Raw genomic sequence first — 144,179 nt, 5'->3', positions numbered from 1 at the left:
TTTTAGATTCCTGCAGCAGCTGTGATAGGAATCCCCCGGGACTGGAAGACGTATGATGAGGATGGAGACTAGAGATGAGCGAATCGAAGTAGCCGAAGTGGAATTCGAGTCGAATATCGGAAAAATTTCGATTCGTGCCGAATCCGAAAAATAGCCTAATTCGGACGCGCGAATCGAAATTTTTCAGAAAATGGCGGCTGACATGTGCGGCGACGGAGCGGGGATGTCTGGGAAGGCGCGCAGACAAGGCGCGCTGACCCATAATGCATTCCTCAACGACATGTGATCGCATCAGCCAATCAGCAGCCAGCCAGCCAGCACTGTGTAATGGTCGAGCTATAAATAGCGGCCATTTTGGAATTCTTCATTTGCCTGCAGTTATTGAACAGAGGCAGACCGCTCTGTACTAGGGACAGGGACAGAGTTAGGGCCACAGAAACGATAATTGGGGACAGAGAAAAGTTACTTAGGGACAGAGAACCATTACTCAGGGACACAGACTTGTTAATGAGGGCCACAGAATCGTTACTTAGGGACAAAGAAACGCTAGTTAGGGCCACAGAATTCATAATCAGGGACAGACAGAATTGTTACTCAGTGCCAGAGAATTGTTACTTAGGGCCACAGAAACGTTATTAGGGCCACAGAATTTTTACTCAGGGACAGACAGAATTGTTACTGAGTGCCAGAGAATTGTTACTCAGGGACAGACAGAATTGTTACTGAGTGCCAGAGAATTGTTACTTAGGGCCCCAGAAACTTTACTTAGGGCCACAGAATTTTTACTCAGGGACAGACAGAATTGTTACTGAGTGCCAGAGAATTGTTACTCAGGGACAGACAGAATTGTTACTGAGTGCCAGAGAATTGTTACTTAGGGCCACAGAAACTTTACTTAGGGCCACAGAATTGTTACTCGCACAGACACAGAATTGTTACTCGCACAGACACAGAATTGTTACTGAAGGCCACAGAACTGTTACTTAGGGCCACAGAATTGTTACTCGCACAGACACAGAATTGTTACTCGCACAGACACAGAACTGTTACTGAGGGCCACAGAACTGTTACTTAGGGCCACAGAACTGTTACTTAGGGCCACAGAATTGTTACTCGCACAGACACAGAATTGTTACTCGCACAGACACAGAATTGTTACTCAGGGCCACAGAACTGTTACTTAGGGACAAAGAAACGCTAGTTAGGGCCACAGAATTCATACTCAGGGACAGACAGAATTGTTACGGAGTGCCAGAGAATTGTTACTCTGGGCCACAGAAACTTTACTTAGGGCCACAGAATTTTTACTCAGGGACAGACAGAATTGTTACTGAGTGCCAGAGAATTGTTACTCAGGGACAGACAGAATTGTTACGGAGTGCCAGAGAATTGTTACTCAGGGCCACAGAAACTTTACTTAGGGCCACAGAATTTTTACTCAGGGACAGACAGAATTGTTACTGAGTGCCAGAGAATTGTTACTCAGGGACAGACAGAATTGTTACTGAGTGCCAGAGAATTGTTACTTAGGGCCACAGAAACTTTAATTAGGGCCACAGAATTGTTACTCGCACAGACACAGAATTGTTACTCGCACAGACACAGAACTGTTACTGAGGGCCACAGAAACTTTACTTAGGGCCACAGAATTGTTACTCGCACAGACACAGAATTGTTACTCGCACAGACACAGAACTGTTACTGAGGGCCACAGAACTGTTACTTAGGGCCACAGAATTGTTACTCGCACAGACACAGAATTGTTACTCAGGGCCACAGAACTGTTACTTAGGGACAAAGAAACGCTAGTTAGGGCCACAGAATTCATACTCAGGGACAGACAGAATTGTTACTGAGTGCCAGAGAATTGTTACTTAGGGCCACAGAAACTTTAATTAGGGCCACAGAATTTTTACTCAGGGACAGACAGAATTGTTACTGAGTGCCAGAGAATTGTTACTCAGGGACAGACAGAATTGTTACTGAGTGCCAGAGAATTGTTACTCAGGGCCACAGAAACTTTACTTAGGGCCACAGAATTTTTAATCAGGGACAGACAGAATTGTTACGGAGTGCCAGAGAATTGTTACTCAGGGACAGACAGAATTGTTACTGAGTGCCAGATAATTGTTACTTAGGGCCACAGAAACGTTATTAGGGCCACAGAATTGTTACTCAGGGACAGACAGAATTGTTACTGAGTGCCAGAGAATTGTTACTTAGGGCCACAGAAACTTTAGTTAGGGCCACAGAATTGTTACTCAGGGACAGACACAGAATTGTTACTGAGGGCCACAGAACTGTTACTTAGGGCCACAGAATTGTTACTCGCACAGACACAGAATTGTTACTGAGGACCACAGAACTGTTACTTAGGGCCACAGAATTGTTACTCGCACAGACACAGAATTGTTACACAGGGACACAGAACTGTTACTGAGGGCCACAGAACCGTTACTTAGGGCCACAGAATTGTTACTCGCACAGACACAGAATTGTTACTCGCACAGACACAGAATTGTTACTGAGGGCCACAGAACTGTTACTTGGGGCCACAGAAACGTTAATCAGGGACACAGAATTGTTACTGAGGGCCACAGAACTGTTACTTAGGGCCACAGAATTGTTACTCGCACAGACACAGAATTGTTACTCGCAGACACAGAATTGTTACTCAGGGACACAGAACTGTTACTGAGGGCCACAGAACTGTTACTTAGGGCCACAGAATTGTTACTCGCACAGACACAGAATTCTTACTCGCACAGACACAGAATTGTTACTCAGGGAAACAGAACTGTTACTGAGGGCCACAGAACTGTTACTTAGGGCCACAGAATTGTTTCTCGCACAGACACAGAATTGTTACTCACACAGACACAGAATTGTTACTGAGGGCCACAGAACTGTTACTTGGGGCCACAGAAACGTTAATCAGGGACACAGAATTGTTACTGAGGGCCACAGAACTGTTACTTAGGGCCACAGAATTGTTACTCGCACAGACACAGAATTGTTACTCAGGGACACAGAATTGTTACTCAGGGACACATAATCGTTTAATTAAAGAGTATGTCAGACAACATGCAGAGGAGTGGCAGAGGAGGCAATGTTTTAGGAGCGAGCAGACGTGGCAGCAGAGGAAGGGGTCGAGGCAGCACTATTCGCAGCCAGAGGCCAGTGCTCCCGGTGTCATCCAGCGGTCGTGTCTCCACCGACAACCCTGCCGTCATCGATTGGTTGGCTCGGTCGTCTTCCTCTTCCCAGGTCACCTCTGACACCTACAGCCAACGGTCGGTGGGTACATCAGACACAACCGTTAGTTGGCATGGCCCGGGACCAAGCCCACTGAAATCACGTGTCCTCTACCTGCCCCTGTCCTTTGGTGTTCCCTCACCAAGCGAAGTATCGCATGCTGTGGGCTCAGCCCCACTGTACAGTGAGGAAGAGCTAACAGAGGGCGGTCAGGAACGGGGGGAGACATCCGCCTTTTCAGCAGCTAGGCGAAGAAGTAGTGGCGAGGAGAGTGGCCCGGTAGCCGGTCTAGAGACAGGTCTGTCTCCTGACCCAGACGCAGCCGAGGGGGCTAGTAGTGAGGCGGAGACCCTACTTGATGATGAGGAGGTTGATCGCACTTGGCAGCCTCGTCGTCATCAGGCAATTTCTTCCGCATCATCAGGAGAAGAGGGTGGCAGCTTGGCAGTGAGCGAAACAGTCGGTGGGTTGCCCAGGAGACAGCAGCAGGGTCGCAGCAGTGTCAGTGGAAGCAGTGTCAGTGGAGCCAAACGGCCACGGAGTAGAGCACCAGCTCCACTGCAGCCTACCACCACGGCCAGTAGTGGTGCCGGTGTGCACGGAGGAAGCAGCAGTCAGCCAGTGAGGAGTATCGGGGGCAAAGTTTCCTACTCGGCGGTGTGGCAATTTTTCGTCAAGCCGCCCGAGGAAGTAAACGTAGCCGTATGTCGACTATGTGGCCAGAAAGTCAAGCGTGGCCAGGGGGCCCATGTTGGGACTACAGCGTTGCGGCAGCATATGCAGCGTCGCCATTTGGTGGCCTGGGAAAACCGTGATAAAGATACGGCGGTTCTGCCCGCCCCAGCCCCCGCTCCATCACCCGCTCCGTTACTTGCTCCGTCACCCGACGTCAATCGCCCTCCATCAGCCAGTCAAGGCTCCAACACCTCTGCTGAGGGGAGTTGTCGCTCGTTGGCATCTTCCGCTCGTTCAGATGCTCCTTCTCCTGCTACTCCTCTTCACGGATTCCGTCAGCAGTCTTTCTTGGAATCCGTTTCCAAGAGACAACAGTTTGCGAGCACGCACCCGACGGTGCAAAAGCTGAACGTCCTCCTGTCCAAGTTGCTGGTGCTGCAGTCCCTCCCTTTCCAAGTGGTGGACTCAGCACCTTTCAGAGAAATGATGGCTTGTGCCGCGCCGCGGTGGAGAGTGCCAAGCCGTCATTTCTTCGCCAAAAAGGCAGTGCCAGCCCTGCATTCACATGTAGAAGACATGGTGGGCCAGTCTTTGAGCATGTCGGTCTCTGCCAAAGTGCACGGCAGCGCCGACGTGTGGAGCTGTAACTACGATCAGGGACAGTACATGTCATTTACGGCCCACTGGGTGAACGTGGTGCCGTCACAGCCGCACCAGCAACTTGGACAGGTCACGCCGCTTTTGCCTCCACGTTTGCACGTCCTTGGTCCGGCAAAGATGTCCGCCTCTACCACCTCTTCTTCCGCCGTGTCCTCAGCCGCCACCCCCGTGCCAAGTCCCATTACCCGACCGGCATATCACATGTGCAGGGCGCAACGGTGTCACGCTGTGCTGCACCTGGTATGCCTTGGCGAACGTAGTCACACAGGGGAGGAACTTCTGAGTGTAATGAACAGAGAAATCGACAGATGGCTGTCTCCGCGCAAACTGAAAATCGGAACCATGTTGACCGACAACGGAAAGAACATGGTGTCTGCTCTGCGTCAAGGAAGGTTGTGCCATGCGCCATGCATGGCTCACGTGTTCAATCTAGTTGTCAAGCGGTTCCTAAAATCCACCATCCCACTGCAAGACATCCTTAAAATGTCACGTAAACTTTGCATGCATTTCAGCCATTCCTACACCGCAAAGCACACCCTCCTTGAGCTGCAGCGGCAGAACGGAATTCCACAGCATCGCCTGATCTGCCACGTTGCAACAAGGTGGAATTCAACCCTACACATGTTAGACCGCCTTTACGAACAGCGAAAGGCCATCACCGATTTCCTGATGTTACAAGCGGATAAAGGTACTCCCCTGTGTAACTTCGATGTCAGCCATTGGCAGCTCATGCGTGACACCTGCCGCTTGCTCAGGCCCTTTGAGGAGGCCACGCTATTCGTGAGTCGGCAGGACTATGGGATGAACGACGTCATTCCTCTGTTGCACGTCCTTGAACAAATGCTGTTAACAATGGCTGGTCAGGGTGCGGTAGACGTGGCGCACAGATCTCAACGCCACATGACCCCTGTGGGGGCAGGACAGGAAGAAGAGGAGGAGGTAGAGGAGGACATTGGTGCTCAGGAATTATTGAGTGAAATGGGTGGTTTTTCCACTCAGCGGACAGGAGTGGAGGAGCAGGAGCATCTGGTAGAGGAGGAGGAGACAGAGGACCCAGACGCACCGTGGCAGTATGCTGTGGAGATGGAGGCAGGGAGTCCCTCGCATTCCTTGGCACAAATGGCCCATAGCATGCTCGGTTGCTTGCGTAGCGACAGCCGAATAATAACCATCAGACAGAGGGATGACTTTTGGCTGTCCACCTTGTTGGACCCTCGCTACCATTCCAAAATGGTGGCCTTTTTCACACCTGCTGAGAGGGAGGCCAAAATAACGTACTATAAAAACCACCTATGTAGTCAGCTGGTCTCTGCCTTTGTGCGCCAATGTCCATCCTCAGACACTGTGGGCCCTGTGCGCTCGCGTTCCGCTGCCATGGCAGCAGGGGAGGGGTGGGGTGGTAGGAGCAGTGGCAGCTCCACCAGCAGCGGCTGCCTCAGTCTGCAGTCGATGATGAGTAGCTTTCTTCACCAGCGCAGTGAGGAAACTACTAACCAGCCGCAGCAGCAGCAGCAGCAGCAGCATCAGGTGGACCTGGAGCAGGACCTCAAACAACAGGCTTGGGCCTACTTGGACAGCACCCTGCCAACCGAGGTAGACAATCCCCTTGACTACTGGTCAACGAAACTTGACCTTTGGCCCCAACTAGCTGAATTTGCCCTTGAAAGGCTGTCATGCCCGGCCAGTAGCGTGGCATCGGAGCGCGTGTTTAGTGCGGCAGGAGGTATTGTAACTCCGCGGAGGACACGACTGTCCACCCAAAGTGTGGAGAGACTCACGTTTGTGAAAATGAATCAGGCGTGGATTAGTCTGGATTTCAAACCACCAGTTCCTGACACAACTGACTAAATCCGCCATGAATCATGCCTCAAACATGTGCCACTTTGAGGTCTCCTCACACACTGCTGGTGTGTAGAATTTTTTGACATAGGGTGCTGGCAGATTACGAGCCTCCCATAGCTGCTGCCAGGCCCCTAATCTGCCATAGGCCCCTATATACCGCCTCCTCATGCTGCTGCCAGGTCCAGAGTCTCTCATGGGTCCCTGTACGGCCTCCCATTGCTGCTGTCTCCATCGCCACACTCTGCCATGTGCCACTTTCAGGTCTCCTCACACACTGCTGGTGTGTAGAATTTTTTGACATATGTGCTGGCAGATTACGGGCCTCCCATAGCTGCTGCCAGGCCCCTAATCTGCCATAGGCCCCTATATACCGCCTCCTCATGCTGCTGCCAGGTCCAGAGTCTGTCATGGGTCCCTGTACGGCCTCCCATTGCTGCTGTCTCCATCGCCACACTCTGCCATGTGCCACTTTCAGGTCTCCTCACACTGCTGGTGTGTAGAATTTTTTGACATAGGGTGCTGGCAGATTACGGGCCTCCTATAGCTGCTGCCAGGCCCCTAATCTGCCATAGGCCCCTATATACCGCCTCCTCATGCTGCTGCCAGGTCCAGAGTCTGTCATGGGTCCCTGTACGGCCTCCCATTGCTGCTCTCTCCATCGCCACACTCTGCCATGTGCCACTTTCAGGTCTCCTCACACTGCTGGTGTGTAGAATTTTTTGACATAGGGTGCTGGCAGATTACGGGCCTCCCATAGCTGCTGCCAGGCCCCTAATCTGCCATAGGCCCCTATATACCGCCTCCTCATGCTGCTGCCAGGTCCAGAGTCTGTCATGGGTCCCTGTACGGCCTCCCATTGCTGCTGTCTCCATCGCCACACTCTGCCATGTGCCACTTTCAGGTCTCCTCACACACTGCTGGTGTGTAGAATTTTTTGACATAGGGTGCTGGCAGATTACGGGCCTCCCATAGCTGCTGCCAGGCCCCTAATCTGCCATAGGCCCCTATATACCGCCTCCTCATGCTGCTGCCAGGTCCAGAGTCTCTCATGGGTCCCTGTACGGCCTCCCATTGCTGCTGTCTCCATCGCCACACTCTGCCATGTGCCACTTTCAGGTCTCCTCACACACTGCTGGTGTGTAGAATTTTTTGACATAGGGTGCTGGCAGATTACGGGCCTCCTATAGCTGCTGCCAGGCCCCTAATCTGCCATAGGCCCCTATATACCGCCTCCTCATGCTGCTGCCAGGTCCACAGTGTCTCATGCCATGTGCCACTTTCAGGTCTCCTCACACTGCTGGTGTGTTGAATTTTTTGACATAGGGTGCTGGCAGATTATGGGCCTCCTATAGCTGCTGCCAGGCCCCTAATCTGCCATAGGCCCCTATATACCGCCTCCTCATGCTGCTGCCAGGTCCAGAGTCTCTCATGGTTCCCTGTACGGCCTCCCATTGCTGCTGTCTCCATCGCCACACTCTGCCATGTGCCACTTTCAGGTCTCCTCACACACTGCTGGTGTGTAGAGTTTTTTGACATAGGGTACTGGCAGATTACGGGCCTCCCATAGCTGCTGCCAGGCCCCTAATCTGCCATAGGCCCCTATATACCGCCTCCTCATGCTGCTGCCAGGTCCAGAGTCTCTCATGGGTCCCTGTACGGCCTCCCATTGCTGCTGTCTCCATCGCCACACTCTGCCATGTGCCACTTTCAGGTCTCCTCACACACTGCTGGTGTGTTGAATTTTTTGACATAGGGTGCTGGCAGATTACGGGCCTCCCATAGCTGCTGCCAGGCCCCTAATCTGCCATGGGCCCCTATATACCGCCTCCTCATGCTGCTGCCAGGTCCACAGTGTCTCATGCCATGTGCCACTTTCAGGTCTCCTCACACTGCTGGTGTGTTGAATTTTTTGACATAGGGTGCTGGCAGATTACGGGCCTCCTATAGCTGCTGCCAGGCCCCTAATCTGCCATAGGCCCCTATATACCGCCTCCTCATGCTGCTGCCAGGTCCAGAGTCTCTCATGGGTCCCTGTACGGCCTCCCATTGCTGCTGTCTCCATCGCCACACTCTGCCATGTGCCACTTTCAGGTCTCCTCACACTGCTGGTGTGTAGAATTTTTTGACATAGGGTGCTGGCAGATTACGGGCCTCCCATAGCTGCTGCCAGGCCCCTAATCTGCCATAGGCCCCTATATACCGCCTCCTCATGCTGCTGCCAGGTCCAGAGTCTGTCATGGGTCCCTGTACGGCCTCCCATTGCTGCTGTCTCCATCGCCACACTCTGCCATGTGCCACTTTCAGGTCTCCTCACACTGCTGGTGTGTAGAATTTTTTGACATAGGGTGCTGGCAGATTACGGGCCTCCCATAGCTGCTGCCAGGCCCCTAATCTGCCATAGGCCCCTATATACCGCCTCCTCATGCTGCTGCCAGGTCCAGAGTCTGTCATGGGTCCCTGTACGGCCTCCCATTGCTGCTGTCTCCATCGCCACACTCTGCCATGTGCCACTTTCAGGTCTCCTCACACTGCTGGTGTGTAGAATTTTTTGACATAGGGTGCTGGCAGATTACGGGCCTCCCATAGCTGCTGCCAGGCCCCTAATCTGCCATAGGCCCCTATATACCGCCTCCTCATGCTGCTGCCAGGTCCAGAGTCTCTCATGGGTCCCTGTACGGCCTCCCATTGCTGCTGTCTCCATCGCCACACTCTGCCATGTGCCACTTTCAGGTCTCCTCACACTGCTGGTGTGTAGAATTTTTTGACATAGGGTGCTGGCAGATTACGGGCCTCCTATAGCTGCTGCCAGGCCCCTAATCTGCCATAGGCCCCTATATACCGCCTCCTCATGCTGCTGCCAGGTCCAGAGTCTCTCATGGGTCCCTGTACGGCCTCCCATTGCTGCTGTCTCCATCGCCACACTCTGCCATGTGCCACTTTCAGGTCTCCTCACACTGCTGGTGTGTAGAATTTTTTGACATAGGGTGCTGGCAGATTACGGGCCTCCTATAGCTGCTGCCAGGCCCCTAATCTGCCATAGGCCCCTATATACCGCCTCCTCATGCTGCTGCCAGGTCCAGAGTCTGTCATGGGTCCCTGTACGGCCTCCCATTGCTGCTGTCTCCATCGCCACACTCTGCCATGTGCCACTTTCAGGTCTCCTCACACTGCTGGTGTGTAGAATTTTTTGACATAGGGTGCTGGCAGATTACGGGCCTCCCATAGCTGCTGCCAGGCCCCTAATCTGCCATAGGCCCCTATATACCGCCTCCTCATGCTGCTGCCAGGTCCAGAGTCTGTCATGGGTCCCTGTACGGCCTCCCATTGCTGCTGTCTCCATCGCCACACTCTGCCATGTGCCACTTTCAGGTCTCCTCACACTGCTGGTGTGTAGAATTTTTTGACATAGGGTGCTGGCAGATTACGGGCCTCCTATAGCTGCTGCCAGGCCCCTAATCTGCCATAGGCCCCTATATACCGCCTCCTCATGCTGCTGCCAGGTCCAGAGTCTCTCATGGGTCCCTGTACGGCCTCCCATTGCTGCTGTCTCCATCGCCACACTCTGCCATGTGCCACTTTCAGGTCTCCTCACACTGCTGGTGTGTAGAATTTTTTGACATAGGGTGCTGGCAGATTACGGGCCTCCTATAGCTGCTGCCAGGCCCCTAATCTGCCATAGGCCCCTATATACCGCCTCCTCATGCTGCTGCCAGGTCCAGAGTCTCTCATGGGTCCCTGTACGGCCTCCCATTGCTGCTGTCTCCATCGCCACACTCTGCCATGTGCCACTTTCAGGTCTCCTCACACTGCTGGTGTGTAGAATTTTTTGACATAGGGTGCTGGCAGATTACGGGCCTCCTATAGCTGCTGCCAGGCCCCTAATCTGCCATAGGCCCCTATATACCGCCTCCTCATGCTGCTGCCAGGTCCAGAGTCTGTCATGGGTCCCTGTACGGCCTCCCATTGCTGCTGTCTCCATCGCCACACTCTGCCATGTGCCACTTTCAGGTCTCCTCACACTGCTGGTGTGTAGAATTTTTTGACATAGGGTGCTGGCAGATTACGGGCCTCCCATAGCTGCTGCCAGGCCCCTAATCTGCCATAGGCCCCTATATACCGCCTCCTCATGCTGCTGCCAGGTCCAGAGTCTCTCATGGGTCCCTGTACGGCCTCCCATTGCTGCTGTCTCCATCGCCACACTCTGCCATGTGCCACTTTCAGGTCTCCTCACACTGCTGGTGTGTAGAATTTTTTGACATAGGGTGCTGGCAGATTACGGGCCTCCTATAGCTGCTGCCAGGCCCCTAATCTGCCATAGGCCCCTATATACCGCCTCCTCATGCTGCTGCCAGGTCCAGAGTCTGTCATGGGTCCCTGTACGGCCTCCCATTGCTGCTGTCTCCATCGCCACACTCTGCCATGTGCCACTTTCAGGTCTCCTCACACTGCTGGTGTGTAGAATTTTTTGACATAGGGTGCTGGCAGATTACGGGCCTCCCATAGCTGCTGCCAGGCCCCTAATCTGCCATAGGCCCCTATATACCGCCTCCTCATGCTGCTGCCAGGTCCAGAGTCTGTCATGGGTCCCTGTACGGCCTCCCATTGCTGCTGTCTCCATCGCCACACTCTGCCATGTGCCACTTTCAGGTCTCCTCACACTGCTGGTGTGTAGAATTTTTTGACATAGGGTGCTGGCAGATTACGGGCCTCCTATAGCTGCTGCCAGGCCCTTAATCTGCCATAGGCCCCTATATACCGCCTCCTCATGCTGCTGCCAGGTCCAGAGTCTCTCATGGGTCCCTGTACGGCCTCCCATTGCTGCTGTCTCCATCGCCACACTCTGCCATGTGCCACTTTCAGGTCTCCTCACACTGCTGGTGTGTAGAATTTTTTGACATAGGGTGCTGGCAGATTACGGGCCTCCTATAGCTGCTGCCAGGCCCCTAATCTGCCATGGGCCCCTATATACCGCCTCCTCATGCTGCTGCCAGGTCCAGAGTCTCTCATGGGTCCCTGTACGGCCTCCCATTGCTGCTGTCTCCATCGCCACACTCTGCCATGTGCCACTTTCAGGTCTCCTCACACTGCTGGTGTGTAGAATTTTTTGACATAGGGTGCTGGCAGATTACGGGCCTCCTATAGCTGCTGCCAGGCCCCTAATCTGCCATAGGCCCCTATATACCGCCTCCTCATGCTGCTGCCAGGTCCAGAGTCTGTCATGGGTCCCTGTACGGCCTCCCATTGCTGCTGTCTCCATCGCCACACTCTGCCATGTGCCACTTTCAGGTCTCCTCACACTGCTGGTGTGTAGAATTTTTTGACATAGGGTGCTGGCAGATTACGGGCCTCCCATAGCTGCTGCCAGGCCCCTAATCTGCCATAGGCCCCTATATACCGCCTCCTCATGCTGCTGCCAGGTCCAGAGTCTGTCATGGGTCCCTGTACGGCCTCCCATTGCTGCTGTCTCCATCGCCACACTCTGCCATGTGCCACTTTCAGGTCTCCTCACACTGCTGGTGTGTAGAATTTTTTGACATAGGGTGCTGGCAGATTACGGGCCTCCTATAGCTGCTGCCAGGCCCCTAATCTGCCATAGGCCCCTATATACCGCCTCCTCATGCTGCTGCCAGGTCCAGAGTCTCTCATGGGTCCCTGTACGGCCTCCCATTGCTGCTGTCTCCATCGCCACACTCTGCCATGTGCCACTTTCAGGTCTCCTCACACACTGCTGGTGTGTAGAATTTTTTGACATAGGGTGCTGGCAGATTACAGGCCTCCTATAGCTGCTGCCAGGCCCCTAATCTGCCATAGGCCCCTATATACCGCCTCCTCATGCTGCTGCCAGGTCCAGAGTCTCTCATGGGTCCCTGTACGGCCTCCCATTGCTGCTGTCTCCATCGCCACACTCTGCCATGTGCCACTTTCAGGTCTCCTCACACTGCTGGTGTGTAGAATTTTTTGACATAGGGTGCTGGCAGATTACGGGCCTCCCATTGCTGCTGCCAGGCCCCTAATCTGCCATGGGCCCCTATACCGCCTCCTCATGCTGCTGCCAAGTCCAGAGTGTGTCATGGGTCCCTGTACGGCCTCCCATTGCTGCTGTCTCTATAGCCACACTCTGCCATGTGCCACTTTCAGGTCTCCTCACACTGCTGGTGTGTTGAATTTTTTGACATAGGGTGCTGGCAGATTACGGGCCTCCCATTGCTGCTGCCAGGCACGTAATCTGCCATGGGCCCCCGTACCGACTCCTCATGCTGTGACGTTGCAACAAGGTGGAATTCAACCCTACATATGTTAGACCGCCTTTACGAACAGCGAAAGGCCATCACCGATTTCCTGATGTTAAAAGCGGATAAAGGTACTCCCTGTGTAACTTCGATGTCAGCCATTGGCAGCTCATGCGTGACACCTGCGCTTGCTCAGGCCCTTTGAGGAGGCCACGCTATTCGTGAGTCGCCAGGACTATGGGATGAAGGACGTCATTCCTCTGTTGCACGTCCTGGAACAAATGCTGTTAACAATGGCTGGTCAGGGTGCGGTAGACGTGGCGCACAGATCTCAACGCCACATGACCCCTGTGGGGGCAGGACAGGAAGAAGAGGAGGAGGTAGAGGAGGACATTGGTGCTCAGGAATTATTGAGTGAAATGGGTGGTTTTTCCACTCAGCGGACAGGAGTGGAGGAGCAGGAGCATCTGGTAGAGGAGGAGGAGGAGGAGACAGAGGACCCAGACGCACCGTGGCAGTATGCTGTGGAGATGGAGGCAGGGAGTCCCTCGCATTCCTTGGCACAAATGGCCCATAGCATGCTCGGTTGCTTGCGTAGCGACAGCCGAATAATAACCATCAGACAGAGGGATGACTTTTGGCTGTCCACCTTGTTGGACCCTCGCTACCGTTCCAAAATGGTGGCCTTTTTCACACCTGCTGAGAGGGAGGCCAAAATAACGTACTATAAAAACCACCTATGTAGTCAGCTGGTCTCTGCCTGTCTGCGCCAACGTCCATCCTCAGACACTGTGGGCCCTGTGCGCTCGCGTTCCGCTGCCATGGCAGCAGGGGAGGGGTGGGGTGGTAGGAGCAGTGGCAGCTCCACCAGCAGCGGCTGCCTCAGTCTGCAGTCGATGATGAGTAGCTTTCTTCACCAGCGCAGTGAGGAAACTACTAACCAGCCGCAGCAGCAGCAGCAGCAGCAGCATCAGGTGGACCTGGAGCAGGACCTCAAACAACAGGCTTAGGCCTACTTGGACAGCACCCTGCCAACCGAGGTAGACAATCCCCTTGACTACTGGGCAACGAAACTTGACCTTTGGCCCCAACTAGCTGAATTTGCCCTTGAAAGGCTGTCATGCCCGGCCAGTAGCGTGGCATCGGAGCGCGTGTTTAGTGCGGCAGGAGGTATTGCAACTCCGCGGAGGACACGACTGTCCACCCAAAGTGTGGAGAGACTGACGTTTGTGAAAATGAATCAGGCGTGGATTAGTCTGGATTTCAAACCACCAGTTCCTGACACAACTGACTAAATCCGCCATGAATCATGCCCCAAACATGTGCCACTTTCAGGTCTCCTCACACTGCTGGTGTGTTCCATTTTTTGTCATAGGGTGCTGGCAGATTACGGGCCTCCCATAGCTGCTGCCAGGCCCCTAATCTGCCATGGGCCCCTATACCGCCTCCTCATGCTGCTGCCAAGTCCAGAGTCTCTCATGGGTCCCTGTACGGCCTCCCATTGCTGCTGTCTCCATCGCCACACTCTGCCATGTGCCACTTTCAGGTCTCCTCACACTGCTGGTGTATTCCATTTTTTGTCATAGGGTGCTGGCAGATTACGGGCCTCCCATAGCTGCTGCCAGGCCCCTAATCTGCCATGGGCCCCTATACCGCCTCCTCATGCTGCTGCCAGGTCCAGAGTCTGTCATGGGTCCCTGTACGGCCTCCCATTGCTGCTGTCTCCATCGCCACACTCTGCCATGTGCCACTTTCAGGTCTCCTCACACTGCTGGTGGGTTCCATTTTTTGTCATAGGGTGCTGGCAGATTACGGGCCTCCCATAGCTGCTGCCAGGCCCCTAATCTGCCATGGGCCCCCGTACCGACTCCTCATGCTGCTGCCAGGCCCGTAATCTGTCATGGGCCCCTGTTGTCGCTTGTTGGCATATTCCGCTCGTTGAGATGCTCCTTCTCCTGCTACTCCTCTTCACGGATTCCGTCAGCAGTCTTTCTTGGAATCCGTTTCCAAGAGACAACAGTTTGCGAGCACGCACCAGACGGTGCAGAAACTGAACGTCCTCCTGTCCAAGTTGCTGCTGCCAGGCTCGTAATCTGTCATGCGCCCCTGTACCGCCTCCTCATGCTGCTGCCAGGTCCAGAGTGTGTCATGGGCCCCCGTACCGACTCCAAATGCTGCTGCCAGGCCCGTAATCTGTCATGGGCCCCTGTACCGCCTCCCCATGCTGCTGCCAGGTCCAGATTGTGTCATGGGTCCCTGTACGGCCTCCCATTGCTGCTGCCAGGCCTGTAATCTGCCATGGGCCCCCGTACCGACTCCTCATGCTGCTGCCAGGCCCGTAATCTGCCATGGGCCCCTGTACCGCCTCCTCATGCTGCTGCCAGGTCCAGAGTGTGTCATGGGTCCCTGTACGGCCTCCCATTGCTGCTGTCTCTATCGCCACACTCTGCCATGTGCCACTTTCAGGTCTCCTCACACTGCTGGTGGTTTCCATTTTTGTCATAGGGTGCTGTATGGCCTCCCATTGCTGCTGCCTCCACCGCCACACTGTGGCTCCACACTCTGGTTTTGGCCCCGTGACTGGCCAAATGAGTGAAGTGTGCGGTGATTCTAAGATCGACGGCACTCATCTGCATGTCATACTGCCTGACAGTATTATTTCTCTTCCCCAGCAGACTCCAAGGGCATTTAAATTAAAGGTACAGTGTTCAGCACTAATATTAAGTCTCTCTGAAGTCTAGAAACACCCTTTTTTAAGTTAAATTCACAGCGAATATATTCGACTCGAATCGAAATTTTTCCACGAATTCGCCGAATCAGTCGAATCGAATTTTTGAATACTTCGCTCATCTCTAATGGAGACCTCCGGGAAGCTCATGTTCATCTATAGAATGTTTTGTGTATTTGTTTATCTACATGGTTGAGGCTCCATTCACATCTGTGTGCCCTGCGAAAGCGCAAATAGTGGCACTTCAAATGCAGCCTGCAGATGCGCGATGAAAAATGCATAAAGGTCCATCAGGTTTCAAAATGATGAATGTCTCCATCAGGTTTTAATATTTTGAGGGTCACCTCAGATTCCAGTATTTATGTGGATCCCTGTCACATTGTGTTACTATGAAGGTCTCCATCAAGTTCTAATATTTGGAGGGTCTCCCTCATGTTCTATTATTATTCGGATCTTTATCAGGGTAAAATATTAGGATCTCCATCAGGGTCCAATATTATGAGAGTTTCCATTAGGTTCCAATAGTATGAGGGTCTTCATCAGGCTTTATTATTTTGAGGGTCTCCATCAGGTTCTAGTATTTATGTGGATCTCCGTCACATTGTGTTAATATGAAGGTCTCCATCAAGTTCTAATATTTGGAAGGCCTTCCTCATGTTCTATTATTATGTGGATCTCTATCAGGGTAAAATATTATGAGGATCTCCGTCAGGGTCCAATATTATGAGGGCCTCCATTAGGTTCCAATAGTATGAGGGTCTCCATCAGATTTTAATATTTTGAGGGTCTCCCTCAGGTTCTAGTATTTATGTGGATCTCCACCACACTGTGTAATATATGAAGGTCTCCATCAAGTTCTAATATTTGGAGGGTCTCCCTCAGGTTCTATTATGTGGATCTCAATCAAGTTGTGTTATTATGAGGGTCTCCGTCCGGTTCCAATATTATGTGGTTCTCCATCGGGGTCCAATATATGGAGGGTTTCCCTCAGGTTCTATTATTATGTGTATCTCCATCAGGTCTTGTTATTATGAGGGTCTCCATCAATTCTGAGCCTGATTGGGTGGAGCCATCATGTGTTGTTCTACAGAATTATTCCCATGGTGCCCCTTCTATCGGAGTGGCTCACACATCGCAGTAACACATCATCCATCGTCTTAGTGTGAGTGCTGTCTCAGTCACGTTCTGTGATAACCAGGATAAACGAGGCACCAGATGCCACCTATCAGTAGTTGATGATTCATCCGGGACACCATGGCTCTGGTGAGGACCCAGAGTGTAAGACCCAAGTGAAAAAAGTCTAATGCAGTGGTCCTCAAACTGCGGCCCTTTGCATGCCTTTATCTGTCCCTTGGGGCACTATTCTTCCCACAGATACGAAACACTATTCTTCCAACTGACATAAAAAATGGGGCACCATTTCTCCAAGTGACGCCAAATATGGAGCACGATTTCTCCAACTGACGCCAAATATGGGGCACCATTTCTCCAACTGACGCCAACAATGGGGCACCATTTCCCCAACTGATGCCAAATTTGGGCCACCATTTCTCCAACTGACGCCAAATATGGGGTACCATTTCTCCAACTGATGCCAACAATGGGGCACCATTTCTCCAACTGATGCCAACAATGGGGCACCATTTCCCCAACTGACGCCAAATTTGGGGCACCATTTCTCCAACTGACGCCAAATATGGGGCACCATTTCTCCAACTGACGCCAAATATGGGGCACCATTTCTCCAACTGATGCCAACAATGGGGCACCATTTCTCCAACTGACGCCAAATATGGGGCACCATTTCTCCAACTAATGCCAACAATGGGGTACCATTTCCCCAACTGACGCCAACAATGGGGCACCATTTACCCAACTGATGCCAAATATGGGGCACCATTTCTCCAACTGACGCCAACGGGCACCATTTCTCTGACGCCAACAATGAGGCACCATTTCTCCAAGTGATGCCAAATATGGGGCACCATTTCTTCAACTGATGCCAAATATGGGGCACCATTTCTCCAACTGATGCCAACAATGGGGCACTATTACTCCCAATAATACCATGTGGTGCCTATGTGGCAATGCTTATTGATGCCAGGAAAATTTCCATTCCCGCTGGCCACAGTCCGGCCCTCTTAAAGTCTGAAGGACAATAAACTGGCCCTGTGTTTAGACAGTTTGGAGACCCCTTGTCTAATTGGAGCGCCAGACCGAGAGTCCCAAATCTTTTCACATTATTATTTGCCCGTAACAAGACAACACGGAACAGGCCATGCCTTTCAGGGGATAAAAGTTCTCCTTCAGGGCTCAGATCTTATACATAGTTTTGAGGACTTATAAATGGGTGACCAGTAGGTGGATGTGGCTGGTCAGTCAAAGGAATGAGGTCTGGACTTACCTTGGTGGTCCATAGAGGAAGAATGCCTCCTTAGATATGTGGTCAGTTGGAAGAAGAATGCCCCTTTACATAGGTGGTCAGTAGGAGAAAAGCTAACTTATGTTGCTGGTCAGTAGACGTAGTTTGGAGGACTGATAAATGGGTGACCAGTAGGTAGATGTGGGTGGTCAGTCAAAGGAATGAGGTTCCCTTCTGTTGGTGGTCAGTTGAAGGGATGCAGTCAGTACGAAATGTTCCTTTATGGGGGAGGTAAATGGAAGGAAGAGTATCCCCTTACGTGAGTTGGTCATTAAATGGAAGAATGCCCCTTTACACTGGTGACTTACCTTGGTGGTCCATAGAGGAAGAATGGCTCCTTAGATATGTGGTCAGTTGGAAGAAGAATGCCTCTTTACATTGGTGGTCAGTAGGAGGAAGAATGGTGACTTACCTTGGTGGTCCATAGAAGAAAGAATGCCTCCTTAGATATGTAGTCAGTTGGAAGAAGAATGCCTGTTTACATTGGTGGTCAGTAGGAGAAAAGCTAACTTATGTTGCTGGTCAGTAGAAGGAAGAATGGTGACACCTTGATTATCCATGGAAGAAAGAATGCCTCCTTAGATATGTGGTCAGTTGGAAGAAGAATGCCTGTTTACATTGGTGGTCAGTAGGAGAAAGGCTAACTTATGTTGCTGGTCAGTAAAAGGAAGAATGGTGACTTACCTTGGTGGTTCATAGAAGAAAGAATGCCTCCTTAGATATGTGGTCAGTTGGAAGAAGAATGCCCCTTTACATTGGTGGTCAGTAGGAGAAAGGCTAACTTATGTTGCTGGTCAGTAAAAGGAAGAATGGTGACTTACCTTGGTGGTTCATAGAAGAAAGAATGCCTCCTTAGATATGTGGTCAGTTGGAAGAATGCCCCTTTACATTGATGGTCAGTAGGAGGAAGAATGATGACTTACCTTGGTGGTCCATAGAAGAAATAATGCCTCCTTAGATATGTGGTCAGTTGGAAGAAGAATGCCCCTTTACATTGGTGGTCAGTAGGTTAAAATCTTACTTATGTTGCTGATCAGTAGAAGGAAGAATGGTGACTTACCTTGGTGGTTCATAGAAGAAAGAATGTCTCCTTAGATATGTGGTAAGTTGGAAGAAGAATGCCTCTTTACATTGGTGGTAAGTAGGAGGAAGAATGGTGACTTACCTTGGTGGTCCATAGAAGAAAGAATGCCTCCTTAGATATGTGGTCAGATGTAATAAGAATGGCTCTTTACATTGGTGGTCAGTAGGAGAAAAGCTAACTTATGTTGGTGGTCAGTAGGAGGAAGAATGGTGACTTACCTTGGTGGTCCATAGAAGAAACAATGCCTCCTGAGATATGTGGTCAGTTGGAAGAAGAATGCCCCTTTACATTGGTGGTCAGTAGGAGAAAAGCTAACTTATGTTGGTGGTCAGTAGGAGGAAGAATGGTGACTTACCTTGGTGATCCATAGAAGAAAGAATGCCTCCTTAGATATGTGGTCAGTTGGCAGAAGAATGTCCCTTTACATGTATGATCATTAGAAGGAAGAATGCCCTTGCACGTCGGTGGTCAGTAGGAGGAGGTAGAATGGCAGGGCAAATCAGCAGCAGAGTGAATGCTGACCTGGGCCCTGTCTGGTAGAATTAGCAACACGCCCCCGAGTAGCGGAAGTGCAAAATCACATACAGTGCTCAACATAAATGAGCCCACCCCAACAGATCTGTCAGAAAACCTTTCCTTCCAGAATCCACATTTTCTATTGGACACTATACTACAAAATCCTCCCATAAATGCCGGCCATTGATTGCACACAAGATTTGGTCATTTGCGCACACAAAATTCCTAACAAATTCATCCCAGACCATGTTGCTAAAACGAACACACCCCAATTAAGGTCTTAGGAGCAAAGCTACATTTTAGACAACAAATCTCTAATGAACAAGAATTCAGCTCCAGGTGAGTCTAATTATTCAATAAACAGGGGTCCAGCAGAGAGGTGATTATAAAAGGGCGTTACTTAACAAAGAAAACCCCGCCCATTTCATGCTGTCAGCAATGGCACCACATGGAAGAGAAATGTCACGAGGCCTGAGAAAGAAAATAATTTCATTACACAAGAAAGGTGAAGGCTACAAAAAGATCAGCAAAGCTTTACTCCAGAATGCTGGAGTAAAAGTGATACAAAAATGTAACAAAGATGGAACTGCAACCATCTCACAGAGACATCCAGGCCATCCACGGAAGTGAACACCTTGACAGGAGCATCTTCTGATGAGAAGGGTTGAAGAAAATCGCCATGCAAGTTCACTGCAGTTAGTTAAAGAAGTAGAAAGCCAAATGGGAGTGATTGTTTCCTGTGACACAATACGGTGCACACTGCAGAGGAGTGGCATGCATTGGTGTTGTCCATGAAGGAAGCCTCTCCTAAAGCCCACGCACAGAAAAGCCAGCCTAGAATTTGCCGGGGCCCATGCTGGAAAAGAAGAAGACTACTGGGACTCTGTACTCTGGAGTGATGAGACCAAGATAAATGTTTTTGGAACTGATGGCTTCAAAACTGTATGGCGTCGCAAAGGTGAGGAGTACAAAGATAAATGCATGGTGCCTACTGTGAAACATGGTGGTGGCAGTGTATTTCTGTGGGGCCGCATGAGTGCTGCTGGTGTCATGGAGCTGCATTTTATGGATGGTGTCGTGAATTTACAGATGTACTGCTCTGTATTGAAGAGAAGATGCTCCCATCACTGAGCTGGACAGTCTGAGGTGCAACCTGGCGGGGTCAGATGGACCGAAACATGACATCCCTGAGGGGTTCTATTGGATTTAGGTCAGGGGAGCGTGGGGGCCATTCAATGGTATCAATTCTTTCATCCTCCAGGAACTGCCTGCATACTCTCACCACATGAGGCCGGGCATTGTCGTGCACCAGGAGGAACCCAGGACCCACTGCACCAGGAGGAACCCAGGACCCACTGCACCAGGAGGAACCCAGGACCCACTGCACCAGGGGGAAACCAGGACCCACTGCACCAGCATAAGATCTGACAATGGGTCCAAGGATTTCATCCCCATACCTAATGGCAGTCAGGGTACCATTGTCTAGCCTGTAGAGGTCTGTGTGTCCCTCCATGGATATGCCTCCCCAGACCATCACTGACCCACCACCAGAACGGTCATGCTGAACCATGTTACAGGCAGCAGAACGTTCTCCACGGCATCTCCAGACCCTTTCACGTCTGTCACATGTGCTCAGGGGGAACCTGCTCTCATCTGTGAAAAGCACAGGGCGCCAGTGGTGGACCTGCCAATTCTGGGGTTCAATGGCAAATGCCAATCCAGCTCTATGGAGCCTGGCAGTGAGCACAGGGCCCACTAGAGGACATCGGGCCCTCAGGCCACCCTCATGAAGCCTGTTTCTGATTGTTTGGTCAGAGACATTTCCACCAGTGGCCTGCTGAAGGTCATTTTGTAGGGCTCTGGCAGGGCTCATCCTGTTCCTCCTTGCACAAAGGAGCAGATACCGGTCCTGCTGATGGGTTAAGGACCTTCTATGGCCCTGTCCAGCCCTCCTAGAGGAACTGCCTGTCTCCTGGAATCTCCTCCATGCTCTCGTCTCCTGGAATCTCCTCCATGCTCTTGTCTCCTGGAATCTCCTCCATGCTCTTGTCTCCTGGAATCTCCTCCATGCTCTTGTCTCCTGGAACTCCTCCATGCTCTTGAGACTGTGCTGGGAGACACAGCAAACCTTCTGGCAATGGCAGTATTGATGTGCCATCCTGGAGGAGTTGGACTGCCTGTGCAACCTCTGTAGGGTCCAGGTATGGCCTCATGCTACCAGTAGTGACACCGACCCGAACCAAATGCAAAACTAGTGAAAAACAGTCAGAAAAGATGAAGAGGGAACAAATGTCAGTGTCCTCTGTCACGGATCCACGGTCGCCGCCACCAACATGCGACAATCGCACGACCGCGACTAACAGTAATACGTCCCACCCGCGGCGTCAGACCCCAGACCTTCTCACCAAACTCGTGACTGAAGGACCGACCGATCTAAAACCGCGGTGTGACGCACGTAACAAGGCCCCACCCAGCTGCACCCTGCACAGCGATTGTCCAGCTAATGGGCTACAATCGGTGCCTGCAGCCTGAATGCGCTTGTTACTGAGTCGGGTTAATTACGCAACTAACCCTTCTCCTGCCACCACCGTCTTGAAATGTACAGAGAAGACGGACTCTGTCAGAAATACACTATATTAATTGAAAAGTCACCTGTCCAATATGGTCAATTGGGCAGGGAATAAACAAACACAATAGCGTCTCTTCAAAAGGCAGGAATTCGTGAATTGCAGGTAAGCGCTTAAAAACAGTTTAACACTTTCAGAAAGAAAGATTTATTACAAAAAGAGTCAAACAGGTGCAATAAAATATTTACAAAGAGATGTCACAAAAATATATATACGTATATGTATATAAAGATACAGCAGAGATAATAGGGAGGAAATTAAAGAGTTAAGTTACTTGCCCATATGCCTGGGTTTGCAGATCCAAGTTGCGGAGCAACATGATTGTTTATCTCCTCCTTGATGTTAGCTGGGAGATCTCTATCAAAACTCTAACTTGTCTCTTCTTAAAAGTCCCTCTCAAAGGAGAGGGGGTGCTCTGACTACACGTTTTGGGAGTGGTCAGTGGGAAACTCAGTTAACAGCTCATAATCCATGACATGAAACACACAGTTGACCTGAGGAATGTTCAATTCTCTTTTAAGTCCGGGAGAGAAGCTATTATCTGTTTTATGATGTGGGGGCTTACACAGTTTTGGGGTCAGTGCTTCCCAATTCTCTGAGAAATGCTGCCTTATCAGACGTAGGTGAGAAAGGTTACATGTTTCCCCCAGACAACTGGCACCAAACCTGGTTGACCCACACCATCTGTCAGAAGATAACGTTTGCCTCTCAGGACTGCGGGGGGGGGGGGGGGGTAGGAAATGAGGCTGAGGAATGGGAAATATCTCGAATAAAAAGAGAAAAAATGGGAAAGGAGAACTCCTCTCCCACTCTGATGAGCTAGTTTGCTACATCCTCCACCTGTAAAACCATTCCTGTTTTGGGGGTCGTCTCATTGTTACCCATCTAGTGCACTTGTTGGTAATTTCATGACCACCAAAGCAGCTGAAACTGATGAACAACCCCCTCTGCGACTTACCTGACCAGATCCACATCCCAGGAGTTTCATTGACTCAATGCGACTCGGATTACAAAGTCCTCCTTTAATTTTTTTGAGTCGTGTATATATATATATATATATTGGGGGACATATATACAGTTGCAAGAAAAAGTATGTGAACCCCTTGGGATTACGTGGAGTTTTGCATGAATTGGGCATAAAATTTGATCTGAACGTCATCTAAGTCACAACAATAGAAGAACACAGTCTGCTGAACATAATACTACACAAACATTAGATGTTGCCATGGTTTAATTGCACATAACATGTAAACATTCACAGTGCAGGGAGGAAAAAGTATGTGAGGCCCTAGCTTAATGACTTCTCCCAGAGCTAATTGGAGCCAGGAGTGAGCCAACCTTGACTCCAATCAGTGTGATGATATTGGATGTGTTGCTGACAGCTGTCCTGCCCTTAAAAAACACACACCTGTTTTGGGTTTACTGGTTTCAAGAAGCACTGTCTGATGTGAACCATGCCTCGCAGAAAAGAGCTCTCAGAAGACCTACGATCAAGAATTGTTGACTTGCATGAAGCTGGAAAGAGTTACAAAAGTATCCCCAAAAGCCTTGATGTTCCTGTGTCCACGGTAAGACAGACTGTCTACAAATGGAGAAAGTTTAGCACTGTTGCTACTCTCCCTAGGCATGGTCGTCCTGTAAAAATGACTGCAAGAGCACAGCGCAGAATGCTGCATGAGGTAAAGAAGAATCCCAGAGTGTCAGCTAAAGACCTACAGAAATCTCTGGCACATGCTAACATTTTTGTTGACACATCTACAATACGGAAAACATTAAACAAGAATGGAGTACATGGGAGGACACCACGGAGGAAGCCATTGCTGTCCAAAAAAAATATTGCAGCACGTTTGAAGTTTGCAAAAGAGCACCTGGATGTTCCACAGCACTACTGGCAGAATATACTGTGGACAGATGAAACCAAGATTGAGTTGTTTGGGAAGAACACACAACACTATGTGTGGAGAAAAAAAGGCACAGCACACCAACATCAAAACCTCATCCCCACTGTAAAACATGGCGGAGGGAGCATCATGGTTTGGGGCTGCTTTGCTGCCTCAGGGCCTGGATGAATTGTTGTCATTGATGGGAAAATGAATTCCAGAGTTTATCAAGACATTTTGCAGGAAAACGTACGACCATCTGTCCTCCAACTGAAGCTCCGCAGAGGATGGGTGATGCAACAGGACAATGACCCAAAGCATACAAGTCATTCAACAAAACAATGGCTGCAACAGCACAGAATACGCCTTCTGGAGTGGCCCAGTCAGAGTCCTGACCTCAACCCGATTGAAATGCTGTGGTATGACCTTAAGAGAGCGATTCACACCAGACATCCCAAGAATATTGCTACACTGAAACAGTTTTGTGAAGAGGAGTGGTCCAAAATGACTCCAGATCGTTGTGCAGGTCTGATCTGCAACTACAGGAAACGTTTGGTTGAGGTTATTGCTGCCAAAGGAGGGTCAACCAGTTATTAAGTCCAAAGGTTCACAGACTTTTTCCTCCCTGCACTGTGAATGTTTACATGTTATGTGCAATGAAACCATGGCAACATCTAATGTTTGTGTAGTATTATGTTCAGCAGACTGTGTTCTTCTATTGTTGTGACTTAGATGACGTTCAGAGCACATTTTATGCCCAATTCATGCAAAACTCCATGTAATCCCAAGGGGTTCACATACTTTTTCTTGCAACTGTACATTGTATACAGTGAGAATGTTACAGCTGATCGGTGTATATCTTCAAGTGCCCTCTTACCCCATAATGGTGACATGTATAGTGCATACATTCCTGAGCTATACCCCGAATCCTTATAACTCTGGATACAGTTTTAGGTGGAGCATGTGAGTTTATTGGTCGGGGGCGGAGACTCACAATTTATTAGATCGGGAAGCTCTATGATCTGTTTTTGCTTATTTCTCAGCATATCCTGGAATGGAGGAGAATTGATCTGGAGGGTCGGAGGATGTCGGGGTCAGGGCTGAACTACAAAAAGACTCCGCCCAGAGTGGTATTCAGTCCAATATGGAAGGTGAGAGCGCACTGGATCTCTATGGGGACTGCGGCTTTTCAACAGTGTGGACGGGCGTGTGCACAGCCAACTGCAGGCCGAGAACTTTTTTTTAACCACTAGGCAACAGGGCACTTCTACCCCCTTCCTGCCTACCGGGCACTTCTACCCCCTTCCTGCCTACCGGACACTTCTACCCCCTTCCTGCCTACCGGGCACTTCTACCCCCTTCCTGTCTACAGGGCACTTCTACCCCCTTCCTGCCCCTCGGGCACTTCTACCCCCTTCCTGCCTACCGGGCACTTCTACCCCCTTCCTGCCTACAGGGCACTTCTACCCCCTTCTACAGGGCACTTCTACCCCCTTCCTGCCTACAGGGCACTTCTACCCCCTTCCTGCCTACCGGGCACTTCTACCCCCTTCCTGCCTACCGGACACTTCTACCCCCTTCCTGCCTACAGGGCACTTCTACCCCCTTCCTGCCTACCGGGCACTTCTACCCCCTTCCTGCCTACAGGACACTTCTACCCCCTTCCTGCCTACCGGGCACTTATACCCCCTTCCTGCCTACAGGACACTTCTACCCCCTTCCTGCCCACCAGGCAGTTCTACCCCGTCCTGCCTACAGGACACTTCTACCCCCTTCCTGCCTACAGGACACTTCTACCCCCTTCCTGCCTACAGGACACTTTTACTCCCTTCCTGCCCACCAGGCAGTTCTACCCCCTCCTGCCTACAGGACACTTCTACCCCCTTCCTGCCCACCGGACACTTCTACCCCCTTCCTGCCCACCAGGCAGTTCTACCCCCTCCTGCCTACAGGACACTTCTACCCCCTTCCTGCCTGCCTACAGGACACTTCTACCCCCTTCCTGCCTACAGGGCACTTCTACCCCCTTCCTGCCTACCAGACACTTCTACCCCCTTCCTGCCTACAGGGCACTTCTACCCCCTTCCTGCCTACAGGGCACTTCTACCCCCTTCCAGCCTACAGGGCACTTCTACCCCCTTCCTGCCTACAGGACACTTCTACCCCCTTCCTGCCTACAGGGCACTTCTACCCCCTTCCTGCCTATCAAACACTTCTACCCCCTTCCTGCCTACAGGGCACTTCTACCCCCTTCCTGTCTACCGGGCACTTCTACCCCCTTCCTGCCTACCGGGCACTTCTATCCCCTTCCTGCCTACCGGGCACTTCTATCCCCTTCCTGCCTACCAGGCACTTCTACCCCCTTCCTGCCTACCGGGCACTTCTACCCCCTTCCTGCCTACAGGGCACTTCTACCCCCTTCCTGCCTACCGGACACTTCTACCCCCTTCCTGCCTACAGGGCACTTCTACCCCCTTCCAGCCTACAGGGCACTTCTACCCCCTTCCTGCCTACAGGGCACTTCTACCCCCTTCCTGCCTACCAGACACTTCTACCCCCTTCCTGCCCACCAGGCAGTTCTACCCCATCCTGCCTACAGGACACTTCTACCCCCTTCCTGCCTACAAGACACTTCTACCCCCTTCCTGCCTACAGGACACTTTTACTCCCTTCCTGCCCACCAGGCAGTTCTACCCCCTCCTGCCTACAGGACACTTCTACACCCTTCCTGCCCACCGGACACTTCTACCCCCTTCCTGCCCACCAGGCAGTTCTACCCCCTCCTGCCTACAGGACACTTCTACCCCCTTCCTGCCTACAGGGCACTTCTACCCCCTTCCTGCCTACAGGGCACTTCTACCCCCTTCCTGCCTACCAGACACTTCTACCCCCTTCCTGCCTACAGGGCACTTCTACCCCCTTCCTGCCTACAGGGCACTTCTACCCCCTTCCTGCCTACAGGGCACTTCTACCCCCTTCCTGCCTACCAAACACTTCTACCCCCTTCCTGCCTACAGGGCACTTCTGCCCCCTTCCTGCCTACAGGGCACTTCTACCCCCTTCCTGCCTACAGGGCACTTCTACCCCCTTCCAGCCTACAGGGCACTTCTACCCCCTTCCTGCCTACAGGGCACTTCTACCCCCTTCCTGCCTACCGGACACTTCTACCCCCTTCCTGCCTACCGGACACTTCTACCCCCTTCCTGCCCACCAGGCAGTTCTACCCCCTCCTGCCTACAGGACACTTCTACCCCCTTCCTGCCCACCGGACACTTCTACCCCCTTCCTGCCTACAGGACACTTCTACCCCCTTCCTGCCCACCAGGGAGTTCTACCCCCTCCTGCCTACAGGACACTTCTACCCCCTTCCTGCCTACAGGGCACTTCTACCCCCTTCCTGCCCACCGGACACTTCTACCCACTTCCTGCCTACAGGACACTTCTACCCCCTTCCTGCCTACAGGACACTTCTACCCCCTTCCTGCCTACAGGGCACTTCTACCCCCTTCCTGCCTACAGGACACTTCTACCCCCTTCCTGCCCACCGGACACTTCTACCCCCTTCCTGCCTACAGGACACTTCTACCCCCTTCCTGCCTACAGGACACTTCTACCCCCTTCCTGCCCACCGGACACTTCTACCCCCTTCCTGCCTACAGGACACTTCTACCCCCTTCCTGCCTACAGGACACTTCTACCCCCTTCCTGCCTACAGGACACTTCTACCCCCTTCCTACCTACCGGGCACTTCTACCCCCTCCCTGCCTACAGGGCACTTCTACCCCCTTCCTGCCTACCGGACACTTCTACCCCCTTCCTGCCCAGGCCAATTTCCAGCTTTCAGTTCTGTCACACTTTGAATGACAATTGCACGGTCATGCAACACTGCACCCATATGAAATTTTTATCATTTTTTTAAAACAGATAGAGCTTTCTTTTGGTGGTATTTAATCACCTTGGGGATTTTTATTTTTTCTTAAACAAACCAAAAACCACTAAAAATTTTGAAAAAAAAAGTTTTTTCTTAGTTTTTGTTATACAATTTTGTAAATAAGTGATTTTTCTCCTTCACTGATGTGCGCTAATGAGGCTGCAGTGATGGGCACTGATAGGCTGCACTGATGGACACTGATAGGTGGCACTGGTAGATTGCACTGATGGGCATTGACAGACATCACTGATGGGCACTGAAAGGCAGCACTGATACATGACACTGATAGGCGGCACTGACTGGCACTGTTAGGCAGCACTGACTGGCACTGTTAGGCGGCACTGACTGGCACTGATAGGCACTGATGCGCACTGATGGGCAACACTGACTGGCACTGGTAGGTGGAACTGATTGGCAGCACTGATAGGTGGTACTGATTGGCACTGATGGGTGACATTGAAAGGCAGCTCAGATGGGCACTGATATGTGGCATTGATGTGCATTGGTAGGCACTGATATGTGGCACTGATGGACACTGACAGGTGGCACTTCTGGGGCCACACTGATCATCAGGGCACACTGTACATGTCCCCTCCATGGAATGCCGATTACCGGCTCTCCTCTCCTCTGTCAGCGTGACAGCTCGAGAGGAGAGAAATACTGATAACCGGCATTTCCGTGTTTACATGTGATCAGCTGTGATTGGACACAGCTGATCACATGACGGAGCCGACATCTTCGGCTCTTTCCGTGATCCGCTGTGTCCGAGGGACACAGCGCACCGGCGATCGCCGCGCTGCGCGCTCCCTGAGCCGCGCATGCGCAGTGAGAATGGTAAGATGTCATATGACGTCCTATCAGAACGAGAGAACCACCTTGCGCCCGTCATTGTACTATAGGGCAGGTGGGAGGCGGTTAAAGAGAACTTTTAATCAGTAAGATGACAATAATATGATTCTTCGCACTGAGAAGGTTGGGGGGTGGATTTACCTCGAAGGATTTCAGTGATTCATTTTCAGTTTTTGGTGGAGTTTGTATTGTTATACTGTGGAGTGCACACAAGACGTGGATGGGGGGATTATGGATCACACTTATTGTGCAAATAATTGCAGGACAAAAAAAAAATGAATGAGTCCCCCTTACATCAGAGTCCCTAACAGAGCCCCCCTTTACATGAAACCCATAGGAACCCCCTTTACATCAGGGGCCGCATCAGAGCCCCCCTTTTACATCAGGGTCCCCATCAGATCCCCCATTTACATAAGGAGCTCCATAAGAACCCCATTTACATCAGGGGCCCCATCAGAGCCCCCCTTTTGCATCAGGGTCCCCATCAGATCCCCCATTTAGATAAGAAGCTCCAAAAGAACCCCCCTTTACATCAGGTTCCCCATCATAGCCCCCCTTTTACATCAGGGTCCCCATCAGATGTCCCCATCAGATCCCCCTTTATGTAAGTGGCCCCATCAGAGCCCTCCTTTTACATCAGGGTCCTTATCATTACATAAGGGCCCCATAAGAACCCTCCCTTTACCTCATGGGCCCCATCACAGACCCCCTTTTACATCAGGGTCCCCATCACAGCCCTCCTTTTACATCAGGGTCTCCATCAGATCCCATCATTACATAAGGGGCCCCATAAAAACCCACCTTTACCTCATGGGCCCCATCACAGACCCCCTTTTACATCAGGGTCCCCATCAGATTCTCCTTTACATAAGGGGCCCCATAAGAACCCCCCTTTACATCAGGGACCCCATCACAGCCTCCCTTTTATATCACGGTCCCCATCAGATTCTCCTTTACATAAGGGGCCTTATCAGTGCCCTCCTTTTACATCAGGGTCCCCATCAGATCCCCTTTTTACTTAAGATGCCCCATAAGAGCCCCCTAACCCAACCACTAACTCTAACCCTAATGGTGACCCTACTGCTAACACTGACCTTAATGGTGACCCTACTTCTAACATCCACCCTAATGGTGACCCTACTTCTAACATCCACCCTAATGGTGACCCTACTTCTAACACTGACCCTAATGGTGACCCTACTGCTAACACTGACCTTAATGGTGACCCTACTTCTAACACTGACCCTAATGGTGACCCTACTGCTAACATCCACCCTAATGGTGACCCTACTTCTAACACTGACCCTAATGGTGACTCTACTGCTAACACTGACCCTAATGATAATTGTACCCTGAGTGTGAGCCCACATCCGTAATGGTGGCCCTGTTCCTAGGACTAATGCCAATCCTCATGGTGACCCTACTTCTAACATCCACCCAAATGGTCACCCTACTTCTAACATCCACCCTAATGGTGACCCTACTTCTAACATCCACCCAAATGGTCACCCTACTTCTAACATCCACCCTAATGGTGACCCTACTTCTAACACTGACCCTAATGGTGACCCTACTGCTAACACTGACCTTAATGGTGACCCTACTTCTAACATCCACCCTAATGGTGACCCTACTTCTAACACTGACCCTAATGGTGACCCTACTGCTAACACTGACCTTAATGGTGACCCTACTTCTAACACTGACCCTAATGGTGACCCTACTGCTAACATCCACCCTAATGGTGACCCTACTTCTAACACTGACCCTAATGGTGATCGTACTTCTAACATCCACCCAAATGGTCACCCTACTTCTAACATCCACCCAAATGGTGACCCTACTTTTAACATCCACCCAAATGGTGACCCTACTGCTAACAATGACCGTAATGGTGACCCTACTGCTAACACTGACCCTAATGGTGACCCTACTGCTAACATCAAGGCAAATGGTGACCCTACTGCTAACATCCACCCAAATGGTGACCCTACTGCAAACACTGACCTTAATGGTGACCCTACTTCTAACATCCACCCAAATGGTAACCCTACTTTTAACATCCACCCAAATGGTGACCCTACTGCAAACACTGACCTTAATGGTGACCCTACTTCTAACATCCACCCAAATGGTAACCCTACTTTTAACATCCACCCAAATGGTGACCCTACTGCTAACACTGACCCTAATGGTGACCCTACTGATAACATCAACGCAAATGGTGACCCTACTGCTAACATCCACCCAAATGGTGACCCTACTGCTAACACTGACCCTAATGGTGACCCTACTGCTAACATCAATGCAAATGGTGACCCTACTGCTAACACTGACCCTAATGGTGACCCTACTGATAACATCAACGCAAATGGTGACCCTACTGCTAACATCCACCCAAATGGTGACCCTACTGCTAACACTGACCCTAATGGTGACCCTACTGCTAACACTAACCCTAATGGTGACCCTACTGCTAACACTGACCCTAATGGTGACCCTACTGCTAACACTAACCCTAATGGTGACCCTACTGCTAACACTGACCCTAATGGTGACCCTACTGCTAACACTAACCCTAATGGTGACCCTACTGCTAACACTGACCCTACTGGTGACCCTACTGCTAACACTGACCCTAATGGTGACCCTACTGCTAACACTGACCCTAATGGTGACCCTACTGCTAACACTGACCCTAATGGTGACCCTACTGCTAACACTAACCCTAATGGTGACCCTACTGCTAACACTGACCCTAATGGTGACCCTACTGCTAACACTAACCCTAATGGTGACCCTAATGCTAACACTGACCCTAATGGTGACCCTACTGCTAACACTGACCCTAATGGTGACCCTACTGCTAACACTGACCCTAATGGTGACCCTACTGCTAACATTGACCGTAATGGTGACCCTACTGCTAACACTGACCCTAATGGTGACCCTACTGCTAACAATGACCCTAATGCTGACCCTTCTGCTAACACTGACCCTAATGGTGACCCTACTGCTAACAATGACCCTAATGCTGATCCTAGTGCTAACACTGACCCTAATGGTGACCCTACTGCTAACAATGACCCTAATGCTGATCCTACTGCTAACACTGACCCTAATGCTGACCCTACTTCTAACACTGACCCTAATGCTGACCCTACTTCTAACACTGACCCTAATGCTGACCCTACTTCTAACACTGACCCTAATGCTGACCCTACTTCTAACACTGACCCTAATGGTGACCCTACTGCTAACACTGACCCTAATGGTGACCCTACTGCTAACACTGACCCTAATGGTGACCCTACTGCTTACACTGACCCTAATGGTGACCCTACTGCTTACACTGACCCTAATGGTGACCCTACTGCTAACAATGACCCTAATGCTGATCCTACTGCTAACACTGACCCTAATGCTGATCCTACTGCTTACACTGACCCTAATGGTGACCCTACTGCTAACAATGACCCTAATGGTGACCCTACTGCTTACACTGACCCTAATGGTGACCCTACTGCTAACAATGACCCTATGTTTATAAACAAAGCCATGTGATCGACCTATCAGTACTGTAGATGAACGTTCTGATCCCTGAATGGAATATCCGAGGATGGAACTGACAACACAGAATCCTGGACCCTCTGTGATTTCTAATATTTATATTTCCAGGGATTGGACGGTAGTGGAATTTTCCATCGGGAGGCGGAATGTCAGGAAGGCTTTTTGTGTTTTTAGCAGCCGCCTGTAATTCTTCATCTCAATTCCCCGAACAACGAGACGAGTCTCCAGTGTGGGGTCTGCAGATCACACTGTCTGTGCAGCGATCTGTGACGGGCGGAGAGGATGAAGATCGTTCTGAACATCGTCTGCGTCTTCCTCTTCTCCCTCCTCATCTCCTCGTCCGTAATGGGGGTGACCCTTCCTCAGGGGACGGGCACAGACCCGGCACAGAAGGACCCCGGCGTCCTCCAGGACAATGCTACCTCCAGGCTGAGGATCATCTCTATGGACTACGGACACGTCAAAATCCCCCTGGAGATCACCCTGTGGATTATGTTGGCATCGATCGCTAAAATAGGTGAGAACCAGAACGAACAAAAACAACCCAAACTTTTATTTTTCATGTTCAAATTATTTATTGAGGAGTTGCAGTCTACTTAACCCCTCCCCCTCCAGAGGATTTACCCCCCCTCGCCCTCCAGAGGATTTACCCCCCCTCGCCCTCCAGAGGATTTACCCACCTTCGCCCTCCAGAGGATTTACCCACCTTCGCCCTCCAGAGGATTTACCCCCCCTCGCCCTCCAGATGATTTACCTTCCCCCTCGCCCTCCAGAGGATTTACCCCCCCCCTCACCCTCCAGAGGATTTACCCCCCCTCGCCCTCCAGAGGATTTACCCACCTTCACCCTCCAGAGGATTTACCCTCGCCCTTCAGAGGATTTACCCTCCCCCCCTTGCCCTCCAGAGGATTTACTCCCCACCCCTCGCCCCTCCAGAGGATTTACCCCCCCCCACCCTCCAGAGGATTTACTCCCCACCCCTCGCCCCTCCAGAGGATTTACCCCATTTCCTGACCAGGCCATTTTTTGCGATACCGCAAGGGGTGTATTTACCACAAGGCAAACAAGGCACTTGCCTAGGGCGGCATTTTTCAGGGGGGCAGCACCTCCCCTCAGAAGAATGGATGGAAGAAGGGACATGCACGCCATGGGAACCAGGTGGGATCCAAGAGAGGCTGCGGGCTGCTTGATGGTGTATGTAGAGCCCGATTCTCGTTCCCGGGGATGTCCGGAGCTGTGAAGATGAGTGTCTCTCTATCCCTGGGGAAGGGGGGGGGGTAGTGGAAGGCTCTCCCGACAAGTGTGGGGCAGGGTTGTTGTTGGTCAATGTCAGGCTCTCTCCATCGGAGGGGGAAGGGGGGGGTTGTGTTGGTTGGTGTCCATGGGGGCAGACGATTTTTTTGTTGCCTAGGGCAGCACAAAACCTAAATACACCACTGGATATGGCGCTGCGTTACTTTAACTGACAATTGCGCTGTCATGCGACGCTGCACCCAAATGAAATTTACGTCCTTTTTTTCCCACAAATTGAGATTTTTTTCGGTGGTATTTGATCGGCTCTGCATGTTTTATTTTTTGCGCTGTGAACAAAAAAAGACCGACAATTTTGAAAAAAAAAATATATTTTTAACTTTTTGCTAAAAAACCTATACAGTAAAAAATTTTTAAAAATCAAATTCAATCATAGATTTGGGCCAAAACGTATTCTGCTTTATTTCTTTGCTAATAAAAAATATCAATACGTGTAAATTAATTGGTTTACGTGAAAGTTATAACGTCTACAAATGGCGGTATATACCCATATGGAAGAAACATATATGTGAAATGCTACAATTTTGGCCATATTCAATATATTTCCAAATATATTTCAATATATATAAAAATATAAAAAAAAAAAAAAAAAAAAAAATATATATATATATATATATATATATATATATAAAAATATATATATATATATATATATATATATATATAAATATATATATATAAATATAAATATATAAATATATATATATATAAATATATATATATAAATATATAAATATAAATATATATATATATATATATATATATATATATATATAAATATATAAATATATATATATATAAATATATATATATATATATATATATATATATATATAAAATATATATATATATATATAAATATATATACATATATATATAATATATATATATATATAAATATATATACACTGCATGTTGAAATGCGTTTTTATTGCAAAATATATGAAAAATATTTTTTAAAAACATTTCAAATATACTGTGTCTTTAAAAGTACAAAGCTACATTTTTAGAATGCATTTACAAATATATGTTAAAATTACTTTTTTATATTTAAAAAAGAAATCTGAAGAATATTTAAAAAAAATATATATTTTTAAAAATATATTCTTCAGATTTTTTTAACATATAACCATGGTGACACTGTGGGGGGTGATGAAGATTTTTTTTTTTTTACACTGATTGCTTTTACACCCTGTGACAGTATGAAGGGCAAAGTGATGGATGGACGATATGTGTCACCTCGCATGAGGTCATACTGTGAGGTGTAAGGTGGAGTCCACTCCGGGTTTTCGGGGCCACAATGGCAGAGGTGGTTCCGGACCAGAGTTTGGGCTCCACTAATGACCACCAACAGGTGATACAAAAAGGACAGGGCTGGAGCAAGGAGTGGCTCGTGGCCTGGGACTCAGAGAGGTGTTCTGAGAGAGCTGTGTGTGTACTATACCTACAAGAAAAGGTTTGCATGTTTTATTTTTTGCGCTGTGAACAAAAAAAAGACCGACAATTTTGAAAAAAAATATATATTTTTAACTTTTTGCTAAAAAACCTATACAGTAAAAAATTTTTAAAAATCAAATTCAATCATAGATTTGGGCCAAAACGTATTCTGCTTTATTTCTTTGCTAATAAAAAATATCAATACATGTAAATTAATTGGTTTACGTGAAAGTTATAACGTCTACAAATGGCGGTATATACCCATATGGAAGAAACATATATGTGAAATGCTACAATTTTGGCCATATTCAATATATTTCCAAATATATTTCAATATATATAAAAATATAAAAATATATATATATATATATATATATATATATATATAAATATATATATATTAAAAAAAATAAAAATAAAAAAAAATATATATATATATACACTGCATGTTGAAATGCGTTTTTATTGCAAAATATATGAAAAATATTTTTTAAAAACATTTCAAATATACTGTGTCTTTAAAAGTACAAAGCTACATTTTTAGAATGCATTTACAAATATATGTTAAAATTACTTTTTTATATTTAAAAAAGAAATCTGAAGAATATTTTAAAAAAATATATATTTTTAAAAATATATTCTTCAGATTTTTTTAACATATAACCATGGTGACACTGTGGGGGGTGATGAAGATTTTTTTTTTTTTACACTGATTGCTTTTACACCCTGTGACAGTATGAAGGGCAAAGTGATGGATGGACGATATGTGTCACCTCGCATGAGGTCATACTGTGAGGTGTAAGGTGGAGTCCACTCCGGGTTTTCGGGGCCACAATGGCAGAGGTGGTTCCGGACCAGAGTTTGGGCTCCACTAATGACCACCAACAGGTGATACAAAAAGGGCAGGGCTGGAGCAAGGAGTGGCTCGTGGCCTGGGACTCAGAGAGGTGTTCTGAGAGAGCTGTGTGTGTACCATACCTACAAGAAAAGGTTTGCGTTTGTTTTGTTTTTGGGTGGCAGGGAGAAGCCCTTCACCTCTGAGAGAGGAAAGTTTGGTGTTTAGTTAGTGCCTGGATGGCGAGGGTTTATTTTACTGTTTTGTTTGTTTTGACCTTTGTGCAAACCTGTAAATAAAGCTGACAACCAGTCAGATTTTAAGAAAGCCTGCTGTGCGGTCTACCCTTTTTCCCAGGGAAGGTGATCCCCCACCTGAGCTAACCCCACAACCCATAAAGGCTGTAAAAGCAATCAGTTTATCCTCTCTGGCTGCATTCCTGCAGCCATTTGAGAAATACTGTGAGAGCTGTGATCGGTCGCAGCTTGTCACATGGTACAAGGCTGTTGTGAATGGCCCTGTACCATGTGATCTCTGTGATCAAGTGGTTAAATCCGTGACCTTGACACGTCTTCCAGCGCTGCGATACAAAATAATAACCGCGCAGTTCACCAATCATAAAAAAATGTTCTACACCTTGACCGGTTGTGCCCTCGCCTGGTGGATATGACCAGACCGTTGGGCGAGGTCATAAAAGGCTTGTGTCCCTTTTAATAGGGCTAAGTGGTGAATGGATGGGACGGTCCCTCTTTCCCTGGGATGGATGGATGGACGGAGTGTTTCCTCTTTCCAGCAGGGGTTCTCCTCGCTTCCTTATTGATTTTCCTGGAGCCGGGTAGATGGACGGGAATATCGCTCTTCCCACTAGAGGGGGGGTCTCCTTGCTTCCTTAGGGATTTTTCTCAATCATGGCCATGGAATGTAATAACAAATATAGTGCCTTATCCTTTTTAAAACATAATGTATTAAATATAGCAGTTCACTCACATGTATTACAAGGTAAAACCGCATTAAAATGTTGAGATTTGAATCCACAATAAAGTTTTCCAATTTTGTTAAATACTTGCTGTATGTTGCTTTAAGCGTGGTGACGTCAGAGCCCCTCCCCTACGCGTTACGCCACCGGGTCACGTGGCTTCATCAGGGAGAATTGGCCAAAATTTATTCAGTTATCTTTTAAAAAAAAATAACCCAAATTAGTTTATAACCAAAATATATAATTTTTCAAAACATTTTTTTTACATTTTTATTTTTTATATTTATGTTTTTTTTTTTTTTTTTTTTTTACATACTGTCACCCTAGCAGTGCAGTCACCATAGTGACACTGTACTACTTGCTGGGGGTGATGAAGATTTTTTTTTTTTTTTTTACACTGATTGCTTTTACACCCTTAAAGGCTGTAAAAGCAATACTTTCTCCTTCTCTCTGGCTGCATTCCTGCAGCCATTGAGAAATACTGTGAGAGCTGTGATTGGTCACAGCTTGTTACATAGTACAAGGCTGTTGTGAATAGCCCTGTACCATGTGATCTCTGTGATCATTCACAGATTTCACTAGTAGTAAGCAATGATGTCAGGAAGTGAGATCTTGCTTACTACTATTCATGTGATCACTGATTGCCCAATCAGTGATCACATGATTGGGACCTCGCACAGAGGTCCCGTCCGACGATCGGTGTTCCCAGGGAGCGCGCACATGCAGGGAAGCGGGGAGGACGTTTATAAATGGCCACCCGCTCCTGCACTGCTGCCTTCCAGCCGTTTATGTACATGGGCCGGACGGGAAGTGGTTAAAGTGTAATAACCTCCATTAACCCCTTAAAGGCACCTCCAGACAGCCCTTTAAGTGGGCACTGTCATCATCCCCATTGTTGGTTGGTAGGACCACTGGCATCCTAGCAACCATTGATGTACTCAACCCAACACCTTCCTGCTACAGCCTCACTGTAAGTCTTGCAGTGGTAAGGGGACTGTTATGGGGACACTGACGTAAGGAGGGACCCTGATTTAAGGGGGGCTCTGATGTATGGGGTTACTGATAGGGACCCTGATGTAAGGGTGGGGGGGGTTCTGATGGAGACCCTGTTTTAATGGGGACTCTAATGTGAGGGAGACTCTGATTTTAGGGCAACAGTGATGTAAGAGGGGACTGTGATGGGGACTCTGACATAATGGAGACTCCAATAGGGATCCTGATGTAAGGGGGCCCCTGTGAATGCTTGTGTAAGTGGACTCTTATGGGGAACACTGATATAAGGTGGGGATTCCAATGGAGACTTTGGCATAAGGGGGAACTTTGATGGGGACACCGATATAAGGGGGTCTCTGATAGAGACAACGATGGAATGGGAATATTGGTGTAAGAGGGACTCTTATGTGGGCACTGATGGAAGGAGACCCTGATGTGAGGGAGACCCTGATTTAGGAATGACTTTGATGTATGGGGGAACTCTGTTAGGGACAGTGACATAAGGGAGATTAGGATGGGGATCCTGATGTAAGGGGGGGATTCTAATGGGGACCTTGACATAAGGGGGAACTTTGATGGAGACACCAATGGAATGGGGATATTGGTGTAGGAGGGACTCTTATGTGGACACTGATGGAAGGCGACTCTGAAGGAGACCCTGATGTAAGGAGACCCTGATGTGAGGGAGACCCTGATTTAGGAGTGATGCTGATGTATGGGGGAACTCTGTTAGGGACCGTGACATAAGGGAGATTTGGATGGGGATCCTGATGTAAGGGGGGCCCTGTGAATGCTTGTGTAAGTGGACTCTTATCGGGAACACTGACGTAAGGTGGGGATTCTAATGAGGACTTTGACATAAAGGGGGAATTTTGACCCTAATGTAAGGAGACCTTGATGTGAGGAAGACCCTGATTTAGGAGTGATGCTGATGTATGGGGGGACTGTGACATAAGGGATATTTGGACAGGGATCCTGATGTAAGGGGGGGGATTCAAATGGGGACTTTGACATAAGGGGGAACTTTGATGGAGACACCGATGGAATGGGGATATTGGTGTAAGAGGGACTCTTATGTGGATGCTGAAGGAGACCCTGATTTAGGAGTGACACTGATGTATGGGGGAACTCAGATAAGGACCGTGACATAAGTGAGATTTGGATGGGGATCCTGATGTAAGGGGGGCCCTGTGAATGCTTCTGTAAGTGGACTCTTACGTGGACACTGATGGAAGGAGACTCTGAAGGAGACCCTGATGTAAGGAGACCCTGATGTGAGGGAGACCCTGATTTAGGAGTGACGCTGATGTATGGGGGAACTCTGTTAGGGACCGTGACATAAGGGAGATTTGGATGGGGATCCTGATGTAAGGGGGTCTCTGATGGAGACACCGATGGAATGGGAATATTGGTGTAAGAGGGACTCTTATGTGGATGCTGATGTAAGGAGACCCTGATGTGAAGGAGACCCTCATTTAGGAGTGATGCTGATGTATGGGGGAACTCTGATAGGGACCGTGACATAAGGGAGATTTGGATTGGGATCCTGATGTAAGGGGGGCCCTGTGAATGCTTGTGTAAGTGGACTCTTATGGGGAACACTGACGTAAGGTGGGGATTCTAATGAGGACTTTGACTTAAGGGGGAAACTTTGATGGGGACACCAAAATAAGGGGGTCTCTGATGAAGATACTGATAGAATGGGGATATTGGTGTAAGAGGGACTCTTATGTGGGCGCTGATGGAAGGAGACTCAGAAGGGGATCCTGATGTAAGGAGACCCTGATGTGAGGGAGACCCTGATTTAGGAGTGGTGCTGATGTATGGGGGAACTCTGATAGGGACTGTGACGTAGGGGAGATTTGGATGGGGATCCTGATGTAAGGGGGACCTTTGATGGGGACACCGATATAAGGGGGTCTCTGATGAAGATACTGATAGAATGGGGATATTGGTGTAAGAGGGATTCTTCTGTGGGCGCTGATGGAAGGAGACTCTGAAGGAGACCCTGATGTGAAGGAAACCCTAATTTAGGAGTGATGCTGATATATGGGGGAACTCTGTAAGGGAAATTAGGATGGGGATCCTGATATAAGGGGGGCCCTGCGAATGTTCGTGAAATAATGATGTGGCCCTCTTACTGAAAAGTTTGGGGACTCTGATCTAAAGTACCCTAAATACACCCAAAACCCCACCAAACAAGGAAATAAATGATCTTTTTTTGGAGATAATTTTTATTAGAAGCTCAGAATGTCGACTTTCCTCTGTAGTTTTGCAGTGAAATCCATTTTGGGTGAAATCACTCGGTTCATCCCTCCTTGTAATCAGAGGAAAGCAGTCAGCTGACAGTAAATTATAAAAATGTTTTTTTGTTCTACCATATATTAAGTAAAAGCGGAGTTCCCCTTTAAATCCCATTGTGGAGGATAACTGGCAGCACACAGTGGGGAGCGTCCTGGGGACACGCGCAGCACTGACAGGTCACCCCAGAAGAGGGGCGGGACCATTCCTTTGTTACCTGAACAGATATTTATTTATTTCCGGTACTTATATAGCGCCGTCAGTTTACGCAGCACTTTACATATATATTGTACATTCACATCAGTCCCCGCCCCCGAGGAGCATACAATCTAAGGTCCCTAACTCACAGTCATACATACACATACTAGGGACAATTTAGACAGGAGCCTATTCACCTACCAGCATGTCTTTGGAGTGTGGGAGGAAACTGGAGTACCCGGAGGAAACCCACGCAGGCACAGGGAAAACATGCAAACTCCAGGTAGGTAGTGCTGTAGTTGGGATTTGAACCGACAACCCCAGTGCTGCCAGGGGGAAGTGCTAACCACTTAGCCGCTGTGCTGTCCCATGAGATCCAACTAATTTGTTTATTTCAAGTCGAAATATTATAAACCGGGCGCCGCGTCAGCCTTCTAATGGCCAATTCCGGAAAGCGCTGGAAAACGGCTTTTTAATCCATTACAGAGCGTGGTCGGGGGAGAGCGCTAATAGATCTGATTTATAATTCATGGCGGCCCCCCGAGAGGTCAGAGACAGCAAACCGGAATGGTTCCGGAATCCGACACGTTGTAACAACTTCCAGAGATGTATCCAATGTTATCTGTCAGATATACAAACCGTAATAACGTCTTTGTCACGAAAACATTTTTTTTTTTTCAACAATTCTTTCATCCTCTCCTTTAGTCCCGGTGGCCATCGTTATGCGTACTGAAAATGAGAAATTCTCCATTTTGAGTGGTCACCAGAAAAGGAATGGAGGAGGAATCTTATAACGGGGACACCTGCTGTGGTGACAACTGTAGGAGGGGAAATCTCTCACTAAGTAATCTCTTCTCTTCCTGTTGTGTCACCGGGGCAGGAAGTGAACCGCATGGAAGAAAAATATATTTTAAAAATATTCTTCCCAAATATATTGATATCTATTTGAAATACTACAATTTTGGCCGCATTCAATATATTTCAATAAATATATATATTGTATGTTAAAATGCATGTTTATTGCAAAACATATGTAAAAATATAAACAAATATATGTATTAATGGCACTGGGCAGGAAGGGGTTAACATGAGGGGCGATCAAAGGGTACCTGTGTGCTGGGAGTCTTGTACTAGGGAGACATGCTGCTGTGCAGAGAGATACAAAGAAGCATGTCCTTGCTGACAGGGGAGAGATTTGTGTTGTTTACATACAGAAAGGGGCAGACTGACAACTCATGGGGCCCCTGGGCAATAGGGGATCATGGGGCCCCTGTATCCTTGCCCAAACTCAAAAAAAGCCTATGAAAAAGGTACCAGGGGCATCTCATGGGGCCCCCTACTGACCCTGTGCCCTCGGGCAGTGCCCGAGTTTCCAAATGGTCAGTCCGCCCTTGCATACAGACCTCTCCCCTGTCAACTTTACCCCGGCCGGCCGGGACCTGGTGATTGACATCTCTAGCCGCCAATAGCAGTGCAGGTAGGGCGGCAGGCGCTACCTGGAAATCCAAAATCACACACACAGACATATATATATATATATATATATATATATATATACACAGTGGGGCAAAAAAGTATTTAGTCCCCACCAATGGTACAAGTTCTCCCACTTACAGAGATGAGAGAGGCCTGTAATTGGCATCATAGGGAGACCTCAACTATGAGAGACAAAATGAGAAAACAAATCCAGACAATCTCATTGGCTGATCTGGAAAGAATTTATTTGCAAATTATGGTGGAAAATAAGTATTTGGTGAATATGAAAAGTTCATGTCAATACTTTGTTATATATCCTTTGTTGGCAATGACAGAGGTCAGACGTTTCCTGGAAGTCTTCACAAGGTTGGCACACACTGTTGCTGGTATGTTGGCCCATCCTCCATGCAGATCTCCTCCTCCATGCAGATCTCCTCTAGAGCAGTGATGTTTTGGGGCTGTCGCTGGGCAACACGGACTTTCAACTCCCTCCAAAGGTTTTCTATGGGGTTGAGATCTGGAGACTGGCTAGGCCACTCCAGGACCCTGAAATGCTTCTTACGAAGCCACTCCTTCGTTGCCCGGGCGGTATGTTTGGGATCATTGTCATGTTGGAAGACCCAGCCACGTTTCATCTTCAATGCCCTTGCTGATGGAAGGAGGTTTTCACTCAAAATCTCACGATACATGGCCCCATTCATTCTGTCCTGTACATGGATCAGTCGTCCTGGTCCCTTTGCGGAGAAACAGCCCCAAAGCATGATGTTGCCACCCCCATGCTTCACAGTAGGTATGGTGTTCTTTGGTTGCAACTCAGCATTCTCTCTCCTCCAAACACGACGAGTTGTGTTTCTACCAAACAGTTCTATTTTGGTTTCATCTGACCATATGACATTCTCCCAATCCTCTTCTGGATCATCCAAATGTTCTCTAGCAAACTTCAGACGGGCCCCGGACATGTACTGGCCTAAGCAGGGGGACACGTCTGGCACTGCAGGATCTGAGTCCCTGGCGGCGTAGTGTGTTACTGATGGTAGTCTTTGTTACGTTGGTCCCAGCTCTCTGCAGGTCATTCACTAGGTCCCCCCGTGTGGTCCTGGGATTTTTGCTCACCGTTCTTGTGATTATTTTGACCCCACGGGGTGAGATCTTGCGTGGAGCCCCAGATGGAGGGAGATTATCAGTGGTCTTGTATGTCTTCCATTTTCTAATTATTGCTCCCACAGTTGATTTGTTCACACCAAGCTGCTTGCCTATTGCAGATTCAGTCTTCCCAGCCTGGTGCAGGTCTACAATGTTGTTTCTGGTGTCCTTCGACAGCTCTTTGGTCTTCACCATAGTGGAGTTTGGAGTGTGACTGTTTGAGGTTGTGGACAGGTGTCTTTTATACTGATAACAAGTTCAAACCGGTGCCATTGATACAGGTAATGAGTGCAGGACAGAGGAGCCTCTTAAAGAAGAAGGTCCAGGTCTGTGAGAGCCAGAAATCTTGCTTGTTTGTAGGTGACCAAATACTTATTTTCCACCATAATTTGCAAATAAATTCTTTCCAGATCAGCCAATGGGATTGTCTGGATTTGTTTTCTCATTTTGTCTCTCATAGTTGAGGTCTCCCTATGATGCCAATTACAGGCCTCTCTCATCTCTGTAAGTGGGAGAACTTGTACCATTGGTGGGGACTAAATACTTTTTTGCCCCACTGTATATATATGTGTGTGTGATTGACATCTCTAGCCGCCAATAGCAGCTGCGATAAATAATAAAGAAGTAAATATATATATATATATATATATATATATATATATATATATATATATATATATATATATATACAGTCATGGCCGAAATTGTTGGCACCCTTGATATTTTTCCTGAAAATCAAGTATTTCACACAAAAAAGGTATTGCATTAACACATGTTTTGCTATACACATGTTTATTCCCTTTGTATGTATTGGAACAAATATAAAACAGAGGCAGAAAAGCAAATATGACATAATGTCACACAAAACCCCAAAAATGGGCTGGACAAAAGTATTGGCACCCTTAACTTAATATTTGGTTGCACACCCTTTGGAAAACATAACTGAAATCAGTCGCTTCCTATAACCATCAATAAGCTTCTGACACCTCTCACCCGGAATTTTGGACCACTCTTCCTTTGCAAACAGCTCCAGGTCTCTCTTATTGGAAGGACACCTTTTCCCAACAGCAATTTTAAGATCTCTCCACAGGTGTTCAATGGGATTTAGATCTGGGCTCATTGCTGGCCACTTCAGAACTCTCCAGCGCTTCTTTGCCATCCATTTCTGAGTGCTTTTTGACGTATGTTTGGGGTCATTGTCCTGCTGGAAGACCCAGGATCTTGGACGCAAACCCAGCTTTCTGACACTGGGCCCTACAGTGCGACCCAAAATCCTTTGGTAATCCTCAGATTTCATGATGCCTTGCACACAGTCAAGGCACCCAGTGCCAGAGGCAGCAAAACAACCCCAAAACATCATTGAACCTCCACCATATTTTACCGTAGGTACTGTGTTTTGTTCTTTGTAGGCCTCATTCCGTTTTCGGTAAACAGTAGAATGATGTGCTTTACCGAAAAGCTCTATCTTGGTCTCATCTGTCCACAAGACGTTTTCCCAGAAGGCTTTTGGCTTACTCAAGTACATTTTGGCAAACTGTAGTCTTGCTTTTTTATGTCTCTGTGTCAGCAGTGGGGTCCTCCTGGGTCTCCTGCCATAGCGTTTCATTTCATTTAAATGTCGACGGATAGTTCGCGCTGACACTGATGCTCCCTGAGCCTGCAGGACAGCTTGAATGTCTTTGGAACATGTTTGGGGCTGCTTATCCACCATCCGGACTATTCTGCGTTGCAATCTTTCATCAATTTTCCTCATCCGTCCACGACCAGGGAGATTAGCTACAGTGCCATGGGTTGCAAACTTCTTGATAATGTTGCGCACTGTGGACAAAGGCAAATCTAGTTCTCTGGAGATGGACTTGTAACCTTGAGATTGTTGATATTTTGCCACAATTTTGGTTCTCAGGTCCTCAGACAGTTCTCGTCTCCTCTTTCTGTTGTCCATGCTTAGTGTGGCACAGACAGACACACAATGCAAAGGTTAAGTGAACGTCTCTCCTTTTTATCTGCTTTCAGGTGTGATTTCTATATTGCCCACACCTGTTACTTGCCCCAGGTGAGTTTACAGGAGCATCACATGCTTGTAACATTCTTATTTATCCGCAGTTGTGAAAGGGTGCCAATACTTTTGTCCAGCCCATTTTTGGAGGTTTGTGTGACATTATGTCGAATTTGCTTTCTTTCCTCCCTTTTTTTGTTTTGTCCCAATACACACAAAGGGAATAAACATGTGTATAGCAAAACATGTGTTAATGCAATACGTTTCGTGAGAAATACATGATTTCCTGGAGAAATATCAAGGGTGCCAACAATTTCGGCCATGACTGTATATATATACTTGATTTTGCACAGCCCTGCCACCGTGCAGCAGTACTTCTGCTATGGGGCAGAGGGCAAGTGGTTATACAGCAGAGCTCAGAATGGAAGATGGAGAAGCAGCACATGTACTGCAGTGGTAGGAGCGTGCTGACAGGAGGAGAGAGCAGAGTGATGGAGAGAGAAGCTTGTCAGTCTTCTGCTTCTCCTTTCAGTGTCTGCTGGCTGGGACCTGTACGTGTGACAGGAGCAGGAGAAACTCAAGTCCCCTCCCTGGCCAAACAGGGCTATGCTGTGTGACAGAGCTGAGTAAATATCATGACTGGATGGACACATACAAATCCTTTGTCAGGTCAGCAGCTCTGCAATGTGTGCGTTTAGCTGTTTGCCTGGAGTTCAGCTGTAAAGACTGTGAAATGTGGGGAAGAACGACTAGGTGGTGGGGAACGTGGCAAACTTCCATCCTCAGAAAGTCGATGCTTTAGCGATGTGTTCTTTTTTCTGGCAGGCTTTCATTTGTCACGCCGGGTGACCACGGTGGTGCCGGAGAGCTGTGTCCTGGTCATCGTGGGCCTGGTTATGGGCGGGATCATCATTGCGGTGGACAAGCAGGCTCCAGTCATGAACAGCGATGTCTTCTTCCTCTACCTGCTGCCTCCCATTGTCCTGGATGCCGGATATTTCCTGCCCATCCGGCCCTTCTTTGAGAACATGGGCCCCATCATGTGTTATGCGGTGCTGGGGACCCTCTGGAACGTGGGTGGTATCGGCTTCTCTCTGTACGGCGTGGGCCAGGTGGAGGCTCTGGGTCTGCAGAACATCTCCCTGCTCCATCATCTCTGGTTCGGGAGCCTCATCTCCGCCGTCGACCCCGTGGCCGTCCTGTCCGTGTTTGAGGAGATTCACGTGAATGAGAAGCTCTACATCCTGGTGTTCGGGGAATCTCTGCTGAATGACGCCGTGACTGTGGTGAGCCTCTGAGATATCTGCAAAAATTCCCCCCAAATTCCGGGGAGTTTGGGGGTGAACCTGAGATATCTGCCAGTATACCCCCCGATAGCAGGGAGTCCGGAGGTGAACCTGAGATATCTGCCAGTATACCCCCCAGATACCGGGGAGTCCGGGGGTGAACCTGAGATATCTGCCAGTATACCCCCCAGATACCGGGGAGTCCGGGGGTGAACCTGAGATATCTGCCAGTATACCCCCCAGATACCGGGGAGTCCGGGGGTGAACCTGAGATATCTGCCAGTATACCCCCCAGATACCGGGGAGTCCGGGGGTGAACCTGAGATATCTGCCAGTATACCCCCCGATAGCAGGGAGTCCGGGGGTGAGCCTGAGTTATCTGCCAGTATACCCCCCAGATAGCAGGGAGTCCGGGGGTGAACCTCAGATATCTGCTATTATACCCCCCAGATAGCGGGGAGTCCGGGGGTGAACCTGAGATATCTGCCAGTATACCCCCCAGGTACGGGGGAGTCTGGGGGTGAACCTGAGATATCTGCCAGTATACCCCCCAGGTACGGGGGAGTCTGGGGGTGAACCTGAGATATCTGCCAGTATACCCCCCAGATACCAGGGAGTCTGGGGGAGAACCTGAGTTATCTGCCAGTATACCCCCAGATAGCGGGGAGTCTGGGGGTGAACCTGAGTTATCTGCCAGTGTACCCCCCAGATAGCGGGGAGTCTGGGGGTGAACCTGAATTATCTGCCAGTATACCCCCCAGATAGCGGGGAGTCAGGGGGTGAACCTGAGTTATCTGCCAGTATACCCCCCAGATACCAGGGAGTCCGGGGGTGAACCTGAGTTATCTGCCAGTATACCCCCCAGATACCAGGGAGTCCGGGGGTGAACCTGAGTTATCTGCCAGTATACCCCCCAGATACTGGGGAGTTCGGGGGTGAATCTGAGATATCTGCCAGTATACTCTTCAGATACTGTGGAGTCCTGGAGGTGAACCTAAGATATCTGCCAGTATACCCCTCAGATACCAGGGAGTCTGGGGGTGAACCTGAGCTATCTGCCAGTATACCCCCCAGATACCGGGGAGTCCGGGGGTGAACTTGAGATATCTGCCAGTATACCCCCCAGATACAGGGGAGTCCGGGGATGAACCTGAGCTATCTGCCAGTATACCCCCAGATACCGGGGAGTCTGGGGGAGAACCTGAGATATCTGCTAATATACCCCCCCAGATACCAGGGGGTTCAGGAGTGGCCCTAAGATATCTGCCAGTATACCCTCCAGATACCAGGGAGTCCGGGGAGGGCCATGCTGTTCCTGGTACATACCAGCCTATCTCAACCAATGTTCCTTCAATGATTACTAGATGTTCCTCCTGTAGTGTCAGATTGATCTCTCACACGATAGTACCTGCTTACCATAGTTCCAAGGATGGGGTCACTTGTCAGAGCCAACAACATGGAGCCAATGGGGACTCTCAGCTGTAAACTCAACTGTTGATTTTTTTAAGCTTTGATCCCACTGATCCCCAATGTAAGAAGCATTCTCATTGACCACCACAGATAAATGGGAATATACTTGAAGGGGAGTTTGTCTGGGGTGAACCTGAGATATCTGCCAGTATACCCCCCAGATAGTGGGGAGTCCGGGGTGAACCTGAGTTATCCGCCAGTATACCCCCCAGATAGCAGGGAGTCCGGGGGTGAACCTGAGATATCTGCCAGTATACCCCCCAGATAGTGGGGAGTCCGGGGGAGAACCTGAGATATCTGCCAGTATACCCCCCAGATAGTGGGGAGTCCGGGGGAGAACCTGAGATATCTGCCAGTATACCCCCCAGATACCAGGGAGTCCGGGGGTGAACCTGAGATCTGCCAGTATACCCCCCAGATAGCGGGGAGTCCGGGGGTGAACCTGAGACTTTCCAGTATACCCCCAGACAGCGGGGAGTCCGGGGGTGAACCTGAGATATCTGCCATTATACCCCCCAGATACCAGGGAGTCGGGGGTGATCCTGCGATATCTGCCAGTATACCCCCCACATACCAGGGAGTCTGGGGGTGAACTTGAGATATCTGCCAGTATACCCCCCAGATACCAGGGAGTCTGGGGGTGAACTTGAGATATCTGCCAGTATACCCCTCAGATAGCGGGGAGTCCGGGGGTGAACCTGAGACTTTCCAGTATACCCCCAGACAGCGTGGAGTCTGGGGGTGAACCTGAGATATCTGCCAGTATACCCCTCAGATAGCGGGGAGTCCGGGGGTGAACCTGAGACTTTCCAGTATACCCCCAGACAGCGTGGAGTCTGGGGGTGAACCTGAGATATCTGCCAGTATACCCCCCAGATACCGGGGAGTCTGGGGGAGAACCTGAGTTATCTGCACAGTATACCCCCAGATAGCGGGGAGTCCGGGGGTGAACCTGAGATATCTGCCAGTATACCCCCAGATAGCGGGGAGTCTGGGGGTGAACCTGAGTTATCTGCCAGTATACCCCCAGATACCGGGGAGTCTGGGGGAGAACCTGAGTTATCTGCACAGTATACCCCCAGATAGCGGGGAGTCCGGGGGTGAACCTGAGATATCTGCCAGTATACCCCCAGATAGCGGGGAGTCTGGGGGTGAACCTGAGTTATCTGCCAGTATACCCCCCAGATACCAGGGAGTCCGGGGGTGAACCTGAGTTATCTGCCAGTATACCCCCCAGATACCAGGGAGTCCAGGGGTGAACCTGAGTTATCTGCCAGTATACCCCCCAGATACTGGGGAGTTCGGGGGTGAATCTGAGATATCTGCCAGTATACCCCCCAGATACCAGGGAGTCCGGGGATGAACTTGAGATATCTGCCAGTATACTCTTCAGATACCGTGGAGTCCTGGAGGTGAACCTGAGATATCTGCCAGTATACCAGTATAAACTCAACTCAACTCTTGATTTTAATCTTGATTTTTAAGCTTTGATCCCACTGATCCCCAATGTAAGAAGCATTCTCCTCACTGACCACCACCACAGATAAATGGGAAATATACTTGAAGGGGAGTTCTTCTTTTCAATCAGTCATTCAACGAAAATATCAATAGATGCTGTAGTGTAGTGTGGAAAAAGTAAGTAGAAGCTGATATTGCTCCCCCATGTAGGCACTTTGTATAATTGTCCAGCAGCCCCTGACATTGACTCAGTGAAGTGTTAGACCGCTGCTTTCAGCTGAAGATTATTTTGGTTTTCCTTCCATGAGCTGCCCATTTCAACCAACCTTCCCCCCCAACAATATGTCGATGGGAATCAAATCAGAGTTTGACTAGAACGGGTGTCAGCAACCCGCGGCTCCGGAGCCGCATGCGGCTCTTTTTCACCTTTCCTGCGGCTCCGGAGCACACTGCCCACCAGGTGACAGGCAATAGGGTCGGCAAGCCGCGGCTCTTTTAATGCAGATCTTCTGTGTGCCGGGCGCCCGCTGGCAAACATTGGCTGTCAGGATGTAGGCGGGGCAGCCCGGATGTAGGCGGGGCAGCGTGACGAACTCTTCTCCTCTCACAGTCCGCCCTGAAGACCAGAACGGCGCAGGAACCCAGCGAGAGGAACGCGCGGAGCAAAGGTAAGTGAATTGACACAATATGGGGGATGAATTACTATAGGGGGGATGAATTACTATAGGGGGGATGAATTACTATATGGGGGATGAATTACTATATGGGGGATGAATTACTATATGGGGGATGAATTACTATAGGGGGGATGAATTACTATAGGGGGGATGAATTACTATATGGGGGATGAATTACTATATGGGGGATGGATTACTATATGGGGGATGGATTACTATATGGGGGGATGAATTACTATATGGGGGATAATTTACTATATGGGGGATGAATTACTATATGGGGGATGAATTACTATATGGGGGATGTATTTTCAGTTTTAAAAATGTTTCTCTCAAAATAAATTTCAATCGTGGTTTTGGCGAGATTTGGCTCAGTCGAAAAAAAAGGTTGCCCACCACTGACCTAAGGCTATGATTGTGATTATGACGATACACTGTGGCCCTGATTAACCCTTTGCTTACTGGGCCCTTAAACCCCCTTCATGACCAGAGCGTTTTTTGCAATATATGCAGTGTCGGATTTGTTTTAAATGTTGCAATGGTTTTGCGGCTCCCAGTCTTTTTTTCCCTCTCGGAAATGGGTCCAAGTGGCTCTTTATGTCTTAAAGGTTGCAGACCCCTGGGCTAGAACAATCCATCACCCTCCATTTCTTGCTGTTGAGTCATTCCTTGGTGGGTTTGCTAGTGTGAAAAAACAACTAGGTAAAGCTCCCCCATTTGTAGACTTAAACAGAAGTTTTATCAGAACTCACAAATGGCCACTCACCTGGTAGGAGAGAACAGAAGGCTCATCATAATAAATCCGGGACTTGATCGCTCCTCTCTAGGGAGAGAACTGCCACACAGCTGACCGGGAAACCATCCATCATCCAAAGAGAAGGCAGGACACACCTGGACCGTCGCGCTGGTCTAATGGCGTCACCGGAGGACACAACGTGTTTCCAAGCATGCTTCTCAAGCTTCCTCCCTTCTTACAACTGGATAGATGGACCACTTGTGGCATTTCTCTTCCTAGAGGCAAGCAACCAAGTCCCGGATTTACTATGAAGAGCCTTCAATTCTCTCCTACCATGTGACTGGCCATTGGCGAGGTTTAATAAAACTTCTGTTTAAGTCTACACTTAGAGGCGCTCTCCCTTATCTTTTTTTTTTCCCTGTTAGAGCCTGCTTCTTGCTCCAGGGATGAGCCTGCCCAAGTTGATGGACTTATAGGACTTTCCATATCTTTTAATAGCTCCTTACTGGACTTATTGGATTTGGCTTTGGTATTACCATTATTTATGGCTTCCATCAGTATCTACTCCAAGTGTGCTGTTTCCATCGCTCCCAACTCCTTGGGTTTGCTAGTGTGTTGACTCATTTCTGGTTTCACCTCAACCTTTGGTCAGATGGCCTCACATTCTCATCAAGCACGTGGATATGATGCAGAATGTATCGCTGACTCAATGACTATGAGCTCTCCAGGCCCTGAAGCAGCATAGCAGCTCCAAACCATAACATTTCCACCACCATGCTTCACATTTAGTATGAGGTTCTTCTCCTGAAATACTGTTCACTGTTTACGACAAACATGTCTACTGCGACCAAACTCCTCTATCATTTTTGGATTAGTCTTCAGCACATTGTTCCAGAAGGTTTGGTCCAGGGGCGGACTGACAACTCATGGGGCCCCCGGGAAATAGGGTATCATGGGGCCCCTGTGTCCTTGCCCACACCCAAAAAAGCCTATGAAAAATCCAATGAAAGGTACCAGGGGCATCTCATGGGGCCCCCTAGTGACCCAGGGCCCTCGGGCGGTGCTCGAATGGTCAGTCCGCCCCTGGTTTGGTCTTCATCTGTATCTCCAATGGCAATCTATAATCTTCCTCTAGTGTTCTTTTTTGGACCTCAGAGTTACTGGAACATCCTGAATTGGAATTTTGGGGCTATTTGAGATGTCTTTTAACATCAGATGGTCAGGCTCTTGGGTTAAATTTGCTGGGCCAACCAGTCCTGGGGAAATTGGTGGTAGTTTGAAGTTTTGAAGTCTATGTCGCTGGAGGATTATGTTCCTTACCTGGAATGATTGATTTAAAAAAAATGTTGGTAAGAAGTCCCTTACCCTCGGCCTCATGGGCATCTGAAACTTTCTTTTTGAGGGCCATGGAGAGCTCCAGTGATCTTGGCATGATGACACCACACATGTCAATAGCAAAGAGGACGCCCGACCCCAGATATGTCTAAGATATAAATAGGACTACCTGTATAAGGGGGTACCACCAGTCCTCCTGTACGGGGCTCAGGCCAGCAGGGGGGCCCAGGCAGCTCGGTAAATATGATGTGGGCAGGGAGGGTGATCGGTATGACGGGGAAAATTACTGGAACCGACCCCTTGTTTCGCTCTTTCTGTAGCAGCTGAAAGCTGGCTTGCTCTCCCTTCCGTGCCGCTGGCTTTTAGCTGCTGCAGAGAGAGCCCTACAGGGGATCGGTTCCAGTAATTTACCCCCCCCCCCTACTGCACACATCACCCTACCTGTGCACCATATGTTTCCTACCAGGCCACCCTGTGTGCCCCCACCCCCCGCAGTGCTGCAGGCTTCCCTCCTCTCCTTCCTACCAGCAACTGCAAGCACACAGTAGGATCCTTCAGGATGGAGAGTGGGGGAGGGTCCAGTAAATACTTCACATTGACCACCCACTTCCTTTCCTGAATGGACACAATGAGTGATCAATACCAATCACTCACTTGGTCATTCATAACTGAAGCATAGTAAACAGTTTTGGTTTTTTTTGGGGGGGGAGGGGGCCCTGTCAGATTGGCTGCATGGGGCCCCGTGGATTCTAACAGCAGCCTTGACCTTCATACTAGTATATCTGAGGAGGTTCTACCATCGACACTTAATCTGAAATCCCAGATTCTAAATGTTGGGGGTGTACTTACTTTTTCCATTTGATAATTTTTTTTTTTTGTTCGTTTACAATATGAGAATGAATACATTGTGTACGTTTTATGTTTTATTCGTCCAAATATATCACCTCTAACTGTCGGCACTATATCAAGGAAGATCTGATTCTTTTGCCATTCAAATATGATGAAAAAGTCCACAGTTTCCATGGGGGGGGGGGGGGGGGGTACTTACTTTTTCACATGACTTTTAAGTGCTCGGGGCCATTTCTCTGCTCAGTACAATACAACCCCACGTGGAAGAAAAACATATTTTATATATATTTTAAAAATACATTCTTAATATATTCTTCTCAAATATATTGACATCTATTTCAAATACTACAATTTTGGGCGTATTCAATATATTTAAAAAATATATTTGTGAACATATTTGGGAAATATTTTTCAAAGTGTATTTTGGAATGCATTTATGAATATATGTAAAAATATATGTTGAAATTACTTTTTTATCTGTTAATAAAATCTGAAGAATATTTTTAAAAAATATATTTTCATAATATATGTCTTTGGAAAATACATTTAAATGACTTTTTTGGAATGCGTTTTACAAGTATATTTAAAAATATATGTTTAAATGCATTTTTTTTAGATGTTCAAAAATATCTGGAAAATGTATTTAAAAAAAAAATATTTTTAAATATATACCCTTGGAAAATAAATTTTAATTTACATTTTTGGAATACATGTTAAAATATATTCGCATAGGCCGATTATATTTTTAATGCTTAAATGCATTTTTTTTTGGTGTTCAAAAATATCTGGAAAATATATTTAAAAAAATATATTTTTAAATATATACCTTTGGAAAATAAATTTTAATTTACATTTTTGGAATACATGTTAAAATATATTGGCGTAGGCCAATATATTTTAAATATATGTCGCATGTATAATTTTTTTTTCTTAATACATTGGAAATATATTTCTCTTCCATATAGGACATAATAAAATGTGATATATAACGTAATGTAATATAATGTATGATAAATATAACGACAATACATCTTCCCTGCAGGTTCTATATAAGCTGTGTGAAGCCTTCAGTAAAATGTCGGATATTCGGCCATCGGACGTCATCGCCGGCGTTGGGGCGATCTTTCTAGTGGGTGTTGGAGGAGTTCTGATTGGACTCGTATTTGGCTTCTTGGCGGCGCTGACAACAAAATTCACAGAGCACATCCGTGTCATCGAGCCGCTTTTTGTCTTCCTGTACAGTTACCTGGCGTACCTGACCGCCGAGATTTTCCACCTTTCCGGCATCATGGCGTAAGCGAGATCCCCATTATATCTCTGCACTACCCACATGGAAGAAAAATATATTTAAAAATATTCTTCCCAAATATATTGCCGTATATTTGAAATACTACAATTTTGGCCGTATTCAATATATTTCAATATATATATACACAGTTGCAAGAAAAAGTATGTGAACCCCTTGGGATTACGTGGAGTTTTGCATGAATTGGGCATAAAATGTGCTCTGAACGTCATCTAAGTCACAACAATAGAAGAACACAGTCTGCTGAACATAATACTACACAAACATTAGATGTTGCCATGGTTTAATTGCACATAACATGTAAACATTCACAGTGCAGGGAGGAAAATGTATGTGAGGCCCTAGCTTAATGACTTCTCCCAGAGCTAATTGGAGCCAGGAGTGAGCCAACCTTGACTCCAATCAGTGTGATGGTATTGGATGCGTTGCTGACAGCTGTCCTGCCCTTAAAAAACACACACCTGTTTTGGGTTTACTGGTTTCAAGAAGCACTGTCTGATGTGAACCATGCCTCGCAGAAAAGAGCTATCAGAAGACCTACGATCAATAATTGTTGACTTGCATGAAGCTGGAAAGGGTTACAAAAGTATCTCCAAAGCCTTGATGTTCATGTGTCCACGGTAAGACAGACTGTCTACAAATGGAGAAAGTTTAGCACTGTTGCTACTCTCCCTAGGCGTGGTTGTCCTGTAAAAATGACTGCAAGAGCACAGCGCAGAATGCTGCATGAGGTAAAGAAGAATCCCAGAGTGTCAGCTAAAGACCTACAGAAATCTCTGGCACATGCTAACATTTTTGTTGACACATCTACAATAAGGAAAACATGAAACAAGAATGGAGTACATGGGAGGACACCACGGAGGAAGCCATTGCTGTCCAAAAAGAAGATTGCAGCACGTTTGAAGTTTGCAAAAGAGCACCTGGATATTCCACAGCACTACTGGCAAAATATACTGTGGACAGATGAAACCAAGATTGAGTTGTTTGGGAAGAACACACAACACTATGTGTGGAGAAAAAAAAGGCCCAGCACACCAACATCAAAACCTCATCCCCACTGTGAAACATGGCGGAGGGAGCATCATGGTTTGGGGCTGCTTTGCTGCCTCAGGGCTGGACGGATTGTTGTCATTGATGGGAAAATGAATTCCAGAGTTTATCAAGACATTTTTCAGGAAAACGTACGACCATCTGTCCGCCAACTGAAGCTCGGCAGAGGATGGGTGATGCAACAGGACAATGACCCAAAGCATACAAGTAATTCAACAAAACAATGGCTGCAACAGCACAGAATACGCCTTCTGGAGTGGCCCAGTCAGAGTCCTGACCTCAACCCCATTGAAATGCTGTGGCATGACCTTAAGAGAGCGATTCACACCAGACATCCCAAGAATATTGCTACACTGAAACAGTTTTGTGAAGAGGAGTGGTCCAAAATGACTCCAGATCATTGTGCAGGTCTGATCTGCAACTACAGGAAACGTTTGGTTGAGGTTATTGCTGCCGAAGGAGGGTCAACCAGTTATTAAGTCCAAAGGTTCACATACTTTTTCCTCCCTGCACTGTGAATGTTTACATGTTATGTGCAATTAAACCATGGCAACATCTAATGTTTGTGTAGTATTATGTTCAGCAGACTGTGTTCTTCTATTGTTGTGACTTTGATGACGTTCAGAGCACATTTTATGCCCAATTCATGCAAAACTCCACGTAATCCCAAGGGGTTCACATACTTTTTCTTGCAACTGTATATATACACACACTGCATGTTGAAATGTGTTTTTATTACAAAATATATGAAAAATATTTTTAAAAATACATTTCAAATACTGTATGTCTTTAATAATAAAAATCTTCATTTTTGGAATGCGTTTACAAATATATGTAAAAAATATGTTAAAATGACTTTTTTATATGTTAAAAAAAATCTGAAGAATGTATTTAAAACAAATATATTTTTAAAAACATGTATTTTTTTAAAATTTATTCTTCAGATTTCTTTTAACATATAAAAAAGTCATTTTAACATTTTTTACATATATTTATAAATGCATTCCAAAAATGTAGATTTGTATTTGTGCCTGCGTGGGTTTCCTCTGGGTACTCTGGTGTCCTCCCACACTCCAAAGACATGCTGGTAGGTGAATTGGCTCCTGTCTAAATTGGCTCTAGTATGTGTATGGATGTGAGTTAGGGACCTTAGATTGTATGCTCCTCGGGGGCGGGGGCTGATGTGAATGTACAATATATATGTAAAGTGCTGCGTATATTGATGGCGCTATATAAGTACCTGAAATAAATAAAATAAACAATTAAAATCTGCGGACAGATTATTCAGAGACCTCACCTGGATACTATATGATAAAACCTATTACTGTTAGAAAACTTATTGTGCAAAAACTTTAAATCCGCCCGATGGCCTCCCCTTCTGTCTTGAACAGTGTAGCGACTCCTCCCCTTCAGTCTTGCACAGGTGTACCGGCTCCTCCCTTTCAGTCTTGCACAGGTGTACCGGCTCCTCCCCTCCAGTCTTGTACAGGTGTACCTGCTCCTCCCCTTCAGTATTGCACAGGTGTCCCAGCTCCTCCCCTTCAGTCTTGCACAGGTGTAGCGACTCCTCCCCTTCAGTCCTGCACAGGTGTACCGGCTCCTCCCCTTCAGTCTTGCACAGATGTACCGGCTCCTCCCCTTCAGTCTTGCACAGATGTACCGGCTCCTCCCCTTCAGTCTTGCACAGGTGTACCTGCTCCTCCTCTTCAGTCTTGCGCAGGTGTACTGGCTCCTCCCCTCCAGCCTTTGCACAGGTGTACTGGCTCCTCCCCTCCAGCCTTTGCACAGGTGTACTGGCTCCTCCCCTCCAGCCTTTGCACAGGTGTACTGGCTCCTCCCCTCCAGCCTTTGCACAGGTGTACTGGCTCCTCCCCTCCAGCCTTTGCACAGGTGTACTGGCTCCTCCCCTCCAGCCTTTGCACAGGTGTACTGGCTCCTCCCCTCCAGCCTTTGCACAGGTGTACCGGCTCCTCCCCTCCAGTCTTGCACAGGTGTATCGGCTCCTCTCCTCCAATCTTGCACAGTTGTACCAACTCCTCCCCTTCAGTCTTGCACAGGTGTACCGGCTCCTCCCCCTCAGTCTTGCACAGGTGTACTGGCTCCTCCCCCTCAGTCTTGCACAGGTGTACCGGCCCCTCCCCTTCAGTCTTGCACAGGTGTACTGGCTCCTCCCCCTCAGTCTTGCACAGGTGTACCGGCTCCTCTGCTGGCCTGTAATGGCTTCCTCTAATGTCACTGCACACTGGGAGCTTCTCACAATGTGCATTAGAAGCTGCAGCAAGTCAGATAGAGCTCCACCTCCTTTCCTGGATGGAGGACATCCAGCATCATCTAGCTTTTTCTCTCTCTCTGGGGGGGGGGGGGTTTGGAGTTGGGGGGAAAGGGCTAGATGATGTCAGCAGATATTTAGAGCCCATTGCACCCTTACAAACCACCTTAAAGTGCATGTACACCTTCAAGGTGAAATTCTACGTGTGCATTTCTCTTTCTCTACAACCTCTGGTAAAAGTTCCTTTTATTCATGAAATTGCAATAATCGGCAAATACCTGGAGATCCTGCTGGGTGTCTTCCTGTAGCAATCTGACTAGTCTAAGCACCAAAACAGATGCGTGCTAGCGGGGTCAGTTTGCACCTGTCTGCATTTAGTCCCATGATCTGATTTTCTGTGCTTTTCTTCACATGCACTTCAATGTCTCCTTCCCTATTGACACATTTCACCAATTTGGCCATATTTCTGCAAAAGGTCATGAAATTGTCCAAAATGTTTTTTGAATAAAAATCTCCACATTTGGCTCCTCTGTACTCAGGAAGTCTCCTCTGATAGTTTTCTGTTGATTGTTTCAGAATTGTTACCTGTTCCATGAGTATGAAGCGCTACGTGGAGGCCAATATATCCCAGAAGTCGTACACGACGGTGAAATACTTCATGAAGATGTGGAGCAGTGTCAGCGAGACCCTCATCTTCTTCTTCCTCGGCCTCTACACGGTGGGGAACAACCATGATTGGAACTGGACCTTCATCACTCTAACCCTCTTCTTCTGCCTCTTCTGGAGGATCTTAGGTACACTGACCACATCCAGCCTATCCAGGGCTAACTTCAATTTACTGACATTTCAGATGGTGCCCACCACTCCCACCACTGGGCCATATCCACCCTCATCACCCAGAACAAACATAGACCACACACGACCAGGGCAACTCAGATGGAACCCACCACTTCCACCACTAAGCCATATCCACCCTCATCACCCAGAACAAACATAGAACACACAATACAGACCATACATGGCCAGGACATTTCAGATGGAGCCCACCACTACCACCACTGGGCCATATCCACCATCATCTCCCAGAACAAACATAGACCACACAATATAGATCACACATGACATAGGCAACTCAAATGGAACCCACCACTAGGCCACATCCACCCTCATCACCCAGAACAAACATACCTCACACAATATAGATCACACATGACCAGGGCAACTCAGATGGAGCCCAACACTACCACCACTGGGCCATATCCACCGTCATCACCCAGAACAAACATACATCACACAATATAGATCACACATGACCAGGACAGCTCAGATGGAGCCCATTACTGGGCTCCACACATAGGCCACACAATATAGACCACATGTGACCAGGGTATTTCAGATGGAGCCAACACTACCACGACTGGGCCACATCCACCCTTGTCACCCAGAACAAGCATAGACCACACAATACAGGCCACACATAACCAGGGCAACTCAGATGGAACCCACCACTTCCACCACTAAGCAATATCCACCCTCATCACCCAGAACAAACATAGACCACACATGACCAGGGCATTTCAGATGGAGCCCAACACTACCACAACTGGGCCATATCCACCCTTATCACCCAGAACAAACATAGACCACACAATACAGACCACACATGACCAGGGCAACTCAGATGATGCCCACCACTTCCACCACTGGGCCATATCCACCCTCATCACCCAGAACAAGCATAGACCACACAATATAGGTCACACATGACCAGGACAACTCAGATGGAGCCCACCACTGGGCCACATCCACCCTCATCACTCAGAACAAACATAGACAACACAAAATAGACCACACATGACCAGGGCATTTCAGTAGGAGCCCCACCACCACTGGGCCATATTCACCCTCATCACCCAGAACAAACATAGACCACACATGACCAGGGCAACTCAGATGGAACCCACCACTTCCACCACTGGGCCTCATCCACCCTCATCATCCAGAACAAACATAGACCACACAAATGGCCATAGTAGACCTTTATTACAAAATCCAGTCCAATTTATCACAGAAATAACAGGTTGACAGTCCTTGAAGGCACCAGAAAGGAACATCCAGGAGCATTGTATCTGCATCCTAACATTCTGTTACTTAGTCAGCCCCCAGCCACACTACACCAATTCTGGAACAATTATGGTGTCAGGGCTCCGGGTATGACCAGAGGTATGTGAACTGACGCAGGGAAACGCAGGCTTCAGATATGTTATAAACAATATAATTTATTAATACTAACAATACATTAACGCAGTGCAATACTAAAACATAACACAGTGCAAACGAACCAAACCAAACCACCCACAGATAACAATACATACAATGCAAGCGTAGTCAGGCAGGCCGGGTCAATAACAGGGCCGGGCAGGTAGGAACAGGAGGAGCAGGCAGAGAGTAGTCAGGTCACGAGCCGGGTACAGCAACTAACGGGCAGGTAGGTACAGGGGGTCAGGCAGAGAATGGTCGGGGTCACAAGCCAGGGATCAAACAGGAGAAGTCAGCAGAGGTCAGGATCAGGCAGGGTCGGCAACAAGTCAGTCAGGCAGGAACAGGAACGCAGGTAACAAGATACAGGGGCCCATGGAAAAACACACACCAAGGCCCAGACTGTAGGTCTGGCCATCCCTTAAATACACCTCCGTAATCAGCTTCAGGTGTTTGGCTGACTGCAGGGTTGAGTCTCTGATTGCTGAGAGCACCCGCTGGCCAGCCCTGGTACTGCAGCCCACAAGGCAGGTGAGTCCCACCATTATTGACAAGAACATTCCTGACATATGGAATCCTACCACAGAACACACATCTGTACATTGATCCCAAGTCCCAAAATCTGGACCACACTGTAGCGGGACACCATACTATAGATGGGTTCTCACCTAGTTGTACACAAATTAAATGCCTTCAAAGACCCTCAGACCATAAACTAGCCTGCATGACTGTCTAAACATGTAGAATAAATAGCAAAGAGAAACGGAACAAGAATGAGAGAGAGGGGGTGAGCTCTTTGGTCACTCTGAGAATGGCACTGCCCTCCTCCTCCCAGTTTCAAAGACTCCTCCTCCCTGCGACCTCATTAACCAATCAGATAAGAGGGCGTTCTCCTATTTTCTATTCTTCAACCCTGTCAGGTGGCCCCTACATCCATATCCTTTACCTTATTTGCCCCGGGACAGTCTATATCACCACTTTGTGGGAACCAGTGACACTAATACCATGATACCCTCATCTTCTACTTCTTTGACCTCTACAAGGTGGGGAACAACCATGACAGGAACTGGACCTTCATCACTCTAACCCTCTTCTTCTGCCTCTTCTGGAAGACCTTAGGTACACTGACCACATCCAGCCTATCCAGGGCTAACTTCAATTTACTGACATTTCAGATGATGCCCACCACTCCCACCACTGGGCCATATCCACCCTCATCACCCAGAACAAGCATACATCACACAATATAGACCACACATGACCAGGACAGCTCAGATGGAGCCCACAACTGGGCCATATCCACCCTCATCACCCAGAACAAACATAGGCCACACAATATAGACCACAGATGACCAGGGCATTTCAGATGGAGCCCAACACTACCACCACTGGGCCACATCCACCCTCATCAACAAGAACAAACACAGACCACACAATACAGATCACACATGACCAGGGCAACTCAGATGGAGCCCAACACTTTCACCACTGGGCCATATCCACCCTCATCACCCAGAACAAACATAGACCACACATGACCAGGGCAACTCAGATGGAGCCCACCATTTCCACCACTGGGCCATATCCACCTTCATCACCCAGAACAAACATAGATCACACAATATAGCCCACATATGACCAGGGCAACTCAGATAGAGCCCAATACTACCACTACTGGGCCATATCCACCCTCATCACCCAGAACAAACATTCATCACACCTAGCCCCGGGACATTCTATATCACTACTTTGTGGGAACCAGTGACACTAATACAGTGATCAGTGCTAAAAATATACACTGTCACTGCAATAATGACACTGGCTGGGAAGGGGTTTAACAGCTAGAGCGATCGAAGGGTTAACTGTGTGCCTAACCAATGTTTTTGTGTACATTTAGGGGTTTTTACTAGGCATTGTGTTGGACACTTTCCCCCCTTCCAGTCCGGACGCTTTCCCCCCCTTCCAGTCCGGACGCTTTCCCCCCCCTTCCAGTCCGGACGCTTTCCCCCCCTTCCAGTCCGGACGCTTTCCCCCCCCTTCCAGTCCGGACGCTTTCCCCCCCCTTCCAGTCCGGACGCTTTCCCCCCCCTTCCAGTCCGGACGCTTTCCCCCCCCTTCCAGTCCGGACGCTTTCCCCCCCCTTCCAGTCCGGACGCTTTCCCCCCCCTTCCAGTCCGGACGCTTTCCCCCCCCTTCCAGTCCGGACGCTTTCCCCCCCCTTCCAGTCCGGGGCAATTTTCAGCTTTCAGTGCTATCACACTTTTAATGACAATTGCGCGGTCATGCAACACTGTAGCCATATGAGTTTTTTTGCATTTTTTTTGAGACAGATAAAACTTTATTTTGGTGGTATTTATTTACCGCTGGGATTTTAATTTTTTTTGCTATATAGATGAAAAGGTGGAAAGTGTCCGGACTGGAAGGGGGGGAAAGTGTCCGGACTGGAAGGGGGGGAAAGTGTCCGGACTGGAAGGGGGTGAAAGTGTCCGGACTGGAAGGGGGGGGGGAAAGTGTCCGGACTGGAAGGGGGGGGGGAAAGTGTCCGGACTGGAAGGGGGGGGGGAAAGTGTCCGGACTGGAAGGGGGGGGGGAAAGTGTCCGGACTGGAAGGGGGGGGGAAAGTGTCCGGACTGGAAGGGGGGGGGGAAAGTGTCCGGACTGGAAGGGGGGGGGGAAGCGTCCGGACTGGAAGGGGGGGTGAAAGCGTCCGGACTGGAAGGGGGGGTGAAAGCGTCCGGACTGGAAGGGGGGGAAAGTGTCCGGACTGGAAGTGGTTAAATGTATTTTCCACAGATATATATTTGAAAATATATATTTTTTAAATATATTCTTCAGATTTCTTTAACAGTTTAAAAAAAAGTATTTTCGATGTATATGTTGACATATATTTGTAAATGCATTCCAAAATACACTCTGTAAAATATATTTCCCAAATCTATTGAAATATATTTTTGAAATATATTGAATACGCCCGAAATTGTAGTATCTGTCAATATATTTGGGAAGAATATATTAAGAACATATTATTTAAAAATATTTAGAATATATTTTTCTTCCACGTGGGTCATCCCTAACCCACGCATGACATTGACATTGCGGAACTGATCCGAGACAGCGGCAGAGTTTTTGGAGAAGTTTTAGTTGGCGACAAAGTTGCCACCGAATTCCCCTCCACACCCCCCCCCCCCCCCCCGTAAACATTTCAACAACTTCTTAGCCTCTTCTAAATCTCCATTTCAATCAGTCTCCAGCAGCGAGCGCTTATGCTGTGTTTTTCCAATACGCCTCTTTTTAAAAAAAAGATGCGCCTGACGGGGAGCATGGCGAGAAACGGGCGAGCTGATGAATAAATTGTCACCGAACAAGACAATGCGGATTAAATCACATCGAACGCAATATTTAATAGTTTGATTTGTCTTCATAAAATTAGTGTGATTGCATAGAGCACCCCCACCCTCGCCCCCGGGGGGGCCGGAGTTACCGCCAAGTATCGTGTTTTATGAATAAATTACCCCGCGAAGCATCGTTTACAATTTATAAACGTGGCAGTAATGAGGCGACACAAAATTAAGGGGCCTAATAATATGTTTTTGAAAGATGCATCGATGCCAAAGATCTCTCCAGTCTCCAATTTAGAACCGAGACGTCTCAGCGTCACGCTCTGCCCTGGAAAATACCGCCCACCTCCCGAAAAGGACGCTAGGTAGCAGAGGGTGGGCGAGCGGGCGACAGTACTCAGTGGCAGCAAAGTTATGGGGCTCATAAATATTTAAAAAAAAAATTGAGATTTGCATTCGGTGATAAATACGCAGCAACGGGGTGGGAGACGAATCACCAGAATAATGAAATAACAACTAGAATACTTTCTTAGACGATCGTTGTTCCAAAAGTTATACCGTCCTGACCTCTCCCACTGGACAGCCATCGTCAGCTGACCTCCCCTGGTTCTCCAGATGTCAGGTGACCTCCCCTGGTTCTCCGAATGTCAGCTGACCTCCCCTGGTTCTCCAGATGTTAGATGACCTCCCCTGGTTCTCCAGATGTTAGATGACCTCCCCTGGTTCTCCAGATGTGTTAGATGACCTCCCCTGGTTCCCTAGATGTGTCAGATTACCTCCCCTGGTTCTCCAGATGTCAGGTGACCTCCCCTGGTTCTCCAGATGTCAGGTGACCTCCCCTGGTTCTCCAGATGTCAGGTGACCTCCCCTGGTTCTCCAGATGTCAGGTGACCTCCCCTGGTTCTCCAGATGTCAGGTGACCTCCCCTGGTTCTCCAGATGTCAGGTGACCTCCCCTGGTTCTCCAGATGTCAGGTGACCTCCCCTGGTTCTCCAGATGTCAGGTGACCTCCTCTGGTTCTCCAGATGTCAGATGATCTCCTCTGGTTCTCCAGATGTCAGATGATCTCCTCTGGTTCTCCAGATGTCAGATGTCTTTAACCACTAGCCTACAGGGCACTTCTACCCCCTTCCTGCCTACAGGACACTTCTACCCCCTTCCTGCCTACCGGGCACTTCTACCCCCTTCCTGCCCAGGCCAATTTCCAGCTTTCAGTGCTGTCACACTTTGAAGGACAATTGCGCGGTCATGCAACACTGTACCCATATGAAATTTTTATAATTTTTTTGTGACAGATAGAGCTTTATTTTAGTAGTATTTAATCACCTTAGGGTTTTTAATTTTTTCTTAAACCAAAAACCAGTGAAAATTTTGAAAAAAAAAGTTTTTTCTTAGTTTTTGTTATAAAATTTTGTAAATAAGTGATTTTTCTCCTTCACTGATGTGCGCTAATGAGGCTGCAGTGATGGGCACTGATAGGTGGCACTGATGAAGAGTCACTGGTAGGTGGCACTGATGGACATTGACAGGCATCACTGATGGGCATTGAAGGCAGCACTCATATATGGCACTGATAGGCGGCACTGATGCACACTGATAGGCGGCACTGATAGGCGACACTGACTGGCACTGATAGGTGGCACTGACTGGCATTGATAGGTGGTACTGATTGGCAGCAATGATAGGTGGCACTGACTGGCATTGATAGGTGGCACTGACTGGCACTGATAGGTGACACTCAAAGGCAGCTCAGATGGGCACTGATATGTGGCATTGATGTGTGCTGGTAGGCACTGAAATATGTCACTGATGGGCACTGGCAGGTGGCACTGATGGACACTGACAGGTGGCACTGCTGGGGCTACACAAATCATCAGGGCACACTGATCATCAGTGCCCTGATGATCAGTGTACATGTCCCCTCCGAGGAATGCCGATCACCGGCTCTCCTCTCCTCCGTCAGTGTGACAGCTCGTGAGAAGAGAAATGCCGATAACCGGCATTTCCCTGTTTACATGTGATCACCTGTGATTGGACACGGCTGATCACATGACTGAGCCGACATCTTTGGCTCTTTCCATTGATCGGTGATCCGCTGTGTCCGAGGGACACAGCGCACCGCCGATCGCCGCGCGCTCCCGGAGCTGCGCATGCGCGGTGAGAATGGAAGGATGTCATATGACGTCCTCCCAGAACGAGAGAGCCACCTTGCACCCGTCATTGGACTATATGGCAGGCGGGCGGGAGGCGGTTAAACAGGTTTTTATCTTCTGATGTGACCTACTAGATGTCATCAACACGTTCAATTTCCATAAACAAGTTTTTATCTTGCTCTCAGCAGAATATCTTGTGACTCTGTTCCTTTGGCCTAGAGAAATGACACATCAGTCACCTCTCACGCCCCTGGCATTTGGGCAGCAATGCTTTATTGTAAAAAAAATTACCCAAGAAACAAAGGGTCCAAGGCCAACACATTTCATAGGCATTACACCCGGTTTTAGTAATTAACCCCCTGTGTTGTCTTCATACACAGGCCTGGTGATAATTGTAGCCGTAATGGTGTATTATGTATGTTTTAGGTGTTGTGGTGCTGACCAGCATTTTGAATAAGATCTCCCTGACCTCCATCACAGTGAAGGATCAGTTCATCATATCCTACGGTGGTCTCCGTGGCGCCATCTGCTTCTCGTTGGTCTTCCTTCTTCCCGACTTCCAGCAGAAAAGGCTTTTTATTGCTGCCACCACAGTGGTCATCCTCTTCACCGTCTTTGTCCAGGTATAGTCAGTATGATTACATTCGGGATTTGTTTGTAGGTCCCTTGCCTGTTGTTGTTATCACGTACCTGGTGATGGAGGCCAATGGAGAGAGGGCTTCCCTTACGGCTAAGTTCCGGACTCCCCTGAGAGTTCGACAGCGGGTGTCAGGCCCAAAGTTGCACAGGTCGCCTGTAGGAGTGCTAGTTGGTGGTCCACTCAGAAGCACAGCTGGTGCACAGAGATAGGTCTATAGACAGGAGGCGCCTGTGCGTGGATTTAGATGTTTACTGGGTAGTCGGTTCAAGCCAAGGTCAGGTACCAGGTGGGAATCAGAGCAGACGTAGTCAGATGGGTTAGCCGAGGTCATACACGGAGGAGCAAGAGAGAGAGTGTATCCGTAAGCCAGGCCGAGGTCAGATCAGGGGTAAGGCAGAGTAGACAGGTCCAGGAGCAAGCCGAGTTGGTAACAGGAAATCACGGGTCAAAGTCACAGGAAACAGGAACAGAGCACGGGGAGCTAGAGATCATCCAGCAACTTGAAGAAGTATTGAGCCTCCTTAAAAAGGCCGTCTGGCACCAAACTGAGGTTGATGTGTCCTTCTGCGGCCATGCAGAGTACTGGCAGAAATGCAAGATCTTCCAGAACTTCTGCCGTGGGCAGGACCCTGACGATTGTTCTTGTTTGCTATGGAGCTTCTGTATGGAAGGAAAGAGAAAGCCACCTATGGCCTGCAAAGATCCTTCATCTAGCTTGGTGGACTCAGAGACAGAGCTAATGATGTCACAGGTGCTGATTTGACGGCCTTGTCCTCCTTAGCTCAATCCAACAAGCTAGGCATTCAGTCCTAGTATCCTAGAAGTGTAATAGGAACGTCAAGAGGAAAATGACAGCACAAAACTAAAAATGAACGGGTCAGTCCACCTGGATATTATATTTCAGTTAAGATGGAGTTGGGTGGGTGAGGCGCCCAATAGCTTTGTAGACTCCAGCTGAAAGTTCTCCCAGCCAGTTCCTGGCTTTGTTTGCATCCTGAATATATGGCCTGTTACATTGTTCATAATATATAGCAAAAGAAAAATTCAACAAGGAAAGGAGGCAGAAGCCTCCCATAATGACCACAATAGGTGACCTAGGAACCCACCACCACAGATATTGGGGGTTCAGAGGAACCGTTAGATCTTTTAAACTCTTCAGTGTGACCAGTAAATGGTCTTACAATTATTCCCTTGACCAAAATATCTACACGGGAATACGACAGATGTTGCTGTTCTCTTTATCCCGTCTTCCATCACAGGGCTTAAATTCATCTGGAACTTGATGGAACTCACTTTGGCCAGCTCCAGCTCAGGCCTTCTGCTCCCGGCTTACCACCTTGGCTTCAGTGTTTGCAAGTGACAGCTTGTCTCCCAGTGGCTCCCACAAATTTGATCTCCTGAGTGGCTCCCACTGACAGCAGGACGGATCCAAGTGAAATGCAGATTCCCGGGGTGCAGTGCAGTCATGGATGGTAAGGGGGCATGGTAGGCTGCACCCGCTGTGATCTCCATTTTTTAACCTGGTGCCTGGATGCCGATGTACCCCCGCTGGATGATCTCCCTACAAGTGAGAGATGTGAAGCCACCTACAGTGTTTGGGGAGGTTCTAGAGCTGGCTGGGTGCTTCAGCTTCATACAGCAACAAAAGTGAGACACATGGAAGATGGTGGAGCTTTTAAGGAAGGGGAGAAGATGAGGGCGGTAGAGGGGTGTGGTGTGCAGAGGTCAGAGCTGAGGAGGGATGAAAGTGAAATGTGGATGGGAGGTTCAGAGGTTAGTGGCTGTGGAAGAGAGCTGAAATCTGCATTCTGTGTTTAACGCACTCCTGAACTCTGCACTCTGTGTGTATTACACCATTGAACTCTATACTCTGTGTGTAGCGCACCTATGGACTCTGTACGTAGCAAACCCCTGAACTCGGCACTCTATGTATAACACACCCCTGAACTCTGCACTCTGCGTATGACACACCCCTGAACTCTGCAATCGACGTATAACACACCCCTGAACTCTGCACTCTACGTATAACACACCCCTGAACTCTGCACTCTACGTATAATACACCCCTGAACTCTGCACTCTACGTATAACGCACCCCTGAACTCGGCACTCTATGTATAACACACCCCTGAACTCTGCACTCTGCGTATGACACACCCCTGAACTCTGCAATCGACGTATAACACACCCCTGAACTCTGCACTCTACGTATAACACACCCCTGAACTCTGCAATCGACGTATAACGCACCCCTGAACTCTGCACTCTACGTATAACGCACCCCTGAACTCTGCACTCTACGTATAACGCACCCCTGAACTCTGCACTCTACGTATAACGCACCCCTGAACTCTGCACTCTACGTATAACGCACCCCTGAACTCTGCACTCTACGTATAACGCACCCCTGAACTCTGCACTCTACGTATAACGCACCCCTGCACTCTGCACTCTACGTATAACGCACCCCTGCACTCTGCACTCTACGTATAACGCACCCCTGCACTCTGCACTCTACGTATAACGCACCCCTGAACTCTGCACTCTACGTATAACGCACCCCTGAACTCTGCACTCTACGTATAACGCACCCCTGAACTCTGCACTCTACGTGTATCGCACCCCTGAACTCTGCACTCTACGTATAACGCACCCCTGAACTCTGCACTCTACGTGTATCGCACCATAGACAGTAGATATGATGATGTAAAGGCATAAGATTCTCTTTTCAAGATGTCTGACCAGTGGGTAACTGGGGTGACTGTGGTAAGTGGGGTGTCTTTTTTGTTGCTTGGACATCTATCCAAGGTGATGGTTGGGGCAGGACACTCATGGGACATTGGCCTGTGGGTTCTGGTAGTAGACAAGTGCCTGGACGTGATATGAGGTCATGGGCTGCCATGTTGGGCAAGGGGCTTCATGACTGCCAGCACCTGACAGGGTGTACAGCCCAAGATGACACATTAGGGCTCGTGAAAGCACCCCTTATTCCTGGAGGTTTAGGTGAGACTTCTTGAGACAAATGGTGTGTCATAGGGTCCTCTGGAGGTTCACCTGAAAGGCAAAGAGTCTGATTAACTGAATCTGTTAGGATCGCAGATGGTAGGACATTTGTGAACTGTGAAGTAAGGGCAAGCTGTCCAAGGAAAGTTCTTTTTGCAGCCTCTTGGCTGGAGCTGGCTAGAGAGGGACCAGGGTGTGGACACCCTTCAGACTGCCAAGCCTAGTGCTGTCCTTGAGTTGGGGATGAACCTGAAGTGGACCGTACGTAAGGTAGAATACACAGAACCAGTTTGGGGAAGTACCTTCTAGATGGAAACGGGGATTCGATCAAAGTATGACTTCAGCGATTTCCTGTGATTACCCGGTGAACTTGTGGTAGACCAGGGTCTCAGGGCCAACAAAACTACTTACTGCTACTTACTGTACCTACCTGGCTTTCTTGGAGCTGTCCGTGTTATACAAGTTTAGTGAAGCTGGACTGAGCATGTTGTATATATGGTTTGTGAGTCCTACACACCCAATGACTACTTCTATACCAGGAGTAGGGAACCCAGAGAGGCGCAGAGTTACCTAAACAACATGGAAGAGATCAAAGGTCACCACAGCGCAAGGCCTAATTAACATGTAAGGAAGGCGTGAAGAGTCAGGAGTATGTAATGCAGAGTGAAGGGGTCCGGAGTATGTAACACAAACTTCAAGGGACAGGAGTACGTAATGCAGAGTGAAGGGGTTAATAGTATGTAACAGAGTTCAGGGGTCAGGAGTAAGTAATGAAGAGTGAAGAGGTTAGTAGTATGTATCACAGAGTTCAGGGGTCAGGAGTAAGTAATGAAGAGTGAAGGGGTTAGTAGTATGTATCACAGAGTTCAGGAGTCAGGAGTAAGTAATGAAGAGTGAAGGGGTTAGTAGTATGTAACACAGAGTTCAGGGGTCAGGAGTAAGTAATGAAGAGTGAAGGGGTTAGTAGTATGTAACACAGAGTTCAGGGGTCAGGAGTAAGTAATGCAGAGTGAAGGGGTTAGTAGTATGTAACACAGAGTTCAGGGTTCAGGAGTAAGTAATGAAGAGTGAAGGGGTTAGTAGTATGTAACACAGAGTTCAGGGGTCAGGAGTAAGTAATGAAGAGTGAAGGGGTTAGTAGTATGTAAGAGAGAGTTCAGGGGTCAGGAGTAAGTAATGAAGAGTGAAGGGGTTAGTAGTATGTAAGAGAGAGTTCAGGGGTCAGGAGTAAGTAATGAATAGTGAAGGGGTTAGTAGTATGTAACACAGAGTTCAGAGAGCAGGAGTAAGTAATGCACAGTGAAGGGGTTAATAGAATGTAACCCAGAGTTCAGGGGTCAGGAGTAAGTAATGCAGAGTGAGGGGGTTAGTAGTATGTAACACAGAGTTCAGAGGTCAGGAGTAAGTAATACACAGTGAGGGGGTTAGTAGAATGTAACAGTTCAAGGATCCGTAGTAAGTAATGAAGAGTAACCTCACACTCTCCCCCACAAGCAAAAATAATTCCCTTAAAGGACATGCACCCCCCCAAGCAAAAGTCATTAATAGTACAAATTCCCACCATCTCCCTGTAAAATTCACCCACAAATCTCAGATGCAGCAGAGCCTGACAGAGTGACAGAAGTCCTCCCAGGCCTCCCCTTGCCACATCAAAGCTGAGGAGCGGCTTGGGACTTCTCTGGGCTCGGCATATACATTGGGGAAAACAATTATTTGATCTCCTGCAGAAGTTACAAAGAAATGAAGGGTCTATAAATGTTATCATAGGTGTATTTAAAATGATAGAGACAGGATATAAACCAAAAATCCAGAAAAAACACGATACAAATGTTATAAACTGAGTTGCAGTTCAGTGAATGAAATACAGTCAGGTCCATAAATATTGGGACATGGACACAATTCTAACATTTTTGGCTCTATACACCACCACAGTGGATTTGAAATGAAACAAACAAGATGTGCTTTAACTGCAGACTGTCAGCTTTAATTTGAGGGTATTTACATCCAAATCAGGTGAACGGTGTAGGAAATACAACAGTTTGCATATGTGCCTCCCACTTGTTAAGGGACCAAAAGTAATGGGACAATTGGCTTCTCAGCTTTTCCATGGCCAGGTGTGTGTTATTCCCTCATTATCCCAATTACAATGAGCAGATAAAAGGTCCAGAGTTCATTCCAAGTGTGCTATTTGCATTTGGAATCTGTTGCTGTCAACTCTCAAGATGAGATCCAAAGAGCTGTCACTATCAGTGAAGCCATCATTAGGCTGAAAAAACAAAACAAACCCATCAGAGAGATAGCAAAAACATTAGGCGTGGCCAAAACAACTGTTTGGAACATTCTTAAGAAGAAGGAACGCACCGGTGAGCTCAGCAACACCAAAAGACCCGGAAGACCACGGAATACAACTGTGGTGGATGAGCGAAGAATTATTTCCCTGGTGAAGATAACACCTTTCACAACAGTTGGCCAGATCAAGAACACTCTCCAGGAGGTAGGTGTATGTGTGTCAAAGTCACCAATCAAGAGAAGACTTCACCAGAGTGAATACAGAGGGTTCACCACAAGATGGAAACCATTGGTGAGCCTCAAAAACAGGAAGGCCAGATTAGAGTTTGCCAAACGACATGTAAAAAAGCCTTCACAGTTCTGGAACAACATCCTATGGACAGATGAGACCGACATCAACTTGTACCAGAGTGATGGGAAGAGAAGAGTATGGAGAAGGAACTGCTCATGATCCTAAGCAGACCACCTCATCAGTGATCATGGTGGTGGTAGTGTCATGGCGTGGGCATGTATGGCTGCCAATGGAACTGGTTCTCTTGTATTTATTGATGATGTGACTGCTGACAGAAGCAGCCGGATGAATTGTGAAGTGTTTCGGGAACATTATCTGCTCATATTCAGCCAAATGCTTCACAACTCATTGGACGCTTCACAGTGCAGATGGACAATGACCCAAAGCAGACTGCAAAAGCAACCAAAGAGTTTTTTAAGGGAAAGAAGTGGTATATTATGCAATGGCCAAGTCAATCACCTGACCTGAATCCGATTGAGCATTTCACTTGCTGAAGACAAAACTGAAGGGAAAATGCCCCAAGAACAAGCAGGAACTGAAGACCGTTGCAGTAGAGGCCTGGCAGAGCATCACCAGGGATGAAACCCAGTGTCTGGTGATGTCTATGCGTTCCAGACTTCAGGCTGTAATTGACTGCAAAGGATTTGCAACCAAGTATTAAAAAGTGAAAGTTTGATTTATGATTATTATTCTGTCCCATTACTTTTGGTCCCTTAACAAGTGGGAGGCACATATGCAAACTGTTGTAATTCCTACACCGTTCACCTGATGTGGATGTAAATACCCTCAAATTAAAGCTGACAGTCTGCAGTTAAAGCACATCTTGTTCGTTTCATTTCAAATCCATTGTGGTGGTGTATAGAGCCAAAAATGTTAGAATTGTGTCCATATCCCAATATTTATGGACCTGACTGTAAGTATTTGATCCCCAAGCAAAACACGACTTAGCATTTGGTAGAGAAACCCTTATTGGCGAGCACAGAGGTAAGACGTTTCTTGTAGTTGGAGGAGGAACCCTTATTGGCGAGCACAGAGGTAAGACGTTTCTTGTAGTTGGTGGAGGAACCCTTGTTGGCGAGCACAGAGGTGAGACGTTTCTTGTAGTCGGTTCCCAGGTTTGCACACATCTCAGGAGGCATTTTGTTCCACTCTTCTTTACAGATCTTCTCTAAATCCTTCAGGTTTCTTGGCTGTCGCTTGGCAACTCGAAGTTTCAGCTCCCTCTATAAATTTTTTATAGGATTAAAGTCTGGAGACTGGCTAGGCCAATCCATGACCTTGATGTGCTTCTTCTTGAGTCTTTGTGACCTTGGTGGTATGTTTTGGGTCATTGTCATGCAGGAAGACCCATCTTCAGTGTTCGTGAGAAAAAAAGGCTCTCATCCAAGATTTTACAATACATGACCCAGTCCATTTGCCCCTCATTGCAGAAAAATAGGCCTGTACCTTTTAGCAGAGAAACAGCCCTAAAGCATAATGTTTCCACCTCCGTGCTTGACTGCAGTGATGGTGTTCTTAGGGTTATAGTCAGCATTTTTCTTCCTCCAAACACTGAAAGTCGAGTTAATGCCAAAGAACTCAATTTTGGTTTCATCTGAACACAGCACTTTCTCCCAATCCTTCTCTGAATCATTAAATGTTCATTGGCAAACTTCAGGCAGGCCTGTACATGTGCCTTCTTGAGGAGGGGGACCTTGCAGGTGTTGCAGGATTTCAATCCATGGCGGCGTATTGTGTTGCCAATGGTTTGTTTGGTGACTGTGGTCCCAACTGCCTTGAGATCATTCACAAGCTCCTCACGTGTAGTTCTGGGCTGATCCCTCACTTTTCTCATGGTCACCCTTACCCCATGAGGTGAAATCTTGCATGGAGCTCCAGACTGAGGGCAATTGATGATTACTTTGTATTCCTTGCATTTGTGAATAATCGCTCCAACAGTTGTCTCCTTCTCACCAAGCTTCTCGCTGATGGTCTTGTGGCCCATTCCATCCTTGTGCAGGTCTACAGTCTTGTCCTTGATGTCCTTTGACAGCTCTTTGGTCTTGTCCATGGTGGTGAGGTTTGAATGGAAGAAAGAGATTCTGTGGACAGGTGTCTTTTATACACACAACGAGTTGTCGTTAGAAGGACCTTCTTACATGGACAGGACTGATCTGTGTACCACATGAGCACATAGCCAGTCTGTGGGAGCCAGAATCATTGCTGGTTGGTAGGGGATCAAATATTTATTTTACTCACTGAACTGCAACTCCATTTATAACATTTGTATCACGTGTTTTTTCTGTATTTTTGTATTTCAATGGTTTTTATTAACTTTTATAAACAGTTTAGCAAGAAGGATTAGAGCAAAAGACACGCCCACGTAGGGGCCATCAATAGCACATAAAATACAGAAACAGCGATATAACACCAACATAAATTTCCAGCCACAGGCAAATATCTATCGCCTCATGTAATCAAACAAAAAAGAAAAAGGAAAAAAGAGTAAAGAAGGAAGAAGAAAACAAGACCAGAAGCAGGGATCCAGGAACGCATTTACCATACAGCGTCATAAACCCAGACTAGCCGGGAGGAGCGTGGGAAAAGCACTTGTCAACCACGGCTCCCATATTTTCAAACATTTTCGTTGGGAGTCATTATGGATACTTGACATTTGTTCATCAGAGTGTTCATATGGTCCTGCACCCCCTGAAGAGGGACAGACGGGCTCTTCCATGCCTGGGCAATTGTTCTAGTGGCCGACAGAAACAGATAGGAAGCCAACTTCTGCTGATGAGCCAACAGGCCCGGTATGGGACAATGAAGCAAATCGTACGGAGCCTCTCGGCGTATGGAGAGATGGAACAAAGTGTAAAGAAGGCCAAAGACACGAGACCAAAAACGAATCAGTCTCTGACATGACCACCATATATGCAACACATCTCCATGATGGCCGCAACCCTGAAAGCAACAATCACTATAGGCAGGGTTCGCCTGTGCTATTTTGCTGGATTTTTGGTTGATATCCTGTCAATGGACGGGGTCATGTATTGTAAAATCTTGGAAGAGAACCTTCTTCCCTCAGCCAGAACACTGAAGATGGGTTTTGGATAAGTCTTCCAGCACAGGGGCGGAATGACCATTTGGGAACTCGGGCACTGCCCGAGGGCCCGGGGTCAGTAGGGGGCCCCATGAGATGCCCCTGGTACCTTTTAATAGGCTTTTTTGGGTGTGGTATGAGTGTGGGCAAGGACATAGGGGCCCCATGATCCTCTATTGCCCGGGGGCACCATGAGTTGTCAGTCCACCCCTGTTACAGCATGACAATGACCCAAAACATACCACCGAGACAACAAAGGAGTGGCTCAAGAAGAAGCACATTAAGGTCCTGCAGTGGCCTAGCCAGTCTCCAGACCTTAATCCTATAGAAAACTTATGGAGGGATCTGAAACTTCGAGTTGTCAAGCGACAGCCAAGAAACCTTAAGGATTTAGAGAAGATCTGTAAAGAAAAGTGGACCAAAATGCCTCCTGAGATGTGTGCAAACCTGGGAACCAACTACAAGATATGAGTCACCTCATACCTCAGTGCTCGCCAACAAGGCTTTCTCCACCAAGTACTAAGTCATGTTTTGCTTGAGGATCAAATGCTTATTTTACTCACTGACCTGCAACTCAATTTATAACATTTTGTTTCGAGTTTTTTCAGGATTTTAGGTTTATATTATGTCTCTGTCAGTTAAAATACACCAATAATAAAAAATAAAAGACTCTTCATTTCATTGTAAGTGGGCAAACGTACAAAATCTGCAGGGGATCAAATAAATATTTTCCCCACTGTACTTTGCCACTCTGAGGCCTGAGAGCAGTCGCGGCGGGGCCAGGGGCTGGAGGTATGGCAGAGTTGGTCACGCACCACCCATCACATACCGGAATGATGGGTAGATTGGGATTGATGGTTTGGCAAACCCCCCCCATCTTTGCTCTATTGTAGTCCGACTACGAAAGCATTAAGACTGCACTTGTTTGAACATTGTGTTTCCTCCACACACAGATAGTTCTTCGACAGGTTGGAATTGTCCAGGTCAAACATCCTTCATACCATTGTCTGGGCACTTGGAAACTTGATTATCTGCACACTTGGTGCCTCAAGGAGCATAGAGTTTTACATCAACAGGCTCCTTTACTGCTCCATATTATAACATTCAGGGTTCCGTATCTTCAGTGTGGACCAGCCACCTGTAAATGTTGATGGTCAAAAGATCACCCTGGGCACAATCGCTCCAATTATATAGGAGGCCTAGCATTTAAAGCCGAACTCCAGGCTGACATAAAAGATACAGATGAATTCATCTCTATATATTTTTATTAACCACTTCCAGTCCGGACACTTTCCCCCCCCTTCCAGTCCAGACACTTTCACCCCCTTCCAGTCCAGACACTTTCCCCCCCTTCCAGTCCAGACGCTTTCACCCCCTTCCAGTCTGGACGCTTTCCCCCCCTTCCAGTCCGGACGCTTTCCCCCCCTTCCAGTCCGGACGCTTTCGCCCCCTTCCAGTCCGGACGCTTTCGCCCCCTTCCAGTCCGGACGCTTTCGCCCCCTTCCAGTCCGGACGCTTTCGCCCCCTTCCAGTCCGGACGCTTTCGCCCCCTTCCAGTCCGGACGCTTTCCCCCCCTTCCAGTCCGGACGCTTTTGCCCCCTTCCAGTCCGGACGCTTTCGCCCCCTTCCAGTCCGGACGCTTTCGCCCCCTTCCAGTCCGGACGCTTTCGCCCCCTTCCAGTCTGGACGCTTTCGCCCCCTTCCAGTCTGGACGCTTTCGCCCCCTTCCAGTCTGGACGCTTTCGCCCCCTTCCAGTCCGGACGCTTTCGCCCCCTTCCAGTCCGGACGCTTTCGCCCCCTTCCAGTCCGGACGCTTTCGCCCCCTTCCAGTCCGGACGCTTTCGCCCCCTTCCAGTCCGGACGCTTCCCCCCCCTTCCAGTCCGGACGCTTCCCCCCCCTTCCAGTCCGGACGCTTCCCCCCCCTTCCAGTCCGGACGCTTCCCCCCCCTTCCAGTCTGGACGCTTTCCCCCCTTCCAGTCCGGACACTCCCCCCCCCACAGGCCCATTTTCAGCTTTTAGTGCTGTTGCACTTTGAATGACAATTATTGCGCGGTCATGCAACACTGTACCCATATGAATGTTTTAGCATTTTTTTGAGACAGATAAAGCTTTATATTGGTGGTATTTATTCACCGCTGGGATTTTTATTTTATTTTTTTGCTATATAAATGAAAAAGTCCAAAAATTTTGAAAAAAAGTGTTTTTCTTATAAAATTTTGTAAATAGATAATCTTTCTTCATAAATCTTGGCCAAAATGTATTCAGTTATATTTTTAGTAAAAAAAAAATATCCCAAATTAGTTTATAACCAAAAATTATAATTTTTCAAAAATGTATTTTTACATTTTTTTTTATATTATTTATGTTTTTTTTTTTAACATACTGTCACCCTAGCAGTACAGTGTTGCCATGGTGACACTGTACTACTTGTGGGGGGTGATGAAGATTTTTTTTCTTTTTGTACACTGATTGCTTTTACACCCATAAAGACTGTAAAAGCAATAATTTCTCCTTCTCTCTGGTTGCATTCTTGCAGCCATTGAGAACTACTGTGTGAGCTGTGATTGGTCACAGATTGTCATATGGTACAAGGCTGTTGTGAATAGCCCTGTACCATGTGACCTCTGTGATCATTCACAGATTTCACACGTAGTAAGCAATGATATCAGAAGTGACATCTTGCTTACTACTGTTCATGTGATCACTAATTGGCCAGTCAGTGATCACATGATCGGGACCTCAGACAGAGGTCCCATACAGTGATCAGATCGCGATGCCGTACGCTCTGTGGGAGCACGCAGAATCCAAAATTGCGGGCGCCATTTATGAACAGCAACCCAGCCCTGCACTGCCACCGTCCGGCCGTTTATATACATGGGCCGGACGGCAAGTGGTTAAAGGAATATTAAAGGCTCAGTTTTTATTTTTTTTTAAAATAACAAGCATGTCATACTTATCTGTTCTGTAATGGTTGTGCACAGGACAGCCCCGATCCTCCTCTTCTCAGGTCCCCCGCCGGCACTCCTGGCCTCTCCCTCCTGCTGAGTGCCCCTAGAGCAGGGGTGTCACACTGGTGGCTCTTATGCCTCTGCCTTTGGGAGTCACGCTTGTAACTGCCAATCTTGCAATGCCTCATGGGACTTGTAGTTTGGCAACAGCTGGAGGGCCGCCAGTTTGACACCTGTGCCTTACAGCAAGCTCATGCGTGCTTGCTCCAGAGCAGGGGCAGACTAACAACTCATGGGGCCCCCGGGCAATAGGGGATCATGGGGCCCCTGTATCCTCATCCACACTCAAACCACATCCAAAAAAGCCTATTAATGGTACCAGGGGCATCTCATGGGGCCCCCTAATGGCAGTGCCTGAGTTCCTGAATGGTCAGTCTGCCCCTGCTCCAGAGCCCCGCTCTACGTGTCCATTGACGCACAGAGTGGGTCTCAGCCCCTGCCCCCACCCCTTCCTCCTCACTGCCATTGGTTCCCGCTGCTGTCTGAGCCAATGAGGAGGGAGACAGCTGGGAGAACCGCTGCTCCGATGCACATCACTGGAAGGAGGCTGGGCTCAGGTAAGTGTTAGGGGGGCTGGGGGGTAGCAGCATGTGGTGTAAGTAAAGTGTCTGCATTTAAACATGGTACAACAGAGCTCAGACTGGGAACGGGAGAGGTGGCAAAGGAAGCAAGTCAGCTGTGCTGCAGTACCTGCGTCCTGAAGAACACGCCGATAGAAGGAGAGAGCAGAGTGACAGATGAGCTCATCAGTCTGGTGCTTCTATTTCATTGTCCAACAATAGGCTGGGGGGGGGGAGGGACAAGTGCTGTAGGTGTTGCTTAACTGCAACAGAGAATAATCCGTTCTCCTGCTACTGTCTGACTGTCTGTGTAATTCTCAGAACTGGATGGATACAAATATAAATACTTTGGCAGGTAAAATAATTCCTGTATATGTAGCTGAACTCCGGTCTAAAAAATGTTTTCACCGTGCGGGGGGGGGGGGGGGGGGCTGCTTGTTTTCTCTGGGGCTGAGCACAAAGCTGACCCACCGATCCTGTGGTCTGGAGGTGGACTGTTCCTGTCTATGGAGCGTGCCGACGTTAAGAACAGTCCATTTATAGGACCGCAGGGGAGCAGGAGCCGAAGGGACCGATCTTGTGCAGGAAGGATCAGCAGGTCAGGTGATTATATATCTTCGCTGTCCTCACCCCGAGAACAAAACCCATGCAGTGCGGGTACAGCCCCCCTGCTCGAGCAAAGAAAAGCCAAACTTTTTAGGTCTGTTCTGATTGTGTCCATGATAGTTCTTCTCTCAGCAGATCAATAGGTAGTGCAGGACAATAGGCACTGCTCAAAAAAATGAAAGGAACACTTTGTAATCCCAGTTGCATGAAGTCAATGAACCTCCTGGGATATGGATCTGGTCAGGTAAGTCGCAGAGGGGGTCGTTCATCAGTTTCAGCTGCTTTGGTGCTCATGAAATGAACAACAGGTGCACTAGATGGGCAACAATGAGATGACCCCCAAAACAGGAATGGTTTTACAGGTGGAGGCCACTGACATTTTTTCCCTACTCATCTTTTCTGACTGTTTTTCACTCGTTTTGCATTTGGCTTGGGTCAGTGTCACTACTGGTAGCATGAGGTCATACCTGGACCCTACAGAGGCTGCACAGGCAGTCCAACTCCTCCAGGATGACACATTAATACGTGCCATTGCCAGAAGGTTTGCTGTGTCTCCAACACAGTCTCAAGAGCATGGAGGAGATTCCAGGAGACAAGAGCATGGAGGAGATTCCAGGAGACAGGCAGTTCCTCTAGGAGAGCTGGACAGGGCCGTAGAAGGTCCTTAACCCATCAGCAGGACCGGTATCTGCTCCTTTGTGCAAGGAGGAACAGGATGAGCCCTGCCAGAGCCCTACAAAATGACCTCCAGCAGGCCACTGGTGGGAATGTCTCTGACCAAACAATCAGAAATAGGCTTCATGAGGGTGGCCTGAGGGCCCGACGTCCTCTAGTGGGCCCTGTGCTCACTGCCCGGCACTATAGAGCTGGATTGGCATTTGCCATTGAACCCCAGAATTGGCAGGTCCACCACTGGCCCCCTGTGCTTTTCACAGATGAGAGCAGGTTCCCCCTGAGCACATGTGACAGACAGGAAAGGGTCTGGAGAAGACATGGAGAACGTTCTGCTGCCTGTAACATGGTTCAGCATGACCATTTTGGTGGTGGGTCAGTGATGGTCTGGGAAGGGAATATCCATGGAGGGACACACAGACCTCTACAGGCTAGACAATGGCCCCCTGACTGCCATTAGGTATGGGGATGAAATCCTTGGACCCATTGTCAGATCCTACGCTGGTACAGTGGGTCCTGGGCTCCTTCTGGTGCGGTGGGTCCTGGGTTCCTACTGGTGCAGTGGGTCCTGGGTTCCTCCTGGTGTAGTGGGTCCTGGGTTCCTCCTGGTGTAGTGGGTCCTGGGTTCCTCCTGGTGTAGTGGGTCATGGGCTCCTCCTGGTGCAGTGGATCCTGGGTTCCTCCTGATGCACAACAATGCCCGGCATCATGTGGCCAGAGTATGCAGGCAGTTCCTGGAGGATGAAGAAATTGATACCATTGAATGGCTCCCACGCTTGCCTGACCTAAACCCAATAGAACCCCTCTGGGATGTCATGTTTCCGTCCATCTGATGCCGCCAGGTTGCACCTCAGACTGTCCAGGAGCTCAGTGATGCCCTGGTCCAGATCTGGGAGGAAATCCCCCAGGACACCATCCGTGGTCTCATTAGGACCCTCCCCCGACGTTGTCAGGCATGCATACAAGCACGTGGGGGCCATACAAACTACTGAGGACCATTCTTAATTGCTACAATAACATTTCACCAATATTATTATTATTATTATTATTATTATTATACAGTATTTATAAAGCGCCGATAGTTCGCTCAGCGCTGTACATTACAAAGGGGGACAGAACATGTGACAGAACAATACCAATACAATGCAAAACATGAGGGGATTGGGGGTCCTGCTCTTTGGAGCTTACAATCTAGGAGGGAGGGGATGGTGGTACAGGAGGAGATAGCTGTGGGGGATGGAGTGGTAGGAAGAGTGGAGGAGGTCGGCAAGTTAGCAGGGGGTGAGGTAGGCTTCCCTGAAGAGATGGGTTTTCAGGGTGCGCCTAAAGGAGAGGAGAGTAGGTGATAGCCTGATGGGTTGGGGCAGGGAGTTCCAGAGGATGGGTGACACCCTGGAGAAGTCCTGGAGGCGGGCATGGGATGAGGAGATCAGGGAACCAGAGAGAAGGAGGTCTTGTGAGGAGCGGAGTGTGCGTGCTGGGCGGTACTTGGATATTAGGTCAGTGATGTAGTTCGGGGCAGTATGGTGGACAGCTTTGTACGTCAGTGTTAGGATTTTGAATTTGATCCGTTGTGCAATCGGAAGCCAGTGGAGGGATTGGCAGAGGGGGGTGGCGGAAACGGAGCGGTTGGAAAGGTGAATGAGTCTGGCAGCCGTATTCAGGATGGACTGAAGCGGGGATAGCCAGTGGCGAGGCAGGCCAGTGAGGAGGGAGTTGCAGTAGTCGAGTCGTGATATGATGAGGGAATATGGAATCGCCATCTGCATAATTTCTTCACTTTGAATTCAGTCCTCTGTAGGTCGATCATTTTCATTTCCATCCAACGATGGGGCGTCCTTACATTCCTAACACATCACCCCGTCCATGTCAGTATAGAGATCCAGCAGGAGATTCCTCCCCATTGAGATCTGATGGGTTTTCAAAGACTTCCTTTCATTTTTTCGAGCAGTGAATTTTCTTACCATTTGGAAAACCTCAGTTGAAAATGTTTCAAAGTGCAAATAGGAATCAGTCATTAAAAGAGACGGTGAGAGCAGCAGGTACAGTTGTTCCACGTCAAGGCGAATGTGGCAAAGGATTCTGAGAAGGAAGGCCGCCCACTCTGCCCTCTCCTTAAAGGAACATTCCCTGATGGTGTCATGGCTCTTTGTGCTGCGGTGCAGATTGCCACCGATGTCACTTCTGAGCTCACCTTAGATCCATGCTATCTTTTCCCCCCCAGCTGTCACACTCAAACACAACACGTTTCTATTGTACAGAAGAACCTGCGTGGCTGGGAATTGTGAAATTAAGTCTGTGAATTTAGTAAGTAATTTAGTATTCCGGCCTGCGGGGAGCTCTTGTTTTCTGCTCAGAGATCACAGGGAGGAGATTACACAGAGAATTTTTCAGAAGTGTGAGTATGTTTTACTGGTCCCCAGCTACATCGCACATTTTAAATGACTTTTTACTGGAAAAAAAAAATTAATCAAAGAGCCTCTCTAGGAAGTAAGTAAAAACAATCACTGAATATTGCTCTCCAGAAAGAATTGCTGAAACGCTAAAGTAAAAAAGCCCACTTATTATCTTTAATTGAAGAAGAGCATTCACCCAGTCAGTGACACAATCTAATCCACTCAGCCGGCAGTAATTAATAAAGATGGGCTTTTTATATACTGTGTATAATGTGCATGTTAACATTATATGACCAGAAGTATGTGAATACTCCTCCAGATGATGGAGTTCAAGTGTCTGTTGTGTAGACAATTGTGATCTTTCAAACTTGTGGTAACAGTGTGGTGAAGACCCTTTTCTCTTCAACCATGACTGTGCCCTGTGTACAAAGTCAGCTCCATAAAGACATAGGTTGACCAGTTTGGACCAGTTCCATAAAGACATGGGTTGACCAGTTTGGGCCAGCTTCATGTAGACATGGGTTGACCAGTTTGGATCAGGTCCATAAAGACAGGTTGACCAGTTTGGCCCAGCTCCATAAAGACAGGTTGACAAGTTTGGCCCAGCTCCATAAAGACAGGTTGACAAGTTTGGGCCAACTCCATATAGACGTGGGTTGACCAGTTTGGGCCAGCTTCATGTAGACATGGGTTGACCAGTTTGGATCAGGTCCATAAAGACATAGTTTGGCCAGTTTGGCCCAGCTCCATAAAGACAGGTTGACCAGTTTGGCCCAGCTCCATAAAGACAGGTTGACAAGTTTGGGCCAACTCCATATAGACGTGGGTTGACCAGTTTGGGCCAGCTCCATATAGACATGGGTTGACCAGTTTGGACCAACTCCATACAGACAGGTTGACCAGTTTGGACAAGCTCCATATAGACATGGGTTGACCAGTTTTGACCAACTCCATAAAGACATGGGTTAACCAGTTTGGACCAGCTCCATAAAGACATGATTTGACCAGTTTTGACCACCTCCTTAAAGACACATAGTTTGGCCAGTTTGGACCAGGTCCGTATAGACATAGTTTGGCCAGTTTGGACCAGCTCCATATAGACATTGTTTGACCAGTTTGGACCAGCTCCATAAAGACATGGGTTGACCAGTTTGGACCAGTGATCAGCTCCATATAGACATGGTTTGACCAGTTTGGACCACTTCCATAAGGACATGGGTTGACCAGTTTGGACCAGCTTCTTAAAGACATGGTTTGACCAGTTTGGACCACCTCCTTAAAGACATAGTTTGACCAGTTTGGACAGCTCCATAAAGACATAGTTTGGACCAGTGATCAGCTCCATATAGACATGGTTTAACCAGTTTGGACCGGCTCCATAAAGACATGGGTTGACCAGTTTTGACCAGCATTATAATGATGTGGCTTAGCCAGAGTGGACCAGCTCCATAAAGACATGGGTTGACCGGTTCGGAGTCCTGTACAGCCCTGACGTCACCCCTACTGATCACCTTTGGGATGAATTGGAACTCCAATGCTGAGCCAGGTCTACCCTTAAGGATAATACGGCCATACATCTTCAAAAAATACTCTATATGTCCAAAAGTCTGTGCACTCCCCTCCAAATTATAGAGTCTCGATGTCTTCAGTGAAAGGAACTGTTAAAGAAAGAGTAAACCGGTGGTGCACACACCTAGTGCATTATCCAAGGTTTATTCAAAAGGTATAAAAGACAAAAACATACTCAGAGATGAAGCTTTTGCATTAAGAAGATGGCCTCAACGGCAGGCAAGGTGTTCCAACTGTCAGTGCGGTCAAATGGCTGACGTGTTTCGGAGATGAGTCCCTTTCCTCAGAGCTGCTGACCAGCCTCTTAGACCGGTACAGATGTGTAGTGGATAAGGAGGATCAATGGTTTGAACAACGTTGCTGCTGATACCACCTGTTTACTCTTTATCTAGTGGCTGATCTCCCCGTCTGAGGAGGGCTGCACCCCTGAAGCATCTTCTTTTGGTTGTCTCTGTCCTGGTCCCCTTGGCTTCCCTTTGGCTGTCCATTTCCTAAAGTGCTGGAGAGTACATACGATAAAGGACCTGTTAATACTACATCATACAAAGACATTGTAGACAATTGTGCTCTTTCAAACTTGTAACAGTTTGGTGAAGACCCTTTTCTCTTCCATCATCACTGTTGTCCCTGTGTACAAAGTCAGCTCCATAAAGACATGCTTTGACCGGTTTGGTGTGGAGGAACTTGAGTCTCCTGTACAGAGCCCTGACCTTAACCCTACTGAACACATTTGGGATGAATTGGAACACCAATGTGCAGTAATATGAGATGGTGCTTCCTAGCACTGCTCCACACGCGCAGGGCTCAAATTGCCTTCTAGTCGTTCAGTATCCCGCACTGCTCCAACGATGACCGTCCCGCTGTGCAGTCCAGCACCTGCCAGCCATGAGCCCACAGCACAAAGACAAGTGGTGGGCACAGAATTCACAAACCCTGCACCGCCTGCGCTGACTAGCCAGGGAGTTGCAGGGTACCGCAGTGGAGGATTCTGCCTCCAGACACTCGAGGACAGTGTATGAGGAAATAGAAGGATGGAATTTAGAGGTTCCCAAGGAAGACACAATACATATCGTTTACAAATTTAATAACCATTCTGTCTTCCATAACAGAAAATTCTAAAAGATCATAGTACAAACATTTCAAATGTGCATCTGCTACCTGTACCTCCTTTTTGGTGGAGTAATCAATACTGAAAAAAATAACACAACAGCACAGTGGCTAAGTGATTAGCACTTCCGCCTGGCAGTACTGCGGTCGTTGGTTCGAATCCCAGCCACGGCACCCCCTGCCTGGAGTTTGCGTGTTCTCCCTGTACCTGCGTGGGTTTCCTACGGGTAATCTGGTTTCCTCCCACACTCCAAAGATACGCTGGTAGGTTCATTGGCTCCTGTCTAAATTGGCCCTAGTATGTGTATGTATGAATGTGAGTTAGGGACCTTAGATTGTACTCTCCTTGAGGGTTAGGGACTGATGTGAATGTACAAAAATATATGTAAAGCGCGGCGTAAATTGACGGCGCTATATATGTACCTGAAATAAATAAAATGGTAGTAAAGGCTGTTTTAAAAACAAAAAACACAAACAAACGTCATATTTGCTTGCTCTGTGCAGTGGCATTGCACAGAGCGTCCACCGTACCGCTTCTTCTGGGGCCCGCCACCAAAGCTCTTGGTTTCTCCTTTTCTCCATGTGCCCCCATAGCAAGCAGCTTGATCCCGAGCTGGGCTGTGTGTGTCCATAGACACACCCTACCCTGCCCCCCCGCTCCCTCCTCACATGATTTGACTGACAGCAGCAGGAGCCAAAGGCCAAACTTAGGAGAGAGGAGAGAAGAACTGAAGCCGGGCACAGCGCTGGATTGATACCAGGGACAGACTGACCATTCGAGAACTTGTACACTGCCAGAGGGCCCGGGGTCAGTAGGGGGCCCCATGAGATGCCCCTGGTGCCTTTCATAGGCTTTTTGGGGTGTGTTTTGAGTGTGGGCGAGGACACAGGGGCCCCATGATCACCTATTGCCCGGGGGCCCCATGAGTTGTCAGTCCGCCCTTGATTGACACAGGAGTTAGGTGTTTGAGGAGGAGGCCTGGGAGGACACTGGTATTGGAAGGTTTTTTTCTTTTAATTCAGAGAATGTATTAAGGTAAAAAAAACCTTTTGCTGCTTCAACCTCTGTAACCTCATCCCTGTATAATTGTAAACTTGAAAATAATTGTGTCTTGAGCAATTTAAGGCCTCTACATGTTTCACAGTTTGTAAAGCCTGCTTCCACAGGAGATTGTGCGTGTAGGAGAAGGCAGAGTAAACCTAATCATACAAAACATAATGTCAATATTTTACAGTAATTGCACGTTCAACCTAATCCAAATACAAAAAATGATTAACTATAGGTGTGACGGGAGTCTCTTTGAGTGGGGGCCCATGGAACACAGCCCCCTTTGTAGAGGTGGGGAGACCCCTGTCTCAGCTCCCCATATCCCTAGTATGTGTAAATCGCCCTGTGCCTTTTAGGGGTACAGGGTGGAATGTTCTAATATTGGGGTGAGGGTTGTTCATTGTTCATTGCCTTGCGGCTGCATCCCATTGTTCTATTGTGTGTCTTGCTTGGGAGCAAACTATTATGGGATGTATGGGTTTGTGTATTGTCTACTGCCACGTGGTGTATCCCATTATTCTATTATGTGATTTGCTTGGGAGCAAACTATTATGGGATATATGTGTTTGTACTGGCTTGGTGGGGAGTGTTTCCCGCAGCCCTTCCCCCTGGTGGGACGGCCTGCTGATGTGTTTCCTGTTACTGGGTGTATTGCCCCGCCTTGTGTATATATCTTGTATCTGTGTTAAAATAAAGCAGTCCACTTCCTGTTTTAAGACAAGTCTGGTGCTGTCTATTTCCTGTATGGTCAGTGGTGGTGTCCGTGGATCTGTGTTCGGACAGGGAAGCGGGAGTATAACAGAAATACCCCAGTGCAGTCGGGGTCCGGTTCCATTACAATAGGTCATAAATCACCAGTGTACTGATCATGGCATGGTCCAACACACTCACCAGACTCAATAAGCTGCGCCGTTGGGGCCCCATCAGCAAGGGCAAGGGCCACCATAGCGGGAAAGTTGAATCAGGGGAAAAAAGAAGACAAGCAGTGGACAGGAAATGAATAAAGGTAAGTAAAATGGAGAAAAGAAGACTATGATATATACCAGCGTGCCTAAACGTACGCAAAAATGAATTCATGTCATGAAAGACCAATCTTACCATGACAGAAAAGCTGAGAAACATGCGTCATAGGTATTCTATTCAGATCACTTAGAGCTGCATCCTCATCACAGGTGCAAGAGACCAATGACCACTGAAGGAGAGAAGAAAAGACAGCAAACTAGAGCGATGTGTATACAGGTGTACTGTATGTGTGACATATCAATCCCTTACAACTCTCATAGTTCCCAGACCAAGTTATACACTGATGCCATGCCAATATTAATAGATGGCTCCCAATAATGCACTTCCATACTTCTGACCATACCTTAATTAATGACAGTATAAAAAAAAAGCAAGTTAATATATGTGGCAATACCCCCTTAGGAGTTGCTGAAGATTTGGGTCCCCCTATAATCCTGTACAGCCAGGCAACACGCATTTTCTTCCAGCCTTGCACTCCAGGGACAGTAAACAGTCCTTGAACTTGTTTTTTGGATTTTATTAAGGGATTTGAACTTGGATAGGGATGAGGGATACATGGGATGCCCAATGAACTGTTTAACTGAGGACAACTTCCTGAAGCTATTTACAAGTGCTCAGAGGAATTCTCGGGGAGCTACCCAGCCTCTCCTGGTGTAGAAATCCCTGGACAAGGGGATCTAGAATATGACTCTTAAAAAGCACAGTCCAGCCGGGGCTAGTCATGTTTCCCACCCAAATGTCCTCTCACCTATTCCCATCCAGGGGGTGTAGAAGTAGTCACTGTCCCTCTTCTGTAAGCTGCAGATCGGTAGCTGCTTTCAGGCCTTCTGCTGGGCTAGATCCTACCTTAGCTCCACAGATGGCCGGTGAGGTTCACCTTTCCGCCTGTCAGCAACTCTCCTGAAGGCAGGTCCCTTCCCTGGGCCTTCTCCCAGGCTCCATGCCCCAACTCCGGCTTTCACATCTTCCACCCGATCCTTCCTGCTAGTGATCAGGCTCAGTCACTCTTACGGGGTGTCCTGACCTCATGCTTCCTGTTTGGGGATTTGTCAGAATCCCTTAAGAGTGTAGAGAAGCTCATCCTCACCCCACCCACTGAGTTCTAGAGACTTCTCCAAGTCTTCAGATCAGGAGGAGGTAGCAGTGGGCTGATCTGCAGAGTCCCTCAGCCCTGACCCAAATTTGAAGCTTCTGACTATTGCAACAGACTGCTGTTCAGCCTCTAACTAAAAAAATAATTAACTAGATTTCCTAGGAGGGTGCTACATATTATTGACTACCCTAAGTTTGAACCTCTCAATACAAGAGTAAGTGAGTAATAAAAGGACTGTATAGAGTAAACCCCTCATTGATTTAGCAAGCTCATACAGAACAATAATGCCAGTTTGCCTGATAATCAAATGGAACGCTATCATGTACCTGGTGATGGAGGCCAATGGAGAGAGGGCTTCCCTTGCGGTTAAGTTCCGGACTCCCCTAAGAGTGGGACAGTGGGAGTCAGGCTGAAAGTGGCACAGGTCACCTGTAGGAGTGCTGGTTGGTGGTCCACCCAGAAGCACAGCTGGTGCACGGCGATGGGTCTGCAGACAGGAGGCACCTGTGCGAGGTATGCAAGCCCTTCCGGGATTTAGGTGTTTACTGGGTAGTCGGTTCAAGCCAAGGTCAGGTACCAGATGGGAATCAGAGCAGACGTAGTCAGATGGGATAGCCGAGGTCATACACAGGGGAGCAAGAGAGAGAGAGTATCCGTAAGCCAGGCCGAGGTCAGATCAGGGGAAAATCAGAGTAGACAGGTCCAGGAGCAAGCTGAATTGGTAACAGGAAATCATGGGTCAAAGTCACAGGAAACAGGAACAGGGCACGGGGAGCTAGAGATCATCCAGCAACCTGAGGAAGTGATGAGCCTCCTTATAAAGGCTGTCTGGCACCAAACTGAGGCTGATGTGTCCTTCTGCGGCCATGCAGAGTACTGGCAGAAATGCCAGATCTTCCAGAACATCTGCTGTGGACAGGACCCTGACAAACTCTGATCCTGTCACTTGCAAGTAGCCTATAAAACATTTTATTAAATTTTTAAATAATATGTAATGTGTGTTCCTTGGGCACCTGTAAAGTCCATGATTCTATTTCTGGCTCATTTCTGATACGAATGGGACATGGTGCCCCATGTACATACTGTGTTCCCAATACAATCCATCCTTATTTAGGACCTCTCTACTAACCTTCTCCCTGCCAATCAGGCATAATCGGCCAATTTATGAACACAACTGAGGGATATTGTGCTGGAGGAATTAGCAAAGTCCTTTACCACTATCATGTGTGAGCTCCAGAGGGAGATCTACGAAATAGGCCATCCCTCAACCTCACTAGATGGGAGGATGGATGTAGCTGCAACAGTTCTTGGAGGCAATGAGCAAGATGGAGGAATTGCTTAGAAAGGTGTAGCCCCCTTGCAAGACCAGCTGGAAAATTATCGAGAACAGAGCTTGGCGTATCTGCGTTCAAGATTTCCCCAAGACCATTGAAGATCTGCAGGGCTTTGTAACGGCTATATTTCTGGAACTAGCTCCTGACCTTCCAATGGAACATCTTGAAATGGACAGAGTCCACAGGGCTCCTGGTTGAAAAACAACAAGACGTCCACCACAGGATGACATCACAAAGTTATATTTTTTCTGCACCAAAGACTGGCTCCTTCAGGTGGCCTGGAACTTGCCTACCTTACAATTTAAAGGCCACACTTACAGCCTGTATGTGGATCTCCTTCAATCAGTGCTTCAGAAACACCAAGTGCTTCTTCCATACTTTCTTCCTGCAATCTGCAGGCATCAGGTACTGCTTAGGGTACCCATTTAAGTGTCCGTTGCCACATAACAGCAGAGATTTCCATCTTCAAACACCAAAAGGTCTCCATGCCTGTTTTCAGGAGCTTGACCTCCAACTCTTTTTGGATCCCCCTTCTCCATCATACAGCGAATCCCATAGCATTGGATTCCAATCATCGCAGAAATCACCGGCCTCAAACTCTAACACTAATGGGATACCACATTTTCCATACCAAAGTGAATGGATCTTCTTTTGCCCAGCTTCCATTTGGCAATGCCTTTGTTGTGATGAGAGGACTTAGTCTGCACAGATGCTGCCACTCAGAGGCACTTTTAGATGGTTTTAGTGCTGCTCTCTAGAATGTTGTTGGTAATTTGACCGAAGTTAGAGGGCCTGTATACATTGTGGAGAGAGATAGGGACCTTGAGTGTGTTGTTTCCCTGATTTCATATAGAGAACTCTACAAGGGAAGGACTCACCACAGCTACCCCTGGGCCCTCTTCCTACCTCCCTCCTCTTCAGTGGACTAGAGAAGGTGTGGTGCCTACACCATCTTCTCCATACTATTGGAATCTCCCCACATATCTCTGTACTTTGGTATTATTGTCTTTAATTTGCTCATTGGTTCAAGTATTTTTGGTCCTTGATTACATTGCAATTTTCCTGACAGCCATATTATATTACGGCGCTTTTTCTGGGTTATAAATGAAAAAAAAAACAGGTTTGCGCTTATAATATCACCCAAAATGTAAATATATCAACATCTGCAAAATATATAAATCTATATAACAATCAATTATTAAAAGTGTCCAAATAAATGTGCAAAAAAAAAAAGACCAACACCAAAAACGAAAATATTTTTCTTTGTTCAATAAACAATTTTCAGCTCCAAAAATATTTTTCTGTGCAAAAAGCAAAATCACCGCGCACCAATCCACCACCGAATAAATTGAATAAACTCACCAGAACGATATGCTGATCATATTATAAATCAGCATACGCGCTTGTGCTCTGTGAGCAATACTCTGCAGGAGAACTTTCAGCATATATGCAATATTTCAGTATGGCACCCGTTTCTTCATACAGTCAGAATGGTACTCAGGAAGTAAGAGAAGAGAAGCTCATAGTGCAGTAACGTTTAAAACACATATTTAAAAAGATCATTGCGCTCACAATTAACAGTGTCTAAGCCGACATCAGCACAAAACTGCGTTCTCAGCAATGAGGGACACAACCTCCTCTGGCATCCACAGACGCTGACAGATTAGGGAACGTCACATCCACAAGCTCCTCCCTACGCGTTTCGTCACCTGACATCCTCACGGAGCTGCTTTTTCTGGGTTGGATGTAAACTCAGAGCCATATTTCGCTTCCATTGGTGCACTGTTTTTTAAGAGCACTATTCCCTAATCTTGACTTTTCAGCCATGGGTATTCCTGCTGCCCCTTTAATTTACACATCAAGTGAGAACTAAAAGGCTTCTCATATTTATCCATTTTGCACCCTTTGAGTGTGCAGACCATGCTTGAACTTTGTGTATTTTTTGTTCCTTACTAGTTCTGATCAAGCTCTGTGTATCCCAGATTTAACTCTTTATCAAATATAGCTTTGTACCAACTGTCTTCTATAAAACAACAGAGTGCAGCACTTAGTAAAGTAAAAAAGTCACTAAATAAGTGTCCACAGTAGTTCACTGTACAAATGCGAATTCCTACGGCTACCACTCTGTCAAATAACAGAAATGCGCACTCACCGGAAACGCATGGGTTATGCGCATGTGTGATCATGCATCACAAGCAATGGGTAAATCAGAGGTCAGGCAGCCAAGCATCTCCCTCACGGTGAGTCCTCACAGGCTCTTAGCACAGGTACAGGGATCCCTTTAAGATCAGCCAGGCGTTCCTTGTGAAAGAACTTCCTCTCAGGATGGCAAGGGTGTTATTTCTGTGGGGATGATAGCTCCAAACAGGAGCCCCTTTTGTGTCACTTGAACCTTCCTTTTAGATTGTAAGCTCTAAAAAGCAGGGCCCTCTGATTCCTCTGATATTGAATTGTATTGTTACTGTACAGTGTCTTTCCATTTTGTAAAGTGCTGTGAAAACTGTTACTGCTATATAAATCCTGAAACTAGCAGGATAGGTACACCAGCGGGTCACCCTGGGAATGACGCAGGCTCACCTGAGGTGCGGGGTCTAAGTATTAATCTGTGCCTTGCAGCCAATATCTCGCTTATCCTTACTGCTGCCGTCTATATCGTTTGTGACCGACCCTTGGCTTGTGAGTGACTCCGCTTCTGTCTGATTCCTAAACTGTTTGATCCGCTATTGGTTTCCAGCTTGCCCTTTCCCTGGTGGGGTGATCCTGAGATCTGCAACCTGGTATTCACATGCAGCCAAATCCATCTCCACCATTAGCAGCTCTGGTGAAGACCGGTTAATACTTAGACCCCGCACCTCAGGTGAGCCTGCGTCATTCCCAGGGTGACCCGCTGGTGTACCTATCCTGCTGGTTTCAGGATTTATATAGCAGTAACAGTTTTCACAGCACTTTACAAAATGGAAAGACACTGTACAGTAGCAATACAATTCAATATCAGAGGAATCAGAGGGCCCTGCTTTTTAGAGCTTACAATCTAAAAGGAAGGTTCAAGTGACACAAAAGGGGCTCCTGTTTGGAGCTATCATCCCCACAGAAATAACACCCTTGCCATCCTGAGAGGAAGTTCTTTCACAAGGAACGCCTGGCTGATCTTAAAGGGATCCCTGTACCTGAGCTAAGAGCCTGTGAGGACTCACCGTGAGGGAGATGCTTGGCTGCCTGACCTCTGATGTACCCATTGCTTGTGATGCATGATCACACATGCGCATAACCCATGCGTTTCCGGTGAGTGCGCATTTCTGTTATTTGACAGAGTGGTAGCCGTGGGAATTCGCATTTGTACAGTGAACTACTGTGGACACTTATTTAGTGACTTTTTTACTTTACTAAGCGCTGCACTCTGTTGTTTTACAGTTATTGATATATTTTGAGGCATTGTGGTTGCCTAAAGTGTTCTAGCTGCTGACATTGAAGAGAGCGCTCACTATCCTTTTTACCAACTGTCTTCTAATTTGTTTTCTATGCACTGCTCAGTAACTCAATTTTCTTAGGTTCAGAACAGGGGCAGACTGACCATTTGGAAACTCAGGCACTGCCCGAGGGCCCGGGGTCAGTAAGGGGCTCCATGAGATGCCCTTGGTACCTTTTTCATGGCTTTTTTGAGTTTGGGCAAGGACACAGGGGCACCATGATCCCCTATTGCCCGGGGGCCCCATGAGTTGTTAGTCTGCCCCTGGTTCAGAAGCACCTCCAAAGCAGTGGCATGGGGAAGCCCTGGACGTTGAAGCTTCTACCCACAGCCCTTCTTGTGATTATAAACATTTAACCCGCTTTTAGCAGCCTTTGCTACATGGAGTAAACATCCTACTTACATACACATTTTCATACGACCTTGTATCCTTAGGCTGTGTATTCCTGGCACCTCCGCGTCATGTAATAATGATGGTCTAGGCTGGATGCACACTTGCAGCCAAGCTCTCCACCCTCAGGGCTCTCAACCCTCAATAGCACAAGTACCTGAAAAGATCTAGAAAACCTCCAGTTTGTTGATGTACGTCATTTTAAGTATTAAGTTAGGTTTTTGCAGATTTATTAGAAGTTTAATGAAACTGTTTCCGCTTGCTCAAGGATGTATAAACAAAGATAAGGTGTCCCTGAGCTTTCTGTGTTCAGCCGATTCTCAGAAAGGTAACAGAAACAGTTTATACCAGGAAATGTACATGTCATGTTTCATGTAGTCAGCTGATGATGGAAAGTTACAAATTGCAGTTTTGAAACTCGCTCCCCCCCCCCCTCCCTTTTTAATTCTATATAACCTAAGTAATGTCTAACAAACTTTGAACATCTTTGAACATAAGCTGCCTACTGTTATTCATGGGGTGTTCCCAGAATTCTGCTGATAACCAGGAATCTCTCCACAGATCGGGGGTCTCTGAGGGGATAAAGAAAATTGATCCTTTCAGCACCTACCGTATTTGCCGGCGTATAAGACGACTTTTCAACCCGTGAAAATCTTTTGAAAAGTCGGGGGTCGTCTTATACGCCGGTATACGGCGAGCCGGTGTCAGGGCGGCACTTTTTCGAGGGGCGGCGCCGCCCCCCCTCCTCCTCCAACGGACACCAAGTACAGGGGTGGGCAGAGGGGCTGCTGTACCTTACCTGGCTCCGGTCCCGGTCCCACGACGATCCGGTCCAGGAAGCGCGGCTGCTCCTTCTTTCAGTTCGGCCGCTCGATGGTCCCGCCGCCCGCTCGGCTCCGCCTCCTCACCGGTGATTGGGCGCCAGCACTAGAAAGGCACACAGGCGACCAATCACCGGCGAGGAGGCGGAGCCGAACCGCCCCGCGAAAATCAAGCGGCCGAACTGAAAGAAGGAGCAGCCGCTCCTCTCCCCCACTGACACTAACGATGGGGCACTATTCCTCCTCCACACTGACACCAATGATGAGGCACTATTCCTCCCCCACTGACACCAACGATGGGGCACTATTCCTCCTCCCCACTGACACCAACGATGGGGCACTATTCCTCCCCCACTGACACCAATGATGGGGCACTATTCCTCCCCCACTGACACCAATGATGGGGCACTTTTCTCCCCACTGATACCAATGATGGGGCACTATTCCTCCCCCACTGACACCAATGATGGGGCACTATTCCTCCCACTGACACCAACGATGGGGCACTATTCCTCCCACTGACACCAATGATGGGGCACTATTCCTCCTCCCCACTGACACCAACGATGGGGCACTATTCCTCCTCCCCACTGACACCAATGATGGGGCACTATTCCTCCCACTGATACCAATGATGGGGCACTATTCCTCCCACTGACACCAATGATGGGGCACTATTCCTCCCACTGACACCAATGATGGGACACTATTCCTCCCACTGATACCAATGATGGGGCACTATTCCTCCCACTGACACCAATGATGGGGCACTATTCCTCCCACTGACACCAATGATGGGGCACTATTCCTCCCACTGATACCAATGATGGGACACTATTCCTCCCACTGACACCAATGATGGGGCAATATTCCTCCCATTGACACCAATGATGGGGCACTATTCCTCCCACTGACACCAATGATGGGGCACTATTCCTCCCACACTGACACCAATGATGGGGCACTATTCCTCCCCCACTGACACCAATGATGGGGCACTTTTCTCCCCACTGATACCAATGATGGGGCACTATTCCTCCCCCACTGACACCAATGATGGGGCACTATTCCTCCCACTGACACCAACGATGGGGCACTATTCCTCCCACTGACACCAATGATGGGGCACTATTCCTCCTCCCCACTGACACCAACGATGGGGCACTATTCCTCCTCCCCACTGACACCAATGATGGGGCACTATTCCTCCCACTGATACCAATGATGGGGCACTATTCCTCCCACTGACACCAATGATGGGGCACTATTCCTCCCACTGACACCAATGATGGGACACTATTCCTCCCACTGATACCAATGATGGGGCACTATTCCTCCCACTGACACCAATGATGGGGCACTATTCCTCCCACTGACACCAATGATGGGGCAATATTCCTCCCACTGATACCAATGATGGGGCGTGTTGGAAGAGGGGTAGTCTTATACGGCGAGTATAGCTCAAACTCTATATTTTAACAGGAAAAGTAGGGGGTCGTCTTATACGCCGGCAAATACGGTAATTCAGATTTTTCTATTGCAGGTACTTCTGCTGCCCAATAAACTCCCACATTAAGTTGAGAGAATTGCATTGTTCCCCATAATTCTCCTTGTGTAACCTCCGACTGGGCAGACGGGACCCTAATTCATTGTATATGTATGTATAAATGGATGTATAAATACATCAGTGGTTCATATAGTGAACTCGGTGTAGTTATTCCCCCTGAGGTCATCACAGAGGACAAGGGGGCGCTCTTTACGTCTGGAGGAAAAGAAATGTCATCTCCAAACACGGAAAGGTTTCTTCACAGTAAGAGCTGTGAGAATGTGGAATAGACTCCCTCCAGAGTTGGTTGTGGCCAGCTCAGTGGATTTCTGTAGGAAAGTCCTGGATCCTTTCTTGGATACACAGAATATAACTGGATATAACATTTATAGGGGAAGGTGATCCAGGGAATATCCGATTGCCTCTCGGGGGATCAGGAAGGAATTTTTTTCCCTGCAGGAGCAAATTGGATCGTGCTTTGCTGAGTTTTTTGCCTTCCTCTGGATCAACTGTGGGTGTAGGATTGTAACTTTTTTTTTTTTTTAATGGTTAAACTGGATGGACTTTTGTCTTTTTCAGCCAGACTAACTATGTAACTATGCATATGCTGTTGATTGGTGGATTGGGGTATCCTCCGTGTCTTCAAGAATCAAACCCTTCTTTGACATAGGACTCAACTCTCTGGTAAAGCTGTGCACTGGTGTAGTCAATACATTGCATTGCTTCTTCGAGGCATTGTCTCATATCTTGTGTTGTATGCACACAGTCAGCAGGTAGCAGCCCTAGTATGTTCTGCACACCATTGTTCCTATCCATGGTCTCCTATTGGGAGGCATTCCTTGCAGGTTGACCTGGTAAAGCATCCTATTCCTCTATATGCTTTCATTTTCTTTCACATCCCTCAGCTGTGCATTGCTGATCCTCGACTGTTTGTCTTGGGCATACTCGGAGCCACACGCCACCATTTCCATGAACATTTGCCCACCTTTTCCAGTTACCAGTTACCATGTATATCATATTACCAGCTGGCTTTTCAGTCTTTGCGTTATGTATGACATTGGACCCCTCCTCACTCTCTTCCTATAGGCCCTGTAATTGCCAGGGGCGGACTGACAACTCATGGGGCCCCCGGGCAATAGGGGATCATGGGGCCCCTGTGTCCTTGCCCAAACTCAAAAAAGCCTATTAAAAAGGTACCAGGTGCATCTCATGGGGCCCCCTACTGACCCCGGGCCCTCGGGCAGTGCCTGAGTTTCCAAATGGTCAGTCCGCCCCTGGTAATTGCACTCCTCCAATTACATGACTGACCACGCTGTACACGGTTTCCAACTCTGTCCTCACAAAAATCTTGGCTGACAATCTGACGCTTGACTGTTCAGTCCAGAAGACCCCTGGTGTGGCCATCATCTGGGGTAGAGCTGTATCACATTGCTATCACAGAGACCTGGAAGTGGGAGGATTAGATCGTTTTCCTCATGGTTGGCAGTATTCTGAATACACCTTGTGACAGGAGTGACTTTGGGTGGGGGGCCCATGGAACACAGCCCCCTTTGGAAAGGTGGGGAGACCCCTGTCTCAGCTCCCCATATCCCCATTATGTGTGAGTCACCCTGTGCCTGTTAGGGGTACAGGGTGATCTGTCCTAGTATTGTGTTGACATGTATAGGTGGGGTGTGGGGGTTGTTTACTGCCACGTGGTTGTTCCATTGTTCTATTGTGTCTTGTTTGCCAGCAAACTATTATGGGATGTATGTGTTCCTGTATTGTCTACTGCCACGTGGTGTATCCCGTTGTTCTATTGTGTGTTTTGGTTTGGTGGGGGGTGTTTCCGGCAGTCCTTCCCCCTGATGGGATGGCCTGCTGATGTGTTTCCTGTTACAGGTTGTATTTCCCCGCCCTGTGTATATATGTCAGGGCTCCCAGGTGTGACCAGAGATGTGTGACTGACGCAGGGAAACGCAGACCTCAGATATGTTATAAACAATATAATTTATTAACACTAACAATACAAACATAAACGCAGTGCAATACTAAACATAATACAGTGCAAACAAACCAAACCAACCACCCACAGATAACAGTACATACAAGCAAGCGTCGTCAGGCAGGCCGGGTCAATATCAATAGGGCAGGTAGGTACAGGGGGAGCAAGCGGAGATTGGTCAGGGTCACAAGCCAGGGATCAGAACAGGTAGCAAGCAGCGTGGTACAGAGGGTCAGACAGAGGGATGGTCAGGAGCGACCCGGGATCAGAGCAGGAGAAGTCAGCAGCGGTTCAGAAACAGGATGCAGGACAGAAACAGGATGCAGGACAGAAACAGGATGCAGGGCCCAGGACAAACACACACCAAGGCAGAGTCTGTGGGTCTGGCCATCCCTTAAATACCCCAGCATAATCAGTTACGGGTGTTAGCTGGCTGCAAAGTTGAGTCTCTGATTGCTGGGAACACCCGCTGGCCAGCCCTGGTACTGCAGATCAAAAGGCAGGTGAGTCCCACCATAGCTGGCCAGTCCATTCCTGACAATATATCTTGTGTTTGTGTTAAAATAAAGCAGTTGACTTACTGTCTTAAGAAAGTGCAAACATATATAGAAAATTATATTAGTAGTGAAAGTCCATCATGATAATAGACAACTAAAGTTCAGAAAATTCATGCAAAAAGATCAAAAATTCTTCTAATGAAAAGAAAAACTTCCACCTTCCACCCGTGCAAACCAACATCAAATGCACTCACCAGATATAGGTGAATGAAACGCCTTTTAGGAATTTTAATGGGATCCTAAACCCTCTTTCGTGTCCACTCTATAGGAATCCTCACCTTCAGTATAGGCTCCACCATACAACCGGGGAGAGAAAATCTCAGATAGTGTGATATTGCAAACTACCGTTTTTAAATAAAATCAAGGATTAAGGCCACTCACATTTAAATCACTTTAAAAAGGCATATTTATTAGGACAAGCTTCTTCCAGATGGACAATGAATGTCAGACAACCTCCTCAGGAATCTCACATCACAGCTCCAGGATACAGCAGAAGCTCCACAGAGACCAAACATGCACAGATCCCAAAAGATGGCCGCTGGAACGCACCGCTCAGCGTGCGCTCCACTCACCGGAAGTGACATCAGACGTACGGGGTAAAGACCGGAAATGCGTCAACGCGTTTCGCCCCTCCCATCGGGTCTTGAGAACGCCCGATGGGAGGGGCGAAACGCGTTGACGCATTTCCGGTCTTTACCCCGTACGTCTGACGTCACTTCCGGTGAGTGGAGCGCACGCTGAGCGGTGCGTTCCAGCGGCCATCTTTTGGGATCTGTGCATGTTTGGTCTCTGTGGAGCTTCTGCTGTATCCTGGAGCTGTGATGTGAGATTCCTGAGGAGGTTGTCTGACATTCATTGTCCATCTGGAAGAAGCTTGTCCTAATAAATATGCCTTTTTAAAGTGATTTAAATGTGAGTGGCCTTAATCCTTGATTTTATTTAAAAACGGTAGTTTGCAATATCACACTATCTGAGATTTTCTCTCCCCGGTTGTATGGTGGAGCCTATACTGAAGGTGAGGATTCCTATAGAGTGGACACGAAAGAGGGTTTAGGATCCCATTAAAATTCCTAAAAGGCGTTTCATTCACCTATATCTGGTGAGTGCATTTGATGTTGGTTTGCACGGGTGGAAGGTGGAAGTTTTTCTTTTCATTAGAAGAATTTTTGATCTTTTTGCATGAATTTTCTGAACTTTTGTTGTCTATTATCATGATGGACTTTCACTACTAATATAATTTTCTATATATGTTTGCACTTTATATATTTGATTTGATAGAGAGGTCTATGTTTGCGCTGTTTATTTATATTTACCACATTTTGTGTTCATCACATTATTATTATTATTATTATTACTACGAGTTTATATAGCGCCAAAGGGTTTGCTCAGCGCTGTACAATAGGGGGGACAATACATGGCACATAGGGGGGACAATACATGGCACATAGGGGGGACAATACATGGCACTATCACATTGCACAGCAGCAGGATAGATCCTGTATTAGTGTTTTTCACTTGGCGCAGGAAGAATTTTTAGTTTACTGTCTTAAGAAGCCTGGTGCTGTCTCGTCCTGTATGGTCAGCGGTGGTGTCCGTGGATAATGTTCGGACCGGGAAGCGGGAGTCTAACGGAAATACCCAAGCGCAGTTGGGGTCCAGTTCCATTACATTGGTCTCCCCACCTCTCCAAAGGGAGCTGTGCTTCATGGGCCCCCCCACCCAAAGTGACTCCCGTCACACACCTTCACAGTCATTGCCAGGTTCCTCCACGCAGTACAGCTCTACCTCACCTCTGGCCATAATCCCAGGGCTCTTCTGGACTGCACCACTGAGAAGCCAGTTTGACTTTTCTTTCCTATGAGGGAATTTATTTTATTTCACTGTTTATTAAAGTTCCTTTACTCTCAATGCGCTTTCTGTTTTGTGCTTTTTTTTAACTTTGCCAACCTCTACATCAAGACAAGAGGGTTTTGTGCTGTCCAGAGGAGCGGGCAGCAATAGTGTGTGACAGCTGAAGCAGACCTGTGGAATCCATGTTGCTCTCACTTGACACGTACAAAGCCTTCAGCACACACGCTTGGCAACATATCTTCTTTGCCTCTTACAAATGGGAATTCAGGGAATGTCCCCTCTCCCCAATTATTTTTATCCTCGCCATAGAGCCTCTTGCAGTGGTCCTTTGAGTGCACATAAACATCTGAGGTATAGAAATTGTGAGAGAACGCCATGAAGTCATGTTCACCAATGACATTTCCCGACATATCTCTTCTCTCCACACCGCTCTGCTCAACCTATTGTCTTGGAAATTCACTTTGAACGAATTTTTCCTTACCGTGAGTACTCTCAGTTGGATGCGCAGAAATCCCCCATAAAGCTGTGCGAACTTCGCTTACCGCGACTGCAGCTTAGCTCCACGATTCCTGCGCCTCCAACTGGGTTAGCTATCTTGAGATGTGGGGAAATGGAGCTCCCGTTACCCAGGAATGATCAGGCGACACTCTCAGGTTGCTGTTGGAATTCACATAGAGACTGGCTCCAATCCCAGCCTCCGGTTTTATTACAAGCACACACACGCCCCCCACATGAGTCAGGTCAATCCCCTCCCACAGAACAATGCATGGGGAGTGCCTATACACAGAATGTACATTCCAATTGGAGCGTAGCCTTTCCTTTTATCTATACTGGGAGCCAGTTACACCAGTCCTCCCCTCCCCCCATGAGCTCTCTGAGGAGAGCAAACTTCCCATATCCTATCAGCTCCTAGTAGTATGTCCATTCTCTGTACAAGCATCCCCTAGATGAAACAGTGTCAGTCTGTATCTGAATGGGCCCGATACGATCTTTATTAAAACACATCCATCCAGATACAGTTCAGGTCGGTAGTGGTTTGTAAGATATACATGAGCCTACACGCGGAGTTCGCACTGCCTGGCCAATACGAAATCCATGTGGTACTATGCTGCTGATATGTGGATACAGGCCTGCGGCCTACCGCCGGCGGCATTTGCATCGAATGCCGTGGTGGTATACACACCGGTCTATAAGCGCAGATCTTCCATCTCATCCATTACTGAGCTGAGTACTGTAATACATACATTGTGTCAGGGCTCCCAGGTGTGACCAGAGGTGTGTGGCTGACGCAGGGAAACGCAGACCTCAGATATGTTATAAACAATATAATTTATTAACACTAACAATACAAACATAAACGCAGTGCAATACTAAAACATAATACAGTGCAACCAAACCAAACCAACCACCCACAGATAACAGTACATACAAGCAAGCGTCGTCAGGCAGGCCGGGTCAATATCAATAGGGCAGGTAGGTACAGGGGGAGCAAGCGGAGATTGGTCGGGGTCACAGGCCAGGTTCAGCAGGTAGCTAGCAGCGTAGTACAGAGGGTCAGGCAGAGGGATGGTCAGGAGCGAGCCGGGATCAGAGCAGGAAAAGTCAGCAGCGGTTCAGAAACAGGATGCAGGACAGAAACAGGATACAGGGCCCAGGACAAACACAACACCAAGGCAGAGTCTGTGGGTCTGGCCATCCCTTAAATACCCCAGCATAATCAGTTCCAGGTGTTAGCTGGCTGCAAAGTTGAGTCTCTGATTGCTGGGAGCATCCGCTGGCCAGCCCTGGTACTGCAGATCAAAAGGCAGGTGAGTCCCACCATAGCTGGCCAGTCCATTCCTGACACATTGTACATGCACATGGCCCAGTTGCAGCCTTCAGAGCTTTAATTAAGCCACACGAGAAACATATGAATAACACAAATGACACATTTAAAGTTCAACCTGTAAATACAAAATTTCCATGACACTAGATAATGTCCTTTTTAGCTTTTACATACATTTCAGGACTTCACATTAATGATGCCAAATCTAAACCTCTGATTTTAACTCTTGTTTTGGCGGTTTGGCTACCACACTTATTTACTTGGTTCTATCTATGATTATAAATGTAATAAGTGATTACAACCTTTTGGCCACATCAGAATCAGGCCTTGTTGCCTCTATCTCAGTTATAGATTATCAATAACCAATAACCACTGTGCTGAATAAAAAGAATAAAATGAATAAAAAGAAAATAGAAATCTAATTTATTTACACAGAAGAAAAGTAGTTACTAATCAAATCAAACAAAAGATATGATATTACAAAAAAATAATTGATGTTACAGTATAACATACAGTATATTATTATCATTATACAGGATTTATATAGCGCCGACAGTTTGCTCAGCGCTGTACATTATGGAGGGAGACAGTACAGTAACAATACAGTTCAATACAACAGGGATTCGAAGGCCCTGATCCTGGGAGCTTACAATCTAGGAGGGAGGGGATAGTGATACAGGAGGAAATAGCTGTGGGGGATTGAGTGGTAGGAAGAGTTGTGGATTCCAGTATTTAGCTGGGGATGGGGTAGGCTTCCCTGAAGAGAGAGGTTTTCAGAGAGCACCTAAAGGTGAGCAGAGTAGGCGAAAGCCTGATAGATTGGGGTAGGGAGTTCCAGAGGATGGGTGAAGCTATTGAGAAATCCTGGAGATGAGCATGGGAGGAGGAGACAAGGGAGCTAGAGAGTAGGAGGTCTTGCGAGGAGCGGAGAGTACGATTTGGGTGATATTTGGAGACAAGGTCGGTGTTGTAATTAGGGGCAGAGTTATGAACAGCTTTATACATCAGTGTTAGTGTTTTGAATTTTATCCGTTGGGCAATTGGAAGCCAGTGGAGGGATTGGCAGAGAGGGATTGGCAGATACAGAACGGTTAGTAAGGTGGATGAGTCTGGCAGCAGCATTCATGATGGACTGGAGGGGGGATAGCCTGCGATGAGGTCGGCCAATGAGGAGGGAGTTACAATAGTTGTGGCCAGGGGCGGACTGACCATTTGGAAACTCGGGCACTGCCCGAGGGCCCAGAATCAGTAGGGGGCCCCATGAGATGCCCCAGGTACCTTTTTCATAGGTTTTTTTGAGTTTGAGCAAGGACACAGGGGTCCCATGATCCCCTATTGCCCGGGGGCCCCATGAGTTGTCAGTCCGCCCCTGGTCGAGGCGTGATATGACAAGGGAGTGAATGAGTTGCTTAGTGGTTTCCGGGGTTAGGAGATGTTGGATCTTCGAGATGTTGCGGAGGTGAAGTCTACATGATTTTGTCAGCGATTGGCTGGAAGGGCAGATGGGAGTGTGGATTACACCTAGTATACTCCTTACTCCATCCGTTGACCTACTATATATCCTTCCCTTTTCAAAGAACTCTCTAACCTCCTTGCCTTCTAGTTCTTTCTTCCTTTTTCATAGTTCAGTAGGATCTGTGCAGTGATTTGCCAAAACTTCTGTACTATTTACTGGTCTTGCCAATACTGATACCAAGTCAAATAAGTGCATTGAGCGAAGGAAGCTGCTGGAATTTATATGGAACTCACACAGGCCAAGACTAACTGCTAACATATTGGTTGGGGTGGGGGGGGGGATTGGTGTTTAAAACCTAAGGAGATATACAGTGGCACAGATAGGCTCCCCTACCTAGCTTAATTCCATGAAACACGTGCATTGCCTCTTTGGACTCACATTATTACTACAGAGTGCCCCCCCCCCCCCCCCCGTTCCCGTATGTACTCTAATCTAGATGATTCCACACCTCTGCAATATTACCTGAAACAATGGAACTTTGTCAAGTATTTGCAATCTAATCTAATGTAATATTTGGTGGCACACCCCTTGGAAAAAAATAAGTGAAATCAATGGCTTCTTGTAACCATCAATGAGTTTCTTCCACCTCTCTACTGGAATTTTGGATCGCTCTTCTTCCTCCAACTGCTCCAGGTCCCTCAGATTGGAAGGGTTCCTTTCCCAACTGCTGGTCTGAGGTCTCTCCACAGGAACTCTATGGGATGGAGATCTGGACTCATTGCTGGCCAGTTCAGTCCTCTCCAGCACTTTGTCTGGAATCATTTCTGGGGGGCTTTTTGACGTGTGCTTTGGGTCATTGTCCTGCTGTAAGACCCCTGACCTCTGACGGAGACCCAACTAAGACTGGGAGGCCAATAAAGGTCATGTGCGTGGAAAGGGCGGGGCCAACTCAATATTGAACCCTACGGACTAAGACTGGGAGGTCAATAAAGGTCATGTGCGTGGAAAGGGCGGGGCCAACTCAATATTGAACCCTACGGACTAAGACTGGGAGGTCAATAAAAGTCATGTGCGTGGAAAGGGAGGGGCCAACTCAATATTGAACCCTATGGACTAAGACTGGGAGGCCAATAAAGGTCATGTGCGTGGAAAGGGCGGGGCCAACTCAATATTGAACCCTACGGACTAAGACTGGGAGGTCAATAAAAGTCATGTGCGTGGAAAGGGAGGGGCCAACTCAATATTGAACCCTATGGACTAAGACTGGGAGGCCAATAAAGGTCATGTGCGTGGAAAGGGCGGGGCCAACTCAATATTGAACCCTACGGACTAAGACTGGGAGGCCATTACAGGTCATGTGTGTGGAAAGGGCGGGGCCAACTCAATATTGAACCCTACGGACTAAGACTGGGAGGCCAATAAAGGTCATGTGCGTGGAAAGGGCAAGGCCAACTCAATATTGAGCCCTACGGACTAAGACTTGGGGGCCAATAAAGGTCATGTGCGTGGAAAGGGTGGGGCCAACTCAATATTGAACCCTACGGACTAAGACTTGGAGGCCATTAAAGGTCATGTGCATGGAAAGGGCGGGGCCAACTCAACATTGAACTTTATGGGCTAAGACTGGGAGGCCATTAAAGGTCATGTGCGTGGAAAGGCTGGCCGCCCAATACTTGGGGCAATATAGTGTATATGGGCTTCTGTCTCCACGGCTAATGGCTAAAAGACTGTAAGTTTCTGAATGTCTCGGCACACTATCAGCATTCTATGGGTCGGCCATCATTGGGTATCATGAATTTTGTGCAGAAATGAGTAGTTTAGTGTAAGCACGCTCCTCTGTGGGATGGAGCAATGAGTGTTCTAATGTAATGGAGACTGTGGCTCCATCTCCAATATCTTCTGTGCTTTGTGTAGGGAATGACCATCCGGCCACTGGTGGAGTTACTGGATGTGAAGAGGAAGAACGATGGGCTCTCCACCATCAGTGAACAGGTGAACATTCGGGTAAGCCATGCTGACATTCCTAACACTTTTCTGTATCATACGCTGAGGACTGTTAAAGCTACATTTGTACGGTTACCCTGGTCCAGCTTGGACCAATCAGAGTAGGGAATAACTGCCATGCCTAAACTTCAGAATTAAAGGGGTTAATAAAGGTCAAAGGTTTTTATTTTTTTACCGTAAGGTAAAAAAAAAAAAAAACATTTTAAGAGCTGCTCCCCCGGCCCCCGCCCCTTTAAACACTCACCTGAGCCCGCTATCAATCCAGCTCTGTGCCGACCTGCAGCAGCTTCTCTCCTCTCTCTCTTCTCACAGGAGACTCGGCAGCAGCGGAAGCCATTGGTTCCTACTACTGTCAGTCACATCCCGGGAGGAGAGAGTGAGGGCGGAGCCAAGCCACGATGTGTGTGTGTCTATGGAGTGTCAAGCAACAGAAGGGGGGGGGGGGCAGGGACGGACTGACCATTTGGAAAATCGGGCACTGCCCGAGGGCCCGGGGTCAGCAGGGGGCCCCATAAGATGCCCATGGTACCTTTTTTTAGAGGCTTTTTTGAGTTTGGGCAAGGACACAGGGGCCCCATGATCCCCTATTGCCCAGGGGCCCCATGAGTTGTCAGTCCGCCCCTAGGGGGGGGGCTTCTGCAAACCCATTGCACAGAGGTCATCCATATATAATGGGGGACACGATTCAAGGACCACCAATGTAATAAAAAAAAAGAAGATATTTCTGTGCTGACCAACACTGTGATCCGAGATTTATTTCTTGCCCACCATCATCAAGGTGTGGGGGACTTTACATTGAACCACGTGCCTCTGCTGCCGTGGCTGGTGGTTGTAGTGTGGTCCCGTTGACTTTATTGGGCAGGTTTGAAAGGCAGTGCCACCTGTCAACCTTGTTATGTCAGGGTTGACATAACCCACCCCTGGGCCTACATGCAAATTAGGAGGTGGGCAGTAAAAACAAGGAAAAGCTGATTCGTTTTGGGGAGTTTCTCATTTCACACCACAATCCACCTGGCAGGAATTTTTTCTCTCTGGCTGGGGGGGAGACGAGCCGATTAAATCATCGTTATCGGAGCGAAATGGAGTTTACGTCATTAAACTGCCGACCCAAAACTTCCCCGGACTCCAGTCACCTCCCTCCCCCCCCGGGATGAACTGAACCCAACAAAGTACTTCAGTTTTAGGTGGAGTCTGCTGTCTGGATACTTCTAATGTCTCTCCAGGAATGGCATCTCCTCGTTGTCCTCCTCTGACCACCTTCATAGTGTGTAATGTTCTCCTCACAGTTCAGTCCTATTCTTCTTCATGGGACTACAGTGATATCGAGTGTTACCCCTCCTAATTATAGAGGTGTACAGACCTGGGAACTCGGCACAGGGATGGTGGGAACCCCTCATAATGGGCAAAGCGGGCGTACAGACCCTGGAACTCGGCACAGGGATGGTGGGAACCCCTCATAATGGGCACAGCGGGTGTACAGACCCGGGAACTCGGCACAGGGATGGTGGGAACCCCTCATAATGGGCACAGCGGGTGTACAGACCCGGGAACCCGGCACAGGGATGGTGGGAACCCCTTATAATGGGCAAAGCGGGCGTACAGACCCGGGAACTCGGCACAGGGATGGTGGGAACCCCTTATAATGGGCACGGCGGGTGTACAGACCCGGGAACTCAGCACAGGGATGGTGGGAACCCCTCATAATGGGCACAGCGGGTGTACAGACCCGGGAACTCGGCACAGGGATGGTGGGAACCCCTCATAATGGGCACAGCGGGTGTACAGACCCGGGAACTCGGCACAGGGATGGTGGGAACCCCTCATAATGGGCACAGCGGGTGTACAGACCCGGGAACACCTTAGAACAAACTGAACAAGAATTTATCTAGCCCTCTGATGTAAGAAGGGACTCAGATGTAAAGGGGGACTCTGATGGAGACCCCAAAGTAAGGAGGGGCTCAGATGGAGACCCCAAGCTAAAGAGGGGCTCAGATGGAGACCCCAAGATAAGGAGGGTCTCAGATGGAGACCCCAAAGCACGGAGGAACTCAGATGGTAACCCCAAAGTAAGGAGGGGCTTAGATGGAGACCCCAAAGTAAGGATGGGCTCAGATGGAGACCCCAAGCTAAGGAGGGGCTCAGATGGAGACCCCAAGCTAAGGAGGGGCTCCAATGGAGACCCCAAGATAAGGAGGGGCTCAGATGGAGACCCCAAAGCAAGGAGGAACTCAGATGGAGACCTCAAAGTAAGGATGGGCTCAGATGGAGAACCCAAAGTAAGAAGGGTTTCAGATGGAGACCCCAAAGTAAGGAGGGGCTTAGATGGAGACCCCAAAGTAAGGAGGGGCTTAGATGGAGACCCCAAAGTAAGGAGGGGCTTAGATGGAGACCCCAAAGTAAGGAGGGGTTCAGATGGAGACCCCAAGATAAGGAGGGGCTCAGATGGAGACCCCAAAGTAAGGAGGGGCTCAGATGGAGACCCAAAGGTAAGGAGGGGCTCAGATAGAGACCCCAAGATAAGGAGGGGCCCAGGTGGAGACCCCAAAGCAAGAAGGAACTCAGATGGAGACCCCAAAGTAAGGAGGGGCTCAGATGGAGACCTCAAAGTAAGGAGGGGCTTAGATGGAGACCCCAAAGTAAGGAGGGGTTCAGATGGAGACCCCAAAGTAAGGAGGGCCCAGATGGAGACCCCAAGATAAGGAGGGGCCCAGATGGAGACCCTGAGATAAGGAGGGGCCCAGATGGAGACCCCGAGATAAGGAGGGGCCCAGATGGAGACCCTGATTTAATGGGGGGTTGTGAAGGTGACTATCATTTTGTACCAATTGTATTGGTTCACTTATAAAGCTGATGATTTGTAAATATTTGCAGAATATACAATGTGGCCCTCAGAAGGAAAGGTTTGGGGCCCCCTAGAACAGAGAACTGTCTGATGGGAGGAGATGATTGGTTCAGCTCACCGAGGATTCCCCTTTGTCTCTGTGTTTCAGCTGCTGGACCATGTGGTGGCCGGGATGGAGGACGTGTGCGGGGGGCGCTGGGGACACTTCTACTGGAAGGACAAGTATTCATCTTCTTCTAGAATGTCTGATCCTAATGCAGGCCATAGACGGGTCGAAAATCGGCTGATTTTCACACCATTAGTGGGTTAATTGGTCGGCCGTTTTTCGGGGTTTTGGCACTTTTTTTTTATCGTTAAAGTTCGAAAATTCGCGACCGATTTTGACAATCAGCTGATTTTCCCAGCAATGATAGTCAAATCGGCCGATCGTTTTACCTATAAAAAATCTACGCATGAGCCGCGACCTGCAAGAAGAAGAAGGAGAAGAAGAAGGAGAAGAAGAAGAAAAAGGAGAAGAATTCCAGTCCGCTATTATATTTGACATGAAAGTCTTGCAGTTGCAACAATGTATCCATTTGTATCCGAATAAAAACATCTGCATCCGAAATGGATACAAATGGATACATTGTTGCAACTGCAAGACTTTCATGTCAAATATAATAGCGGAGCTCTCTGCCGGGACAGAAGTAAAAATGCCGGCCGTAGACGGGATGAAAATCTGCCAACTTTTTTTACGTGGTAACGTCGGCCAATTAAACGACCAAATTTTCATTTTTTTAAAAATAAAATGGCCGGTTTTTGACCCGTCTGTGGCCTCCATAACACTCATCTGTGAGAAGTTGTCCAAGATGAACATTTCATGAATGCCGAGAGTGTGCCAGGTGCACTGTCAGTGTCACTAGAATGGTGGATAGGTGGGAGCCAGGTGCACTGTCAGTGTCACTAGAATGGTAGATAGGTGGGAGCCAGGTGCACTGTCAGTGTCACTAGAATGGTAGATAGGTGGGAGCCAGGTGCACTGCAAGTGTCACTAGAATGGTAGATAGGTGGGAGCCAGGTGCACTGTCAGTGTCACTAGAATGGTAGATAGGTGGGAGCCAGGTGCACTGTCAGTGTCACTAGAATGGTAGATAGGTGGGAGCCAGGTGCACTGTCAGTGTCACTAGAATGGTGGATAGGTGGGAGCCAGGTGCACTGTCAGTGTCACTAGAATGGTAGATAGGTGGGAGCCAGGTGCACTGTCAGTGTCACTAGAATGGTGGATAGGTGGGAGCCAGGTGCACTGTCAGTGTCACTAGAATGGTAGATAGGTGGGAGCCAGGTGCACTGTCAGTGTCACTAGAATGGTGGATAGGTGGGAGCCAGGTGCACTGTCAGTGTCACTAGAATGGTAGATAGGTGGGAGCCAGGTGCACTGTCAGTGTCACTAGAATGGTAGATAGGTGGGAGCCAGGTGCACTGTCAGTGTCACAGAATGGTGGATAGGTGGGAGCCAGGTGCACTGTCAGTGTCACTAGAATGGTAGATAGGTGGGAGCCAGGTGCACTGTCAGTGTCACTAGAATGGTGGATAGGTGGGAGCCAGGTGCACTGTCAGTGTCACAGAATGGTGGATAGGTGGGAGCCAGGTGCACTGTCAGTGTCACAGAATGGTGGATAGGTGGGAGCCAGGTGCACTGTCATTGTCACTAGAATGGTGGATAGGTGGGAGCCAGGTGCACTGTCAGTGTCACTGGAATGGTGAGTAGACTCTGCAGACGTGTCCTTTAAGCCCCTCCTAATGATTAATAATGACACCCAAATAATTGTGCCCCGTTATTAGCTCCGCCCCTTCCTGCCCTCGATATATTGAATACGGCCAGAATCTTCGTATTTCCAATCTATTTTCCTTCCATGTGGGCAGGTTTGAATCTTTCAACAATAAATATCTGGGGAGGATTCTGCTGCGAGACAACCGGCCGAAGTCCAGCATCGTCCTCCTGTACGAGAAGCTGGAGAAGAAGCACGCCATGGAGCTGGCCGAAGCCGGACAGCTGGCCGAACTCTCTGCCATTTCTTCCCAGCGGTGAGTACCGTCCATTGGCCACTTACCTCCAGGGTGACATTGTCTGCTGTCCGCGACCGGAGGTGAGCCGGCCTCACCCGGCACTACTGAAGGATACACGATCGGCATATTCAGGGCTTACCATAAGTATCTGATCGATCGTTCCCATAACAGAGCTTACAGAGGTTGTCACCCCAACATTGCTGATCCCCTATATGTGTTGGAGAGGTCTGAGTATATTACTAGTCCATCCATTCCTGACCGGGCGATCCTGACAGTTTCCCTGGGGTCCTTTAAAAAACTGACCAAGCCAAGTAAGGAAGCCGGTCCATGCTGGCGTGGTCAGTTTGCATCCCTTGGATCACTTTTTTTTTATTCCAATCCTGTATGTAGGTTAATAAAACATTACGGCCACGTTTGCATTGCGTTCGGTACGGCCCGGTACACACAATGCCGAGTCTGTAGGATCGTTCCATAGACAGGCGGAAAGATCTGCAGAATCGGAATTCTTCTCACAGAGTCGGGATTTATTTCTGACATAGTTGGTCTGGCTGAAAAAAGACAGAATTCCATCCAGTTCAACCATAAAACAAGCAGTTCTGATCCGGCACCCACAGTGGATCCAGAGGAAGGTAATTGGTGTTTTGTACTTTTCCAGTAAATGTCACAAGCCGTCGCGGAGCAAAGAGAACCTGTCTGCCCGGCAGCTGGAGGACGTCAGGAAAATCTTATCCAGGAACTTGTACCGGATCAGGAAGACGGTGAGCGAGGCAGGAAGGAGAAACCTACATGAGGGTCACATCTATAAAAAGCATGTCTCTATTCAGGGGGTGTTCAGGGGTCCGGGGGTGTCAGGTGTCGTTCACGGGTCAGGGGGTGTTCAGGGGTCCGGGGGGGGGGTGTCTGGGGTCCGGGGATGTTCAGGGGTTGGTGGTGTTCAGGGGTCTGGGGGTGTTCAGGGGTCTGAGGGAGTTCAGGGGTCCAGGGGTATTAGCGGTGTTCAGGGGTCAGGGGGCATGTCTGGGGTCCAGGGGTGTTTAGGGGTCTGGGGGTGTTCAGGGGTCCGGGGGTGTTCAGGGGTCTGGGGTGTTCAGGGGTCCGAGGCTGTTCAGGGGTCTGGCAGTGTTAGGGGTCCGAGGGTGTTCAGGGGTCCGAGGGTGTTCAGGGGTTCGAGGGTGTTCAGGGGTCTGGGAGTGTTAGGGGTCCGGGGTGTTCAGGGGTCCAAGGGTGTTTAGGGGTCAGGAGGTGTTCAGGGGTCCAAGGCTGTTCAGGGGTTATGGGGTGTTCAGGGGTCCAAGGCTGTTCAGGGGTTATGGTGTGTTCAGGGCTCTGGGTGTGTTCAGGGGTCAAGGGGTGTTCAGGGGTCAAGGGGTGTTCAGGGGTCTGGGGGTGTTCAGGGGTCCGGGTGTGTTCAGGGGTCCGGGGGTGTCAGGGGTTGGTCAGGGCCCGTGTGGAGGGGTATTGGATCTGCCATCAGTTGGAGCCGCTTTTGAGATCTTTCAGGAGCGTCTGACCAGCTTCAAGCGGATTTACATGTTTGCATTTAAGAGGATTATTTGTGTTACTTTGCATGAAATTAAATGCTGCTTGTAACATTTAGGAGGCTTTGTGGACATCCTGAACATTTGTGTTCCCAGCAGTAGTTTGTGTCTCTGCCCCTCCTACAATGGGGAGATTTCCCCGCAGTAGTTTGTGTCTCTGCCCCTCCTACAATGGGGAGATTTCCCCGCAGTAGTTTGTGTCTCTGCCCCTCCTACAATGGGGAGATTTCCTGCAGTAGTTTGTGTCTCTGCCCCTCCCACAATGGGGAGATTTCCTGTAGTAGTTTGTGTCTCTGCCCCTCCCACAATGGGGAGATTTCCTGTAGTAGTTTGTGTCTCTGCCCCTCCCACAATGGGGAGATTTCCCGTAGTAGTTTGTGTCTCTGCCCCTCCTACAATGGGGAGATTTCCCGCAGTAGTTTGTGTCTCTGCCCCTCCCACAATGGGGAGATTTCCTGTAGTAGTTTGTGTCTCTGCCCCTCCCACAATGGGGAGATTTCCTCCAGTAGTTTGTGTCTCTGCCCCTCCCACAATGGGGAGATTTCCCTGCAGTAGTTGGTGTCTCTGCCCCTCCCACAATGGGGAGATTTCCTGCAGTAGTTGGTGTCTCTGCCCCTCCCACAATGGGGAGATTTCCCTGAAGTAGTTTGTGTCTCTGCCCCTCCCACAATGGAGAGATTTCCCGCAGTAGTTTGTGCCTCTGCCCCTCCCACAATGGGGAGATTTCCTGCAGTAGTTTGTGTCTCTGCCCCTCCCACAATGGGGAGATTTCCTGCAGTAGTTTGTGTCTCTGCCCCTCCCACAATGGGGAGATTTCCTGCAGTAGTTTGTGTCTCTGCCCCTCCCACAATGGGGAGATTTCCTGCAGTAGTTTGTGCCTCTGCCCCTCCCACAATGGGGAGATTTTTCTCCAGTAGTAGGGAGGCCACTCCCCTGGATAGGTAGGTACAGGGTGGAGTTTTCACAATAGATTTCTCCTGTGAACAGACCCCGTCATACAGCCGGCACACTCTGACAGCGGACCCCGGGGCCCAGCAAGCTAAGGAGATCCTGATACGGAGACATCAGAGCCTGCGAGTCTCTCTCAGCAAAGAGGAGCCCCCGTACAGGAAGCAGGTACTCCGCCCCCGCTTACTGCACCGCCCCCGCTTACTGCACCACCCCCGCTTACTGCACCACCCCCGCTTACTGCACTGCCCCCATTCAGAAACAGGTACTTAGAGGAGGGTCACTTCCAACCCCCCCCCACATATACACCGATCCCACCCCCGCATGTACACAGATCCCACCCCCACATATACATTGATTCCACCTTGACGTGTACACAGATCCCACCCCCACATATACACTGATCCCACCTCAACGTATACACCGATCCCAACCCCACATATACACTGATCCCACCCCCCCGTATACACTAATCCCACCCCCAGTATACACTAATCCCACCCCCACGTATACACTGATCCCACCCCCACGTATACACTGATCCCACCCCCACGTATACACCGATCCCATCCCCTTATATACACTGATCCCACCCCCCCATATACACTGATCCCACCCCCCGTATACACTGATCCCACCCCCCCATATACACTGATCCCCCCCCCCCATATACACTAATCCCACCCTCGCGTGTACACTGATCCCACCCTCCCATATACACTGATCCCACCCTCCCATATACACTGATCCCACCCCCACGTATACACTGATCCCACCCCCACGTGTACACTGATCCCACCCCCACATGTACACTGATCCCACCCTCCCATATACACTGATCCCACCCTCACGTGTACACTGATCCCACCCCCCCATATACACTGATCCCACCCCCACGTATACACTGATCCCACACTCACGTGTACACTGATCCCACCCCCACATGTACACTGATCCCACCCTCCCATATACACCGATCCCACCCCCCATATACACCAATCCCACCCTCCCATATACACTGATCCCACCCCCCACGTATACACCGATCCCACCCTCATGTGTACACTGATCCCACCCCCCCGTATACACTGATCCCACCCCCCCGTATACACTGATCCCACCCCCACGTATACACTGATCCCACCCCCACGTATACACTGATCCCACCCCCACGTATGCACTGATCCCACCCCCACGTATACACCGATCCCATCCCCACGTATACACCGATCCCACCCCCTCATATACACTGATCCCACCCCCCCATATACACTGATCCCACCCCCCATATACACTGATCCCACCCCCACGTATACACCGATCCCACCCCCCCATATACACCGATCCCACCCCCACATGTACACTGATCCCACCCGCCCATATACACTGATCCCACCCCCACGTATACACCGATCCCACCCCCCATATACATCGATCCCACCCTCACATATACACTGATCCCACCCCCCACGTATACACCGATCCCATCCCCACGTATACACTGATCCCACCCCCCCATATACACTGATCCCACCCTCACGTGTACACTGATCCCACCCCCCCATATACACTGATCCCACCCCTACATGTACACTGATCCCACCCATATACACTGATCCCACCCCCATGTGTACACTGATCCCACCCGCCCATATACACTGATCCCACCCCCACGTGTACACTGATCCCACCCGCCCATATACACTGATCCCACCCTCCCATATACACTGATCCCACCCCCACATGTACACTGATCCCACCCGCCCATATACACACCGATCCCACCCCCCATATACACTGATCCCACCCCCCATATACACTGATCCCACCCCCACGTGTACACTGATCCCACCCGCCCATATACACTGATCCCACCCTCCCATATACACTGATCCCACCCCCACGTGTACACTGATCCCACCCCCATGTATACACCGATCCCACCCCCCGTATACACTGATCCCACCCCCCCATATACACTGATCCCACCCCCGCATATACACTGATCCCACCCCCCATATACACTGATCCCACCCCCACATGTACAATGATCCCACCCGCCCATATACACTGATCCCACCCCACGTGTACACTGATCCCACCCGCCCATATACACTGATCCCACCCCCACGTGTACACTGATCCCACACCCACGTGTACACTGATCCCACCCGCCCATATACACTGATCCCACCCCCATGTATACACCGATCCCACCCCCTGTATACACTGATCCCACCCCCCCATATACACTGATCCCACCCCCACGTGTACACTGATCCCACCCGCCCATATACACTGATCCCACCCTCCCATATACACTGATCCCACCCCCATGTATACACCGATCCCACCCCCCGTATACACTGATCCCACCCCCCCATATACACTGATCCCACCCCCGCATATACACTGATCCCACCCCCCGTATACACTGATCCCACCCCCCCCCATATACACTGATCCCACCCTCACGTATACACTGATCCCACCCCCCCATATACACTGATCCCACCCCCCCCATATACACTGATCCCACCCCTGATATTACTTTTGACGCTTCAGCTTTATTGCTCATCAACAAACAGAAATATAAATAACAAAATCAAATGAACAATTTTTAAAAAATGGGGTTTATCGCGTTTTATCTTTTCTCCACTGGATGGTGACACAACACCACATTCTACAAATGTTCCTTTTTTTTTTTTTTTTTTTTACCTGTTGGAGGAGCAGATTCTACAGACTACAGCTTCCGCCAGTGCTGTTGCACCAAGGACCTTTCACATCTCATATCGCCGTACATATAATCCAGGCACTTCAGAGGCATTGTGGTTAGACGTCAATTAACCCGCTGAACTTTAGGAGGAAACTGGATCACCCAGAGGAAAACAAAAACGGGGGGACAACAACACCCAAACTCCATGCAGACAATATTAAATATATTAGAAAAAAAATGGTTTATTACATTATTTTATTTATTCTCCACTAGATGGAGACATAACACCATAGTTCCACTGACATTCCTTTTTTTTTCTTTTACCTATTTAATTCAACAAAGCCGCATTCTGCAGAGTACAGCTTCCGCCAGTGCTGGTGCACTGAGGCCCGTATACAGGTGATACTCAAAAAATGAGAATCTGGTGCAAAAGTTGATTTATTTCAGTGCAGCAACTTAAAAGGTGAAACTAATATATGAGACTCATTCCATGCAAAGCAAGATAGTTCCAGCCGTGATTTGTCATCATTGTGATGATTATGGCTTACAGCTCATGGAAACCCCAAATCCACAATCTCAGAAAATGAGAATATTGTGAAAAGGTGGAATAATCTCGGCTCAAAGTGTCCCACTCTAATCAGCTCATTCAGCCATAACACCTGCAAAGGGTTCCTGAGCCTTTAAATGGTCTCTCAGTCTGGTTCAGTAGGAATCACAATCATGGGAAAGACTGCTGACCTGACACCATCACTGACACCCTCCATAAGGAGGGAAAGCCTCAAAAGGGAATTGCAGAAGAAGTTGGATGTTCCCAAAGTGCTGCATCAAAGCACATTAATAGAAAGTTATGTGGAAGGGAAAAGTGTGGAAGAAAAAGGTGCACAAGCAGCAGGGATGACCGCAGCCTGGAGAGGATTGTCAGGAAAAGGCCATTCAAAAGTGTTGGGGACTTTCACAAGGAGTGGACTGAGGCTGGAGTCAGTGCATCAAGAGCCACCACACACAGACGGATCCTGGACATGGGCTTCAAATGTCGTATTCCTCTTGTCAAGCCGTTCCTGAACAACAAACAACGTCAGAAGCGTCTTACCTGGGCTAAAGAAAAACAGACCTGGTCTGCTGCTCAGTGGTCCAAAGTCCTCTTTTCTGATGAGAGCAACTTTTGAATCTCATTTGGAAACCAAGAACCCCGAGTATGGAGGAAGAATGGAGAGGCCCAAGGACCCCGAGTATGGAGGAAGAATGGAGAGGCCCAAGGACCCCAAGTATGGAGGAAGAATGGGGAGGCACAAGGACCCCGAGTATGGAGGAGGAATGGAGAGGCCCAAGGACCCCGAGTATGGAGGAAGAATGGAGAGGCCCAAGGACCCCGAGTATGGAGGAAGAATGGAGAGGCCCAAGGACCCCAAGTATGGAGGAAGAATGGAGAGGCCCAAGGACCCAGAGTATGGAGGAAGAATGGAGAGGCCCAAGGACCCCGAGTATGGAGGAAGAATGGAGAGGCCCAAGGACCCCGAGTATGGAGGAAGAATGGAGAGGCCCAAGAACCCCGAGTATGAAGGAAGAATGGAGAGGCCCAAGGACCCGGTGTATGGAGGAAGAATGGAGAGGCCCAAGGACCCCGAGTATGGAGGAAGACCCCGAGTATGGAGGAAGAATGGAGAGGCCCAAGGACCCCGAGTATGGAGGAAGAATGGAGAGGATAGCTTCCATGCCACGCCGCATTGAGGCAGTAATTGCTGCAAAAGGGGCCCCAACCAAGTACTGAGTACATATGCAGCTTCTACTTCTCAGAGGTGCGATATTGTTCTGTGTACAATCCGTGTTTTATTGATTGCATGGAATATTCTCATTTTCTGAGATTGTGGATTTGGGGTTTTCATGAGCTGTAAGCCATAATCATCACAATGATGACAAATCACGGCTGGAACTATCTTGCTTTGCATGGAATGAGTCTCATATATTAGTGTCACCTTTTAAGTTGCTGCACTGAAATGAATGAATGAATGAATGAATGAATGAATGCACCAGATTCTCATTGTTCCAGTTACACCTGTACTTCTCATGCCACCATTGGTGTCATCCAGGCACAGACACTGCAGGAGCACTTTGGTTAGAAGCAGGGGCGGACTGACAACTCATGGGGCCCCCAGGCAATAGGGGATTATGGGGCCCCTGTGTCCTCACCCACACTCAAACCACATGCAAAAAAAACCTATGAAAGGTACCAGGGGCATCTCATGGGGCCCCTTACTGACCCCTGGCCCTCGGGCAGTGCCTGAGTTTCTGAATGGTCGGTCCGCCCCTGGTTAGAAGTCGACTGACTATGTTTAGTGGTTGTAAACTCAGCGAAGTGACTGTTCTCAGGTGACACATAGAGATGAAACAAATCCTCCTACAAAAGTTGTACCTCTTTATCTGTAGACTTTGGTGTTCTACAGCACGGGTGTCAAACTGGCGGCCCTCCAGCTGTTGCCAAACTACAAGTCCCATGAGGCATTGCAAGATTGACAGTTACAAGCGTGACTCCCAAAGGTAGAGGCATGATGGGACTTGTAGTTTCACAATACCTGGAGGGTGTGGAATGTATACAGCTTGTCTGAGCTTTCGGTAAGCAGAGGGTGGGGATTTGAATTTCCACATTGCAGAGCTGAGTGAGGAGAGCTCTGGGAGCTGATAGGAGGGAAGGGACACCACCCCCTGGAGACACAGCTCACAGGAACAGACCTGGGGCTGTCCATCCGACCCGGACTGGGACAAAAAAAATAGGCCTGGGCATTTTGGACTGAGCAGCCCCAAGCCCGGGGACACTTTTTTTGGAGCCTGGTGGCAGAATGCCAGAGCCCGGTTGCAAGAGCGACCTTTGTGACCCTGGTAGTTCTGACATTAGTGTCACTAGGATTTTATTTTTAATTAATGTTTTACAATTTTACATTTTATTTTTTTTTTACATTTTTTTTTTGTAGGAAAGAAAGAAGGAAGGAGGGGAAAGAAGGAAGGAGGGAGGGGAAAGAAGGAAGGAGGGAGGGGAAAGAAGGAAGGAGGGAGGGGAAAGAAGGAAGGAAGGAGGGGAAAGGAAGGAAGGAGGGGAAAGAAGGAAGGAAGGAGGGGAAAGAAGGAAGGAAGGAGGGGAAAGAAGGAAGGAGGGAGGGGAAAGAAGGAAGGAGGGGAAAGAAGGAAGGAGGGGAAAGAAGGAAGGAAGGAGGGGAAAGAAGGAAGGAAGGAAGGAAGGAAGGAAGGAAGGAGGGGAAAGAAGGAAGGAAGGAGGGGAAAGAAGGAAGGAAGGAAGGAGGGGAAAGAAGGAAGGAAGGAAGGAAGGAGGGGAAAGAAGGAAGGAAGGAAGGAGGGGAAAGAAGGAAGGAAGGAAGGAAGGAAGGAGGGGAAAGAAGGAAGGAAGGAGGGGAAAGAAGGAAGGAGGGAGGGGAAAGAAGGAAGGAGGGAGGGGAAAGAAGGAAGGAGGGGAAAGAATTAAGAAAGGAAGGAGGGGAAAGAAGGAAGGAAGGAGGGGAAAGAATTAAGAAAGGAAGGAGGGGAAAGAAGGAAGGAGGGGAAAGAAGGAAGAAAGGAAGGAGGGGAAAGAAGGAAGGAGGGAGGGGAAAGAAGGAAGGAAGGAGGGGAAAGAAGGAAGGAAAGAGGAGAAAGAAGGAAGGAATGAAAGAAGGGAGGAGGGGAAAGAAGGACGGGGGAAAGAAGGAAGGAAGGAGTGGGAGCAGCCCCAAGCCCAGGGACCCTTTTTTTTTGGAGCCCAGTGGCAGAACGCCAGGGCCTGGTTGCAAGAGCGACCTTTGTGACCCTGGTAGTTCTGCCATTAGTGTCAGTAGGTTATTTGTATTACATTTTTTACAATTTTACATTTTATTATTTTTTTACATTTTTTTTTTTGTAGGAGAGAAAGAAAAGAAAAAAGAAGGAAGGAGGGGAAGGAAGGAGGGGAAGGAAGGGAGGAAGGAGGTGAAGGAAGGGAGGAGGGGGGAAGGAATGAAGGAAGGAAGGAAGGAGGGGAAGGAAAGATAATACATAATACAGGAGACGGTCAGAGACTGCAGAAGTTGTACAGGAGACGGTCAGAGACTAGGAGTACGAGTATTGCAGGGTACGTGCGTCCACACACAGCGCTCGGAGTGGATATATACCGGGTCATGTGATATCTTCTCTCCTATCGCTATGTATTTTGCAGGAAAATCTTAACCTACCCGCTCCTTAGCGCCCCCTATAGGAGGAAGAGACAGAAAAGCTGTACGATTGGATGTTGACAGCAGATGGCTGCCTGTGACCGCACTGTAGACACGGGCCATGTGGGTGCAATCAGCCGGGACGCTCCAGCAATCGCAGTCCCTCAGTCCATGTCTTCCCCATTCTTGTCCATTTGCTTTTCTCTCTCTGCGATCGGGGCCGGGAAGTGAATGTTTGCGTCTGATGGCCGAATGCTTTCCTGTGATTTAAAATGCAAAGTACTGAATTTGGCCAGCAGATGGCACCAATTCCTACGACACTGACTGGAGCGACGCCACCAAATTTAAAATACTCGACCAGCACGGGAGACAACCGAACGACATTCGTTTTTTGTCCCATTTATACACAACGAATGTACATGCAAGTTCACTGGGCAAATTGCTATGCAAATGTTTTTTTACTTGACCCCCCAGGCCCCCCCCTTCCCCGGTGTGCTTGTAAAAATGTTGGTTCAACCGAGAAGAAATCGTTCAGATTTTTTTTCAAAACCGGGTTTGTTTTTGTCATTTCAGAGCGTCGACTCGGCTTTGCTGAGCGGTGGCCCCCCGAAAACGACTAAACTATTCCGTTCCTTAACTGGTGAGTCCAGAGATCTGCAGAGGGCTGTGAGAATTAGATGGTGTGTCACCTGGACCTGGACCTCGGAGGGTGCTGGGGTGGGCTTTGCCCCACCCCAGATTTTAGTTGTACCACACCCCACCCCAGGTCTCTTGGGAGTGCATCCACTGATCCATGAGACACTCTGATGGGGACAATTGATGGAAGCGGGACTCCTGCTGAGATCAGAGGTGGATGACAGGCGGCTGAGTTGTCCTTCAGTCACTCCTTAGGTATCTACACCATATTGCCCCAAGTATTGGGCCACCGGCCTTTCCACCCACATGAGCTTTAATGGCCCCCCCAGTCTTGGTCCGTAGGGCTCAATATTGGGTTGGCCCCGCCCTTTCCACACACGTGACCAGTCAAGTTCCTCCACCCCAAACTGGCTCCTCCATGTCTTTATGGACCTTGCTTTGTGTACTGGTGCGAAGTCATGTTGGAACAGGAAGGGGCCATCCCAAAACTCCTCCCACAAAGTTGGGGGCATGAAATTGTCCAAAAATGTCGCCTTAAGAGTTCCCTTCACTGGAACTAGGGGGCCAAGCCCAACTCCTGAGGGACACCCCCACACCATAATCCCCCCTCCACCAAACTTTACACTTGGCACAATGCAGTCAGGCAAGTACCGTTCTCCTGGCAGCCACCAAACCCAGACACGTCCATTTGATTGCCAGAAAGAGAAGTGTGATTGGTCACTCCAGAGAACACGCCTCCCCTGCTCTAGAGTCAAGTGGCGGCGTGCTTTACACCACGGCATCCGACGCTTTGCATTGCACTTGGTGATGGAAGGCTTGGATGCAGCTGCTCGGCCATGGAAACCCATTCCATGAAGCTCTCTACGCACTGTTGTTGGGTTCAACTGAAGGCCACACCAAGTTTGGAGGTCTTTAGCTATTGACTCTGCAGACAGTTGGTGACTTCTGCGCACTGTGCGCTTCAGCATGCGCTGACCCCGCCCTGTCATGTGACGTGGCCTACCACTTGGTGGCTGAGTGGCTGTTGTTCCCAGTGGCTTCCACTTTGTTACAATCCCACTAACAGTTGAGCGTGGAATATTTAGTAGCCAGGAAATGTCACGGATGGACTTATTGCCCAGGTGGCCACCTATCACGGGACCACGCTTGGAGTCACTGAGCTCCTGAGAGCGACCCATTCTTTCACCAATGTTTGTAGAAGCCGTCTGCATGCCTAGGGGCTTGATTGTATACACCTGTGTCCTTGGAGGGGATTGGAACACCTGAATCACATGATATGGAGGGGATTGGAACACCTGAATCACATGATTTCTAGGGCGGGGACAATACTTTTGGCAATATAGTGTGTTTTGGTCTCATACCATTGATGAATCTACATCTCCGTACCTCTAGCTGTCAGTCCTGTAGAGATGACATTTCATTCGCTCCCTCGGAGTACAATGTATTGTCTCTGATGACGTCCCCGGTATCAGACATAGTCTCTGATGACATCCCCGGTATCAGACATAGTCTCTGACATCACCAGTATCAGACATTGTCTCTGATGACGTCTCTGGTATCAGACATTGTCTCTGATGATGTCCCCGGTATCAGACATTGTCTCTGACATCACCAGTATCAGACATTGTCTCTGATGACATCACCAGTATCAGAGATTGTCTCTGATGATGTCCCCGGTATCAGACATAGTCTCTGATGACATCCCCGGTATCGGACATAGTCTCTGATGATGTCCCCGGTATCAGACATAGTCTCTGACATCACCAGTATCAGACATTGTCTCTGATGACGTCTCTGGTATCAGACATTGTCTCTGATGATGTCCCCGGTATCAGACATTGTCTCTGACATCACCAGTATCAGACATTGTCTCTGATGACATCACCAGTATCAGAGATTGTCTCTGATGATGTCCCCGGTATCAGACATAGTCTCTGATGACGTCCCCGGTATCAGACATAGTCTCTGATGACGTCCCCGGTATCAGACATAGTCTCTGATGACATCATTGGTATCGGACATTGTCTCTGATGACATCCCCAATATCGGACATTGTCTCTGATGACATCATCGGTATCAGACATTGTCTCTGATGACGTCCCTGGTATCGGACATTGTCTCTGATGACATCCCCAATATCGGACATTGTCTCTGATGACATCATCAGTATCGGACATTGTCTCTGATGACATCATCGGTATCGGACATTGTCTCTGATGACATTCCCGGTATCGGACATTGTCTCTGATGACATCATCGGTATCGGACATTGTCTCTGATGACATCATCGGTATGGGACATTGTCTCTGATGACATCATCGGTATGGGACATTGTCTCTGATGATATCACCGGTATTGGACATTGTCTCTGATGACGTCACCGGTATTGGACATTGTCTCTGATGACGTCCCCGGTATCGGACATTGTCTCTGATGACACTGCCGGTATCGGACATTGTCTCTGATGACATCATCGGTATCGGACATTGTCTCTGATGACATCATCGGTATCGGACATTGTCTCTGATGACATCATCGGTATCGGACATTGTCTCTGATGACGTCCCCGGTATCGGACATTGTCTCTGATGACGTCCCCGGTATCGGACATTGTCTCTGATGATATCACCAGTATCGGACATTGTCTCTGATGACACCGCCAGTATCGGACATTGTCTCTGATGACGTCCCCGGTATCGGACATTGTCTCTGATGACACCGCCAGTATCGGACATTGTCTCTGATGACGTCCCCGGTATCGGACATTGTCTCTGATGATATCACCAGTATCGGACATTGTCTCTGATGACATCATCGGTATCGGACATTGTCTCTGATGACATCATCGGTATCGGACATTGTCTCTGATGACATCACCGATGTCGGACATTGTCTCTGATGACGTCCCTGGTATCAGACGTTGTCTCTGATGACATCACCGATATCTGACATTGTGCCTTCTGATTGGCAGTGGGCGCTCCGGACACTCCGGTGAAATACTCCAGAAGGAACCTAGACGATGGCGGTGTGACTCTGCCGCGTGAGACGTCGGAGGAGATGATCGAGGAGGAGGAGGAGGATTGAAGCTCCTCACAGATCAGCCGCAGAAATCCGCAATATCCTGAAGCTTAACCGCCGAGTCCCAGAATTGTAGAGAGCCGAGCAAATGCCAAACTCCGAACGGAGGATAATCACAGCACAAGGTGTGCCACATGGAGGAATATCCCCCACAGGGGCCCCGGGCACCATACAGGACCCTCCACCCATCCCCCAACCTAAAGAGAGAGCAATCACAGCCTGTACAATAAAGAGGACCTGTCCCATACACACCCATCCTGTACAATAAAGAGGACCTGTCCCATACACACCCAGCCTGTACAATAAAGAGGACCTGTCCTATACACACTCAGCCTGTACAATAAAGAGGACCTGTCCCATACACACCCAGCCTGTCCAATAAAGAGGACCTGTCCCATACACACCCATCCTGTACAATAAAGAGGACCTGTCCTATACACACCCATCCTGTACAATAAAGAGGACCTGTCCTATATACACCCATCCTGTACAATAAAGAGGACCTGTCCCATACACACACGCTTCCTGTACAATAAAGAGGACCTGTCCTATACACACCCATCCTGTACAATAAAGAGGACCTGTCCCATACACACCCATCCTGTACAATAAAGAGGACCTGTCCCATATACATCCATCCTGTACAATAAAGAGGACCTGTCCTATACACATCCAGCCTGACAATAAAGAGGACCTGTCCTATACACACCCAGCCTGTACAATAAAGATGACCTGTCCCATACACACCCATCCTGTACAATAAAGAGGACCTGTCCCATATACATCCATCCTGTACAATAAAGAGGACCTGTCCTATAAACATCCAGCCTGACAATAAAGAGGACCTGTCCTATACACACCCAGCCTGTACAATAAAGAGGACCTGTCCCATACACACCCATCCTGTACAATAAAGAGGACCTGTCCCATACACACCCAGCCTGTACAATAAAGAGGACCTGTCCCATACACACCCATCCTGTACAATAAAGAGGACCTGTCCCATACACACCCATCCTGTACAATAAAGAGGACCTGTCCCATACACACACGCTTCCTGTACAATAAAGAGGACCTGTCCTATACACACCCATCCTGTACAATAAAGAGGACCTGTCCCATCCACACCTAGCCTGTACAATAAAGAGGACCTGTCCCATCCACACCCATCCTGTACAATAAAGAGGACCTGTCCTATACACACCCAGCCTGTACAATAAAGAGGACCTGTCCCATATACATCCAGCCTGTACAATAAAGAGGACCTGTCCCATACACACCCATCCTGTACAATAAAGAGGACCTGTCCCATATACATCCAGCCTGTACAATAAAGAGGACCTGTCCCATACACACCCATCCTGTACAATAAAGAGGACCTGTCCCATACACACCCAGCCTGTACAATAAAGAGGACCTGTCCTATACACACCCAGTCTGACAATAAAGAGGATCTGTCCTATACACATCCATCCTGTACAATAAAGAGGACCTGTCCCATACACACCCATCCTGTACAACAAAGAGGACCTGTCCCATACACACCCAGCCTGTACAATAAAGAGGACCTGTCCCATACACACCCATCCTGTACAACAAAGAGGACCTGTCCCATACACACCCAGCCTGTACAATAAAGAGGACCTGTCCTATTCACATCCAGTCTGACAATAAAGAGGACCTGTCCCATACACACCCAGCCTATACAATAAAGAGGACCTGTCCTATACACACCCATCTTGTCCAACAAAGAGGACCTGTCCTATATACACCCAGCCTGTCCAATTAAGAGGACCTGTCCCATACACACCCAGCCTGTACAATAAAGAGGACCTGTCCCATACACACCCATCCTGTACAACAAAGAGGACCTGTCCCATACACACCCATCCTGTACAATAAAGAGGACCTGTCCTATACACACCCATCCTGTGCAACAAAGAGGACCTGTCCTATACAAATCCATCCTGTACAATAAAGAGGACTTGTCCCATACACACCCATCCTGTACAACAAAGAGGACCTGTCCCATACACACCCATCCTGTACAACAAAGAGGACCTGTCCCATACACACCCATCCTGTACAATAAAGAGAACCTGTTCCATACATACTCAGCTTGTACTATAAAGAGGACCTGTCCTATACACACCCAGCCTGTTCAATAAAGAGGACCTGTCCTATACACACCCAGCCTGTACTGCAGCTAGCTGGTCACCCCTTTCAAAAACATTGGCAGTAATCAGCATTCACACTGCCATCCCGAACAATCCCCATATTGTGTATAATATGTGTATTTTCTATGGTCGCCAGATCCATCTAGTGGTCATAATGTGTTATTTTCCTGAAATACCTCAATCAGGATAATAAGACATTATGAGAAGTACTTGCAATGCCTGTGTGAATGCTGAAGCAGAGATAGCATGGACTGACCATTCTTTCACAACATTTTTCCAACGTGGCACAGCAGGCATGAGGCCGGAATGCCTTTTGAGGGGCAGAAGAGTAGAGATTGTGTGCAGCGTACCTGAACTGGGAGCAAGGAGATTTCAGTTTACTGACCTCTAACCCCATCAGAAATCAGAGTCACACTGTGTATGGTTCACTCTGTAAAAGATACTTACCATTGATTTGATCTTTTGTTGCTGAAGTTTAATCTGTCTATATTTCACCTTTCCTTCGTTCCCCTCCCCCCTCATTAACATGCTAATGACATTTTTAATTAAATCCTACTGTTTGCATTGCATATTATAGTCTCTCTGCTTCTCTTGGCAAAACAGGCAGATCATAGCAGGTGGGAGGGGCTGGTACATAGCCTCCTGATGACATCACAGCACCCTGTCTTGGTATTCTCTCAAGACCCCTCAGTCCTGATGCAAGAAGTGGGCTGGCTCCTGGGAGGAGTTATGTAAATTTCCCAATACCTTGTTAGGTGGTGCTCCCAGGTAGGCTTCATTTGCATATAGACCGCCTTAGGTTACGCCCACGTGTGATGCTGAGCTTCCATCATTAAAAGAACTGAATTCCAACAAAAGAAAGGGGCGGGGCCAGGGACAGGCGGGCTGGGGATGGTGACAACAGTAAACCACAAGTGTGTAATCTGTGCTTAAAACTGCCACTTGTTGTCTTCATCAGAAACCCATGTGACAGGGTGACAACACGGGAGCACAGTTGGCAAACAGGTATAGAATGTTGTCACCCTTTAACAGGAAGTGCTTGAACGAGGAACCTCCATGGCAGGATCGGAAGGGGTTATTTTATTTAAAAAACTGGAGATTTTAACAATATACATCTAAAAGCGCCCAGACCTCAGGTGTGCCCCGTGCTATCCATAGCCGGCTGTGTACTGCATAGCCAGAGCTGGGACTAGGAAGGGGCAAGCCATGGGCACCTTCACACTGGAAAGGGGAACCCCCCAGAGAGCCGCACTCCCATCACTGCCTGCATGTTCTGGAACAGTGACTGATAATCAGCAGGTTGCAGCTTCACACCGCGCACACCGCGCACACCGCGCACACCGCACACACCACGCACACCGCGCGCACCACGCACACCGCGCACACCGCGCACACCGCACACACCACACACACCGCGCACACCACGCACACCGCGCACACCGCACACACCGCACACACCGCGCACACCACACACACCGCGCACACCACACACACCGCGCACACCGCGCACACCACGCACACCACGCGCACACAGCGCACACCGCACACACCGCGCACACCGCGCACACCACACACACCGCGCACACCACGCACACCGCGCACACCACGCACACCGCGCACACCGCGCACACCACGCACACCGCGCACACCGCACACACCACACACACCGCGCACACCGCACACACCACGCACACCGCGCACACCACGCACACCACACACACCGCGCGCACCGCACACACCACACACACCGCGCACACCACGCACACCGCGCACACCGCGCACACCGCGCACACCGCACACCGCACACACCACACACACCGCGCACACCGCGCATACCGCGCACACCACACACACCACGCACACACCGCACACCGCGCACACCACACACACCGCGCACACCACGCACACCGCGCACACCACACACACCACGCACACACCACACACACCGCACACACCGCACACACCACGCACATGTCACACCCCGCACACACTGCGCACACCGCACACACACCACGCACACCGCGCACATGTCACACCTCGCACACACAGCGCACACCGCACACACCGCGCACACACTGCGCACACCGCACACACTGCGCACACCGCACACTCTGCGCACACCGCGCACACCACACACACCGCACACACCACACACACCGCGCACACCGCACACACCACGCACATGTCACACCCCGCACACACTGCGCACACCGCACACCGCACACACACCACGCACACCGCACACACCGCGCACATGTCACACCTCGCACACACTGCGCACACCGCGCACACACTGCGCACACCGCACACACTGCGCACACCGCACACACCGCGCACACCGCACACACCACACACATCGTGCACACCGCGCACACTGCGCACACCGCACACACCGCGCACACCGCACACACCACACACCGCGCACATCGCGCACACCACACACCGCACACCGCGTACACCACACACCGCAAACACTACGCACACCGCACACCGCGCACACACCACACACCGCACACACCGCACACACCGCGCACACTGCACACATCACGCACCGCACACACTGCACACATCACGCACACCGCGCATGCACAACCACCTCTCAGATGTTAGAAGATGACTGGCCACACATGCGCAGTGTACACTGCTGTGCCTTGAAAAAGTCTTCCTCCCCTGTGAAATGCCCCCCATGTTGTCATGTTACAATGTATTCCCCCCTCCCCCCTGAAATGCCCCCCATGTTGTCATGTTACAATGTATCCCCCCCCCCCCCCCCTGAAATGTCCTCCATGTTGTCATGTTACAATGTATTCCCCCCCCCCCTGAAATGTCCCCCATGTTGTCATGTTACAATGTATTCCCCCCTCCCCCCTGAAATGTCCTCCATGTTGTCATGTTACAATGTATTCCCCCCTCCCCCCTGAAATGTCCCCCATGTTGTCATGTTACAATGTATTCCCCCCCCCCCTGAAATGTCCTCCATGTTGTCATGTTACAATGTATTCCCCCCCCCCTGAAATGTCCCCCATGTTGTCATGTTACAATGTATTCCCCCCCCCCCCGAAATGTCCCCCATGTTGTCATGTTACAATGTATTCCCCCTCCCCCCTGAAATGTCACCCATGTTGTCATGTTACAATGTATTCCCCTCCCCCCCTGAAATGTCCCCCATGTTGTCATGTTACAATGTATTCCCCCCCCCCCTGAAATGTCCCCCATGTTGTCATGTTACAATGTATTCCCCCTCCCCCCTGAAATGTCCCCCATGTTGTCATGTTACAATCTATCCCCCCCCTGAAATGTCCCCATGTTGTCATGTTACAATGTATTCCCCCTCCCCCCTGAAATGCCCCCCATGTTGTCATGTTACAATGTATTCCCCCCCCCCTGAAATGTCCCCCATGTTGTCATCTTACAATGTATTCCCCCTCCCCCCTGAAATGTCCCCCATGTTGTCATGTTACAATGTATCCCCCCCATGTTGTCATGTTACAATGTATCCCCCCCCATGTTGTCATGGTACAATGTATCCCCCCCATGTTGTCATGTTACAATGTATCCCCCCCCCCCCCGTGTTGTCATGTTACAATGTATCCCCCCCCCCCGTGTTGTCATGTTACAATGTATCCCCCCCCCCATGTTGTCATGTTACAATGTATCTATCGGGATTGGATGTGATGGACCGACACAAAGTGGCACATAATTGTGAAGTGGAAGGATAATGAGAAATGGTTTCCAACATTTGTGACAATAAATCTGTGAGAAGTGTGGGGGACATTTGTATTCAGCCCCCCGGAGTCAATACTTTGTAGGACCCCCTTTGGCTGCCATTCCAGCTGCAAGTCTTTTTGGGGATGTCTCTTTGCACATCTAGAGAGGGACATTTCTGCCCGTTCTTCTTTGCAGGATCCCTCAAGCAGATTGGATGGAGGGCGTCTGGGAACAGCAATTTTCAGGTCTGGCCACAGATTCTCCATTGGATTTGGGTCTGGACTGTGACTGGGCCATTCTAACACATGAAGATGCTTTGATCGGAACCATTCCATTGTAGGTCTGGCTGGATGTTTCGGATCGTTGTCCTGCTGGAAGGGGAACCTCCGCCCCGGTCTCAAGTCTTCTGCAGACTCTAACAGGTTTTCTTCTAAGATTGCCCTGTATTTGGCTCCATCCATCTTCCCATCAAGTCTGACCAGCTTCCCTGTCCCTGCTGAAGAAACACATCCTCACCACATGATGCTGCCACCACCATGTTTCACAGTGGGGATGGTGTGTTCAGGGTGATGGGCAGTGTTAGTTTTCCCCCACACATAGCGTTTTGCTTTTAGGCCGTAAAGTCCCATTTTGGTCTCCTCTGAGCAGAGCCCCTTCTTCCACATGTTTGCTGTGTCCCCCACATGGCTTCTCACAAACTGCAAACGGGACTTCTTATGGCTTTCCTCCAACAATGGCTCCCTTCTCGTCACTCTTCCATAAAGGCCGGATTTGTGGAGTGACGACTAATAGTTGTCCTGAGGACAGATTCCCCCCCCCTGAGCTGTGATCTCTGCAGCTCCTCCGGAGTTCCCATGAGCCTCTTGGCTGCTTCTCTGATGAATGCTCTCCTTGCCCAGCCGGTCAGTTTAGGTGGACGGCCATGTCTTGGTAGGTTGGCAGTTGTGCCGTACTCTTCCCATTTTTGGATGATGGATTGAACACAGTGCTCCGTGAGATGGTCAAAGCTTGGGAGATGTTTTTATAACCTAACCCTGCTTTACACTTCTCCACAACTTTATCCCCAACCTGTCTGGTGTGTTCCTTGGCCTTCATGATGATGTTTGTCCACTAATGTTCTCTAACAAACCTCTGAGGGCTTCACAGAACAGCTGGATGTATACTGAGATCACATGACACACAGGGGGACTCTATGTACTAATGAGGGGACTTCTGAAGGCAATTGGTTCCACTAGATAGTAGTTATCAGAGTAAATGGGGCCGAATACAAATGCCGCCATACTTTTCACAGATTTATTTGTAAAGAATTTTGAAAACCATTTCTCATTTTCCACTTCACAATTTTGGGCCACTTTGTGTCGGTCCATCACATCCAATCCCAATAAAGTACATTGACAGTTTTGCTTGTAACATGACAACATGGGGGACATTTCAAGGGGTGTGAAGACTTTTTCAAGGCATTGTACATGTCAACCGTTGGCAGCCAGAGCAATGGGGAGAACAGGTGCAGGGTGGGTCACCAATTCTACATCATGAGTCATCAGCAGGGGAGGTATGTGCAGTTTTGCATCTGGGGGGGGAGGTCGCAGTCCCGTTTCCTAGCCTTGGGTGCCGGACCACCCTGTCCAGATACTGAGCATAGTTATATGTATTACCAGGGGCGGACTGACCATTGGGGAACTTGGGCACTGCCCGAGGGCCCAGGTTCAGTAGGGGGCCCCATGAGATGTCCCTGGTACCTTTCATAGGCTTTTTTAGGTGTGATTTGAGTGTGGGCGAGGACACAGGGGCCACATGATCCCCTATTGCCCGGGGGGCCCCATGAGTTGTCAGTCCGCCCCTGTGTATTACTAACATTTATAGGGAGAGTTGCTCCAGGGAATATCCGATTGCCTCTCGGAGGATCAGGAAGGAATTTTTTTTCCCTGCAGGAGCTTTGCTGGTTTTTTTTGCCTTCCTCTGGATCAACTGTGGGTGTCGGATTATAACTAGAGATGAGCGAATTATTCAAAAATTCGATTCGGCTGATTCGCCGAATTTGAGGAAGAAATTCGATTCGATGCGAATTTATTCGCTGCGAATTTAACTTATAAAAAGGGTTTCTAGGCTTCAGAGAGCCTTTATATTAGTGCAGAACACTGTACCTTTAATTTAAATGCCCTTGGAGATGAGGAAGGAGAAGGAGAAGGAGAAGGATGAGAAGAAGGAGAAGGATGAGAAGAAGGAGAAGGATGAGAAGAAGGAGAAGGATGAGAAGAAGGAGAAGGATGAGAAGGAGAAGGATGAGAAGAAGGAGAAGGATGAGAAGAAGGAGAAGGAGAAGGATGAGAAGAAGGAGAAGGATGAGAAGAAGGAGAAGGAGAAGGATGAGAAGAAGGAGAAGGATGAGAAGAAGGAGAAGGAGAAGGATGAGAAGAAGGAGAAGGAGAAGGATGAGAAGAAGGAGAAGGAGAAGGATGAGAAGAAGGAGAAGGAGAAGGATGAGAAGAAGGAGAAGGATGAGAAGAAGGAGAAGGATGAGAAGAAGGAGAAGGAGAAGGAGAAGGATGAGAAGAAGGAGAAGGATGAGAAGAAGGAGAAGGAGAAGGATGAGAAGAAGGAGAAGGATGAGAAGAAGGAGAAGGATGAGAAGAAGGAGAAGGAGAAGGATGAGAAGAAGGAGAAGGATGAGAAGAAGGAGAAGGATGAGAAGAAGGATGAGAAGAAGGAGAAGGATGAGAAGAAGGAGAAGGATGAAAAGAAGAAGGATGAGAAGAAGGAGAAGGATGAGAAGAAGGAGAAGGATGAGAAGAAGAAGAAGGATGAGAAGAAGAAGGATGAGAAGAAGAAGGATGAGAAGAAGGAGAAGGATGAGAAGAAGAAGAAGGATGAGAAGAAGAAGAAGGATGAGAAGAAGGAGAATTCCAAGCCGGCAAAAAGTGTATCTGCAGAGCTCCGCTATTTCTTAGCGGAGCTCTGCAGATACACTTTTTGCCGGCTTGGAATTCTTCTTATTTTCATCCTACTTCTTCTTCTTCTTCATCCTCATCCTCATCCTCTTCTTCTTCTGAGGATGAGGATGAAGAAGAAGAAGAAGTAGGATGAAAATAAGAAGAATTCCAAGCCGGCAAAAAGTGTATCTGCAGAGCTCCGCTATTTCTGACAGTTCTCTGACATTCACTCCATACAGCGGTTGAAACATTGTATCTATTTATTTCCGAATAAAAACATCTGTATCCTAAATGGAAACAAATAGATACAATGTTTCAACCGCTGTAAATGTGAAGGAACTGTCAGAGAACTGTCAGAAATAGCGGAGCTCTCTGCAGGGACACTTTTGCCGGCTGATCGGGAAAAATCCGATTCGCGCACCCGAAGTATGCTAATATTCGGATTCGCCGCGAATCGAATTTTTCCTGAAATTCGAAACGAATTCCACTTCGCCTGGTTCGATTCGCTCATCTCTAATTATAACTTTTTTTTTTATTGGTTGAACTGGATGGACTTTTGCCTTTCTTCAGCCAGACTAACTATGTAATTACCATACAGACCTATTCTTTGTCTTCTGATGGCTTGACTCTCGGTGACTCCGATGTTGGGGAACCCTTAACTTTATTACAAGCAAGGGAGAAGCACAAGAGCTTGCAATCAGTTGAAGACCTCTCAATCAGTTGCAGCAACAAGAAAATTGGGGAAAGCGGAGTGAACACAAGAACCTTCAGTAGTCAGGACGATATTCACAGATATTTCACTTCAATGGTTTCCTGTCTTCATTCAGTACTGCTAGATTTGGGCATGGAGGTCCGGACAGACGAGGAGCCGTGAATGAATGAATGTACAGGGGGCAGTAACAGGAGCCGGGGGTCTAGAGTCTGAGTGCTTGCCACTAAAATTCCATGTGGTCTACCAAGGCTGCACATAAGTGCAGAGGCGTAACTTGGGGGGGGGGCAGGGGGGTACATATGTACCCGGGCGCCAAGGTACAGTGGTGCCAAAATGAGGCTTACAACCAGGGGCGTATTTGCCGCAAGGCAAACAAGGCATTTGCCTAGGGCGGCACTTTTTAGGGGGGCGGCGTGGTGCCGCTGCCCCCCCCCCTTCCAACGGAAGGGACACTTAGTACAGGGGTGGGCAGTGGGCTGCTGTGTCTTACCTGGCTCCGTGTCCCAGTCCCACGACGATCCAGTCCAGGAGGCGCTGCTGGAGGAGGGGTAGAGAGGTCCGCAGTGTCTTCTTATCCCTGGACGCGATGTATGGGCGGGATGACACGCCGCCCCTGTCATCTGGCCACACCCTCGGGATCACTGGACAGCCTATGGCAGCTTGTACCTCCCTCTGCAAGCTCCGCCTCCTCACTGGTGATTGGGCGCCAGAACTGTAGCTCAGGAAAGGCACACAGGCGGCCAATCACCTGCGAGGAGGCGGAGCTTGGAGAGGAGGAGCCGAGCGGCAGCGCGAAGATCGAGTGAGGGAGCTGCCGGAGCAAGTGAAGAAGACAGCTGACCGGTAAGTGTGCCGTGCGGATGGTGCTGCTGCAACCAGGTATGCTGGCTGTGGATGGGAGAGGGAAGGAGACTAGGCTGGAGCCGGGGGCAGCAAGGTAAGTGTCATTGGTGTCAGTGGGGGGAATAGTGCCCCATCATTGGTGTCAGTGGGAGGAATAGTGCCCCATCATTGGTGTCAGTGGGAGGAATAGTGCCCCATCATTGGTGTCAGTGGGAGGAATAGTGTCCCATCATTGGTGTCAGTGGGAGGAATAGCGCCCCATCATTGGTGTCAGTGGGAGGAATAGCGCCCCATCATTGGTATCAGTGGGAGGAATAGTGCCCATCATTGGTGTCAGTGGGAGGAATAGTGCCCATCATTGGTGTCAGTGGGAGGAATAGCGCCCCATCATTGGTATCAGTGGGAGGAATAGTGCCCATCATTAGTGTCAGTGGGAGGAATAGTGCCCCATCATTGGTGTCAGTGGGAGGAATAGTGCCCCATCATTGGTATCAGTGGGAGGAATAGTGCCCCATCATTGGTATCAGTGGAAGGAATAGTGTCCCATCATTGGTGTCAGTGGGAGGAATAGTGCCCCATCATTGGTGTCAGTGGGAGGAATAGTGCCCCATCATTGGTGTCAGTGGGAGGAATAGCGCCCCATCATTGGTGTCAGTGGGAGGAATAGCGCCCCATCATTGGTATCAGTGGGAGGAATAGTGCCCATCATTGGTGTCAGTGGGAGGAATAGTACCCATCATTGGTGTCAGTGGGAGGAATAGTGCCCATCATTGGTGTCAGTGGGAGGAATAGCACCCCATCATTGGTATCAGTGGGAGGAATAGTGCCCATCATTGGTGTCAGTGGGAGGAATAGTGCCCCATCATTGGTGTCAGTGGGAGGAATAGTGCCCCATCATTGGTGTCAGTGGGAGGAATAGTGCCCCATCATTGGTGTCAGTGGAAGGAATAGTGCTCCATCATTGGTGTCAGTGGGAGGAATAGTGCCCCATCATTGGTGTCAGTGGGAGGAATAGTGCTCCATCATTGGTGTCAGTGGGAGGAATAGCGTCCCATCATTGGTGTCAGTGGGAGGAATAGCGCCCCATCATTGGTATCAGTGGGAGGAATAGTGCCCATCATTGGTGTCAGTGGGAGGAATAGTGCCCATCATTGGTGTCAGTGGGAGGAATATTGCCCCATCATTGTTGTCAGTGGGAGGAATAGTGCTCTATCATTGGTGTCAGTGGGAGGAATAGTGCCCCATCATTGGTGTCAGTGGGAGGAATAGTGCTCTATCATTGGTGTCAGTGGGAGGAATAGTGCCCCATCATTGGTGTCAGTGGGAGGAATAGTGCTCCATCATTGGTGTCAGTGGGAGGAATAGTGCCCCATCATTGGTGTCAGTGGTAGGAATAGTGTCCCATCATTGGTGTCAGTGGGAGGAATAGTGCCCCATCATTGGTGTCAGTGGGAGGAATAGTGCCCCATCATTGGTGTCAGTGGAAGGAATAGCGCCCCATCATTGGTGTCAGTGGAAGGAATAGCGCCCCATCATTTGTATCAGTGGGAGGAATAGTGCCCCATCATTGGTGTCAGTGGGAGGAATAGCGCCCCATGATTGGTTTCAGTGGGAGGAATAGTGCCCCATCATTGGTATCAGTGGGAGGAATAGCGCCCCATGATTGGTTTCAGTGGGAGGAATAGCGCCCCTTCATTGGTGTCAGTGGGAGGAATAGCGCCCCATCATTGGTGTCAGTGGAAGGAATAGCGCCCCATCATTGGTGTCAGTGGAAGGAATAGCGCCCCATCATTGGTGTCAGTAAGAGGAATAGCGCCCCATGATTGGTTTCAGTGGGAGGAATAGCGCCCCATCATTGGTATCAGTGGGAGGAATAGCGCCCCATGATTGGTTTCAGTGGGAGGAATAGCGCCCCTTCATTGGTGTCAGTGGGAGGAATAGCGCCCCATCATTGGTGTCAGTGGAAGGAATAGCGCCCCATCATTGGTGTCAGTGGAAGGAATAGTGCCCCATCATTGGTGTCAGTGGGAGGAATAGTGCCCCATCATTGGTGTCAGTGGGAGGAATAGTGCCCCATCATTGGTGTCAGTGGGAGGAATAGTGCCCCATCATTGGTGTCAGTGGGAGGAATAGTGTCCCATCATTGGTGTCAGTGGGAGGAATAGCGCCCCATCATTGGTGTCAGTGGGAGGAATAGTGCCCATCATTGGTGTCAGTGGGAGGAATAGTGCCCATCATTGGTGTCAGTGGGAGGAATAGCGCCCCATCATTGGTATCAGTGGGAGGAATAGTGCCCCATCATTGGTGTCAGTGGGAGGAATACTGCCCCATCATTGGTGTCAGTGGGAGGAATAGTGCCCCATCATTGGTATCAGTGGGAGGAATAGCGTCCCATCATTGGTGTCAGTGGGAGGAATAGCGCCCCATCATTGGTATCAGTGGGAGGAATAGTGCCCATCATTGGTGTCAGTGGTAGGAATAGCGTCCCATCATTGGTGTCAGTGGGAGGAATGGCGTCCCATCATTGGTGTCAGTGGGAGGAATAGCGCCCCATCATTGGTATCAGTGGGAGGAATAGTGCCCCATCATTGGTGTCAGTGGGAGGAATATTGCCCATCATTGGTGTCAGTGGGAGGAATATTGCCCCATCATTGGTGTCAGTGGGAGGAATAGTGCCCCATCATTGGTGTCAGTGGGAGGAATAGTGCCCCATCATTGGTGTCAGTGGGAGGAATAGTGCCCCATCATTGGTGTCAGTGGAAGGAATAGCGCCCCATCATTTGTATCAGTGGGAGGAATAGTGCCCCATCATTGGTGTCAGTGGGAGGAATAGTGCCCCATCATTGGTGTCAGTAAGAGGAATAGCGCCCCATGATTGGTTTCAGTGGGAGGAATAGCGCCCCATCATTGGTATCAGTGGGAGGAATAGCGCCCCTTCATTGGTGTCAGTGGGAGGAATAGCGCCCCATCATTGGTGTCAGTGGAAGGAATAGCGCCCCATCATTGGTGTCAGTAAGAGGAATAGCGCCCCATGATTGGTTTCAGTGGGAGGAATAGCGCCCCATCATTGGTGTCAGTAAGAGGAATAGCGCCCCATGATTGGTTTCAGTGGGAGGAATAGCGCCCCATCATTGGTGTCAGTGGGAGGAATAGTGCCCCATCTTTGATATCAGTGGGAGGAATAGCGCCCCATCATTGGTATAAGTGGGAGGAATAGCGCCCCATCATTGGTGTCAGTGGGAGGAATAGCGCCCCATCATTGGTGTCAGTAAGAGGAATAGCGCCCCATCATTGGTGTCAGTGGGAGGAATAGCGCCCCATCTTTGATATCAGTGGGAGGAATAGCGCCCCATCATTGGTATAAGTGGGAGGAATAGCGCCCCATCATTGGTGTCAGTGGGAGGAATAGTGCCCCATCATTGGTGTCAGTAAGAGGAATAGCGCCCCTTCATTGGTATCAGTGGGAGGAATAGTGCCCCATCATTGGTGTCAGTGGGAGGAATAGCGCCCCATCATTGGTGTCAGTGGGAGGAATAGCGCCCCATCATTGGTGTCAGTGGGAGGAATAGCGCCCCATCATTGGTGTCAGTGGGAGGAATAGCGCCCCATCTTTGATATCAGTAGGATGAATAGTGCCCCATCATTGGTATCAGTGGGAGGAATAGTGTCCCATCATTGGTGTCAGTGGGAGGAATAGCGTCCCATCATTGGTGTCAGTGGGGGGAATAGCGCCCCATCATTGGTGTCAGAGGGAGGAATAGCGCCCCATCATTGGTATCAGTGGGAGGAATAGCGCCCCATCATTGGTGTCAGTGAAAGGAATAGCGCCCCATCATTGGTGTCAGTGGGAGGAATAGCGCCCCATCATTGGTGTCATTGGGAGGAATAGCGCCCCATCATTGGTATCAGTGGGAGGAATATTGCCCCATCATTGGTGTCAGTGGGAGGAATAGCACCCCATCATTGGTGTCAGTGGGAGGAATAGCGCCCCATCATTGGTGTCAGTGGGAGGAATAGCGCCCCATCATTGGTGTCAGTGGGAGGAATAGCGCCCCATCATTGGTGTCAGTGGAAGGAATAGCGCCCCATCATTTGTATCAGTGGGAGGAATAGCGCCCCATCATTGGTGTCAGTAAGAGGAATAGCGCCCCATGATTGGTGTCAGTGGGAGGAATAGCGCCCCATCATTGGTATCAGTGGGAGGAATAGCGCCCCATCATTGGTGTCAGTGGGAGGAATAGCGCCCCATCATTGGTGTCAGTGGGAGGAATAGCGCCCCATCATTGGTGTCAGTGGGAGGAATAGCGCCCCATCATTGGTGTCAGTGGGAGGAATAGCGCCCCATCACTGGTGTCAGTGGGAGGAATAGCGCCCCATCTTTGATGTCAGTGGGAGGAATAGTGCCCTATCATTGGTGTCAGTGGAAGGAATAGTGCCCCATCATTGGTATAAGTGGGAGGAATAGCGCCCCATCATTGGTATAAGTGGGAGGAATAGCGCCCCATCATTGGTGTCAGTGGGAGGAATAGCGCCCCATCATTGGTGTCAGTGGGAGGAATAGCGCCCCATCATTGGTATAAGTGGGAGGAATAGCGCCCCATCATTGGTGTCAGTAAGAGGAATAGTGCCCCATCATTGGTATCAGTGGGAGGAATAGTGTCCCATCATTGGTGTCAGTGGGAGGAATAGCGCCCCATCATTGGTGTCAGTGGGAGGAATAGCGCCCCATCATTGGTGTCAGTGGGAGGAATAGGGCCCCATCATTGGTGTCAGTGGGAGGAATAGCGCCCCATCATTGATATCAGTGGAATAGTGTCCCATCATTGGTGTCAGTGGGAGGAATAGCGCCCCATCATTGGTGTCAGTGGGAGGAATAGTGCCCCATCATTGGTGTCAGTGGGAGGAATAGTGCCCCATCATTGGTATCAGTGGGGAGAATAGTGCCCCATCATTGGTGTCAGTGGGAGGAATAGTGCCCCATCATTGGTGTCAGTGGGAGGAATAGTGCCCCATCATTGGTGTCAGTGGGAGGAATAGTGCCCCATCATTGGTGTCACTGATGTGATTAAACGGGGAGGGGGATGGGATGTCAATTTATCCTAGTTACGCCTCTGCCACAGTGGCCTTTCAACCATGCACTGCCCTGGAGTGGTAGAGACACTAATCTTCATCACTGGCCGGGTAGATGGGCCACATCCACGTGTCTGAGTTGGGGTATCCATAGCTGGATAGACTATATGATCAAACGTTTGTGGACCCCTGATGATCTCACATACTATAGGGCAACAACTATGTGACACCCACCCCTACAGTAATTATTGAGTTCAGGTGTTTCCAATGAAGGTTCTTGTTAATGTTACAGCTTACATAAAATGTCAAACATCTGTGCACTTCCAGCCGTGGGAGGAAAGCTTTTAGGACATGAATGAGCCCAAACGTCAGGTCCACAATGGTATCCTCTGATGACCTTGTGTGGAGGAACCTGAGCTGCCTTCACAGAGCCTTGACCTCAACCCTGTTCAAAATCTTTGGGATATACTCAAACGCCTGCAGAGTGCCGGACCTTCTCCTTCAACATCAGGACTAGACCTCACAAATGACTTTATTTTATGAAATGGGCCGAATTCCCACATTCATGATTCCAGGGGAACCTGTTATAGCCCCAAAGTGTTCAGTTGTGTAGCAATGCTCATGGTTGTGGAATGGGACATTTAACAAACTCGTCTGCAGGGTGTCCACCTCATCCCTTTACGACCGAACTAACGGGTGCTGAGGCTGATTTAATGCAGATGAGGCACTTGGTGAGTTTATTCAACACCTTCATCCGCCCCACAACCTGAGTCATTAATATGTGTTCAGTTTTAAAGGGATGAGGTGGCCACCCTACTCTAATATTGTAGGTGTGATGGTCAGGTCCAGGGGCGGACTGACCATTTGGAAATTCGGGCACTGCCCGAGGGCCCGGGGTCAGTAGGGGGCCCCATAAGATGCCCCTGGTACCTTTTTCATAGGCTTTTTTGAGTTTGGGCAAGGACACAGGGGCCCCATGATCCCCTATTGCTCGGGGGCCCCATGAGTTGTCAGTCCGCCCCTGGTCAGGTGTCCACAAACTTTTCATTATATAGTGTTTATGCCATGCTCTACAATGACCCCAACGTCTTCTGTCACCCCGGCGCACCTATGCCTTCAATGATATCTGTGTGCTCCTGTGCCTCCAATGACCCTTGTGTGCTCCAGTGACTCCTTTGTGTCTAGTGACCCCAGGGACCCCTGTGTGCTCCTGTGCTTCCAGTGACCCCTGTGTCTCCAGTGACCTCAGCATACTCTTGTGTCTCTATCTACCCCGGTGACCCCTGTGCATTCCTGTGCCTTCTGTATCTCTAGTGACCCCGGGGTCCTCTGTGCATTCCAGTGACTCCTGTGTGTCTAGTGACCCCAGGGACCCCTGTGTGCTCCTGTGCTTCCAGTGACCCATGTGTCTCCAGTGACCTCAGGATCCTCTGTGCGTTCCAGTGATTCCATAGACCTCTAGGTGCTCCTGTGTCTCTACTGACATGTGTCTTCAGCTACCCTGTTGACCCTTGTTCATTCCTGTGACTCCTGTGTGTCTAGAGACCTTAGTATGCTCCTGTGCTATCTGTCCCGGTGACCCCTGTGCATTCCTGTGACTACTGTGTCTAGTTACCCCTAGGGACCCCTGTGTGCTCCTGTGCTTCCAGTTACCCCTGTGTCTCCAGTGACCTCAGCATACTCTTGTGTCTCTGGCTACCCTGGTGACCCCTGTGCATTTCTGTGCCTTCTGTATCTCTAGTGACCCCAGGGTCCTCTGTGCAATCCAGTGACTCCTGTGTGTCTAGTGACCCCAGGGACCCCTGTGTGCTCCTGTGCTTCCAGTGACCCCTGTGTCTCCAGTGACCTCAGTATACTCTTGTGTCTCTGGCTACCCCGGTGACCCCTGTGCATTTCTGTGACTCCTTTGTGTCTAGTGACCTCAGTATGCTCCTGTGCTAACTGTCCCGGTGACCCTTGTGCATTCCTGTGACTCCTGTGTGTCTAGTGACCCCAGGGACCCCGTGTGCTCCTGTGCTTCCAGTGACCAAAGTATGCTCCTGTGCCTCTAGTGACCCCAGGGTCCTCTGTGCGTTCCAGTGACTCTATTGACTATAGTGTGCTTCTGTGACCCTACTGACGTGTGTCTCCAGCTGCCTTAGCGACTCTGTGCATTCCTGTGCCTCCTGTGTGTCTAGTGACTCCATAGACCTCTGGGTGCTCCTGCGTCTCTGCTGACGTGTCTTCAGCTACCCTGGTGACCCCTGTGCATTCTTGTGACTTCTGTGTGTCTAGTGACCCCAGTATGCTCCTGTGTCTCCATCTGTCCCGGTGACTCCATGCATTTCTGTGCCTCCCATGTCTCTAGTGACCTCAGGATCCTCTGTGTGTTCCAGTGATTCCATAGACCTCTAGGTGCTCCTGTGTCTCTACTGACGTGTCTTCAGCTACCCTGTTGACCCTTGTTCATTCCTGTGACTCCTGTGTGTCTAGTGACCTCAGTATGCTCCTGTGCTATCTGTCCTGGTGACCCTTGTGCATTCCTGTGACTACTGTGTCTAGTGACCCCAGGGACCCCTGTGTACTCCTGTGCTTCCAGTGACTCTAGTATGCTCCTGTGTCTCCGGTGACCCTGTGCCTCTTGTGTCTCTAGTGACCCCGGGTTCCTTTGTGTGTTTCAGTGACTCTATTGACTATACTGTGCTTCTGTGACCCTGACATGTGTCTTCAGCTACCCCAGTGACCCTTGTGTTTTCCAGTGACCTCAGTATGCTCCTGTGTCTCCAGCTACCCCAGCGACTCCGTGCATTCCTGTGCCTCCAGGGTCCCGTGTTTGTTCCAGTGACTCCATAGACCTCTGGGTGCTCCTGTGTCTCTACTGGCATGTGTCTTCAGCTACCTCAGTGACCCTTGTGTTTCCAGCAACCCCAGTGAACCCTGGGCAGGCGCGCCTGTCCCTGCAATGATCCCTGTCCCTCCAGTGACCCCGGTGACCCCTGGGCAGGCGCTCTTGTCCTTCCAGTGATTCCTGTCCCTCCAATGATCCCTGTCCCTCCAGTGACCCCGGTGACCCCTGGGTAGGCGCTCCTGTCCCTCCAGTGATCCCTTTGTCTCCAGCGACCCCAGTGACCCCTGGGCATGCTCTCCTGTCCCTCCAGTGATCCCTGCGTCTCCAGTGACCCCTGGGCAGGCGCTCCTGACCCTCCATTGAATCCTGTGTCTCCAGCAACCCTGGTGACTCCTGGGCAGATGCTTTTGTCCCTCCAGCGATTCCTGTCCCTCCAGTGACCCCGATGATCCCTGAGCAGGCGCTCCTGTTCCTCCAGTGATCCCTGTATCTCCAGCGACCCCAGTGACCCCGATGATCCCTGAGCAGGCACTCCTGTCCCTCCAATGATCCCTGTCCCTCCAGTGACCCCAGTGACCCCTAGGCAGGCGCTCCTGTCCCTCCAGTGATCCCTTTGTCTCCAGCGACCCCGGTGACCCCTGGACATGCTCTCCTGTCCCTCCAGTGATCCCTGTCCCTCCAGTGACCCCTGGGCAGGCGCTCCTGACCCTCCATTGAATCCTGTGTCTCCAGCGACCCTGGTGACTCCTGGGCAGACGCTCTTGTCCCTCCAGTGATTCCTGTCCCTCCAGTGACCCCGATGACCCCTGGGCAGGCACTCCTGTCCCTCCAGTGACCCTGGTACGCCCCATGTCACCCATTGACCCCCACGTCCTGTGATCTCTATGAGAGGCAATGAATACCCGGCAGAGTTACACAGACACATTGCTCAGCATGCTGAATTGACCATGAAATAAATATCTGGTGACAGGTACACTTTCCTGCAACAGCCAGACCATCGGTCAGAGTGAGGTCAGCATGGCCGCCTACTTACCTCTCAGTACAGGTCTCCTCCCATGATTGGCGGACGCACCCAGCTGAAGATTGGCGCAGCTATGAAAAGTTCTGTAATCTTCCGTCTCCGGACCCCCCCTCCCCCCCACAATCCCTGACTCACAGAATACGCTTCCCATCGTCATTAATGAAATACGGGCGACATCGCCGGCAAATGTAAAATAAATAAAAAACGAGTCCTCTGCGCGTTGCGTCTGTGATGTCAGCCGCCGCGGCGGGCTTGTTAATGGCGGCTTTCTCTAACAATGCCATAAATGATCAGAGAGTAACGAGCGTCAGGAAGATCGGAGTGAACTGTAAACACAGCGAGACTGTAAAATAAAACGTATCGCTTATTAACACCTAATTAGCAGAAGCCTCGTTTATTCTGTTTATGGGGGAAGCGGACGCAGCGGAAAGCGGGAAGACGGCCTATAAGTCTGATTTATTCTATCGTTAATCTGCCGAGAGCGGCGACAAATCTGAACGTTTCATTGCGGTTCTCCGCCGAGTTCTGGGGAAAGGCGTGAAACCGAGCCGACGACGCACAGATCTGGTTAGTGGTCCGGCTGGCTCGCCAGATGAATATCGTCGATGTGACGGTGACCGTACGCAGCAAACGCAGACCTATTATACTGCGCCGGGACTCCCGTACCCGAAACTTTGCTGAAGTCCCACCGGCCATCTACAGGCTTCTCCGCCGAGTTCTGGGGAAAGGCGTGAAACCGAGCCGACGACGCACAGATCTGGTTAGTGGTCCGGCTGGCCTGCCAGATGAATATCGTCGATGTGACAATGACCGTACGCAGCAAACGCAGACCTATTATACTGCGCCGGGACTCCCGTACCCGAAACTTTGCTGAAGTTCCACCAGCCATCGACAGGCGAATCAGCATCCCCGAAATTAGCATCTAACCCCCCCTCCCCCCCCCCGGGACCAATCCTGTGGCCACTGTGATTGGCTGCGACTATGGCCTCATCATCAGGAGCCACTCCCACCAGCTGCCAATCATTAGTGGGCACCAAGAGTTGTCTGGAGGGGTCTGAGGGCTCCACCTGGATGTTGTGCAGGTCCTCAGAGTCTCTGGGACAGGTAGTGCATTCCAGGGACATTCTGGTTTTGATGAATTATAGGGACGGTGTTAAAGCCCCCCCCCCCAAAAAAAAATTATGTAGTGCCCCCGAAACACAGTGCAAGGGTTAAAGTGACACTAAATGATATTCTTATTCTCCAGTAATAATCCATACACATCCACTGCTTAATGGTCCCATAATCTATCATTAAATCATTTCTTACTGTGTTTCCTGCCTCCTTGTAACATCCTCTGTGAGCTCCCAAACCTCTCCTTTTCCTCTTCACTTCTTTTGGTTTGGAATGAGCGGTGTACGTTAGTTGTGGTCATGTGAACTGCTCTCTGCACACTACACATCCCATAGTCTATAGTCCCTAGCCGCATAGTCCATAGACCATAATCCATAGTTACAGTTGTGGCCAAAATTATTCAACCCCCAATGCTGTAAAGGGGTTTAGGGACTATAGTGTACATTTGGAATTGTATTCAGAATCAAATCCTACAAGGACGTTGTAACTACCCAAATGCAACTAAAATGACATCAATTGTTTATGTAATACAGTAGTAAATGGTTCTTATGTGGTTTCTTCATTGCCACAATTATTCAACCCCTTAAAGACTACCACTCTGAAGAACAGAGGTTCATACAGGTGCTTTCCATCAGGTATTGAAAACACCTGTGGATGTCACCGAGCAGCAATCAAGCATAATAAGCACCAATTAGGCAGCTTTAAAATGACTGTGATACTCAGCTCCTTCTAGACATTTACTGGTGTGGTTACAAACATGGTGAAGGCAAGAGAATGGTCCAGGAAGACAAGAGAAGAGGTGATTTCTCTTCACAGGAAGGGCAATGGCTATAAGAAGATTGCAAAGATGTTAAACATACCAAGAGACACCTTAGGAAGCATCATTCGCAAATTCAAGGCAAAGGGCACTGTTGAAACGCTACCTGGTCGTGGCAGAAAGAAGATGCTGACTTCGACTGCTGTGCGCTACCTGAAGCGTAGAGTGGAGAGAAGTCCCCGTGTGACTGCTGAGGAACTGAGAAAAGATTTGTCAGATGTGGGTACAGAAGTTTCAGCC

General features: G+C 48.9%; 1 protein-coding gene across 1 annotated transcript; it reads left to right on the top strand.

The window, feature by feature from the left end:
- Positions 1-32,551: 32,551 nt before the first annotated feature.
- LOC149428751 (sodium/hydrogen exchanger 2-like) lies at positions 32,552-122,998 on the top strand. The gene is made up of 12 exons (XM_089667049.1): positions 32,552-32,786; positions 45,761-46,221; positions 53,789-54,039; positions 57,948-58,165; positions 65,548-65,744; positions 104,656-104,745; positions 107,736-107,809; positions 109,490-109,651; positions 110,289-110,391; positions 112,159-112,287; positions 119,581-119,647; positions 122,615-122,998. The coding sequence occupies exons 1-12, from the start codon at positions 32,552-32,554 to the stop codon at positions 122,725-122,727; spliced, it is 2,100 nt and encodes a 699-aa protein (XP_089523175.1). The 3' UTR covers positions 122,728-122,998.
- The last annotated feature ends 21,181 nt before the right edge of the window (positions 122,999-144,179 follow it).

The sequence above is a fragment of the Staurois parvus genome, unplaced genomic scaffold, assembly GCF_062004578.1.
Source record: "Staurois parvus isolate SC_StPar_1 unplaced genomic scaffold, SC_StPar_1.0 ptg002987l, whole genome shotgun sequence".
Lineage (NCBI taxonomy): Eukaryota > Metazoa > Chordata > Amphibia > Anura > Ranidae > Staurois > Staurois parvus.
This window is presented reverse-complemented; position numbering and strand designations above follow the sequence as displayed.

Coding starts and splice junctions, on each gene's coding strand:
- LOC149428751 (XM_089667049.1), top strand. CDS start 32,552: ATGAAGATCGTTCTGAACATCGTCTGCGTCTTCCTCTTCTCCCTCCTC. Junction 112,288..119,580: donor AGCCCCCGTACAGGAAGCAG/GTACTCCGCCCC, acceptor TTGTCATTTCAG/AGCGTCGACTCGGCTTTGCT. Junction 119,648..122,614: donor ACTATTCCGTTCCTTAACTG/GTGAGTCCAGAG, acceptor TCTGATTGGCAG/TGGGCGCTCCGGACACTCCG.